Source organism: Chionomys nivalis, chromosome 2 (genome assembly GCF_950005125.1).
Source record: "Chionomys nivalis chromosome 2, mChiNiv1.1, whole genome shotgun sequence".
Taxonomy (NCBI): domain Eukaryota; kingdom Metazoa; phylum Chordata; class Mammalia; order Rodentia; family Cricetidae; genus Chionomys; species Chionomys nivalis.
In genome coordinates this window covers 10,817,355-10,959,566 of record NC_080087.1, presented here as the reverse complement: position 1 = coordinate 10,959,566, position 142,212 = coordinate 10,817,355, and the positions used below count along the sequence as shown (strand labels likewise).

The 142,212-nt window shown below is 47.9% G+C and overlaps 1 protein-coding gene across 1 annotated transcript; it reads left to right on the top strand.

The window, feature by feature from the left end:
• The first annotated feature begins 44,050 nt into the window (after positions 1-44,050).
• Igf2r (insulin like growth factor 2 receptor) lies at positions 44,051-135,716 on the top strand. Its single transcript, XM_057756440.1, has 48 exons — positions 44,051-44,322; positions 66,488-66,627; positions 67,396-67,520; positions 68,319-68,417; positions 72,442-72,574; positions 74,677-74,806; positions 76,254-76,359; positions 80,446-80,608; positions 80,757-80,919; positions 81,902-82,005; positions 85,476-85,640; positions 87,825-87,965; positions 88,989-89,132; positions 90,012-90,149; positions 90,719-90,866; positions 91,379-91,556; positions 92,285-92,400; positions 92,865-93,033; positions 93,772-93,951; positions 95,687-95,788; positions 97,163-97,264; positions 99,068-99,263; positions 109,095-109,259; positions 109,800-109,943; positions 110,029-110,204; positions 110,457-110,544; positions 111,212-111,427; positions 112,988-113,118; positions 113,332-113,429; positions 113,920-114,056; positions 115,674-115,864; positions 116,887-117,013; positions 117,506-117,625; positions 117,819-118,075; positions 118,426-118,644; positions 121,032-121,181; positions 122,081-122,242; positions 123,065-123,272; positions 123,568-123,714; positions 124,425-124,659; positions 125,180-125,316; positions 127,032-127,146; positions 128,129-128,275; positions 128,762-128,949; positions 130,078-130,264; positions 131,739-131,882; positions 132,796-132,865; positions 134,000-135,716. Exons 1-48 carry the CDS (start codon positions 44,168-44,170, stop codon positions 134,414-134,416), a joined length of 7,473 nt encoding a protein of 2,490 aa, XP_057612423.1. The 5' UTR covers positions 44,051-44,167; the 3' UTR covers positions 134,417-135,716.
• The last annotated feature ends 6,496 nt before the right edge of the window (positions 135,717-142,212 follow it).

The following is a 142,212-nucleotide window of genomic DNA, read 5'->3' as shown; positions in this document are numbered from 1 at the left end:
ATTAGTGATTGACAGGAAGGGCCCGGGCCATTGTGGGTGGTGCCATCTCTGGCCTGGTGGTCCTGGGTTCTACAAGAATACAGGCTGAGGAAGCCATAGGGAGCAAGCAAGCCAGTAAACAAAACCCCTTCATGGTCTCTGCATCAGCTCCTGCCTCCAGGATCCTGCCCTGATTGAGGAGTTCCTGTCCTGACTTCCTTCTGTGATGAACGGGGCTGTGAAAGTATAAGGAAAATAAACCTGTTCCTCCCCAACTTGCTTTTGGCCATGGCGTTTCATCACAGCAATGATAACCCTAACCAAGACACAGGGCCACGCTGTTTCCTGTGCTGGTTTTGAACTCCTGGGCCCCAGTAATCCTGTGGTTTCAGTTTCCCAGATTCCACTCCTTCCCATCTAGAACCACATACTGAGGGTCTTCAAGTCCAAAGTACATGGCCTTTGGGGTCATTTCAGATATAAATCAGACTCATCATGTCATGTTGTATTTTGTTGTCTTGTTGTTTTGAGTTGTGTGCCATATTGAGGGTTTTGTCGGTTTTGAGATAGGGTCTCACTGTATAGCCTTGACCGGCCTGGAACTCACTATAGAGACCAGGCTAGCCTGGAACTCAGAGATCTACCTCCTCTGCCTCCCTAGTGCCTGGATTAAAGGTGTGCGCCCCCATGCCTGGGCCCTGTAATCGAGTCTTGTTGGGGTTTATCTGCTGTGTTCAATGTGTGCTGTGGTACATTTTTTGGCTAAGCACAGGGAGAGCAGCCAGAGAAGACCTACAGAGAGGGAAACTCTTGGACTTGTCCCAGGGAGCCTGAGTCACCCCATTAAGCCAGCCTCGCCAGCTTGCTATTTCTGGCACTCGCCACACTGCCCCTGGAGACTGGGCTCCTGCCGCCGCTGCCCCTGAATGCCACCATGATGACATTCCAGTCATTTATTTGTCCCCCAAAGTGCTGGGTGAGGGAGCAGTTGGAAATGCCAGCATCCATGCCCTGGCCACCGGGGACAGAAGAGGGGGGCTTCTGGGGGGCATCTGTCCCTTCCCTTCCCTGTGTGAGCCAGGCCTCACCAGATAGCAAGGGTCTGTTCGGTCTGTGCCTTTACCTGCCTCATCTGCAAGCTCTCTGGACTTATGTTTGCCTCCCCTCTGTCTCCTGCTTCATCGGCTCACTGTTTTCAGTTGTCATGTACAGATCCAAGAAAGGTGCGTGTGTGCGAGTGTGTGTGTGTGTGTGTGTGTATGTGTGTGTGTAGGTACTGACCCTTTTTACCCCCTTTCCTAGCTTTGAGGTCCCTTCTCCAGGCTTAAAGAGACATAGCAAACTGAAGAGAGGAGCAGGAGACAGAACTCAGGTTAGAGTGCTTGCCCAGTATGCACAAAGCCCAGGGCTCGATTCCCAGAACCCCATAAATCCAGAGGAGGGGGCAGGAGCATCGGGATCTCCAGGTCATCCTTGACTTAACTACATGGCCAGTTTGAGGCCAGTCTAACAAATGTTCCTGTTCCTGGCATGGAGCCTCTGAAAGAAAATTAAGATTTTTCACTCATTTCACATCCTGTCGACGAGAGCTATACATCAAATATGCTGAATTCTATGGTACAGTTTTTTGCATAATCTGTATGCAAATGAGTCAATGAATAAAAATGAGTTACATAATGACAGGCTGTCCGCACTTTTACAAATCTATGATTTTTCTCAAGCTTCCTTACTGCTTACATGCCTGGGCTGCTTCAGGTTCAAGTATACATTAGACTTTTAAACAGGAGTGGGAGGTAAGGTGTATGCTGTGATTTTTCCATGTCCTTTAAAATGATATTCTTTTTAGTTTTGTTTTTTGAGACAGGGTTTCTCTCTGTAGCCTTGGCTCTCCTGAAACTCGCTCTGTAAACCAGCCTGGCCTCGAACTCATAGAGATCAGCTTGCCTCTGCCTCCTGAGTGCTGGGAATAAGGGTGTGTGCCACCATGGCTTGGCTGATATTCTTTTCTGAATGTGTATAAATTCAGAAGCAATACCAACTGACTGTGGTGTGAGGCTTCATTTGCATAAATAATTAGCATGCAAATAAAATTTCACTACCTTGTTATGAAGCAGAGATTGCAATAGTCTACTGTGTGTTTGTTGTCTTGTTTGTTTGTCCAGTAGTAGACACGGAATCCCAGGCTTTCTACATGAGAAGCTGGACCCCCAGCCCTATGGTGTCTACTGTTCTCTCCTCTTAAGTAAGGTCTGACTTCCCTTAGTTTTAGCTACCTGATGCCAACTGGAGTCTGAACACACAAAATGGAAAATTCTGGAAAGTAAAGGACTTATAGGTTTTAAAGTGTGCACTGCTTGAGGAGCACGGTGAAATCCGGCACAGTCTGTCTCTGTCTCCCGTGGGACATTCACCGTTCCTTCCTGCAGTGTGCCCATCCTGTACATGCTACTTCTCATCAGATAGCCATCACGGTTATCCGAGTGGCTGCCAAGGTTTCACGGTGCTTGTGTCCCAGTAACTCTTACTTTGCTTAATAATGACCTCAAAGCACAAGAGGAGTGTCCAAAGAGGCTGCAGGGCGGATGACATGGAGGGGTAGATTAACTCTGGCCACATCGCAGGGTTCAGGACACCTGGGTATTCGGGTGTCTGTTGGGGTCTTGGAGCACATCCTCTTTGGATAAGGGGGGACTGCTGGAGGATGGTTTCCCGTTTTCAGGCCTCCTTCTCAAGGCTGCACATACCCAACTCACTATTTACAGCTTTCCAAAGTGCCTGCTCCCTCCCCAGCTCACAAGGCAATTTCCCCACTTAGACCATGACCGTCTGTTTCCAGCTTCTCTCCTCTGTTTTACTCAATGCTGACCAAGGCTTTGCTTCCTATTTATCTTGAAAGGGAAGGTAAGAAATGTACCCATGACACAGATGATCCAGGGAGTCACTGCGGGGACATTCAGCCGTTCCTTTAAGCTAACTATTGTCCAGAGAGATAACTGGTGCCGAGCAGAGAAGCAAGCCTCGATGTCCTGGTTCTGCTCTTCCTGTGTCCCTTGCCTTCCTCCTCCAGCCCAGCTGCTACCGTCTGATGTAGTACAGTTAAACTCTGAGGAAGAGACGGAAAGGGGACCACTCTAATGCTCTTTTCTCAGCTCCTAAAGGGAGGTTATGCTCCTCCTACCCACACGCAGGAGGAGAGACAGGTACTAGCCTGGAGCTCTGGGGCCTGGGTGCCAGGCCTGGGAGATATGTAAACATCCTTGCTTTGTGGGTCACATCTGCCTAGAGGTTGCTCCTGCTGAAACTGGATCTCGGGGTCTGGGGCCTGAGGAAAGCAAATGACATCAGTGTTCCAGAGCAGAACCTGGCAAGATGGAGGGAACAGAGTGAAGACATAGACAGATGGGGCTGGAAGCCTGAAGGGCAGTTCTGGAGCGTCTTGGGAAAAGGAGAGAAATTAGATGCTAAAACAGAAGGCTAATGGGCAGGAAAAAAATATTTGAACAACGAATTAGGAAGAAAGAATGAAATTAGTTTGAGAAAGATAAGGACACAGTACCCAGAGTTATGAATAAAAATGAATTATGTAATAATTAGCTCCCATCTATATATACCCTTTACCAGAGAGTTGAAGTGTTTTAAAACAAATATGAAGTCTTCAAGGACCCTAGGGCACTTTCTGTCTCTAGAGCCTCTCCCTGTGCTGGTATCCAGCCTTGATCCAAACAGCTAGTTTCTGGGAGGGGCCTCTTTTTTGACAGCTTGTATCTCTCAATAAATTTCAAATGAATTAACAAAAAAAGTACCTAGTAACAAATAAACAATTTGATTCATTTTTATTGTGTGTCATGCCAAAATTTTGGTTTTGAAGATTCAAGACATCTGTAATGTCTTTGTTTAATGTTGCTATGGACCACAGCGGCTCATAGGGTAAAGGTGTTTGCCTCCAAGCCGGATGACTCAAATTCAATCCCTGGTACCTACATGGGGGAGAGAATCAACTCCCCAAAAGACATTCTCTGACACCCCAACCCCACAAAATAAATATTGCAAAAATTTTAATCTACTTATATGTACATTAACCATTTCTCTAAATTCCTATTCTCCCCCCCCCTACTCTCTCTCCTTGACACAAGGTCTCTCATATTCCAAGCTGGCCTGGAGCTCACTATGTAACTGAGAGTGGCCTTGGACTTCTTAATCATCCTGCCTCCATATCCCCTGTGCTAGGGTCGCCTGTGCAGAACCCCAAGTTTGATATTATGCACTGTGCAGAGCTAGATGTGGAGCCCAAGACCCTGTCTTAGTGTCTACTGCTATGAAGAGATGTCACAGCCACAGTGACTCTTATAAAAGGAAGCATTTAATTGGGGCTGGCTTACAGTTCAGAGGTTTAGCCCATAGTCATGGTGGCAGGAAGCATGGTGGCATGCAGGCAGGCATGGTGCTGGAGAGTATCTGAGAGTTCTATCTGGCTCCACAGGCTGTAGGAGGGAGGCAGTGGGCCTGGCTTAAGCATTTAAAACTTCAAAACCCACCCCCAGTGATACTGGTCCTTCAACAAGGCCACACCTCCTGATAGCGCCACTCCCTATGAGCCTAAGGGAACCATGTTCAAAGAAACCTCCACAGGGCTAATGCATGCTAGGCAATCCTTCTACCAGCTGAACCCCAGTTCCAGCCCTATATTTTCTTATCACTCCTGCAATAACATTGTGTCACACATGCAAATGACACTTGGTTTCTGTGTGGTTTTGAGGACTATAAAGAATTATAATCTGTCGTTTTCTGCAGTTTTTCCCATTTAGCATTGTTCTCAGTGATCCACTCATATTTTTTTTTCCTTTCTAGTATTAGATCTGGAACTCAGGGCCTAGAAACCTGCTAGGTAGGTGGGTAGGTGTTTTCTACCACTGACAGCCATGCTCAGCCTGAATTCCATGTTGCTGTGTGGTGTATGGTCCCTCTATTTTTTTGGTGGGGGGAGATTTTGAGACAGGGTTTCTCTGGGTAACAGCCTGGCTGTCCTGGATCTAACTTGTAGACCAGGCTGGCCTCAAACTCACAGAGATCTACCTATCTCTGCTTCCTGAGTGCTGGGATTAAAGGCGTGCACCTGGCTGGTCCCTCTATTTTAACTACTGAAATGTATTCACAATTTATCTTGTCAGCAGACTGTGTCCAGTTGTGTGTATGTGTGTGTGTGCGTGTGTGTTTAAAACTAGAAACATTACTTTCATCTCCTGAACAGTTGCATTGGAATTCCCCTCGAGCCTATGCCTAGGAATAGGATTGTGGGTCAGATTTATAAGCCACACCAAAGTGTTTTCCCAAGTGGGCAGGTCAAGTGGGCAAAGCCACATATTCCCACACACAATACATTACTCTAGCAGCTGAACGCTCTCTGTGTTCATCCGAGATTGGTTGAAGCTTCCTTGCTAGGAATTCTGTTTACATTTACTCATTCACTCAAGAGACTGGGCATCTTTTTATCGTTATTGACCACAGACACTTCACTGGGTTGGTTTGCAGGCTAGTGGCTACGCTGTTTGTGGTTTTTTTTTTATTTTTTATTATTATTATTATTTTTTTATTTTCGAGACAGGGTTTCTCCGTAGCTTTTTGGTTCCTGTCCTGGAACTAGCTCTTGTAGACCAGGCTGGCCTCGAACTCACAGAGATCCACCTGCCTCTGCCTCCCGAGTGCTGGGATTAAAGGCGTGCGCCACCACAGCCCGGCTTGTGGTTTGTTTTGTCATCGGGAAAAAAGGAACCTCAGGTGAGGAACTGCTTCTATCAGGTAGGTCTATGGGCATGTCTGTGGGGCATTTTCTTGATTGATAGTTAATGTCAGAGGGCTGAGATCACTGTGAGTGATGCCATCCCTCCTGGGCAGATATTCCTGGGTGTATAAGGAAGCAAACTGAGCAAACCGTGGGGAGCAAGTCAGTGAGCAGTATTCCACCACTCCCCTTCAGATCTCGCTAAACTACAGATCCCTGCCTCAGCGTCCCTCAGTGATGGACTGAAAGCTGTAAAATGAGATGTGGCCTTTCCTCCTCAAGTCAACTTTAGCCTGTGATTTATCACATCAATAGGAAGTACTCAAGGCCTTCTGAAGTAGGTGTGCTGACAGCCATCACTAATCCCAGGATTTTGGAGGGGCAGACAAAGGGATCAGTAGTTCAAGGTCAGCCTCAGCTGCGTAGTGACTTCAAGTCCAGCCTGGGCTACATGAGATTTTGTCTCAATTACAAAAGCAAACAAAGAGATGCCAACAGCAAAGGAAGCGGCCTCCTTTAGAGTGTGTGTGCTGAGTTGTGGATTAGTGTGCCCTAACTCTGATGACTGGGATCCTTATAAGAGAGCCATGTGGAGACAGACACCTGGAGGGATGTGGTCTCATGACGACAGGAGCCCAGAAAGCGTCAGTTCCCAAGGGAGGTCAGAAGAAAGACAAGGAGGGGGTCTCCTCCAGCTTTGTCAGAGTGAGCCTGACCTCATCAGCTCCTTTACTTCCCCCCACTGGAACTTTAAAAAGTAACAATCTTTTTTTCAGTCCTATGTGTCATACATCTGAGTGTTTTGCTTGCATGTATTTATGTGGACTACGTGTGTGCAGGCAGTGTCAGTGGAAGCCAGAGGAGGGGATCCGACCTCCCGGAACTATAACAGTTGTGAGACGCCATGTGGGTGCTGGGAATTGAACTTGGGTTCTCTGTAAGGGTGTCAAGTTCTTTTACTCACGGAACCATCTCTCCAGCCGCAGCCCCAGTCCATTTTTAAAATGTGTCTACCTTAACTGCTGCAGCTCTATGGAGGGGCTGCTTTCAGGTGGTCCCCTCTCTCCCTGCTGGCTCTATTAGTGACAGGTGGCCTCCAGAGCTCTGCCCATGCCCCTAACATTGCTTTCCGTTCTGCCGCTGGCTTGCCTGGGAACGCTTCTCCACATGCAGTTTTAGCCTCGACGGGAGCCAACCTATCTTTTCAAGTTATGAGAAAATCATGTTGAAGAACCAAGGTTGCGTATTTTCAGTGGTGAATCATATGACGCGAATCGTGTCTGAATAAAGTTTCGTGGTTTTTTTTTTTTCCCTTGCCGGGAGGAATAAAAGTCCTGAGTTCCTGCCAGCTGTGCAACATGCTCCTAATATCAATACCTGCTTCCCTGGCAATCTCTCTCTCTCTCTCTCTCTCTCTCTCTCTCTCTCTAAAATATAGTGTGTGTGTGCGCGTGCGCACGAATGCATGCATAACTATGTATGTAAACGTGGGCTCGTGTTTGTCACTGTGTGTATGGAGGTCAGAGGACAACTTAGGGCATTGATTTTTGCTCTCCCCCTGTTGATACAAGGCCTCTTTGTTGTTCACCGCGGGGTGTGACAGGTTAACTGGCCTGGAGCCTCCAGGGTTTCTCCTGTGTCCATCTCTCTATATGACACTGGCATTATAGATACTTGCTGCTGAGGTCACCTGCCTTAATGTGGGCTCTGGGATTCACACCCAGTCCCTCGCACTTGCACGGCTAATGTTTGTCTCTTCATTCCTGTCCTGTCTCTCTGAAGTATTATTCCATGAATGACTTCTTCTCCATATCTTGGATGTGGCCACAGCCAAGTTTGGAGTCAATGAGCTTGGGATCGATCTTCTAGAGAGCCTGCAGTTAATTGGTCTGCACCATGAAGGACTACCCATAGGTACCTAGGTACTATTGGTCCATCAGACAGCCTTCAGCAGGACAAAGACATTGGTTACTTTGCCGTAATCGACCAAGCTGCCTAGTGGGTTGATGCTCTTATCAGATAGGCCAGAGTTGGGGGAGCAGAGTTGGGGGAGCAGAGTTGGGGGGAGCAGAGTTGGGGGAGCAGAGTTGGTGTGGCATTTTTCTCTCTCAGCTTGCCATCCTGGAAATAGTAGCCCTGATCATTCAATCTATTGTTGGCCACCTTGCCAATCGAAGCTCAATGACAGTAACCTTTCAGCTCAGCTCAGACTAGAGAAGGCCACAGGGGCAGGGTGCCTGCTTCCAACACAGGCAACTTTGCACAGCCCTTGGTGTGTCAGTAACTGGTGACCGCTTTGTAGTCTTTTCTCTTGGTCACCCCGAGGCTACCAATCATCTCATCCTATGTGAACACCTTGTTCATGGAGACTCTGTCCACCCCCACCCCGACCCCACCCCCACCCCCGCCTCTCCAGGTCAAGTCTAGGTTTTCTCCACCACAACACCCTGTTTACCTGGCTTCCCTCCAGGCAGGACTTCTTCCGGTGCATCAGGAGCAGGCATTAGTCAGTGTGGGTGAACCGGAAGCACTTGCGCTACAACGTCGTTTCCACATCGCTTCTTATTGCCTTTTCTCGCAGTGCCTAAAGAAAGCCGACCTAAACAGTACCAGTTCTTATGGTACTCACTGCTGGCAGGCTCGGCACAGACGGCTCGGAAGTCCTCAGGGTGAGGAGCGCTACACAGCCCACCTGCCTAACCACCAAGGAGGTGTTTCCACAAGGCACTTGTCCTGCTCAACTTCCTTCTTGTCCGCCTGGAAGCCTGGCCTGTTAACGTCCCACACAAAGTAGGTCAAGCCAGCTCGTTAGCCTAGAGAGACTGAGGTGGGCAGACTTGGGAGGGTCATCCTTGAGAAAGCACTTAGCTTTTACATAACGCCTGCTGGCGTCTTCTGAAGCAAGCGTCTCCAGACACCGTGTTTGTAAGCAATGACGTCTGTGAGACTTTGGGCCACCCAGTCTTGCCTGCAGAGGAGCTGTATTTTTTTTTAAGACCCTGTTGGAATTTTGTTTGGAATTGTATTACAAATATGGATCAGTGACTGGGTGGTGATGGCGCACCTTTAATCCAGTACTCAGGAGGCAGAGGCAAGAGGATCTCTGTGAGTTCGAGGACAGTCTAGTCTACACAGTGAGTTCCAGGACAGGCTCCAAAGCCTACACAGAGAAACCCTGTCTTGAAAAACTTATATCTATATCAGTTCTGGGGAAAGAAGTGTATCTTTAGGATATTAGCTATTTTCATACATGTATATGCAATCTTTTTGTAGTTTTCTAATGGTCTTGAGCATATTTTGTGAGATGAATTTCTGTGTTCTGAATTTGTTTTTGTTGTAGACAGTGATAAAACACATGTAGAAATTACTTCTATGAAAAATCCAAAAAAAAACAAATAAACAAAAACCATTGACTACTCATTTGGCCCCAGAGGATAGTTACAGGCAGTGGGAGAGCCTGGCTGCTCTGCCTGTATTTGCACCTGACTTTGGGTCATGTGCTCACCTCTGCAGACAGGCATGTCAATCACTCATGGTGTGTCTACTTACAAACCAGGAATACCCAGTCTCCTTCATTGTCCTTCAAGGCCGAAGGCACAAAGATAACAGCACCCTAGGGCCAGAGATGCAGTTCCCTTGGTAGAGTGGGTGCCCTGGGTCCTGATGCCAGCAGTTCATAAAAGCAGGCCCGGTGGCACTTAATATATCCTAAGATACTCCGAAAAAAGGAAAAGAACACAACATAAAGGAAAAGGGAATAAACAGATAACCCTAAAGCTCATGGCAACGGTCACAAGAACCTGGAGTCACTTTTTTGACTCCTTCCCGTTGTGTGTTACTCAAATCTCCTTTCTCTGATCTTGCCCATTTATCAATTAGCATTTGAGATGAATGGCTGGGCCTAGCCTGTTGGGGTTGCAGAAGCCAGGACCGCCCCCTCAACTGTTTATGTTTTATTTTACGAATTGTGCTTCCTAAGTGTTCACAGTGAATGAAACTCAATGGGCTTGTCTTGTTTGTGACCACCCCCTTCTTTTCTATGGCTGATAATCTGAGGTTGAATTCCAGACACTGAGTAGCATAAATGATCAGGACCCCTTTGTTCATATGTTCATGTAAGGGAAACTGTGACTCCTGCTTAGGAGTCCACTGATACACACCTGGGACACCAAAGAGATCCGTTATATGGAAGTGCAACCCTGCCCCCAGATCCTTGGGGGAACCCCACGATCTCCAGGCTAGGTAGACGTCTTGGGTGGACAGAGGTTTCTTGCAGTTTCTGGTGATCCATAGAGCACCTATGTGGTAAGGAGCTGAGCTCCCCTGAGGCTGAGCTGAGGCTTGGAAGGCTCTGTCTATCTTGTCTGTCTGTCTGTCTGTCTGTCTGTCTGTCTGTCTGTCTCTCTCTCTCTCTCTCTCTCTCTCGGAGGTCTTTCCATGCTGAGTAGCTTTGAGCCAGAGTGAATCCCAGCCACCCAGAGTACTGGGGCAGATTGCATTTGGCAAATGCAAACACGTTTCACAGATGATGGCCTCAGACAGATGGTGGATATCAAGACATTTAATCACAGGGTTCTGACATTTCAGAATTTGAGGGTTTTTGAGTTTTGTTGGCTTTCGGGCATAGGCAGAACTTAATAAGCCAAATAAATTATTCTTCAGCTCTCTGCTGCAAGCTGTAAATAGCACTTGACAGGTTCTGCCTGTCAGCTTACGAAGAACATTAGCGCTCCCTCTGACATATTTTTGTGAAGGAAAAAGCATTTCCAAATATATATATTAATAATAAAACAATAAGACAAATGAAAGATTAGAAGGGCATTTGCTCTCTTCATTTTTCCCCCCAGGGTCAAATAGAATTAAGATATTTTTAAACGTACGGTATTTTACCTTTCATTAATTTACATTGTGTTTTGGCAACAGGCAAGGTTACATAATAGTGCAGCCTCCTACCAAATAGGGATTGGAGGGGAAAACTCACTGTTTAAATTTAGAGATCTTGACTGGTGGGGAAGGAACTTCCCCCCCCACCCCGGTATATATGTGTGTGTGTGTGTGTGTGTGTGTGTGTATAGCTTTACTGAAACTTGAGTGTCTTCTCTACCACACTATTGCAATCACCAGGCCTGTTGGGGAAAAGTCTGTCCTCCACATGACATGGACAGTCCGATTATCTGCCATGCCTGTCTCAGCTAGCTCCTGCATTCATCAAGTGCTGTCTGTATGCAGTGCACTGTGCTAAACACGAATACTTCAGTGCTAGGTCAGAGAGTCCAGGTTATAAACCAGGCTCATACGCTGTGCTACGCATGCCAAGGCCCAGGAAAGCAAAGCAAAACTTAAAAATATTTATTTACAAGTTTTGAAACCGTGTGTGTGTGTACACACATGTGCTTGCAAGCACAAGAACTCAGGTGTCTGAGGATGCAGAAGGGGGTATTCCATCACCTGGAGCTAGAATTATAGGCAGTTCTGAGCTGCCCGGCTTTGGTGCTAAACTGTTCTATTGAATAAACAGGTCATTAAAAAGATTCGGGTGAGGCAGCTTAGCTGTTGAGCCATCTCTCCAGCCCCTCACTGAGTCTTTTAAAGTCATTTATTTTTAAAATTTATTGATTTTTATTTTATATGCATTGTTGTTTTGCCTGCATGTTTATCAGTGTGGAGGTGTCAGCTCCTGGAACTAGAGTTAGAGACAGTTGTAAGCTGCCATGAGGGCGCTGGGAATTGAACCCTGGTCCTCAGGAAGAGCAGCTGATGGGTGGATCTCCAGTCCGACCCAGATCTTGTAAAGACGTGTTTATTTTCAACGGAAGTGCTTGGCGTTTGCATTCAGAAGGATGTAGACATTGTTTTTACTTTCAGCACGCATATTTGCTTTGAGTTTGGGATGTGCCATTTTAAAAGTACACTTTATTATTTTTTTGAGAATTTCATACTTGCTTACAATGTATCCCCTAATTCCTACTCTTAAATCCATCTCCTTGAAGCATTTTTCTTATTTTATTTTGACGATCATAGAGGGAGGGGTTTAAGTTGTTGAGACCACGAAGCAGGAAGGTTTTTTTTTTTTTTTTTTTTTGTTTTGTTTTGTTTTGTTTTTTGAGGTAGGGTTTCTCTGTAGATTTGGAGCCTGTAGAGTTTTGGAGCCGGTCCTGGAACTAGCTCTTGTAGACTAGGCTGGCCTCGAATTCACAGAGATCCACCTGCCTCTGCCTCCCAGCTCAGACCAGAAAGGTCTTAAACAGTTGAGTTTTAAGAAGCGGAGAAGATGGAACACAGGGGTCTTCTTCCCGTGTGTGCTGCCCCACCCCACCCCCACCTTGATCCAGAATTCCCTGGACAAGGATTTAAATCTGGGGGGCTTGGGAACAGACTCGATGCAGAAGACATGGTAATTTGAGGAGAATTCGCTAATTCTCATGCACGTGGATAGGGCAAGAAGTGTAAAAAAAAGACTCTCTTCCAGCTTTGGTGATTTCAGGGCTGATGCGGGAAGAAGGAAGACCACGAGATGGCGCTATTGCTACACAAGTTTCAAGGTGGTGCTGGGACAGGGCTGTCTAAGCCGGGCTCCTAATAAAGGACCTCGACCTCCAGCGGCTGTAATCAGGGCAGCTACCGACAGAAACAACAAAGGCAAGGCAACTCCAGTGTGGGGGGAGAAGAGGAGACTGAGTTTGCCAGCTGGAGTCACTAGGCCGGAGTGTTTTAAAAGACCAGGGCAGGAGTGAGCCATGGAGGCTCCGTCTGTCCGTTCGTCCGTCCGTCCATCCATCCATTCATCCATCCAGTATATTGTACACTATATTAGTGTACATACACTATACTAGTACACACATATATTGTGTCTATATGGCTATTATATGTGCACGCATGTTTATACATCCTATTGGTTCCATTTCTCTGGAGAAGCCGGGCTAACACAGCGCCTCCTGCAGAACAGATTTGCTTATACAGGGCTAGCAGATGCTGGACATGGTTTGTGGGCTTTGTAAAGTAGGCGGGCTCTATGTATTTGTATGACCTTTTGTTAACCTTTATATATTTGTATAACCTTGCGTTATCCCACGCAAGGATTTCAGTTTGGTGGAGGTGGGATTTGAGTCCTGGCCTGGCAGACAGGCATAAACAGCAGAGGAGATGTTAACCGTCACACAGGGTCATCTCTGGCTCACTAAGAAACAACTACACAAGGAAAAGAGGAGGGTCCCTAACTAGGAAAAGTCTCAGACTAACGGTGCAGGTGCGTCCCACCCTGGGGTTCTTTTGTCAACAGCACAATGAGCTGGGGAATCTTATACTCCAGATGGACTCCCGGCACCCTTGCCTGCCTATGCCACGCCAGCCTGGCATGCACAAGTGCCTAGCTAACAATAGTGGTAGGAACAAATATGGCCACAGCCTGGCAGGTCCCCCAAAAGTTAAAGCTAGGGTACCATGAGATCCAGAAGTTCTTCTAGGTCCATTTCCCAACGGACTGAGCGTAGAGACTCAGAGATGCTCACACATCCATGTTGCTAGGCATCCTGCGAGGTCTCTATCCCTGCACTGTGAGTGGACACATAAGCCAGATGTGGTCCAGATGTGCAGTGGGGAATGCAAACTGCAAGTTTTAATATACGTGGAGTCAGCCTTTGAGGAGGTGGGAGTCCTGACACGCGCTTGGCTGGGGATGAACTCTGAAGGAATCCTGAACGGAATAAGCGAATCGGGAAAAGACAGACATTGTATGATTCCACTTACCTGAGCTGCCCAGAGTAGCTGGACTTGAGGAGTCGGAAAGTAGAATGGTTGCTCCAAGTCCGGGGAGGCGGCACGGGGAGGGGCGTCGGGGGAGTAGGGATGGATGAAGAGCTTGTGTTAAAGGGACCAAGAGTTTCCATTTTCCCACATGGACAAGTCTGAAGATGGATGGTTGTACAACATGTGAATGCTTGATGCCACTGACCTGTGGGGTCTAAAGCAACGCCCAAATTAAAAGGTCAAGTTTGACTGCAAGCTCTAGTTAACAAAGTCTGCATCCCACGAATTTCCCTAGAACAGTGCTTGGCATTCTGCAGGTGCGTACGGTTTCCCAAATAGACGAGCTGAGCTGGCATGGATTAGCATGAGCCCCAGGGTCCAGTTCTGTTCTGCGTGTGTGAGGTACCTGGGATTGAACCTAGGGCCTCGGCTGCATGCAAGGCAAGTGTCCTTCTCCCTGAGCTAAAAGCCCCAGTCTGGTGCTAGCTCTCAAGTTACCCTCTTTCAACAGCCTGCTCTCTGTGCCTTGTGGTGGGCTGCTGGGGCTCCAAGTATGTCTGCTCTATGGGTTTTAAGTCCTGCAGATTGTGGGGCGCTGTGAGAAGGTTGGAGGAAGGCAAGGAACCATCTTTCCTGCCTGCTGCCTCTGGGCTGCACGCCTGTTGCTGCACCCATGGCCCTGACTGTGGCCATCTTTCCCAGCGCCATGCTTCTTCTCTCTGATGGCTGCAGTTCCCTCTACAGGAGCAGTAAGCGCCAGCAGCCAGTGGCACCCTGTGCGTTCATGTTCCTGCTCCTTTCCGCTTAGCCTGTGTTATGAACAGTAGACTGGAGTCTGCCCGGGTCAGGTGTGGTGGCAGCCCTAGCACTTAGGAGGCAGAGCAAGAAGATCAGGAATTTGAGACTGGCCTTGGCTATAGGACACCCTGCCTGTTGTGGGGCAGGGGTGAGGGCATCAAGGAAGGGTATCTCCTAGCCAGCTTACCAGGTGAGTCGAACAACCTGCCTCATATAGTGAGCAGAGGGTTGTGTGCACTGATCGTATCACACCAGAATGCAAATGAAGGGTCGTGTTTTCATCAGCTCTGGCAGGGTCCCTTTTGCATCAGTTACAGCAATTCCTCCACTGAGCTACCAGGGAGAGTGCTTCCTTCTGACCTTGGTGATCAGAGTTGGGCAAGGTCTGTGACAGAAAAATCCAACACGATCCTTCCTCCCTCTCTTCAGCAGCTTGGTCTAGTGGTGGGTCTCCTAACAGTGGGAGCAGGGGCTGTCCTTAATGCTTTGGCTGGCTTTTGGGAACCTGTTCTTCATACTGGGTTGCCTTGCCCAGCCTTAATACACACTGCAACTTGATAGCCATGCTTTGTTGATACCCATGGGAGGCCTGCCCCTCTCTGAACAGAAACAGATGAGGAGTGGATTGGGGGGAGGAGGTAATGGCGACACTGCAGTTGGGATATAAAATACACATTTTTAAAGACTCCAGTACATGTTGACTGGTGGTGGCTCACGCCTTTCATCCCAGCACTCAGGAGACAGAGGCAGGAGGATGTCTGTGAGTTTCTGGTCTACAGAGCTGGTCTATAGGACAGTAAGGGCTATACAGAGAAAACCAAAACCAAACAAACAAAAAAATCCAGCACAAACTGTTTCAAAGAGTCCTAGCTGACACTGTGCCTTCAAGGCAGCAGGGGTGGGAGTGGGTGATGGGTGGTGGTGATGGGTGGAGGGGGTGGGGGTCTAGGGATGGTGGGTGGTGGTGCTGATGGTGATGGCGGTCGTTGGGGTGGTGGGGTGGATGGTGGTGGATGGTAGTGGTGGTGGGTGGTATTGGGGAGATTACAACAGGAGTCATATTACCTATGCCCAGGGTTTAGAGAAAAATGATCAAAGGGGGCTTCCCATAACAACCTAAAGAACACAGGAGGGTGCAGTAGGCTCATACCTGTAATTGCAGCACTTGGGAGACCAAGGCAGGAAGCTTCGGTTGCACATTTTCTTGCCAGCATTCCTACCGAGGTTAGAAGAAAAGAGACGTGGAACCGTCCAGAAACGTTAGCTGGTGTTTTGACAGCTTGTGGTAGGAGGACTGAGGCCTCTCGGCTTGGCTGTGGCTGGGTAACTCTGAAAGCCGCCACCCTCTCTGGGGTGAGCAGTTATCTGGTTATTGTTTAGAGACACACCTTATTTATTTATTTTTACTTATGGGAATGAGACCCCGCATTTTCTTTGAGGACCTGTCCCCGTTTCTGTACTTTTTTCTGTACTTATTGCCCCGGGCTGCTCAGATTTCTGATTCTGCTCTTTGACGGTGGGAGAGGGCGCATCTCACAGTGTGTGAGAATCAACAGGAAAAACTGATAGCAGGGTGTACACCTGCAGTCCCAGCGCCGAGAAGGCAGAGGCAGGAGGATCGCCCCGTTTGAGACCATCCTGGTCTACATAAAAAGTTGGAACAGCCAAGGTTCCATAGAACCTTGGGTAAGAAAACAAAGCAAAACAAAACAAGAAAACACCCGCTGGGGGAAGGGCGGGTGCACACCTATAATACCAGCATTTGGGGAGCTGAGGAAGGAGGTGGGTGCAAGGGCGAGACCAGCAGAACGTGTTATTTCTAACTCTCCTTAAGAGACAGCTCTCCCCACAGGACAGATGATTATGTCCTTATCTGCTTACCCTCTCACACTGCTTCCTCAGTGTCTCTGTGGGCAGGAGCCTGGGCGTGGCTCGGCTGGGTTCTGGGCTGTAGCCTTGATAAAAGCTACCATTCACCCGAGACTCAGTAGTGGAGATCCGTTCCTGGGATCCTGCAGGTCCCGACATTCATTTTCAGCTCTGAGCAACAGCTTTGGTTTCTGACGGGAAGCGGCTCCCAGGCACTAGTTTGCCCATGGCTCCTTGCCGTGGTAAAGAGGTCGGCCTGCTCCATCATGGCCACTCCACCACAGCTTCCTCGAGACCAGTGAGGGAGAGTCCTGCGCGTCTGTTCACAAAACAGAGTCTTATTTACGCAGATGCCTGATCATGGAAAGACACCCTGTCACTTCTGGCTTAGTCTGTGGTGCAATGTGTCACACGTCCTACCCACACAACAGCAAAGGCATAAACTGCAAGGGTGGGGTCACCCCTGCGACCACGCCCAGCCCCTTCAGCACACTCTCCACTGGACCTTTGTCGTAGGTGGACGATGGGTTGGCCAGTGAGTGAATAACTGGCGTATTCCTGGTCCATCCTAGAAGCCCTCCAAGGCTTGGGATGACTCGTGCTCGTCCTACACACTCTGGACTGATTTTATCTTGAGTCCCTTGTTGTTTGGTTGTGGCCATGAGCCCAGTGCTGAGATCCAGGGCCGGCTACCATGTCACGGGTTCCACTCAGTTAGAAGCCTTGCTGAGCTCAGGGTTGGGTACCCTGCCATTTTAACACTCTGTACATTGGGTGGCCTTCTTCCTGGGCAAGGCTATATCCAGGAATCCGAAAACCCAATTGGTATTCACGTGGGGCAGAACCTTGTGCTTTTTGCGTTCTTGAATTTGAGGGTTCGTCCCAGGTGTGGGAAATGTGTTATCTGGAATGCTTTCGCCAGCAGGGCTCCGACTTTGAGTTCTTGGTGGATGTGCACACATGCTCCATGTGTACACAAAGCACAGTGACCCCTGGGGTGGCCTGCGATTTGTAAATCTCTCTCCGTGCTTTCAGACATTCCACAGACCCTAAGCATCTCCAGGCCCTCCTCTGAAGGGACTTTCAGGATCTCTGATAACACCAGTGAAAGCACCATGGTCAAGTTAGTGTGGAAGAGAAGCGTAGGAGAGGGTGCGGGGGGACACACTCTGCTTTGTGGAACCCCACGAGAACCACTTTACAGCTTGAAAAAATTAACACACATTTAGGATTGGGCAAGAGCATTGGGAAGGCTGAGGGAGAATGTCTGTTTTGTGGTTGGGAAGATCCTTTCTAGAATTGAGCGTTTACTGCAATTGCAATAAACTTTCCCTAGCTGTTCTTCTAAATGGCTACTTTGGTGTTTTAAAGACGCTTATTTCAGACTAGTTGTATGCTTATTGGCAAATTGCACAGCTCATTTAGAAATCTCTATCAACTCCACTTCCCTGGCATTTTGTGTAATGCTGTCTAGGCCAGTGTGTCAGCTACACAGAGCGATGCCATCAACTGTGGGTCCTCTGCAGGAACAGCCAATGCTCCTGACTGCTGAGCCATCTCTCCAGCCCTGATGAGCATGAGCGCAGCTTATTTATTTATTTATTTAGCCGGGCGGTGGTGGTGCACACCTTTAATCCCAGCACTCATGAGGCAGACCCAAATCAATGGAATACCGCTACACCCTCATCAAGATAAATGAAGTCCAAACATTCTGACAAAGATGTGGAAAAGCTCTGTCTCAGGTATGGGATCCCAGGAATGAAAAATGGTACGGACATTGTTTTACATTTTTTAAAGGTGTAATTGTTTAACAGAATCTTAGGCATGTCTACCAGATGCTCAGTCCACCCAGTTCCAGGTTGTTGGTCCAGAGAGAGAAAAAGACATATCCAAAGACAGGCAGAGGGATCTACACTAGAACATCCACAGGTGGAAAGTGACTTAGGAATACAGACGAGTGAGCTAACATGCAACAAGACTCTCAACAGAGTGAAAGAATCAGACAGAGGACTACATGGCATTGTACAATCCCGTTTATAGGAAGCTCTACAAAATGTGGACTCTGACAGTGATGGAAATACCAATGACTGCTTGGTAGAGGTTGGGGGAGGACTGCACAGGACAGACACAGGGACATTCCAGGGGATAGATACGTGAGCTCTCTAGATCGTGCTGATAGTCTCAGGGGCCGCTGCGTGCTTCAAAACATCTCCTATCATCATCTGTTTTTAGAAGACAATGGAATGCACACCGACCATTTGTGGCATCCCAGTGAGCCTTCAATGATCTCTGGTTTGTTTGGCTCGTTTGTTTGCAGAGACAGGATGTCAAGTAGCCTTGAGGCGCCTACGCAGCAGATGACCTTGAACTTCTGGTCCTCCTATCAGTCTCTGTCTTCCTCAGCACTGGGACTGCAGGTATGTGCAGGTGTGTGCAGATGCAGTGTCTGTATGTTGGGAATCAAAACAAGACCTTGTGTGTGCTAGGCAAGCACTCGGCTGAGTTATCTCCAGCCTCAAAGTGTATGTGTGTGTTTGCACATGTTGGCTGTCTGCTTTATCACTCTCTGCCTTAGTTTTTAGAAGCAGGACCTTTCTTAGAGCTCTGGTAATACAATCGACTATCTTGTGATTACTTTTTTTCCTTGAAACAGGGTTTCTCTGTCCTGGGACTCACTCTGTAGACCAGGCTAGCCTCAAACTCACAGAGATCAACCTGCCTCTGTCTCCCGAGGACTGGGATTAAAGGCGTGCGCCACCATCAATTATCTTGTAAAACTTATATGAGATAGTCTCTCACTGAATTTGGAGTTCATTCTTCTACTAGGCCGATAATTAGCAAACTCCATGTATCCCCATCTCTGCCTCCCCAGCACCTGTGTGGACCACGCCCAGCTCTTTTTAATCGGGGTGTTGGGGATCCATCCTCATCCTTCCATAGCAAGGGAATGTATTCACTGGACCATCTCCACACCCCTCCGAAGCTTATCTTCGTTTTTAAAGATGTACTTTGTGTCCATGTATGTGAATGTGCATGTGTGTGTGGATGCCCATAGAGGCCAGAAGAAGACATGGATGGATCTCCTGGAGCAGGAATTATAGATGGTTGTGAGCTCTTGTCCTCTGGAAGAGAACCCCTGTGCTCTCCGTTGAGCCCTCTCTCCAGCTCCACCCTCACAGATTTTCAAATGGTAATAAGTAGATTCTTCACTGACCTACCGCCAAGAAATTTTATTGCAAAATTCTTTTATCAAAATAAGATAAGATGGTGCCAGAAGCCGCATACTGAAGAGAGCTAGCTGCGCCAAGCAGGAGGCTTTTCTGCCTTCGAGCCAGCTTTCTGCAGAGGGGTCAGGTCAGCGAGATAGTGAGGGTGTGTCACAGGGCGGAGCGCAGGCAGAAGTCCAGAGGGTTAGTCCACCTCTAGCTGTGCTTCCTCTCCTGCACAGGACCCAGAAACTGTCTCCAGATTTCCTGTTGCACAAGTGTGCTCTGAGTCCTCCAGTATCAATACTAGTGATAGCACAGCTTAAGCGGCCGCAAACCTTGGGCATGCGTATTTGGGTCTGATGGGGGAGACTGTCATCCCTGACAATCTGCAGCTACAGGGAAGGTCCACAAGACTTTCTCCCCCGCCCCTTTCCTCTCTCTCTCTCTCTCTCTCTCTCTCTCTCTCTCTCTCTCTCTCTCTCTCTCTCTCTCTCTCTCTCTACCTCTCTTGTTTTGTGATGAGGGTCTTGCTCTCAATCCTGGCTTGCCTAGAACCACTACGTAGCTCAGACTGGCTATCCTCCACCCCCAGCTTCCCACGTGTTAAGATTCATTCTCATGCTGGGAAGTGGTGGCGCATGCCTTTAATCCCAGAACTCGGGAGGCAGAGGCAGGCGGATCTCTGTAAGTTCGAGGCCAGCCTGGTCTACAAGAGCTAGTTCCAGGACAGGGTCCAAAGCTACAGAGAAACCCTGTCTCAAAAAAACCAAGAAAAAAAAAGAAAAAAGAAAAAGAAAGAAAAAAGAAAAGACCCCCCCCCCAAAAAAAAAGAAAGAAAAGAAAGCACCTTGACCAGGCACTCAAAACCCAAAGCCAACCACAATGGTTACAGGTTTGCCAGCTGCTTTCTTCTGTCATCTGCTTGCTAAATCCCAGACACAGGCAACCAAGATACATCGTGTGACCTGCGGGGCACAGAGAAACACGGGGAAATCCAGTTTCCCAAAGCTAACTTCCCCTGGTTCCCCAGGGTGTATGTGAGGTACTGGGACTGCCCACCAGTGTCGGTGCTGGAGCCATGGTGTGCGGTCTCTCTCTCTCTCTCTCTCTCTCTCTCTCTCTCTCTCTCTCTCTCTCTCTCTCTCTCTCTCTCTCTCTCTTTCTCTCTCTGATCCTCCTGGGGAGAGTGGTATTCTGCCCCTCTGCATGCAGGAAACCCAGAGTCCCACATCACATGCTCAGGAGGTAGGCGTTGCCTGTTGTCCAACACCCTTCCCAAAGACCAGCAGACACAGAGCAGGTGCTGTATGGCTACACCAACTTTGGTCAAAATTTCTCTGTGTGCACTTCCTGTTCTCTGGGGACGTCTAGTGAGCAGCCAGTGATGTCTGGGAAGAGGCTGCCGTAAGGTTGAACTGCGATGTTATTCTGCCATCTTGTGGTAATCAAGTTATCAGGCTATTATTTATTTATTTATTCATTTATTTAGGACTGGAACCTGAACACGATCGAGGTAACTACCTTTTTTGAAAAGAGCAAAGGTTCAGTCTTCCAGGATCCTTTATTAATAACCGTTAAGCTCTATGAAGAGCAGGTTATTCAAATAGCAAATTATAGAAGAATGTGGTAGCACACACCCAAGCACTCGGGAGGCAGAGCTTGTGTGAGGCCAGCCTGGTTTCTATAAGTGAGACCCTGTCTCAAGACAAACAAACAAACAAAGCCAGATGGTGCTGGTGACACCCGTTAGTCCCGGCATGCAGGAGGCAGAAGCACGCAGATCTCTAAGTTCAAAGACAGTTTGTTCTACATAGTGAATTCCAGAATAGTCAGGGCTACACAGAATAACCCTGTCTCTAAAAAACAAAACAAAAAACCAGCAAGTTACACTAGGATCAACATATATACATATATTATATATATTACACACACACACATATATATATTACACACACACACACACACACACACACACACACATATATATATATAAAATTTGGTGCCAGTGGAGCCAAGAGAGGACATCAGATTTCCTGGGACTGGAGTTACAGACAGTTGTGAGCTGCAATGCAGATGTTGGGTATCGAACCCAAGTCCTCTGGAAGAGCAGTCACAGCCCTTGACTACTGAGCCATCTCTCCATCCCCTTAGATCAATCTTTTTTTTTTTTTTTCTTTTTCGAGACAGGGTTTCTCTGTGGTTTTGGTGCCTGTCCTGGAACTAGCTCTTGTAGACCAGGCTGGTCTCGAACTCACAGAGATCCGCCTGCCTCTGCCTCCCAAGTGCTGGGATTAAAGGCGTGCGCCACCACCACCCGGCCCCCCTTAGATCAATCTTAAAGCTGTGAGTGGGGCTGGATGATTATAACTCCAGCACTTGGGAGATGGAGGCAAGAGACTCGTGGTTCAAGGCTAGCCTGGGCTACACAGCATGACCTTGTCTAAGAAACAAAAAGATTGATCTTGGTGTAGTGTGTATAATTGTCGCGGCCACCCTCGTCCAGCAAGGATGACGCGACCACCGGAGCTCTTCTCACTGCAGTTTTATTTCAGGACTTTTTGACAATTGTAAAATTTCTCTCTCTCCCTCTCTCCCTGGGCAAACCTCTCCCAGCCCTTAAGTAGGCCTGGGCTTCCAATCCTGGATTGCCAGGTGGGCACTGCTCATAGGTCCGTGCATATGCAAGCAGCTGACAGTCATTGTGTGATAATAGCATAAGTCAGGCCTAGTTGATATTAGGAGTTGATTATCACAGAGAGCACTCGCTTTCGGGATCGCGGAGGGCGGGAGCCAGCACCATCAGGTGTGACTCCACACAGCTCTCTACATTGCCATCAGGTGTGGCTTCACGCAGCTCGCTACATATAATAACCTTAAATGTTCATTCAATAACTGTCTGTTTGCTGTGTGTAGCTATGTTAGGCTTCCAGAGAAAATAAAATACGATCTCTATTGTCAGTGAGTTCCAAATATGCTGAAATGAGGACAATTTGTATTCACATCCAACACCCGCTATGGTGGCCTGGCACACTCCTATAACCCAACAACAGGAAGATGGAGACAGGAACATTATGAATTTGAGGCCAGCCCTGTCTAGACAATGATACTTGTCTCAAAAAAAAAATTCTAAATTGTAAGACCAAAAGCATGTATATGTTGTAAAAAGAGAACTAAATAAATGGAATAGAGTTGAGTCACTTTGGAAATAGGGCAAGATCTACCGAGGAAGATAGCATTGGATTCTAGGAAATCACCATGTTCTCTTTTGAAAACAGGGCCATAGTGGTGCTTGCTTGAAACCCCAGCACTCAAGAGGTAGAGGCCAGAGGATCAGGGGTTCAAGGCCAGTCATTGTATGTAGTGAGTGAGGGCTAGCCTGAAGTACACCAGACCCAGTCATAAAAACAAAACAGACTACAGGAGGGTCCTGTGGCAGAACACTTCTGGGCTGGCGCAATAATTTTTGAGCAGGTACCACTGCTTAGTCAAAACACTTTATCTGTAAAACATAGCATGTGTAATTGAAGATGCAAATGGAAAGGGAGATGTTATGATTTTATAAAGTGTGAACATTAGCCCTAGTGTTTTATTCCTGCATCCCCGAGGGTTGTCAGTGTTCTATGCACACACACATACACACACATGCACGCGCACATGCGGGCATGCACACAAAATAAAGAGATAAACATGCACACACACAGTTTTGAGAAGAAGGAACATTTGAATCCCGTGTGGTGGAAGGTGAGAACCGACTCCCGCAAGTTACTCTCTGATCTCAGCACGGAAGCTATAAATTGTGAACACACGCGCCCAATAAGGTAAATAAATGTCAACACGGCGAAACATCCACAGAAAGTGAATACAGGAGAGAGGCGGGCTTTGGGAAAAGAGCAGGGGTTTGCTCTGTGTAAGTTGGGCTCTAAGCCCCAGGTGGCCCTGTTTGTCTGTCCTCGGGAATCTGAAAATTTAACTAGGAGCTTCAGAAAAACATCCCAGTAGAGCAGAATATCTGGGTGAGAGGTGACGTCAAGCTGGGAATCCGTGACAGAGTCCAGGATGCACACGGGAAAGTGAAAACACAGCAGCAACAACAGACCCCTAAAGAAGCTGCTGCTGAAGACCCGGATAAATCCAGACCCCCCAGCAGGAAAAAACAGAGACAAAAATCTAAGCAGGGAGGGAAGAATCAGAACTCTAGGATTAGCCGGTTCAGTTTCTGGAACTAGCTGAAGATAAAGTTAGCTTGTAATCTTGAGAGGCAGGGAGTTGTCCCCTTGTGATCATCACTGGTATTTTTGGAATTTTCTATGATGCCCTCCCTACCCCTTTGGATTACTGGGCTGTGGTTTCTTCCCTTAAGAACCCCTTCTCCCAGTTACTTGGGGTCAAACTCCTCCCCTGCATGGGTTACGAGTCTCGGCCCCAGTGCACTGGTACCTGTCAAATAAACCTCGTGTGATTGCAGCAAGGATGGTCTCTCGAAAGTTACTGGGGGGGGGGGGGTCGTGTTATCCCGAGACTTGAGTGAGAGTTTCCCCACACCGGGGGTCTTTCACTGCCTCTGGGAAACTGGCCTGAGGGCGAACTCTGAGGTGTCCTGACAGGGATGGCCCTTTGACCAGACTATGGGGGCACAGCTTGGATCCCAGCACTTAGGAAATAGAGGCAGGGAGATCAGGAGTTTCAGGCCATTCTCAACTCCATTAGGGAGTTCAAAGCCAGCCAGGGATACTGGTTACTGGGTTTATAGGTACGCGCCACCACAGCCGGATTGTACAGACAGTACTGAACACTAGGAAAACAGTCCACCCAGAGCTACACCCCCAGATTTATGTGGGTCAGACTCCCTAAGGCATCTCTAGAGGCCGCAGGTGGGCTAGTCTGGAGGCCAAGACCAACAGTGGCCGTCCTGATCCTTTGCGTCCTGCCTGCGTGGACCCCGCTGTGCCACATGCACCTCTAGTCTGGAACTGCATCCATTGCTTCTGGGCCCCACTGGGGCCAGTCCTGAGTATTTGTGCAAAGCGATTAGCTGCATGCCAGTCCCATGAGCCTCTTTGATTTTGGGGTGTGGGGGGGTCATCTTTCTTCTGTGTTTTGTCTGCTAAGGACTGTTCATTCCATGGAAATCTTAGTGATAGGATCTTGCCCGAGAAAGTGAATGCTCACAGCAAACACACTCCAGACAGCTGGTTTCCTGCTATGCTAGGAGCTTCCAGGAAGGGGCTCGTCAATGATTAAACAGCACCAAAGCCCGTTGGTTCCAGTTGTTAAAATGTGCCTGCTTTCTTTCTTTCACCCCAAGTTCCAGCGCTGAGAAGGCCTGAGTCCCATCAATCTTGGCAGAGTCGGCTGAAGATGCCTTCCTCATTCAGTAGAGGGGAAGGGTTGGCTGGAGGCCAAGGTCACGGGGAGACTCTCCCTTGGCGCTCCAAGGCCTCCTGCCAAGATTTCCTATGCCTCTGGTGGCAGATTTGCTGTGGGAACAGCTTCACCACCTGCATGGAGTCTGTGGACAGAAAGCACTGAGGACACATGGATCATCGGCCCTGCAAGAGCTGTAACTGCCAGCTCTATTGCACACTCTTGGGAAACAGGAAATCTGAGGGCCTGCTGGGTGATTACCCAGGAGTGTTTCACCAGCCCTTGGGCAGGATTGCTCAACTGCAAAGAGCTGCTCCCAGGTGCAAAGCAAGGAGGCAATGCTTGCAGGGACCAGTGCAGGGTATCTATGTATAAAAGACAAATCTCCGGGATGGAGAGATGGCTCAGCTGTTAAGAGCACTCACTGCTCTTTCAGAGAACTTCCTTTAGAGTCCCAGCATCTAGGTAGTGGCTCTCAATGACCTGTAGCTCCCTTTCCAGGGGATCTAAAGCCCTCTTCTAGTCTCCATGGGCTCTGCACAAATGTGGTGCACATAAACTCACACAGGCGCTCTCTCTCTCTCTCTCTCTCTCTCTCTCTCTCTCTCTCTCTCTCTCTCTCTCTCACACACACACACACACACACACACACACACACGTATACATAATAAATTAAAAGTTATTTAAAAATTAGAACATTGGTTTTTTTTTTTCTCCATGAAAATGTCTGTAGGTCTGTCCTGATGTCTGTAGGTCCTCCACCCTTGCTCACTTAAGTAATTTTAGGAGGAATAAAGACAGGCCTGACTTACCTAGACCCACCAGAGGACTGTATTATAAGGGTTATGGACGACGCTTCATTGGTAGACTGGGCGTGGGCAAGGGTCTTTCTGGGTTTGCTCCCCAGTAGAGCAAACACCAGGAACTGTGAGCACACCAAGTCAGCACCGGGGAGGTAGAGACGGGGGATCAGAAGTTCAGGGTTATTCTCACTATGTAGGGAGTTTGAGGCCAGTCCGGGCCACTTGAGACTCTATCTTAAAAGAGAGAGAGAAAGAGAAAGAGAGAAAGAAAGAAACCGAAAGGTGAGATCATGAACAATACAGAAAAGAAGCCAATTCCTGTTTGCCTTGGTTAAACAGCTCTTCAGGTTCTCAGGACACAAGGTTAATACCAAGTTGTGTTGTTCAGGTTTCGTTGCTGTGGAAAAACACTGGGTCTAAATCAGTCCAAAGGAGGAAATGTTTATTTTTGCATCCTGATTAGGAACCCTGTTCTCCTGTGCTCTAGCCGGGTGCCTGGACGATTTCTTGGAGCTTCCTAGCCCTTGCGTGGCAAGCGTGGGTAACAACGGATGGGGTGAGCCTTGGGGTTTACATGTGCGAAATGGAGAGGAGAAAATGTGAGTCAGAAGGTAGGGTTCCACTGGGTCCTTCTGTTGTTAATCAGACTTGGCTGAACTGGAGCTTGGCACCACCCTTCTCTGGGGACCAAGGCTGGTGACCCGAGTCCTGTGCCCTAATCCTAGCTCTTCCTGCAGTCTCACTGGCTGGGTGGCTTGTCACTTGGCCTGCTCAAGGGTCAGCACTGCCTCTCTAGATTCGCACACCCTGCCCAACCCTTGAACTGAGTTCTGCAGCTGACTGAGCTCTGTAAACAAGACCAGCGGGAGGCTCCCTACTTCTCAAAGCTTCGGCTCTGAGCTGAGCATTCTGAAATGTCTTTGAAGTCTCACAGCCACAGAAGCAACTCTGGACCCCTCCACTTCCTTATGACACAACCTTACACAAGGGGCCCAAACCTGTAGGAAACGTCATTGATAAAGGTCACGATCCCTGGCAGGTACCGCTGACTCAATCACCCATGTTCCCAGGGTGCTATTAGCTCCCAGACTTTGACAATCTGAATTGGAGCTGTGATTTGTTCTTCATCCTTGGTTATAGGACCTGTCCAACATGGTTGCAAAAAATACTGTTTTTTCCTGTTAAACATTTGGGGTGAGGCTATGTATTTTAATTTTATACTTAATACATTTTATTGGTTTTGTTTTCCTTAAAAAAGAAAAAAGACAGGGTTATAACCCCATTAATGTGGTACTTGTTCTAGAGCCCAGACTGCCTCCAAACTTAAAACCATTCTCCTGCCTCAGCCTTGCGACCGGCCCTGGATTATCTCACCTTTTTCGTTTAATAAGCAACCTCAATCTTTTGTGGCTTGGATCCGATCTGTCCCTGAAGGAGTTTGTTCCTTAGTGTAGTGGGCTCCATAGGAGGCAGAACCTTGCCATGCGGGCCGGCACTCAAGGAAGGAGCTTATGTAGGGCACAGGATACCCTGGCTGGCTCTTGAGGGAGTGTAATTATGAAGGTACGAGCCTGGGCCTATCCCTCTCTCAGGCTTCCTGTCTGGCCAGACCTAACACACTCTTGCATGATATTGTCCATGATGGGGTACAGTGAGAACCTTGAAAGAGCTGGCATTATGCCGGACTATGCAGAAACAGAAATTTGGTAGTCAAACCTGGATATGGTGGTTCATGCCTGTAAGCCCAGCACCCAGGAGGCGAAGACAGGAGTCTCACGTGAGCTAGAGGCCAACCTGGGGATGGGGGAGGGAGGGAAGAGGGAGGGAGAAAAGAACAGACTTGTGGTGGCCTTTAGGTCAAGGCTGTTTCCTCCCAGCAATAATTGTTTTCTTCCCACTAAGTTATTTCTTATGCGGCTTGGGAATTTCAAGGAAAGAGAACCAAGAATTTGCAACTAAAAAAATATGGAAAAGAAGATGAAAGGCTTCCATTTCAATGGAATAAGCGTGTCAGAGGCATGCGAATGGCCCCAGCGGTGAGGTGCTGCTGATTATCTCGGTGGCAGACTTTTTAATTAGCATGCCACAGTCACACACTTTCCCATCCGGTCTCAGAACTACTCTACCAACGTGGTTTCCACCAGGGAGGCTGTTAGCTGAAATAACAGGTGACCCAGTTCCAAGTTAATAAAGAGAAGGCAGAAGATTTTCTAGCTCACATTAAAAGAGGTCCGGGGAGATTCCTCTCTGCTAGCCTTGTGATCAAAGTATCCTAAGCTGACGGTAGAGCCAGTCCCTCCTAACCCTGTCAGCTTCCTGCACATGCCTGTCTTGAGAGAGGCCAGCTTCTCATGGCAGTATGGAAGCTGTCTTCCCAGAAGCCTCTGGCAATCCTTTCCCCACATCCCTCCCGCACAGGCTTAAGTGTGTCTGGAGGTTGGAACGTCTTCATTGGACTTAGGCTATCAGCTGGAGTCTGGCAGACACTGGACAGTCAACCATAATGTCCTCCACATTCTTCCGTGGGGGTTGGCCAGCTACAGACACTGGACCGTATCTGGCAGGCTGGCTGCTTTCTTGGCGCATGGCCATGTACATATACTTCCACTCTGCTGATGGCAGCTCTCATGGCACGGGGGTAGAGGTGACAGGCTATGACAAAAAACCATATGACCCGTACAGCCCTAACAATTTATGGTCTGACCCTTTGGTGAGTTTGCTGACCTTTGCTCTAGATGAATAAGTAGAATTAAGGTTAAATAACCAGTCCAAAGTCAAAGGGCTGACCGGAGGCAGAGATAGGAGTCCAGACACCCACTGTCCCCAGGTCTGCCAGGGCAGAGATGGGAGCTGAGATACTCACTGTCCCCAGGTCTGCCAGGGCAGAGATGGGAGTCCAGATACGCACTGTCCCCAGGTTTGCCAGGAGACTTCCTTTGATTGAAAGACATTTTTGCCATGTCTACCAATAGAGCCTTACAGATAGAATGATGTTGACCTAAACTGGCTGAAATAAATGTCTGTGACCACTGATGCAGGTCTTGGAACCAACTATTCCAGGGCTAGAGAGAGGTAAGAGTGCTGGCTGCACTCTGGACAGTCTGGGTCTGATTTCCAGTACCCACTGGCAGCTGGAGCTCCAATTCCAGGGCCATCTCCATGCTTCTGGCACCAGGCATGCACACGGTACACAGACATACATGCAGGCAAAACATGCATACACCCAAAAGAAAAGGGGCTGGAGAGCCGACTCAGCGGTTAAGAGTATTAGCCGCTCTTGCAGGGGACCCAGGTTCCGTTCCCGCTTGGTAGCTCACAGCCGTCCATAACTGAGCCAGTTTCAGGAGATCTTCTGACCTTCTCAGGCAACGGGCATGCACATGGTGTATATACGTACAGGTAAAACACTCAAACACATAAAATAAATAAATGTAAAAAGGGAGAGGGGAGACTGAGAAGAGGGCAAGAGGAAAGGGAAAAGGTGTCCACCGTGACCCATAGCTTCCAGTAATGTTGTCCCTCCTTTCCTACACACAGGCTTACGTGTGCCTGGTTCTAAAGAGCATGGCCCAGAGGAAGGACATCATTGCTTAAACTAATGGCTGGGACATGGTAGATACTGACACCCAATTTTTAAAAAACACAAACACCAACTGGAATGCCAGAATATTTCAATGACCAGTGGGATAAAATAAAAAAAATATATAAAAAACAACTTTATCTAGGTGTGGTGGCACACACCTGCAATCTGGTTCTTGGGAAATAGAGACAGGAGGATAACTCCAAGTTTGAGGCCCCTGGTCTATAAAGAGTTCTAGATCAGCCAGGGCTGTTGCAGACAGGATGTTGATCCATATTTATTTTGATGGCATTAAAAAAATATCTATTCAGTATTAACCACACTTCCGAAAAATTCTTTTGAGACAGGGATCTCACAATGTAGACCAGGCTGGCCTTGAATTCACTGAATTCTACCTACTTCTGCTTCTTAAGTGTTGAGATTAGGTGTGACTTCCAATTATGTTTTTTATTTTATTTGTCTTTTATTTTATTTTATTTGTGGGTGTACGTGTGTGTGTGTACACGAGTATATACATATGTATATATGCAGAGATCAGAAGAGGAGATCTAGTGTTTTCCTCGATTATTCTCTGCATGCACATGTGTGAATATTTAAAGTTTGCCTTGTTTTCTATGTTGGATGGCCATCAGGCTCCTAAGACCCTCTTATCTCTACTCCCAGCGCTTGGGTTATAGGCATATGTGGCTGTGTTAGGCTTTTACCTTTTCACTGGGGATTTAAACTTGGGTCCTATTGCTTTTACAACAAGCATTCTTACCTACAGAGCCATCTCCCCAGTCCCTGTGTACTTGTTTTTAAAGACAGGGTCTGCCTGTATAGCCCAGGCTGGTCCCAAACTCAACATCCTCCTGCCTCACTCTCCTGAGTGCTGGGCTCACAGATATGGGCTGCCATACTTTAAACTGAGTTTGGATATTTTCTCATGCTGGTGAATGTTTCCAAATAAGGCTGCTGAGCTGGTTAGAATTATTACTATTACTTGTCAACTTAACACAAGTTAAAACATCTAGTGTAGGGGAACCTCAATTAAATGTCTCCACCAGACTGGCCAGTTAGCAAGTCTGTGGGACATTTTTCTTTATTATTGATTGATGTGGGAGGACCTAGCCTACTGTGGGTGGTACCACCCTTGGGAAAATGGTCCTGAGTTTTATTTTTTATTATTTTTTACTTTCTTTTTATTTTATGTGTCTTTTACATCGTGTGTCGTTTTAAACAATCTTATTTTCCATACCAATTTCAGTTCCTCTCCCTCCCAACTTCCCCCTCCCACCACTTTCTCCCCACCCCACTCCCATCCATCAGAGAGAGTGAGGCCTCTCATGGGGAGTCAGCAAAGTCTGTCACATGAGGCAGGACCAAGGCCCTCCTGCCTATGTCTAGGCTGGGTAAGGTATCCCTCCACAGGGAATGGGCTCCAAAGGGCCAGTTCATACATTAGGGGTAAATACTGGTTCCACTGCTAGTGACCCCACAAACTGCCCAAGTCACAGAACTGTCCCCCACATTCAGAGGACCTAGTTCAGCCCTATGCAGGTTCCCCAGCTGTCAGTCCAGAGTCAGTGAGCTCTCGCTAGCTCAGGTCAGCTGTTTCAGTGGGTGTTCCCATCATGGTCTTGACCCCGTTGCTCATATTATCACTCCTCCCTCTCTACCACTGGACTCCAGGAGCTCCACCCAGTGCTTAGCTATGGATCTCTGCATCTGCTTCCATCAGTTACTGGAGGAAGGTTCTATGTTGACAATTAAGGTAGTCATCAATCTGATTACAGGGGAAGGGAAGTTAGGGCACCCTCTCTACTATTGCTTAGATTTTTAGCTGGGGTCATTCTTGTGGATTCTGGCAATTTCCCTAGTGTCAGGTTTCTTGCTAGCCCCATAATGGCTCTTTCTTTCAAGGTATCTCTTTCTTTGCTCTCCCTCTTTGTCCTTCACCCAACTCAACATTCCTGATCCCTCACATTCTCCTCCCCACTCCCCTTTCCCCTCTCCCCCTACACTGCCAATTTACTAAGGAGATCTTGTCTACTTCCCCTTCCCTGAGGGATCCATGTACGTCCCTCTTAGGGTTCGGCCCTGAGTTTTATTAATGCACACCTTTAATCCCAGCACTCGGGAGGTAGAGGCAGGTGGATCTTTGTGAATTCAAGGCCAGCCTAGTCTACAGAGTGAGCTCCAGGACAGGCAGAGTTACACAGAAAAACCTTGTCTCAAAAAACCAACCAACCAACCAACCAACCAACCAACCAACCAACCAACCAACCAACCAAATAACAACAAAAAACAACCCCTCCAAAAAAAGGCAGGCTGAACAAGTCATGAGGAAACAAACCAGTAAGCAATGTTCTTCCTGGTCTCTGCTTCAGTTCCTGCCTTCAGATTCCTGCCAACTTCCTTCAGTGGCAATATGATTTGGAAGTGTGAGCTTTATTTTAATAAGCCCTTCCCTATCAAGTTGCTTTTGGTCAGGGTGTGTATCACAGCCACAGAAAGTAACAGATACAGTCACATTGTTACGTCATGGGGCTCGGAACTTTAGTATCACTTGACGTCAGCAGAACTTATATAACAGCTGGTTTGGGGGCAGCACTTTAGGAAAAAAGCACCTGAGAATAAATGAGCTAGTAGGCTGAGGAAAGAGTCCCCCAAACCACCGTGATCTACTTATGATAAAAACTGGATTATGCGGTGACTTGACTCAAAGTCTCCAGCGTTTCACTTCCTTTAACAAAACTCAAAGTTCCTAAACACTCTACCCTGCCCCCACTCTTGTCTGTTTTAGCCACACCACACCATTTACCAGGTCTGTCACAGAATCAGTCCAAGGCAAGCTGTTCTCCATCTTCATGAATCTGTGTGTGTGTGTGTGTGTGTGTGTGTGTAAGCATATGGTGTGCATGCCACAGCCTGTGGAGGTCAGAGGACAGTCCCTAGCGTTAGTCCCTGCCTTCCACCCTGTGAGACAGTTTCCTGTTAGCTGCTGCATACAGCAGGTTAGCTGGCCCACATGCTTCTAAGGCTACTCCTGTCAATGATTCCATGACAATAAAAAAATTATTACATTTGTTTATTTATATATCGTGTGTGTGTGTGTGTGTGTGTGTGTGAGTGCATGCGCACACACACCACCCCACATGTGTCAGGCTTGGTGGCTAGTGTGTTTATTTACCAAGTGTAGTAGGAGCTGCGGGCTGTGTTCCTGCCGCCCCAGCTCCTGGTTGCCTGGCTAGCTTATGCCCCAAAATAACAACACACAAACTGTATTCTTTTAAACACTGCTTGGCCCATTATATCTAGCCTCTTCTCGGCTAACTCTCGCACCTGGACTAGCCCATTTCTAATAATGTGTGTAGCACCCCAAGGTGCGCTTACCGGGAAGATTCTAGCCTACGCCCATCCTGGGTCAGAGCTTCATCGCAACTGCCCCAGAGAGGAGAGCTGTCGAGTCTGAGCTCACTTCCTCTTCCTCCCAGCATTCTGTTCTGTTTACTCCACCCACCTATGTTCTAACCTATGAGGGCCAAGCAGTTTCTTTATTTTTTAACCAATGACCTTCCTCCATCAACCAAGTCATCTCCTGCTCCCCTATTCATGAAGTTTGAAGTTTTAAAAACTAAGTTTCCTGTCTTTTCTCCTCTAGATAAAAAGACCCTCCTTTGGGAATCTCTCTGCTTCCTGCAGACAGAGTTAGAATTATAGGTGGCTGTCTCCCTGCCTTCCTAGTGGGTAATTATTAAAGCTACCTGCCTGGCACCCTGACATGTCAATCTTGTTTCCTTTTGTGTCTCAAACCTGAGAGTTTCTCAGGGGGGCGTGGCTTCTTGTCTGCCACTGCCAGGAGTTCAGTAACCACACACTGAGGTCTTCAGCCTGTGCTTGCTCAGAGAGCATCACTGGCTTCGTTGAATGATCTTTGGTGTTGTGTAAATAAAGGAGATGGGATGGTGAGTATGGAGGTCTAATAGGCCACCTAACTCTTGCTGAAGTTTGCGAGTTTGCCCAGATCTGCCCTTGGGAACTCCTGGAGTCCCGGATGGGGAGCTTCCCAAACTGAGGTCACAAACCACGAAACAAATAAGAACCATGACAAGTGCTGATAAGGATGTGAAAAACTGAATATGTCATATGCCGCTCCTCGGAATAAATGTCAGAAACACTATTCTGAGAGTCAAATTTTTCTAGGAACTTCAGTCACGCTCTCAGCCTTGAAGAAAGTCTCCCGATTCACCATGCTGACTTGGTATCGTACCATAATTTTATTGGCCTAGAAGTGTTAAACTTATTTCTTCATTTGTACAGGGATAACAGTGTATTAGATATATAAGTCCTTAATTTATATGTATTTGATTATAGAATTGCAATTAATTTCCTCTTTTTTTTTTTTTTTTTAGATAGATCTTTCTACATAGCCCTGGCTGCCCTGGCACTCACTATATAGACCAGGCTGACCTCTTGGACTTGAATTAACAGAGATCCACCTGCCCTTGCCTCCCGAGTGATTGGATTAAAACTGTGTGCTACCATGTCCTGCAGATTTGCAATTTCTTTTGTGGGGAGTGGTTTGAGACAGAGTCTCAGGTAGCTCAGGTTAGCCTTAAATGGTTATATAGCTGAGGCTGACCCTGAACTTCTGAGTCTCCAAGTTCTACCTCCAAGCTGCTGGGGTTGTAGGATTGCAGTACAATGAATGGCATAAAATTTAAAAATTGCAATTTCTTATAAAGCAGCATTCATTTCAGATGTGGGCCTGCATGTCTGTAATTGTAGCCTGAAGCCAAAGCAGGAGGAGCATGGGTTTGAAGCTAGCTTGGGCTACATAGTAAGTTCCAGCTCAGCCTTGGGAACACAGGGCTGTTCTCTCAAAAATAAATAAACAAGTAAGTGAATAGAAGAATTTATGTACCATGTGACTCTTGGGTGACCCAGGTCAATGAAATCTTTATTGTACTTAACAAAAAGTCGCACAGAAACTTTCATGAAGATAGGAGACAATGAGTAAACCCTACAGTAGCACACCACGGAACCCCTACTCAGCGATAACAGAGAGCTTGTGTGAACCTCAGGAGACTGCTTCTGAGTGGGAGCAAGTCTAAACAGGTATACTGACAATGTTATGATTCTAAACAGGTATACTGACAATGTTATGATTCTACCGGTGAATGTGCATTTCTACAGAGTCTCACTACGAGTGGGCGGGTGGTGGCGCACACTTTTAATCCCAGTACTTGGGAGGCAGAGGCAGGTGGATCTCTGTGAGTTCGAGGCCAGTCTGGTCTACACAGTCTTGTCTACAAGACAGTCAAGACTGTTTTACAGAGAAATCCTGTCTCAAAGAAACCAAAACCAAGACCACAAACAAACAAACAAACAAAACCACCAGAATCTCACTGTGTGTTGCTCAGGCTAGTCTCAGACTTGTGGAATCCAGTGATTCCCCTTATCTTCAGCCCTGAGCAGCTGAGACTGCTTGTATGCACTGCTTGCCCTGCAGAATGATTTTCAAAAAAAGGAAAAAAAGAAGAAAAAAAACAAGCCTTAGATATGGAAAGCAGATAAGCGATAAGCAGAGGTTAGCCACATGGCAGGAGATTCAGGGGGAAGCAGTCATAAAAGGATCCTCGAAGGGTTTCAACTAGTTTTTTGTTCTGTATTGTTTGTATTTGTATGTTGTGGGAGCTGTGGGCTGCGTTCCTGCCACCCCAGCTCCTGGGCCGCCTGGCTAGCTTATGCCCCAAAATAACAACACACAAACTGTATTCTTTTAAACACTGCTTGGCCCATTAACTCTAGCCCTTACAGGCTAATTCTCATATCCCGATCAACCCATCTCTAATAATCTGTGTAGCACTAGTCTTACCGGGAAAGATTCAGCATGTCTGATCTGGCGGCTTGCTTCATCGCGTCTGCCCCAGAGAGGAGAGCTATCGAGTCTGCCCAGGAGAGGGGAACATGGCATCTGAGCTCACTTCCTCTTCCTCCCAGCATTCTGTTCTGTTTACTCCACCCACCTATGTTCTAACCTATGAGGGCCAAGCAGTTTCTTTATTATTTAACCAATGACCTTCCTCCATCATTTGTATTTGTATTTTATTGCAGAGTCTCAGATATCCCAGGCTGGCTTCAAATTCACTGTCAAGGATAGCCTTGAACTTCTTATCTAAGTCTCTCTCAAGTACTGGGAGTCCAGGAGTGTACCTGTCAGAAACACACACACACACACAAAGCTGGGGGATTTGCTCTTTATCTGTAGATTGATGTGGGAGTCCCCTCTGTGTGCTGTTATTACCATTAATGAATAAAGAAACTGCTTTGAACCTATAGCAAGGCAGAACTTAGGCAGGCAGGGAAAACTGGACTGAATGCTGGGAGACAGGAGATGGGTCAGAGAGAAGCCATGGAGCTGCCAGAGTCAGACATGCCGAATCTTTGCTAGTAAGCCACTGCCATGTGGCGATATACAGATTAATAGAAATGGGTTAAAATAATATAAAAGTTAGCCAATAAGAAGCTAGAGCTAATGAGCCAAGTAGTGTTTTAACTAATATAGTTTCTGTGTGGTTATTTTGGTTCTGGGTGGCTGGGACAAATAAGCAGCCTCCTTGCAACAGTAGATATTACTATCCATGCTCCATACTGTGGTTATGAAATAATTCTGTGAGCTGGTACTGTTGGGGGAAGCTAGGTAAAGGATATATGAAGATTTCCCAAGGAAAGATTAATAACAAATTATTAACTATTTACATAGTACATTCTCAGATATGAAGAAGATTCAAACTCTCTTAAACCTCAGAGAGCTGGATGAGAACTTTCTATGCTACAACCTAATGGAAACCTGAGTAGACACTGAATTAAAGTTAGTGTTCCGTTTCAAATTTAAAATCCCCAAGAGAATTCTTAGCTAAAAGGAGAGGGCTGGGGAGGTGACTTAGCTGTTAGGTGCACTGACTGCTCTTCCAAAGGACCCAAGTTCAATTCCCAGCACTCACATGGCAGCTTGCAACGTCCATAGCTGCAGTTCCAGGGGATCTGACACCCTCACAGACATACATGCAGGCCAAACACTAGTGTGCATAAAATAAAAACAAATAAATCATTAAAAAAAGGACCTAACTGGAGACTATTATGAAGATACAAAGAAACTTTATGTGGGTCCCCTGATACAGCTCAGAGTGGTGGCCCAGAAATGGATGGCGTAGAAGGGGCTCAGAACTCACAGGAAGCTGTAGCCAGCCCAACATGGAACAGAAACGCCTGCGTCAGGTGTGCTGGAGCTGCTCCGTGGTTGCAGTAGGTGCTGCTGTTAGCTGTTTCCTTGCATTAGCACATGCCCTCCTGGAGGAAGGATGGGGCCTCCTAAGATCCAGAAAGCTCTGGTCCTTGCAGGGTTCATAAGGCCCCACCCCAAGGCCCTCCGAGCAGTTAACAGACTCGGAGAGGGCTGTCCGGTGGGGCTGCCTGCATGTTGTTCAGGAAGATCCATAGATAAACCTTAATGGTCGAGTGGGCTTGGTGAGGCAGCTGCTCCCAGTCCCCCAAGGTCCTGTAGGTAACCCTACTATAAAGTCACTGCCTCTCCAAGCTGGACTTAAGTACAGTAATGTCTGTTTGTCCTCAGTGCGCTGTCCCGGGTGGGCAGACATCTGTTCATATGGCCTCAGGAAAAGCCACACAACAGCCACTGGGTAGCATCAAGTCCGGAACAGATGACCAGCACACATGGGTATGGATGTGCCCGGCACTGCAGGAGACCCTCTTCACAGAGCCTTTGGAAAGCTAGAAAGCTCAGCACCACATTCCTTTAACAGGCAAACTAAAGTCAAGTGTGCTATCGGCCACCAGGGCTGTATTTGCAACTGATGACTGGCATGTGTGGCTTTGGCAAAGGCACTGATTCTTCTGCAAGGCAAAAATTGCTCTTTGGTCTGAGGTTCCAAGGTTTGAGGGAAGTGGTCAGCAGTGTGGTCCAGGACCTTGGTGTTTTTCATTCTGTTCCAACTTTGCTGGCTGTTGTTCTAGTTCTGGTTTGGTTACTGTGATAAACCATGACCAGAAACAATTTGAGGAGAAAGGATCTGTTTTATACTTCCAGGTCACAGTCCGTCATTGAGGGAAATCAAGGCAGGGACTCATGGCCAGGAGTCTGAAGCAGAAACCACGAATGAACACTGCTTATTGGCTCGCTCTTCTGTCTTGCACAGTGCAGGCCGATCTCCTTGGGGAAGGTACTGCCTACAGTCAACCAGCAATCAAGAAAAAGCCCATAGGGACACACCCACAGGACAATCTGATCAAGGCAATTCTTTAGTATATATAGCACACTCTCTTGTATCTTATCCTATTGAAGAAACAAAAAACATGACAGCAGGCCCCAGGTCACTGCCAACAAGTCCTATGGCCAGGACAGGGCAGTGATTTTGGCTCTGATTGTATGTGCACGCGCGTGCGCGCGCGTGCACACACACACACACACACACACACTTAAAAGAATCTTAATTTTTTTTGATACAGTGTCTCACTATGAACTCTCTGTGTAGTTCAGGCTATTCTCAAACTCAGAGATCTGCCTGCCTCTGCCTCCCACTGTTGGGACTAAAGGCATGCGTCACCACACCCAGCAATTTTGTTTTGTTTTGTTTTGTTTTTTTTTTTTTTTCAAAGACAGGGTCTCATGTCGCCCAGGCTGACTTTGAACTCACTGTGTACCCAAGGATAATCTTGAACTTCTGCTTCTACCTCCCTCCTGGGATTAGAGGTGTAGGCCATCACCTGTTTGTTTTTTGGAGACAGAGTTTTACTTTGTAGTCTAGTCTTTTCTGGAATTCACTGTGTAGCACAAGATGATCTTGAACTCAAGACAATCCTTCTGCCTCCAGCCTGGAAGTATTGGGAATGAGATCATAAGAGTGCCCACTATGCCTAGCTAATCCTGATCCTTTTAATGAAGCAGCTTTTAGCCAATCGTGTAACAAGATGGGTTTGCATCCCGGTGACCATTTCTCTCTTTTTCTCTGAGTCTCTCAACTTTTTTTTCCTTTTCTTTTTCCAGCAGGTTCTGACTTTGTTGTTCTGGGTGACCCAGAATTCCATCTGTAGACCAGGTTGGCCTTGAACTTTCAGAGGTCTGGCTACTTCTGTGTGCTAGGATTATAGAGACCAGGCTAGCCTTGAGCTCAGATTAGAATTAAAGGTGTTTGCACAGACCCAGCAAAAGAACTTCTGGGTTTCTCAGAAGACGAAATTGGTGAGTTGAAGAAAACTGTCATTCCCAACTGTATGGCCTTGGCCAGGTGGTCAGCTTCTCCAGCCTCACGCCAGCTCAGGTGAAGTTAATGAAGAGATTGGGAGGACTCGTGCCACTGGACTAACGGTGCCATCAGAGCGGCTTTGACAGTGAGCGTTCAGGAGGTACCGCTGTCAGCTGCCACTGTTTCCACTTCATGGCTAATTTAATGTGCCTCTGTTAAAGAACCAGAGCCTCTAGGAATAGCTAGAATACGTTTCTCTCCAAATTCATATTAAATGGACTATCGGCTGAACCTGATCGGCTTGAGGAAAGGATTATGTTTTATAAGCTCAGGATTTAGCACTGTTTTCAGCCAAAAATAGTTACCCTCTGTTCCCGTGTGACTTCTCTCACATTAAAGGCCTCGTAGGAAAGACAAGTCTTTCATGTTTGTTTTTTTTCTTCTTGTGACTTTGCACTCACCTGTGATGTCCTTTCTCTGTATTTTCAACCTTCTCTCCTGGGTTCATCTCAAAGCTATTTCTTCTATACTAAGATTTTTTCTTCTTCTCAATTTCTCATTTGAAAAAATAAAAAGCCAAACCTTCAGAAAAGGCAACATGATTGTACAATGTCACCAATACAGTTTCTCCTACATTAAACTCTAAGTATTTTTTGTTTGTTTGTTTGTTTTAAAATTTATTTATTATGTATATAGCGTACTGGGCACCAGATGTCATTATAGATGGGTGTGAGCTATCATGTGGTTGCTGGCAATTGAACTCAGGACCTCCGGAACAGCAGTCAGTTCTCTTAACCTCTGAGCCATCTCTCCAGCCCCAACTCTAAGTATTTTTAAATCTGCTTTCAGTCTATGTTTCCTAAAGCATTCAAAAGTTGCCAATATTTTGATCCCTCATCTGTGTGTTTCACCTAAGAACACGGCCATTCTTCTGCACAGCTGAGCACTGATCTCTCACTCAGGACACTAACACTGATGAAATATTTCCGGCTATGGAATTTTCACAGCAAAGCTGGGTATCGAACCCAGAGCCTCATACATGCCTGGCAAGCACTGTACCACTGAGCTACGCCACCAGCCCACCAACTGCATCTTGAGAAGCAGTTCATTTATCACGATAGGCAAGGAACGACAAAAGGAATGGAAAAGTGACTTGAGAATCTTGGTAGAATCAGGCTCCTCCTGGGTGTTCTGGGAAGTGTGTGGGATTTTCTTTAAGCTTCTGCTTGAGATCCACAGGGTCCTCTGGACACTGTCAGCTTGACAGCTTGGGGCTTTAGTGTTCCACAGAGGCAACCGTTAGCTTTGGCTGCCTGTGCTACCGCTCCCCACATGGAACTGGGGTGAGCTGCCACTTGAGCTGTGTGCCTAGAGTCAGGTCAAAATGGCAGGGACAAAATGGCTGAGCCAGCGGTTGGGCCCTGGATTCCGAGTCTGACGGCTGTGGGCTGGAGGACTGTTTGTGTCCTAGGGCTGTGACAGCGAAGTACCATTGGGGGGGGGGGACTGTAACAAGAGAGAATTATTTTCTCCGGGTTTTGGAGGCCAGAAGTCCAAAATTAAGGTGCTGGAAGGCCCAGGCTCTCCCTGGAGGTTCAGGAGATATTGGTTCCAGGTCGTTCTCTGAGTTGCTGGTGAGCTGAGGCATCATGCCTCCCCTTGAGTGACTTCCTCAGTTCGTTCTCATAGTATAGCTCTTCATCCCAACCTATTACAAAACGCTAGCCATATTGACTGAAGAGCCCAGCCTGTTCTAGTATGTTATCTTGGCTAATACAACGCAATGCCCTAACTTTCTAATATTCACACATTCTGCAGGAGAAGGCTTGGGCTCTAACAGCCAGTAGGGGACATAGTTCAACCCGTAAAAGAGGCTTTTGTGTGCCAACACCTTCCAGACTTGCCAGTGATAGCATTTCTTTTCTTTCCTTTTTGGTTTTGAGGCAGCGTTTCTCTGTGTAGCCCTATCATGTCTTGGAATTCACTCTGTAGAACAGGCTAGCCTCATACTCAAATCTGCCTGCTTCTGCCTCCCAAGTGTTGGGTTTAAAGGCATGTACCACCACACTTGACATTTCTAATGGTTTTTGTTTTACTCTGACTTTTTTTTATTTTTAATTTTAATTTTCGAGACAGGGTTTCTCCGTAGCTTTTTGGTTCCTGTCCTGGAACTAGCTCTTGTAGATCAGGCTGGCCTCGAACTCACAGAGATCCTCTTGTCTCTGCCTCCCGAGTATGCCACCACTGCCCGGCTTAGCCTCCTTTAATCTAGGACAGTTGTTTTAGTGTTTTCCTGTGTGTAAGGATTTCCTGAAGTCAGGAGTGATGGCTCCTGTAATCTTGGCACTTGAAAGGTGGGAATGGAAGAAGCTTTCATGGCCAAAGTCATGTTTGACTACTCAGTGATTTCACAGTGAACCTGGACTGCGTTTGAGAATCTGGCAGCTGAAGTCAATGGTAGTTTGTATGCTTATCCTGTACTAGGCCCTGGGTTCAGTCTCTAGCCCGGCAGAATTTCTGGATTCACATCCAGAGCTTTTAGACAGGGTCTTACTACACACATCCCAGACTGGCCTTGAACATTTGATCCTCCTGTCCCAGTCTCTCCAGTGCTTGAATTACAAGTGTATGCTACCAAAATTGGCCTTAAAGTAATGTTTCTGTCTTTTTAGAAACAATATTTAGTTTTGGGCTACGCATGGTAGTGCACACCTTTCATCCCCGCATTTGGGAGGCAGAGCAAGGAGGACTTCTGAGTTTGAGGTTAGCCTGGTCTACAGAGCAAGTTCCAGGACAGCCAGGTTACACAGAGAAACCCTCTCTCGATTCCCCCCATCCAAAAAGATTGATTGTGAGCCGCTTGCTATGAATGCTGGGAATTGAACCTGGGTCCTTTGCAAGAATAGGACTAGTCATCTCTTCAGCCCCCAAGTTTATTTATAAAACAGGCCCAATAAGAGCACAGCACACCCATAAACTAAAACAACTATAACACTATATTAATAAGTTATTGAAAGCTTATGAATTATTAATTCTGGAACTTTCCATGTAATAATTTTAATCTGTGATGATCTAAGGAAAACTAAAACTGTGGTAAGGCAAGACAAGATCACTCCACTGATCTCCATTGATTAGATTGCAGCTTTCATGGCCCAATTGACTTTTTTTTTTTTTTTTTTTTTTTTTTGAGACAGGGTTCCTTTGAGTAGTTGTCCTGGAATTAGCTTTTTTTTTTTTTTTAAACGGAGACCGCTTTAGTTTCTGGCCACCTAGACCCGAATAGTCACACAAAACTTTATTAATTGCAACACTGTTTGGTCAGTGACTTACACATATGTCTATCTAGCTTTTACATCTTAAATTAATTCGTTTCTATTAATCTGTGTATTGCCATGAGGCTGTGGTTTACCAGTAAGGTTATGGTGTCCTTTTCCTTTGGCAGCTACCTGGTGTCTCCTTGACTCTGCCTTCTTCCCCCTGCATTTAGTTTTCCTGCCTAACTCTATTCTGCCCTGACACAGGCCCAAAGCAGCTTCTTTATTAACCAATGGAATAAAACATATTCACAGCACACAGAGGGGAATCCATCAATGGCTCACATCTTTATCCTCACAGCAGAATACGCGGGAGGCAGAGGCAGGCAGATCTGTGTGAGTTGAGACCAACCTGCTCTACAAAGGGAGTTCCAAGACAGCCAGTGCTGCATACAAAATAACCCTTAGCTACTTACAATTCTGAATTTACTCTTACGGTTATTGTTGCACAAGTCTGATTTTTTTTTTTTTTTGATATTTATTGAGCTCTACGTTTTTCTCTGCTCCCCTCCCTGCCTCTGCCCTCCTCCCTTCAATCCTCCCCCAAGGTCCCCATGTTCCCAATTTACTCAGGAGATCTTGTCCTTTTCTACTTCCCATGTAGATTAGATCTATGTAAGTCTCTCTTAGGGTCCCCATTGTGGAACTAGCTCTTTTAGACCATGCTGGCTTTGAACTCACAGAGATCCACCTGTCTTTGCCTCAAACTCTGTGCAGGGATTAAAGGCATGCACAACCACCGCCCGGCTAGTTTTTTTTTTTTTTAATTTATTTATTATGTGTACAACATTCTGCCTCGATGTATGCTCTCACGCCAGAGGAGGGCGCCAGATCTTAGTACAGATGGTTGTGAGCCACCATGTGGTTGCTGGGAATTGAACTCAGGACCTCTGGAAGAGCAGACAGTGCTCTTATTCTCTGAGCCATCTCTCCAGCCCCTATTTAGTTTTTTAAAGACAGGGTTTTTCTGTGTAATAGCTCTGTCCTCAACTCGCTTTGTAGACCACTCTAGCCTCAAACTCTTGAGATTGCCTGCTTCTGCCTCCCGAGTGCTGGGATCAAGGGCAGGCACCACGCAGTCAGGCTCAGGGACCACTTCTTGATAATCACAGCAGAAGTCTAGAGAGCAATGGGCCATACAGTAGAGTTTATTTAGTTTTTATTTGGAGACAGTCTCACTATGTAGCCGTGACTAGTTTTGAAGTTACAGAGATCTGCCTGCCTTTGAACGGTTGGGACTAAATTAAAGGTGTATGCCACCACAGCTAGTAAGTAGGTTTATCTTATTATTTCTGTGTATATGCTAGCACGCTACCGTGGAGGCAGAGGACTATGTTCTGTGTGCCTTTCCATCTTATGGCTACAGTCTCTCACTGTACCCAAACCTTGCCAGATTCAGCTAGCCTGGCTGGCCAGCAAACTCCAGGGATCCTTTTGTCCCCGTCTCTCCACCGAGGTTACTTGGGTTTGCAGCCACAGACTTTATTATATGGGTGCTGGGGCTTGAGCTCAGGCCCTCAAGTTTATGCAGCCTTTTACAGTCTGAGCCATTTCCTAAGCCCCGCATTTATTTTATGTTCACTAGGCCACCGCTGTGTATAATACGGGCACACATATCTGAGCATACCAATACAACTTTATAGACAGAGGTGGTGGTAAACGCTTATAAACCCAGAACTCGGGAGGCTTAAGTAGAAGGATCCGAATTCCAGTCCTGCCTGAGCTACATAGTGAAGCAGTCGCCAAAGTTTTGAGTGTCACTCGCTGGTTACCCTTCCGTTTGCTGTACACTGCATACTGGCCCGTGACTGTCGCCTGACTGGCCGCAGAGAGCCCTGCTTGGGAAATCACATTTCCACAGAGTTCTTTGCGAGGCCCTCCAGGGCAGGAGTCGGAAACTCGCGTGCAGGGCAGGTTTCTAGAAGCATTGACCAGTTACCCCGCATCGACTTGCAACACTAAGCATCAACCTGGGCCTTTCCACCTAACTCCATCTCGGCCACCGTACCGGTCCAGCCTGAAGAAGGGAGAGTTACGGGGCGCCGACGCGCCCAGGATGCTGGCCGGGGAAACTGAGGTCTGGGTTCTGAGGCGACACCCCTTACCCTGCCGTGAGCAGCCGCTCCGGGGACGACCCAGGCCTCGAGTAAGTACCTGGGGCTCGCGCCCGGCCCGCAACACTTCCTGTCCCGCGCGGGTGCGGCGCTCACGTGACCCAGGGCTGGGCGGAGATCACCTGAATAAGGACATCACGTGAACGGGAGGCGGGGCAGGGGCGGGACGTCTCCGCTCACGTGACGGTCCGGGACGGCCGCCGAGCGCCTCCTCGCCGCACTCCCCCCCCCGCCCTCCCCACCCCCAGGCTCGGGCTCTCGCTCTCCGGCTCCCGTTGCAGCTTCGCCCCCGCTCTTGCGGCGCGACCGTGTCCCAGGCTCGGCCTCGAACGGGCCAGCCGCCGGGAGCCCCACGCCACGCGCGATGCGGGCCGTTCAGCCGGGACCTGTGCCCTCCGGGCCGCGCGTCGCGCTCCTGCCTTCGCTGCTGCCGCCGCCACCGCTCCTGCTGCTGCTGCTGCTCGTGGCGGCCCCGGGCTCCGCGCAGGCCCAGGCCGCGGACTTGGCCGCTCTGTGCAGGTAGGTGTCCTGCGTGGCGGGCGCGGGCCGGGGGACTCGCAGACGCCAGTCCCGCCCCGCCCCGCCCCCGCGGGAAAGTTGCCCGCCTGGTGGCTGCGGCGGCCTCGGGGCGACGCGCGGGGGGCCCACCGCCGTGGGGCTGGCCCACGGAGCCCCGTGCCCGGCCACTTGTGGCTGTCATTAAGTCGGGCGGCTTTGTGCGACTCCCATGGCCGGGGTGTGCCCGTCGGAAGTTGCAGGGGGCAAGAGCTCCGGCTGGGCTTTTGTCCCACTGCACGTTTTCATTGAAGTTCCAGCCGCGGGGCTTCGGGAGGCGTCCCCTCCAATGTGCAGACTCTCTCCAGGGAGTGCGAGCCCACGCGACGGCTTTGGAGTTGGGTAGTGGTGCTTTCGATTGCAGATTGACCCCGTCTGTGGCAGTTCTCTCTCACTTTTTTTCTTTCCTGATTTAGAGTAACTGTTTGTCAGTGGGTGACGCTTTTTCTTCTTTTGACGGGGGTAGAGGGGTGGTCATCCGTGTTGGCTTTCAAAGACTTTACCCTTCAGTTCTTCCAGTCCGCTTCCTGTCTGGTTGCTCACATGATGTCATTGTCTCCAGAATGGATTATTCTAGTGTAGTCTTCTGCTCTGGGAACCAAGGTTGTATAATCTCCAGTCTTGTTGAAGTTTGTTAGTGTTGGACACAGGTTCGTGGGCCGAGGGAACTTCCAATACCAGGGGTTTGGGAACTCCTGGCCTCCTCTGGACTTTTTTTTTTTTTTTTTTTTTTTGAGACAAGGTTTCTCTGTAGCCTTAGAGCCTGTCCAGGAATTAGTAGACCAGGCTGGGCTTGAACTCACAGAGATCCACCTGCCTCTGCCTCCCAAGTGCAGGGATTAAAGACGTGGCTACCACCTCCTGGTGTCCTCTGGACTCTTTAGGGTGATAGGAAGTCTTTCTTGTTTTTAGAACTTGGATAAGGAGGAAACGGGATGCAAATCTTGAAGCCAGCCTTAGCCCTGACTTTCAGAAGTGAGTCAGATATTTCTGAGCCAAACTTCAAGTTTCTGATGTTAGTTACAGGCTTCTCTCTCCCCGCTCCGCGTCAGAGAGTTTTGTTCTCACCTAGACTTCACAACTTGTAGGCATCATTATTGTAAGGGGAACGAGGCAGACCAGACTTCTCTTTCCCACTTTGGAGAGTATCTGGAGGCAGAGCCTGCTGCACTGCGGTTTATAGACTAATTAGCTACCCAAAGAGAAATTGCTGCCCCTCCATAATACAGAGGAAGGGTGACCCTTAAACAATTCTGGGGCACTTAGAACAGGAAATTTTGGATTAAGTACTGCTGTGACCAAGAATTAACACAGCTGGGCTAGTGTGGAAGTGGTCTTGTTAGTTAATTGGAATTTGTTTCTTTTGAGACGGGGTGATACTGGGGCTCGAACCTGGGTCAGACGTGCCAAGCAAGTAATCTCCCACTGACCTAAAGCCCTTTCCTTAGGATTCTATTTTGACACTATTATTTTTAAAGTGGTGTGTGTGTGTGTGTGTTGTATCTGCCATGCAGAGGCAGGGACAGGATCTCAGATCTCTTGGAGCTGGAGTTACAAGTTGTTGTGAGCAGCCTGTCTGGGTGCAGAGAATTGAACTTGGGTCCCCTCTAGCCAGGTCACTCTCCAGCTGTAGTAGAATTCATTTCTTTAAAAAAACTTTTTAAAAAAATTATTTTGATTTTATTGCGTGTGTTAGTATTTTGTTTGTATGTGTGACTGTTGACCACATGCCTTCATGGTGTCCTGGGAGGCTGTTGGGTTCCCTGGAACTGGAGTTCCGTGGTCGAGAGGCACCATGTGGGTTCTGGGTACTGAACGTGGGTCCTCTGCAGAAGCAACAGTACCTTTAACCGCTGAGCCGTCTCTTCAGCCCCATAGTGTTAGTTAGCTTCTTCCTCTCCTTCCCTCCTTTTAAAAGAATTTTTCAGTACAGGGTTTCTCTGTGTAGTCCTGGCTGCCTTGGAATTCACTCTGTAGACCAGGCTGGCCTGGAACTCAGAGATCCGCCTGTCTCTACCTCCTCCTGAGTGCTGGGATTAAAGGTGTGCACCACCACCTGACTTAGAATTTATTTCTTAATTGGTTAGACGTTGGCAGGAGACTGATAAGACACTGGTGTCTCAGGGCCACTCACTTGTGCGTGGTCATCTCACTGTCTCGAACTTGTGTTCATTCTCATCTGGGCCAGGGGAGTTCTGGTACTTAGCCCAGTAGAATGGCCTTTGCAGCCGCATCCTGGGACCACCAGGAGAGGTAAACCCTGGTAAGGCCTGGTTAGGGGTGCCTGGCATAGCCTCTGACTATCTCTAAGGTGGTTGGTTCCTCTAGATTTCCTCAGGTACGGTGAACTTCCCAGGCCTTCATACCTGTCTCCTGCCTGTCACTGTGTTCCATTTGTACATAGAAACTTGCTTGGAATCAATTTTAGTGTCTCTTCAAAACTTAGTATCTGCAGAGTGTAGTTTGTCTTGTGTGTTGCCATTTAGTTTTGTGTTCTGCGAGATCAAACCAGGCTTAGGACAAGCTAAGCAGCTGTTTTCTTACACAGCCCTTTAGTTTAGAATCTCTTCGTGCTTTTAACCACTTCCTTGGGACTGCGGGCAGTTATCTGTGTACTGTTAGATAAAGTGGCCTTCCAGCCCTTAAGGTACCTGAACAAGGAAGGAGGTTAGTAATTCTTTCTAAATCCAGTGTGAGTTTCATCAGTATCAAGGGAGCATGAAGTGTTTGGTCGCCTGCTTATCACAGGCCCCATGGCTGCGGTGTAAACAGCCGACATGGGTCTCCTTGGTGTGAGCAGTAGGCTCCTGCAGTTGGTACTTTTTGTGTTTGCTTCTGTCACCTGGTCACAGAGGCAGTTCCTTGTGTGGCAAGTACTATTCCAGGTGTTTGTAAACCAACGGAGTGAACTACTTTTTCCTTGCTTGGAAAAACATGGTTGGTGCCCAGGGCAGTTCCGGAAGTTATTTCTGTAATGATATCGGCGTGTCCAGGCTTCACGGGGCTTTTTCTAAGCCCAAGCTGTCGGTTCTCAGACAGCCTCTCCCAAGAGAGGCTAATTTCCAGAGAACAGGAGGGAAATCCTGGCCTGTTTCTGGAGTGTCAGCTTCCTGTGGGGACTTCAGGTTGGTTCAGAGCTTTGACCCGGCTCTGACTGCTGGGATGGGGCACACATAGTTCCTTCTGCATTTAGCCTTGGGGAGGGGTGAAGGAACCATTCCAGCAGCAGGTCTCAGGGTGTGTGCACAGTGGAGAGGCCTGCTCTGTGAGACGCGTAAGTGCAGCAGACGTGGCAGAGGCGGCTGTACGCAACAGCACTTGACACAACTGTTTGCTCTTTGAAGAGACTGTACACACAGAGACACCCCTGCTTCCCACAGATAGTGAGCACTCACTGGACCTAGGGTCTCACACGTGGTAGGTAGGTGCTTTACCTCTCAGCTGCATCCCTTTTGTTTTTTATTTTGAGACTTAGGCTTGCTAAGTTGCCTAGGCTGCCTTGTCCTGCCCTGTCTCTGTTGCAGTCAGGATTCCAGGCAAACTAGACCTGACTTATAATACATACTTGTCAGATGTCTGGAGGACAATGTGCTGTGGATGAAGAACTTACTTTGTGAGGCTGGTGAGCCTGTTGGTGGCACTGACCTGTGTAAGGTCTGGGGTAGAGAACCTGCGAGGGTCAGTGGGGCAGGATAAGTGAGAAGAAGAGAGGGTCAGAGGCTGGGCAATGCCAGAACCACCGTCAGGGACCGAGTCATGCTCCTGCATAGCCATTCAGTGGAGTAACTTACTCCTTTAAACTTTGCAGAACGCCATGTTACGTATGTTAAATGTGTGTTTCCACCCTTGATTTAGGTGTTTACAGTATCTTTCATAGGGAAAGTGTAACAGTTGGAACTGATTGTAAAATGCTTGGTCTTGGTGGTTAACTACTTTGAAATTTAAACAGCACAGGATTTCTGCAAATTGTGTGGGTATGAATGCTGGAGAGCTTTTATTATATTGAGGACAAGAGAATAATGAAGCCAGCTGGGAGTCACAGTCAGTTTAGTTGCTATCTCTAGGGAGATTTTTTTTCCCTCCTGCAATTTTACCAAAAGAACAATGCTTATATGTTTAATTTGGGCCACGTGTTAGCCTGGATCCCATCCATTTGTGTGCATGCATTTCTTTTAACCGTGAGTGTGTGTTAGCCTAGGATGGTTAATTATGGTAACACTGTGGCTTTTGTTTTCCTTTTTCGACTGGGCCTTATATGTCCTCACTACAGCTCACTCACTGTATGGTAGTTGAGGGTGACCTTGAGCTCCCGGTCCTCTAGCCTCTACCTTCTATCAGATCTTAAAATAACACCTTTTTCTTTTTCTTTTTTTGTAAATAATACTTTGTCTTTTGACCCCTTAGCAGTTTGTTTTTAATCATGTACTTGCAGAAATTTAGGAGTTTCTAAGGTGTTCAGGGTCAGATCCTTAGATATGTGCGCTGTTCCCCCCTCCCCCCTTCTGTTGCTGTGATAAAACACCATGGCTAGGACATTATATAGCCAAAAGAGTTTATCTTGGCTGGGCTTAGCATGGCAGCAAGTGGCATCTTTAACCGCAGCCTGAAGGAAAGCTTGCCTTACTTCCTCCAGCAAGGCTATACCTCCTAGCCCTCCTAAATATCACCACCAGCTGGGGACCAACTCTTCAAATATGGGAACCTTTGGGGGCCATTCTCCTTCTAACCACAGAAGCTAAGAAATCTTAGCTTGTGGCAGAATTCACTGTTGGAAGAGCATTGCCTTCCTGTGTATTGCAGGGTGTTAGGCAGTGCTCCTGGTCTGTACCCAGCAGGTCCCAAGACTCTTCACCCCATGCTCCTCACTCACCTGGGCCACATAGAGGGAAATGTTCCCAAACATTTCAGACGAACTCCCCCAATCGTGGAAAATTCTCCCATTGACAATCACTCGACACCCCAAGGTCACAGAGTTTTTCTCCTCTTAGCAAGGAGAAGGTGAATGTTCGTTTCCCCCCAAATGTGTTGTTGTTATTTGTTGTACTGGGTGTGGTTTGCTGGGTGAGGTTACCCCCCCTCCATCAGACAGGGTTTTCTGTGTAATGGCCCTGGCTGTTATGGAACTTGCTTTGTAGACCAGGCTGGCCTTGAATTCACAGAGGTCTGCCTGCCTCTACCTCACCAATGCTGGGCAGCAGCTGAGTTTTTAACTGGTACCATGTTGTAATCTTTCTTTGCTGTGTTCTCAGCTCATTTTTGTTATTAGGAGTGTGACAGTTTTGTGGATTCAGTCAACCTTTTTTTTATGCATTGGGATCAGTTTTTGTATGAACTAGATGTTTTCTTTTTCATACATTTTGGTACAACTTAGTAATGTTCTAGTAACCTGGTACTTTGGGGGAGGAGGTGTAGAACAGGGGGAGGAGCTAGATTATGGCGCCTGTTACTTATTTATGTTAAGGCATGGTCTCATGTGTAGGGTAACAAGCCTTGAAATTGGGATCCTCCTGTCTCAGTCTCTGGAGTTAGAAGCATTTGTCATTTTTCCCAACATTTCAGGTTTCAGTTTCCATTTTTGTCTATTCAGATTTCTTGTCTTTTCTTGAGCCAGTTTTGATAAACTGTGTTTTTCTAGTGAGAGAGAGAGAGAGAGAGAGAGAGAGAGAGAGAGAGAGAGAGAGAGAGCGCACAGGTGTGCATGCATGTGTGTGCAGGCGTGCATCTGTGTGTATGTATGTGACTATATGGGGTGTGTGTATACATATATATATGTGTGTGTGTGTTTGTATTTATGCCTCTATTGTATGTGTGTGCCTCTTTATGTTTGTGTGTGTGTGTGTGTGTGTGTGTGTTTGTGGTCAGAGGGCAGCATCATGTGCTGCCTTCATTTTGAGACAAGATCTCTCTGAGTGAACTCCACCCAGGCTAGCTGGCCTCTGAGCTGGGATCTTCCTCCCTCCTCCACTCCCAACCTCTTCATCTGTGGGATAAGTATGTGCTGCTGGCTTTTTAATGTGGGATCTGGGGCTCCAACTTATTTTCTCAGCTTTTAAGGCAAGCACTTTACTGGCAAAGGCACCTTCCCGTCCTCAAGATTTCTTTAAGAATTAAATTAATTAAAGACAGAGTCTTACTGTCTAGCCCAGTCTGTCCAACTTGTGCTCCACCATCTTTGTCTTCAAGTGCCGGCAGTCAGTGGTTTTGTTATCACACCTGGCTTTTTTTTTTTTTTTTGAGATGTTTTTAAAAATTTTATGTGTATGGGTGTCTTGTCTGCATATGTGTCTGTGCACCATGTGTGCTTATTGTCTTTGGAGGCCCCAGAAGAAGGTGTGGAATCCTCTGACACTGCAGTTACAAGCAGTTGTGAGCCACCTTGTGGGTGCTGGCAATAGAACCCGGGTTCTCTGGGAGAACAGCCAGTGCGCTTAACTGCCGAGTCATCTCTCCAGCCCCTAAGAAACTCTTGGCCTTAAATTGTGCACATCTTCCTCACTATATCAAAGGCTTGTTTACATTTTAGTAACTCATAAGAACTAGTGCCTTAGGGTTTCTATTGCTGTGAAGAGAAACCATGACCACAACAACTCTTATAAAGGAAAAATATTTAATTGGGGTGGCTTACATTGTCAGAGGTCTAGTCTGTTACCTTCATCACACCTGGCTCTAAGTTTTTCCATTAATTCCTTTAAATAAGTTGGAAGCTTAGGTGAATGGGGTCACTATTCTTTTAGTCCATTTCTTTATCTGTTTATCTCCTTGAACACAGGATTTAGCTCTGTTCTACTTCCCGGTGCCCCTTTTCTCAGTCTGTACATTTGTATTTTTATTTGCTCAGCTTGCTCGTTTTCATTATATATTTTAATTATAGTTAACTCTAGTAACCACACAATAGAGTCTGTGTTTTGAGAGTTCCTCTGCTAATGGGATTAATCCCAAACTCTTCACTTTAGTCTCAGGCAGACTCTTCAGACAAGGGCAAAAGCTGCTTTATTCTTCACCAAAATATCACAAGAACGATGTCTAGACAAAATGCTAAAATTCTTTCCCCAGAAACCTCTTGAGCTAGTCCCCCCCTCCCCCAGTTGTAATCTCTGTCTTCCATGCTCCTACTAGTTTGGCCCAATAAGCAACACTTAAAATATTCAACTGCTTTCCTAATCTCCATTCCCAAGGTCCATATTTGTTCAAACAAAAGCATGGCCTGGCCTATCACACCATACCCCACTCCTGGTACCAACTTCTGCCTTAGAGTTTCTGTTGCTGTGAAGACACACCATGACCATAACAACTCTTATAAAGGAAAACACATTTAATTGGAGTGGCTTACTTTTCAGAGGTTTAGTCCGTTATCATCATGGTGCGACATGGTGCTGGAGAAGGAGCTGAGAGCCCAATATCTTGACTCACAGGAAGTGGTCTGTCTTACTGGGAGTGGCTTAAGTGTATATAAGACCTCAAAGCTTGCCTCTATGGTAACTCCAACAAGACTACACCTCCTAATAATGTCACCCCCTTTGGTGCCATTTTTTTTTTTTCCAAACTAGTACTGCAACTAGTACTCTGTTTCATACCAGTCAGGCTGTATCTCCAGCCTTTGCCCTCACCTCATTCCTCTCCCCCCACCCCCACCCCCTTTACCTGGCCTTGGCTGTCCTGGAGTTCTCTGTGGAGACCAAGCTGGCCTCACCTACAGAGACCCACTTGCTTCTGCCTCCTAAATGTCCCATTTTTCTATTTATGTATTTATTATTTTTTGGTTTTTTTGAGACAAGGTTTCACTGTGTGTCCCCCACTGTCCAGGAACTTACTCTGCAGACCAGACTGACCTCAGACTCAGAGATCTACCTGCTTCTGCCTCCGAATGCTGGGATTAAAAGTGTGCCACCATCACGCAGCTCTTTTTTTTTTTTTTGAGACCTGGTTTTACTATATAGCTCATACTGGCCTTGACCGTATGATCTTCCTACCTCAGTCTCTGAATGTTGGGGTTACACGCAGGTGGTACCCTGCCCGACTTGTTCCCTTGGGCCTTTTCTTTGGTGGTTATCTTGGGTCATGTTGCGTTGACCCCGGGTGGCTCCTGATGGTGCTCTTTATGGTAAATCTCATCTTCGACATCTGTTGCCCCGTGCGGCTGCTCAGGGCAGGGCTGGAAGCATTCGTTGGAACTTGGCTATAAATTGTTTTTGGGGAGATGGGAAAGACATGCCAGGGGCTGGTTGTGGAGCCTGAAATCTTTTCTTATTCTGTGATGAGACACCCACCCAGTCGCGTTGTTCCTGCTGGAGGCAGCTGCTGGCCCCTGGGGTCAGTTGTTGGCAGAGTGCTGGTGCTGCCTGCTGACAGTCCGGATGAGTCCTGCTGAGACAGGTCTGGATGATGGAACTGGGGCCAGGCCGCCTCTGGGTCTTTTTTGCTCCTCCACACAGTTGCCTTACTTATGTTTTGAGACTGGTTTTCTGTAGCCCAGATGCGAGGACCTCCTGCCTCAGCATTCTGAGTGCTGGAATTACAGGCAGGTGCTGGCCTGGGAGTTTCCTTTAGAAGTCACTTTCTCAGTGTTACACACCCTTAGTGGCCCAGGAGTCACTGCCTCAGTTAGCGAGTGCCTGCTGGTTGAGATTTCCCTTTGCGGAAGAAAAGGGTCTTTTCTGAAAAGGGTTGAAGCTGTGGGTTTGTGGCTCTGCAGTCCTACTTCACACTCAGTTCTGAAATCCGAGTTAGCAGATTGCAAGACTTTCCCAGCACAAAACTCCCTGGCACAGGAGGTGTGGAGTTTGGGCAGGTGCCAGGTCCAGGTGCCCCATGTTGGACTGGGCCTTGTGCCATTTCTTTATTTCTTTATCTATTTATTTTAATTAGTGTCTCTCTTGTATAGACTGGGATGGCTTGCCTCTGCCTCCCAAGTGCTGGGATTAAAGGCGTGAGCCATGAGCCACCAAGCCCTGTGATTGTTTATCTATAGAGGGAGGCCGGAAGGCCTGACTGGCTTAGGTACCCACCAGTGGCCCTTGCCATCAGCTGGGCTTTGCTCGTTCCTTTGGGGTTGGGATTGTCTGCTGTTGGTAGAGCCCCAGAGTTAGTGAGAAAATGTTTGGTCACTTCACCTTGCTCTACAACTGCAAACCAGCTGTTACTGGCAAGGTTTTTGAGGTGCCAAGGACTGTCATGTTCTATTTTGGTCTCTGATAGCATGTGGAGGGATCATCACAGTGGAGGAAAATCCCACTGTCCTGTCCCCAGGGGTGTGAAACTTGCCCTCCCATCAGCCACTGGCCTTTGGCAGGAGTTTCCCCTTACCCAGTCAGCGCTGGAGGGCCAGTTCCTCTCCTCAGGATCGACTTATCCTGCAGGTGCTGTGGAACTGCTGGTCCTAGCTATACTCTAGGGTAGGAGACACCAGTCAACAGTGGCCTCCAACATGCCTTGCATCGCAGTGGCTTGGGAGGTATGTCTCAGCCTTTTAGGCTGAACTTTGGGTATGTGCTGTCCAGAGCTTCCATGTGGCTCCTGAGGTTTGACTGGATGTAAGGCTGTTCTAATTCCAACTGACTCCAAAATCAGTCTTCACTCCCTTTTGTGGGCAGTACTGGGGTTTGAAGTTAGGGCCTTGGCTTCTAAGGTGGCAAGCACTGTGCCCTTGAGTTGTATCTCCAGTCCCCCCACCCCCTGTTTTTAAACAACAACAACAAAAACTTTGAGACAGGTCTCACTGGGTTTCCTAAGACAACCCTCAGGCTTGCGGCTTCCCACCCTCAGCCTCCTGCCCTCAGCCCCCGTGGCAGTTGGCTTTCCAAGTCTGTGCTGACAAGCCTGGCCGCCAGCTGCACATTAAAGCAGATGTGAAAACTCCCTACTCCTCCGCCTGGCCTGTGAATAGAACAAGCCACCAGACCAGAAATGACAGAAGAGGGTTTCTTAGAAGTGACAAGGGCAGGACCCATTGAGTCATCGTCATTGTTCCTCTGGGCCCCTCCTCTCACCTGACCAGCTGTAGATATGCTACTTTCCATTCTGAAGTGAAAGCCAACATCTCTTCCTGTTGACTCTTAGAGGAGGTGGTGTGAGCCAGTGGTGTCATGGGGTCCAGCGTTCCTTAATAATGTGAGTCTGGGAGGAAGTGAGGGTGTAAACTGTGCCTCTGACAGGGAAGAGCCTTGCAGGGCTCTGCCTGTGGGAGCAGCCTGCTCAACCCCATGTCGGTGGGCACAGGAGAGATGTCAAGAGTGTTACCCTGGGACTGGATGCCAGAGGTGACTGTGATGACTTTGGAGCTACTGGGGATCAAGAAGATGTGGAAATTAGGAAACTGGACCGAGTGGCTCATATCTATAATCCTAGCACTTGGCAGGCTCAGGCAGGAGGATTGCCCTGAGTTCCAGGCCAGCATGAACTCAAAAGCAAACCCCAAAAGATCTGATTGGTTTGCTTTTGTGCAGAGTAGCTTCGTGTCTTTCAGGTTCCTGAGGTTGGTGACAGTTTTGCTGCCAGGATGCAGTGGGAAGTGGCTTGTGCTTGGGACAGAGGGCATGGTGAGGCCCTGCTGTGGGTGGTCCCTTTCTGATCTGAGATTGCAGGCCAGGTTACTTCCATGCTCTCTGAAAATGGGGGAGATTGCGTGCTTCTTGAGACAGCGAGGGTTAAGTGATTACGTTCAGAAGCTTTGCAGGGCATGTCCCAGGTGTGCCATTTCACCCAGGTTGGCATTGAACTTGCTGTATAGCCAAGGTTGACCTTGTGCATCTGACCGTCTTGTCTCCACTTGCCCGGTTCTGGAATTGCAGCTGCAGGCCACTACTGCTGTTTATATCCTGCTGGGCATCACTGAACCCAGGGGCTGTGAGCATGGTGGTCAGCACTCGACGACAGAACATCCTTAGACTCCATCTCTTCGGACTAGGATTCTGTGTACCACTTCCCATTGCAGAACTTTTTTTTTTTTTTTTTAACTTAATTTTTGGCACTAAGGATAGACTAGGCTATCACACCGAGGGAGAGGCTGCACCACTGAGCTTTAACCAGGCTCCGTTGCCCCTTTCTTTGTTCCTTGAAGTTCAGGAGGAGAACGTAATCCTAGTTACAGATGCACAGGCACAGGGGGCCCACCTGATGACCCTACTAGCTGTAGCCTGTGTGCTGGGGTTGAGCTGGGCAAGCCCATGTTCTGGGTGGTTCCTGGCAGCTCTGTGTCTCGGAGGGCAGGTGTTGTTTGCTGTAGTGAAATTGTTGAGGGTGAGAATCCTTGCTCCTGTGCTGCTGGCCAGTTCAGCTTTACCCAGGTGGGCACTCTGGAGGCAGCTGCTCGGGCTGGGGAGGCTTGGCTGCTGGCCTGTCCCAAGGGGACAACCAGGAAGAAGCTGTCTGTCTGTCTCTGTGGTCTGGTGTCTTGTTGTCCGTGTGCCCTGCCTTCCCCCAATGCACTTTGGTGTGTGTGGTGTGGGTGTGAAGTTGTCCCTTCTCCCTTCCCCCGAAAGGCTTATGCTTTTGAAATGTTGATCTCTAGCGGTAGGTGATCTCTAGCGGTAGTCACTGAGAGGTGGCTCATTCATCAGGGTGCTGTGGAACAGTCTTTGTACACCGTAAATATGTATTACTCTCATTGTTAGCATAAAGCTGATTGGCTGCTGACTAGGCACAATTTTCAGGGCAGACAGAATGTTGGGAAGAAGGGTAAAACCACAGGAATCATGAACCAGGTGGAGAGGAAGCAGTACATGCAGGGGAAGTAAAAGCACATAGATGAATAGAAATGGGTTCATTTAAGGCTGGGCAGTTGAACTTGAGTTTAAGGCCACCCTGGTCTACAAGAGCTAGTTCCAGGACAGCTACGCTGTTACACAAAGAAACCCTGTCTTGAAAAACCACCAAAAGGGGGGAGGGTGCTAATTTAAATTTAAGAGCTAGTTAGTAATAAACCTGAGCTGTCTGCTGAGCATTTATAATTAATATAAAGTCTCTGGTTATTTGGGAGCAGCTGCTGGGACTCAGAAACTCTGCCTACATCAGGGCTTTGACCTCATCAAGAGATTAATTCACAGACATATTCATAATTTCATGGCATGATTGGGAGAGGGTAGGAATGTTCAGAAGTGGTGCCTAGCCTAGTTGGAGAAAGAGGATCATTAGGGGCACATCTTTGGACGCCATCTTGTCCCAGGCCTGCCTGTGTGTCCCACTTTCCCTCCCTGTGTTTCGTGGCTACCATCACATACTCCTGTTTCTGTGACGTGTGGTCTCAGCTTGGCACAGCAGTGGGATAGCCGGCCATGCACCGAGACCTTAGGAACGAAGAGGTCTTTCCTCTAACACCATCTCCCACATGTTTGTCACATGTTTGTGCATGTATTTGCTGTGTCTCAGCACCCTTGGAGTTGTATCTGGAGGCTCAGATTCTTCAGCATCATGGTGAGTGTGGCCCAGGACAAGGGTCTCCCTTTGCCCTTCCCTGCCCTCTTCAGCTCCTTGCCTGTGTCATGTGGCAGTTGTCCTTTTCTGTGCGTGTGAACTCAGTTCTTAAGCAATCGGAATCCTTCTGTTACATCACAGCTCTCAAATGCTGTTCTTCATCCAGGTTCCTCCCTATTCATAACATTTTGGGTTTGCTTGGTTTGTGGATAAGGAAGTTGGGGTTTAGAGTATATGAATTCCACTCCGCCTATAGGCTGGGGTGCAGGGGTGGATTTGAGCAGGGTTGTGTAGTCTTCCACTGTGATCATGGCTCCTTTTCAGAGGCTCCTTTCGTCCACCTGCCTCTGCTATCACTCACATAGGAGGACATGGTTTAAAGACCACTGGGTCCTGGTTGCCTGCAGCCCTGGTCCAGCCTGGCTGGATCCTTCCTTACCCAGGTGATGCCTGCTTCTAGATCCTCTGTAGCTCTCTGGGAAAAGCCGACTAAAGGCTGACTCTCCATGAAGATCTTCTCTTCCTCTTTGAGCTGGCTTCATATATTTATCCACAGTCTTGTGGTTGGTTAGAATAGGAAGTGAAGTACTTCCTATATAATCCTGGGCCCTGCTGTGTCAAAGTCATGTGTTTCCCAGTGTCATCGTCTGGTCAGGGTCGAGTCACTCTGCCAGGCCAGATTTTGTCTCTTCTAGTACATAGCCCCCAAGGTCCACTCTTTGCTGGCTGCCTGCTGTAGGCCCACTAGGGACCCTGTTTCCTCCTGATCTCTCAGAGACTGGTCTGGCTTTTGGGCCAGTGTGCTGCATGTATGAGCTGAGACCCTGGAGATAGGAGACAGCCTCACACTCTACTGGAGGATTTGGATACATGCCTCCAAAGCAGAATCATGTTTGGAAGTTGAGTTGGAAAGACTCAGGATTCTTTTTGTTCCCAAGTGTTGAAATAGGAGCAGCGGGCTGCATCCCACCACCCGGCTAGCTTTACACCCGAAATAATTACACGGAAACTGTATTCTTTAAAACACTGTCTAGCCCATTAGTTCTAGTCTCTTACTGGCTAGCTCTTACATATTGATCTAACCCATTTCTAATATTCTGTGTAGCACCACGAGCTGGCTTACCAGGAAAGATCTTAACCTGCGTCTGTCTGGAGTGGGAGAATTATGGCGACTGATTGACTCGGATCTTTCTCCCAGCATTCTGTTCTGTTTACTCCGCCTATCTAAATTCTACCCTATCAGAGGGCCAAGCAGTTTCTTTATTAATTAACCAATGACTTTCCTCCATCACCCAAGAGGCAGCTTCATGCTCATTGAGGATCACGACAAGCACCCCCAGCTAGCGCTGTGTATCTTGTGCGGATCATCAACTTTCTCATTTTTTAAAGGAAGACAAATTACTGACTCATGTGTTTGTTAATTTTATGACTGATTCTGTCATACTGGCTTTGTGTGCTGATAATTATAAGCCAGTGATTAAATATTGACCAGCTACATGATTGCAAGCTGTCACTGTCATCTTAAGACTTATAGGCGGTTGGGGAAGTAGGAGGATACATAATTGAATGGGGAAGAGGTTGAGTTAACAGAGATGTACCTATTAGAAGACAGAAAGAGACCCAATAGGTTTCTGTGGTATTTTTCATTAAGGGATTGGCATGTAAATAATTTGACCATAGAAGTATTCGTGTGCATGCACACTAGCTTCCCTGTTGTGTGTATGTGTGCGTGTGCGCATGTGCGCGTGTGTGGGCAGACACGCAAATGGAAAGATCAGGAGAGAACCTTGGGTGTCCTTGCCTTCCCTCTGGTTTTGACAAGGGTTCTGTGTATATCTGTCGTGTATACTAGGCCTCTATCTCCTTAGAGGGCTGAACTAACTGACCCTTGCACTACTGAGTCTGGCTTTTAGGTGGGTTCTGGGGATTTTTTCCTAAGAGTATATATATAGATTTGGTTTTGTGTGTAAATTTAAAAATACTTAGAACAATTATTTTTTATTGTGTGTGATATGTGTTACCATGGTACATGTGTGAAGGTCAGGTATGTAGAAATTGCTTCTTCTACTATGTGGATCCCAGGGACTTAAGGTTGTCAGGCTTGACAGCAAATGTTTTAGCCCCACAAGCCATGTTGCTACCCTGCCCCCTTTTGTTTTTCTTTTTCGTTTTCTTCTTTTGAATCTATGATGACCCTCCTGTCCTGGCTCTACTCCCTCCCCCAGCATTAGGGTGGTGCTAGCACATGCCCCTTACTGTTGGTCGTAACCCCCCCCCCCCCCACCACCACCTTAGAGTCAGAATCTTGGCTGTGTGGCCTCCTCCTGCCTCCACCTCTGCAGTGTTGGGGTAATAAGATACACACACTCACTGTTCCTGACCTACAGTGTCACAGACTTTTAAGATTTTAAAAATGAAAACCCTTCAAGTTATATCCGACTTAAGTTAGGGGTTTTTGCTGTGAAGAGACACCAGGACCACAGCAACCCTTTTGGGTTTTTTTGAGACAGGATTTCTCTGTGTAGCTCTGGCTGTCCTGGAACTTGGTTTGTAGACCAGGCTGGCCTTGAACTCAGATATGCCTGCCTCTGCCTCCAGAGTGCTGGGATTAAAGGCGTCCGCCACTACCACCCAGCCACAGCAACTCTTATAAAAGAAAACATTTAATTGAGGCTGACTTACAATTCAGAAGCATGGTGGTACACAGGCAGACATGGTACTGGAGAAGTAGGTGAGAGTTCTTTCGATGCGTGGATCCACAGACAGCAGGAAGAGAAACCCTGGGCCTGGCTTGAGCTTCTGAAACCTCCAAGCCCCCTAGTGACACACTTCCTCTAACAAGGCCACACCTACTCCAACAAAGCCACGCCTCCTAATAGTGTCACGTCCCATGAACCTATGGGGTCATCTTTATTCAGACTACCACAGTCTGTAAGTTGGCAACATCTTTGAGGATATTCTGAAATTTAAACCAAATGAGGTTAAAGTGGAACCTCAGAGCCACTGCTGAGGCATAGGTGACTTGAACTTCTAGGCAGTTCAGGAGAGGGCTGTTGCCCTCAGACTGATCCGTGCTCAGTTTTTCTTGTGAGGGGTGGACTCAGCCCATGTGTTTGATAACCACTCCTGTTGAGTGTGTTTCTACCATCATGCTCACTTTAAAATTAGAGATAGCTTATCAAATACACAACATGTTTGTGATGTCTGCCCTTCCCGTTTCCCTCCGGACCTCTTGGTTTGTGTCTGTGTTTACAGTCCCTCTAAAGGAAAGGGCCTGAGTGAGTCTGAGAGCAGTGGAGAGGATGCTTCTCTGCTCAGAAGTCTACTAACTTAGAGCCCAGTGGCCTGGCCAGAGGCAAGGAACCTTCTGGGTGTGAGGAGTCTGGTCTGCAAATTTGGCAGCTCTAGGCCAAGGCACAAGTAGCCCGCTGTTTAGCGCCAGGTGGTCTGGGCTTAGTGTTCCCCAGGGTTTCCTTCCAGGTCACTCTGAGAAGTCGCCCTCCTCCGAGATCCACATGAGTTTTGACAGCATACACAAGAAAGGGAGTTTCTGTATCTTGGATGTGCCTATAAAAGAATGACGTAATGTTGTGTTATTGGATAAGATGGTACTGTGCATGGGTGGCTGTGAGATGAAATAGGAACTTGGAAGTCTCTATATCACATCTGTCATTTTTTTTTAAGATTTATTTATTTATTATGTATGCAGTGTTCTGCCTGCATGTATGCCTGCAGCCAGAAGAGGGCACCAGATCTCATTATAGATGGTTGTGAGCTCCTTGCTCACATGTGGTTGCTGGGAATTCAACTCAGGACCTCTGGAAGCACACCCTGTGCTCTTAACCACTGAGCCATCTCTTCAGCCCCTATATCTGTCATCTTAATTGCTTTGTGTGTGTGTGTGCACGCGTGCGCGTATGTGAGTATGTGCATGAGTGTTGCATGTGTGAGTGTGTATGTGCGTGTGGGAGTTTGTGTGCACTCGTGTGTGAGAACTTTTCAGTGTTGTCATTGAAACTAAATAATTTCCAGAAAATTTAAATTATCTTAAAAATGTAGACTAAATGAGACAGTTGACCCTAGTGGTACAGCTCTTATCCTTGGAGCTTGGCTAACCCGGGTTTTTTCCTGGCCTAGCCACTTCATAGCTGGATGGCATTGGGCGAGGTCATACTTGTTCTGAGCCTTGGTGTTTTGCTTCCTAAGCTGAGGAATTCAAGAGTATTGAAGATGGAGCAGTTGTTGGGATGGGTGCTACTTAGGGGTTGGCGCTGGGAGGAGCCTAGTCCTGAGGCACACATAGCCTGGCATCCTGCTCTCCTGGTTCCCTGGTACTGAGGATGGGGGGAGGGCCTCATGTATACCAGGCTCACTATCCTTAGCTGTCTCTTCAGCCCATTTCCTTCCTAATGTTTTGGTAAGTAGTAGTAACCTGGAACTAACCTTCAGGTGGCCTTGGCCATAAAAGTAGACAGATCTTAGTGACTTAGCCTGAAGGACTTAACTGAAGAGAGCAGTTTTGTGTTCCAGAATCATCCCGTTGGTAATGTAGCCGTTGGTGCCCTTGAGTCCCTGGCTCTTACCTCCCATGCCATCCTGGTTTTTATATGGTGCCGGGGTGGAACTCAGGGCTTCTGAAGCAGTTGCTTTTTGTTGCTGTGATGACCAAGACAACTTATAGAAGGAAGAGTTTATTTCACCTTAGGGTTCTAGAGGGACACTCTGTAATGGTGGAAAAAGATGGCAGTGGATGTCTTGAACAAGAAGCTGAGACATTCCCATCCAGGCATTCCGTCCACAGGCAGGGAGCTCTGAGAACAGACTGGAGGCTGGGTGTGGCTGTGAAAGCCTGTCTCCCAGTGACATGTTTCCTTCAGCAGGGTTCCACCTCCTAATGTTTCATAACCCACCCAAGAGCACCCCTAACTAGGAATCACGTGTTCAGATGTGTGTGCCCAGAGGGGTCGTTCTACTTACAATTGGGTGTCCTCATTTGAGGACAGAGACTGAATTTTGCAAGGGTGGGACAGTGGGCAGATTTCAGGCTGTGTTGACCAACTATATCCCCAGCCTTGGTGTTTCTTCCTCCTCACTGCCTGTTGCAGTCCCTCAGATGACTTTGAGTAACAGTGGAGAGCTGTGAGCATGCCCCTGGACCTCACTCCTCGGGAGGGCGTGGAGACCTCTCGTGCGCTCAGCTGCTGGTGTCGCCTCAAAACTTTGCCTCTTGGTAGAGTTAAAAGATTAAGGCTTTGCTTTCCCTTTGAGATAGTGAACTGTCCGCCCTGCCCGCCTTTGTCCAGTCTTCACTGTATAAACTTGATAAAGGGTGGACTTTGGGCGCCTTTCTTGCTTAGCAGTGAACTGTTGCTGTGGGGTGGAATTTCAGTTTTGACTATCCGTATTTGTTTCAAAAAGAGAATTCTTTTCTAAAAGATAAAATGCCAGTTTGTTGTCTGCTCACTTCAGTCTCTGGGGCTCTCATTCTCAGGTGCTTGCATGGCCAGCCCCATGCTGAGGTTTCAGCTTTTACGGACTCCATTCTAAGGATGGTTACAGCCCGGGCCATTTGACTGCTTGGCCTTTGACCTGCCAGAAAATTTACAGTCATCTAGCTCATGATTTTAAATGTAACAACTTCTACTGTTTATTTTTTGCTTTCTTTTTCTTTCTTGGGGAAAGGTCTCACTGTACAGCCCTAACTGTCCTGGAACTCTGAATGAAGGCAAGGCTGGCTTCGAACTCAACAGAGACCTGCCTCCTGAGCACTGGGATTAAAGGCATGGACCACTATGCTTGGCCTGAAATGGGTTCTCGGCTAGTCCAGGCTAGGGTAGGCTTCACTCTGTAGCCAATTTGTCCTTAAACTATTGATCCTCCTTCCTTGGCTGCCCAGTGTCCATCACTGCACATCGCCCTTGACTTCAGACGTGCAGCCCCTCCTCATTAACACGGCGCTCCTTTCTCCCACTCTTCGGCTTATTGAGAGCCGCACACACCCTCGGGCCAGCTCACTCTCACTGCGCTGCAGGATTGACTCGGCTCCTGGGAGTTCCTGACGTGATGTTTAACTGAGTGACAGTGCACAGGTGCCAGGCCTGTCATTTTGGATTGTTTTAAAGCAGCTGTAATGTTCGCTGGAATTAGATCTCCAGTGCTAACAGCCTGCAGATTGCTAGGTTTCAGTTTAAAAGACACTGTGACCGAGTCTTTGCTCTTAGGTGGTGTGACTAAGAGCTGAACTAGCACACCTCCCTGGGAGCTGGGGGTTGAGTTCCATGGTGCCGAGGGCATCTGCCCCTAAATCAATTCCGAAGAAGCTGTGTTCAAAGACTTTGAGTAGGTAACAGGATCTGCCCTCCCTGTTTATATCATCACTTCCATTTGATAAATTTGTGTGAGATACAAAGTGTATGTCTTCAGAAAGCAGCCTTCTCTCTGACTTCTGCGCACCTCATTGAACCCTGTTCATTTTGCTCCGTCTGCATTTCCTTATGTTTGGTTCTCATTGCAGACTTCTGTGGCACTGTGGGTACTTCAGTCACTGGGCTGTGAGGAGCTGTACTGATGTCAGGCTAAGGTTTTCAGTGAACTGCGTGCCAGCTTGGAAAAACTTGGAATTACAGCTGGCAAATGAGAGATTAGCATTTCTCTGAAACTCACCATAGCAATAGAAATGTGCTAGTGTCCTGCAAATTGCTGCCTAACCACTTTAAGGAAAGCTTATGTGTGCTGTGGCCTTCACTTTCTTCAAGTAGAATCAAGATTGCTTACTGCAGGATGGGCGTGGCTGACCCTGCCTCTGTGGCCTCCCTACCCGCTGCCTGCCGACTTCTTAGTCCTCCAGCTTTAACCAAGTTGCTCTCTTTCTTTTTTCCCCTTCACCCCTGAAGTCACTGCTACTTGTCAGGGCTCAGAGTAATTCCCCAGCCTGGCACAGCTGTGCCATAGTCTTCAGTGATCCACTGCTTGCCCCCACTGACTCAGTTTCCATCAGAGCTTATATTGTGTGTACTGCTCACTTATTTCCCTTCCTTCTTCCAGGGGCCTGGGAACTTGGTCATTCTGTACCTCTTGGGAAACCTTGTGGCTGGGCCTCTGTAATCCCAGCACTGGGGAGAGGGTGACACAGGCATAAGGATGCCTACAAGTTTGGAATCCACCCCCCCCCCCGACACACACACCATGAAACAAACTAAGCGTGTGCCCATGCCTCCCCCCAGCCCGAGGAAGAAGAAACAGGTTTTATTGATGATTTTGTCTGGGCCAGCTACAGTGCTTGAGTGATTTTTTTCATACATGATCCTCCTGGCTCTGGAGGTAACTAAGTCTGTTGAGTAGTCTCTGCTTTAAAGCCTGACTTCACCCCAAAGGCCTGGCACTTAAGTAACCAGTTTTTCAGGTCTTAATAGCTTAGTGGCCACAAATTCCCAGGACACTCTGTCATCTGCCAGATGCTCACACACCCTTCTTTTGGGCAGGGGCCTCTGATCCTGGAGTCCAGGCCCAAGGTTAAGAGAGTTGTTTGTCCATGATGCTAGTGGTACTGCTTGGGCAATAAATTCTAGTCAGAGAAGGCTACGGACAGTACCTGGTAGCTTTGGCAACTTCTGTGGGTGTTTCCGTGGGGCAGTAGTCACAGGGTCACATGACTAGAAATGGGTGGGAGCTGTCTCACTTCTGAACCTCTACTCTGCCTCTGGGTAGGCTTATCCCAATAAGTCTGATTTAGTCTTTCTTCCCTCCTCTCATCAGAACTGTTCAAAGTTAATCAGGGTTTTTGTTTTTTTTTGTGTGTGTGTGTATGTCGTAGTGATAGTTATTTGTATTTTAATAAATAAAACTTGTCTGAAGATCAGGGAATAAAACAGCTCCACTGGTCAGCTTTACAGACCAGGCAGTGGTAACACATACTGCTAATCCCAGTCACCACACTAGTTGCCATAGAAACTGTGTGGTAACATGCCTTTAATCCCAGCACTAGAGAGGATTATAAAACGAGAGGAGACAGCTCTCAGTCTCAGTATCATTCTGACTGAGCCATTTCGGACTGAGGTAGAGGTAAGAGCCAGTGGCTGGCTGTTTTGCTTTTCTGACCTTCAGGTCCAATTTCTCTCTCTGAGTTTTTATTAATCATGCTTCAGTATGTGTGTGTTTTGTTTTTTTAAAGCACATTCTCAAGAAACTTCTTACCCACTCTCTTCTTTTTACCCTTGCTGAGGAGATGGACCCCAGTTTATAAGTGGGCAAACATTCTCCCAGGGAAGAGTAGAGGAAGAGTAGATAATTACTTGCCAGAACCAAAAAACCCCAATGATTTTGTTTGAGGTGTTCAGGTTGACAGTAGCAGGTAGTCAGAGAGGGTTCTGCAGAGTTCTTGTAGGGAACCGGCCTGCAGAAGATCTTGTCTCGTGGTGAGCAGAGCTATCAAGTCAGTTGAGGTCCAGTCTGTAGTCTGCCAGAAACAGGCCAGCTTTACACATTATAGCTAGTTTTTTAAAAAACAACAGAATAAAAAACTTGAGGAATGGAGCTTGATTGGTGGAGTCCCTGTCTAACATGCAGCTAGGGCCTAGGTTTGGCCCCTGACCTCAGCACTCAGGAGATGGGGACAGGGTCGTCAAGGAAAAAGCTTGAGAGTTAAAAACAATCCCATGGAAAGACTGGAGAGATGGCCTAGTAGTTAAGAGCCCTGGCAGCTCCCAAATGCCTACAACTACAGTTCCAGAGGAACTGACACCCTCTTGTGGGCTCCTTGGGCACCGTACACATGTGATGCACAGATGTACATGCTGGCAAAATACCCATACATATAAAATATTCAACACAAAATAAAATACAGCAGTCTTCTGGGTCTTCAGCACTCTAGGGTGACTGGGCTGGGCCCACCTCACACAGTGTGACTTAAGTAGTAGCTCACCTGAGTTGATGTTCTTAGAGTAAGGATGGATTTGAGTATTCTCAGGTTTTTCCGGCCAGGTGGTGTGGGGTAAAAGGGCCAGCCAAAGAAACCCACCCTGGCCCTGAAACCAGTGCTAAAGAAACACACTTTGACTCTAGACTCAGAGTCAGTGAAAGAAATATGCCCTGGCCCTGAAATTAGAGCCAAAAGGCTAAAAAGGACCAGTGAGACTCTTTGGCCCAGAAACCAGAGCCATTCTGCCCTTGATCAACTAAGCAGAGAACGGACCAATCACTGAGCACGAGATCTAGCCAATCTGAGCTCGAGGGACTGAAATCTGACCAGTTCCACCCTGAAAATCTCCTAAGGAGCCCTGTGTAAGCATTTCCACCCTGACAGAGGTAGCCGCTCTCCTGGGTTCTTCCCTTCCAATAAATCTCTTGACCGACGATTGAGTGAGACCTTCTTTCACGGGAGCAGAGACTGAGCATGGAGCGAGCAGGGCTGAAACAGCTTGGCTGGGGAAGCCTTCTGCTGGAGCAGAGCTGTAAGCTGCTATGCTTACAGTGACCTGTGGTGTTCCTTGGCTCCTGACTGCTAGAATCCCTTTCCATCTGAGCTGTAATGCTTAAGGTGGCACTTGGTAGATTCTATCCTGGCCACTTTTTCAACGTTTGCCTCATTTGACTTGGTATTTTTGGCTAATGAAAGTATCTTCTTGTTTGCAGTAGTTGAAACAAATATGGCTAGAATGTCAAATCAGAGAGGAGCTAATTGTCAGGTCAGTGACAGTGACAAATGGCCTATCTTCTTTTCTAGCTACACTTGGGAAGCTGTTGATTCCAAAAACAACGCAGTTTATAAGATAAACGTCTGTGGAAATGTGGATCTTCCAGGGTGTGGGCCCACAAGTGCTGTTTGTATGTGTGACTTAAAGACAAAAACCTTTCGATCAGTGGGTAAGTAAAATGACATTATGTAAGCATGATGCATGGCTCTAGTGGTGTACACAACTGTATGTTTATATTATAATATAAATAACAACATAAATAATTTAATAGACTTTTTTTAAAAGATTATTTTGGCCATGTGTTTGCGCGATTCGGGTTCCCACGGCTTTGGCTTTGGGTTCCCAGTTCTTACAGCTTTGGGTTGGGTGCGGGTGCAGGTTTGAGTTTGTGTTTCAGCGGCACGGGTTCGGGTTTCTGTGGCACGCCTTCAGTTCAAGATCTAGGTTCTTGCCGCGACATGGCAGGGCTTCGGAATTCCGGTTTCTGTGGCACTCCTAGCATAGGGTTCGGATTCCTGCTGTGCGGGTTTGGATTCCCGCGGTGCGGGTTTGTGGGTTCCTGTGGAGTTGTTTCCATTCATGGAGTCCCTTGGCTCGCCTAGGCTCTGAGCAGTCCCCTCGCGTGGAGTGTGTCTCAGTCTTGGCTTCGCCGCACTTAGCTTGTCCCCCTCATGCCTATCTGGGCTTTTCCAAAGCTCGGCTCTGGGGCAACAGAGCGTTGAGTGACTGTCCCCGTGCAGCTGCCCAGTGAGATCCCTTGCTGTTCTTTGTAAGTCTTGCAGCTCAGATGGAAAGGGATCCTAGCCTGCTGGGCTGCATTTGAAAAGACAGCCCAGCATGTTTAACGCTCGTGGTTTGTGTAGAGCTTATCTGTGAGCAGAAGGCCCTGTATGTCGTGTGTGTGTTCACTATTTTCATCCTGATTCCCTCGGAATAGGTGATTCTCGTTTGAGAAGTTCATCCAGATCCCTCCTGGAATTCAACACCACCACGGACTGCCACCCTTCAGATTCCCAGCACAGAACGCAGAGCAGCATTACGTTTCTGTGTGGGAAGACCCTGGTGAGTGGGGCCTCCCAGCGCCTTGTCATGTGTAGTCTTCCCTTCTGGCATTCTTTGAGAGAAGTCCTGGTCCAGGAGGGATAAAGGCTAAAATTAACAGCCAGACTCAGTCCACATTCACTCACCCCGTCCAGAACCACTAAGTAGGCAAATCTTAAACATGGTGAGACTTGAGTTAGGATGAATGTTAATTTTGAATCAGCCCGTAACTGCTCATTGTGCACATTGAGATCTTAATGTCTCTGGGTGGCAGCATGAACTGTGGAGGTGGTGATGCAGAGTAAACTCGCTGCTGACTTCTGCTGATTGCTCTAAGGGTTTGGTGTTCACTGTATGGGAAACAGGGTTTGAAGATGAACTGGGGCTTTGCACATGGGTTGGGGAGGTAGAAGTTAGTTACCGAGGGTCTATTGATCTGGAGTCATCCCTGGCTGCCAGAAGGGACTGCTTGGGGTGGGGTCTGGTGAGTCTACAGGGCTCCTTAGGGATCTCCTCACAGGATGTATGAGGTCATACTTTCTGGCTTTGATTTTGCTGATTTTTGGTCAGAGAACATTGGGCTCTTGAGAGGAAGATGAAGGCTCACTTCCCATGCGTTTACTTTGCTTGTGGAATTGGAGCGGCTGGCGTGTCTGGAGACTGTCCTATCCCAGCCTTTCCATTTGGGGAAGTTCTTGGTAACCTTGCTACTCAGCAATTAGGACTCCTTGTCACACTGTTAGTTTCTGGAGATTTTACCTGTGAGGTGAAAGACAAACTTTCACTATCAAGTGGTATGGTAACTTTTTTTTTAAACAGGGAACTCCTGAGTTTCTGACTGCCACAGACTGCGTGCATTACTTTGAGTGGAGGACTACTGCAGCCTGCAAGAAGGACATATTTAAAGCTGATAAGGAGGTAATGGGGTCGGGGACTATTTGGCTATGAAATCTACTCTGAAGACCCTGAGAGACAGAAAGGGTGTGGATTTGGATGGGAGAGGAGGGGGAAGAGTTTTGAGGAGTTAGGAGAGGGGAACCCATAATTAGAATGTTTCCTGAAAGAAAAATCTTTTTTTCAAGAAAAGAAAAAAAAAAAAAAAAACTTCATAGAAGGTTGTTACTGGGGATGGTGGGAGGTTTCAAATATTAGGTTTTATTTTTGTGGATGTCAGGGTCTGTTTGTACAGAGAAGCTATGAGATTCATTTGTTAAAAATTACTTCCAGTCTGGCTTCTGTTAGTGTACATGACACACACAGCCAGGCATGGGTTTAGGTTTTGTCCTGAGGGTCCCACCTCTGGGGCCCTCAGGAATATAACTGCTTCATCTTCCTCTGCTCCAGCTCCCTACCCATGGTAGATATCACTTGGATGATTCTTTTTCTGCCAGATTTTATTGCCAGAGTCTCATGTAAGCTAGGCTGGCTCCAGACTTGGTATGTGGCTTTAATCCTTCTGCCCTCCTGTGGTGGTTAAGCCCGATTGTCTGCTTGATAGATTTAGAATTCCCATGGAAATGAACCTCTGGGTGTGTGGGGCTTTCTAGATTGACTTCATTGAGGTGGGAAAGCAGACCTGACTGTGGGTGGGAACCTTTCTGGGGCTCAGGTCTTGGAGTGAGCAGAAAGCAGGAACTGAACTGGGCACCAACGTGTCTGCTTCCTTGTTGTGAATTAAATGTGACAGTGGCCACACAACGCCTGTTCTCTGCCATGATGAACTGAGAGCCAAATAAGTCCCCCTTCCTGAAGTGCCTCAAAGGGGAGGAAAGCGACTGAGGCACTGAGGCTGCGGATGTGAGCCTGGCCATTAGAGCTCCAGCCTCAGCCGGGGTGCCTGCCCCAGATGGTGCCTTTTAAATCAGTGTCTAACCCAGTAGATTCTGGGAGGATCTGTGTCTCTGCATCCCCTCTACTAGTACCTGGGGAGACATTGCAGAGGCGGTGCTGGTAGCCTGGCTAAAGCTGGAACAGCGAATAGACAGCAGCAGACGTGGTAGCTCAGGGTTAAGTCTCTCGGACAGACCTTCCCCAAGGCCTCTGGGGACAGGCTTTCCCCAGACTTACTCCTGCCTTCCAGTCTTCGCCTAGCTAGAGGGCTGCTGCTTGTCACCGTTCTCACAGCCCATGGCGCGTTGCGCGCCGAGTGAACGCTGTGTGTCTCTTGCTCGTGTGGGGACACTGCTTTGTGGGGTTGGAACTCTTAGGTTCGCTGTTCTTTCTGGTTCTTTGAAGTGATCTGGACCTCATTCCACAGCCTAGGCTGTCTTCACGTTTGTAGTGCTTCTTACTCTGCCTTCTTGAGTGCAGGGGCGTCAGCACCTTGGTTGCTTTTGACGCAGCCCAGTTAGTCAGCCTTCTTGCCGTTTTTTCTAGGGGAATGTGGTGTTCAGCTGGAGTTCCCTCCTGACACAGGCTCCTCCACCCCACCCCGTTGTCAGAGAGTCCTGGGTCTGAGAAGCAGGGCGGGTGTGGTAGACTGCTTGGGGATCTTCGGCTAGTCGGCCACTCTTGGCCACTCTTGGAGGTGAAGTAGGGGAGTGTGGGGTTTGATGTGATCTCTTAGCTCTTTGTGATATTGCACAAGGCCAGTCTAGGGAAAAGGTCAGTGGACAGAACCTTGCTGCAGGTTCGATATTGTCTAAGAGACATTTGAGAGCTGGGTGTTACACAGTTAACTGTTGTACCCTTACCTGCCATCGAAGAGATAAAATTTTAGAGCGTTTTGTTACAGAGAATGTTCTTGGAAATGACTGTAGAGAATGGATTTTCAGACTGGTTGGTTGGGCAGTGTGATAGTGTGCTTCCTACTGCTGTGATAAGCACCATGGCTAATAGCAGCTTGGGGAGGAAAGAGTATTTTGAGATACATTCTTTTCATGCAATTTCAAATAAAATCTTATCAGTAGCTACTTTTCCCTTGGTGGCCAGGGCCTTTTCACTCCTGGGTCCATCTTTGAATGTGCATGTTTTTGTTTATGAAAGAGTCAAAACTTCAAAGCACAGGATTTTGCTGACAGTAGTGGACCCCTTGATGTTTTTATTATAAAATGCTCGTTAGTTCACAGAGATGAGAGAACGGTCATGAGTGAGAGTGGAGTAAGGATACTTCAAGCCTCCCATCACAGGGTTTCTATTGCTGTGAAGAGACACCATGATCACTGCAACTATATAAGGAAAACATTTAATTGGTATGGCTAACGAAGGGGCGTGGTCGATTGATAAATAACTAGACCAGCTCAATACAAAAGATTTAGTTTTTAATAATTGAGGAAAAAGGGAAAACTTACACGACCAAAGATCCCGTGAACACCAGGAGCGCCGGGAACCAAAGAGGAAGAAACTAGCGTACCTGGGTATTTTATCTGTTTACTGTGGCCCCAGGGGGGACACACCCTAAACAGAAGATGATTGGCTGAAGTCCCCCATCAACGGCTTGCCTGCATTTTCAGCTGTTTGGCTGTGTGGAGGAGGCTGGGAGTCTTGTGGAATTTGGCTGTTGCTCCCTGAGTATTAGGAACCTTTTTGAGCAGGGAGAGGTGTTCTGGTTTTCGAAAGATTGGTCATGTTGTGAAGTCATGGGCCGGGGTGTGTGTAGGGGATCAAAGCTGCAATTGGGGAACCTGTTAGAGACTGTTGGATTCTGGTAGTTTGGACAAGGGTGGTCATGGTGGAGGTGACAGGAAGTGAGGACATCAGGGGCTAACTCGAAGAATCAACTGATGTAACTAGCTAGTACTTGGCTGCAGGAACTTGGCTGCAGCCAGATGTCGTGGTTTTGACCCCAGGCTACTTGCTGATCCCCCCCCCCCCAACTGTCTGAGGTGGAGGATTGCATGCTGTTGGGAAACCATATGCTCACTTGAATATTTTGAAGTGGTTTCTGTGCTGGGTGGTGGCGGGGAGAGCAGCAGATCCTTCAGATCTGGATCATCTGACAGGTGTCTGAGCCATTCACTGGGCAGCAAGGTTGAGCCGGCACAGGGGAGGGGGGCCAGGCGCCTATTTGGGAGCACCTCTGTGTTTATGATTGTTTTAAATGTTGCCTATTGCATGTGCACGGTATGTGTGGGTTGCACTTGAGGAGATCTGAGAGGACACTTTGTGGAACTGGTTCTCACCTTTTACCTTTCGATGACTTCTGGGAATTAAATATAGTCTCCAGCCAGGCGTGTGTGCGCTAAGCACCTTTTCCCACTCAGCCTCCCTACTCAGACCACCTCTGGGTTTAGAATCAGAAGATGGTGAGGATGCAGCCAGGGCAGCAGGAAATAGTTTCCTCCGGACAGGAATCTAAGGGAAAGGGGAGTGAAGGGCTTCAGGCTGTGGTCATTCTCTATCACAGGCCTAAGAAATGAGCTTCAGATCTGGCTACAGGCAAACTCACCTGGCAGGTGTGGCTCTGGTGAGGTGAGGGGCAGGCTCCAGATATAACAATGCTAGGAAGAAGAGACAAAGGACAGGGTGGTTCAGGGACTTTTCTCTTAAGGTGCAGAGAAGAGAAGATAGCTTAAGGAAAGATACTGGTAAGGAGGCGGATCTTGTTGCATACTGAAGGACTTGGTCCAGGTCTGGTGAACCATGGTGATGGGAGGTGAGAGGAGGTGATTAGGGATGTGCAGCCTTAAGAAGGGGCAAAGGCCTTAGAAATGCTATAGAAGACTGAACTATTTTTTTGAGACAAGGTCTTAACTATGTAGTCCTGGCTGGCCTGGGAACTTGCTATGTAGGCCAGGTTTGCCTCGAACTCACAGAGTTCTTCCTGCCTCTGCCTCCTGAGTGCTGGATTAAAGGGGTGCACCACCACACCTGACAGAACCGTGTTTGTTTTGCACCTAAGGGATAGAAATTACGGTGTGTGGTGTCCATCCCAAGTTTGTGGTCTGCAGGCCCCAAGCTGTGGAGTAAAGGAAGGCTGGCTCAATGCCCTCTGCTTCCCTAGGTGCCATGCTATGCATTTGATGAGAAGTTAAAGAAGCATGATTTAAACCCACTGATCAAGTTGAGTGGTGGCTACCTGGTAGACGATTCTGATCCTGACACATCTCTGTTCATCAATGTGTGTCGAGACATAGGTAAGTCTTTTAAGGGAGCAGGGTGGGAAGTGGTCGTCACTTGCCCGTTCTCTCTGGAGAGCTGCGTTCTCTCCCTCAGCAAATCTGATCCTTCCCCCCTCCAACCCTGCAAATTCTGCTCAAGCTATTGCTTCTGCTGAAGGTTTTCTCTGCCAGATACTTTGGGATTTGGGGCTCCATGGTGAGGTTTGTTTCAGTTTGCTGTGTTTACCCAACCCCCTAGGCTTTGGGTTGGAGGCTGGGTCAAAGGGACGGAGGGATGAGAGTGTGGCTGTCCTGTGTGCTGGGGTGGGAACGACTCTGGCTTTCTTTGGAGAACTGTGAGAGGCCAGCATATCTTTCCCTGATAACCAGAGGCTGTAAATGAAGGCCTTTATCTCAAAAGGGCTGTCTAGTTTTACTGCGTATTTATTTATTACTTGCTACGCGCCCCAGTTCTTGTGCTTCCCTCATGGGCTCAGCACTGGGAGCCCTGTAGACCAGGACTGCTCTTTCTGCTGTACTAACTGCAGTTGTGCCATAAATAAGTTGTACTGACAAGTAAGAAAATTTAAAAAGGAAAGAAAGAGGAGGCCATAGTTTTCTGTTTTCCTTATGTTTCTTTCTTAATATATGAGATGTTGGTCTTAGAAAAATTTTGGGGAAAAAATACCAGTTTAGTACTACATGACACTTAGTGGGAGGTAGGTGTGTGCCTGATGTCAGTTCTTTATATTGAGTACAAGCACACTCATCTTACCTGTGTATTCTAATTAGCTGTTTAAAATAATCTTTAGACCCTACCCAGGACTGCTAGTCACCAGAGGTGATGTCAGGCTTTTCATGTGAGGTTACAGTAACTTCAGTTTGATCCTAAACTTCTGTAACACTGTGATGTTTCAATCTGGAAAACATTGAAATTTTTTGTTCTTTTTTTTGTTTTTTGTTTTTTTTTGAGACAGGTTTCTCTGTGACTTTGGAGCCTGTATTGGAACTAGCTCTTGTAGACCAGTCTGGCCTCAAACTCACAGAGATCCACCTGCCTCTGCCTCCCAAGTGCTGGATTAAAGGTGTGTGCCACCACTGTCCGGGCGAAATTTCTGGTTCTTAAATTCTATTTGGAAAACAAAGTTGTGTTCCTTAAAAACAAACTTTTGAATATTGCTTTAATTCAATAAAAATTCTTTCCAATTTTCTGGTAGTTTTGGGAGAAATCATCCTTTATGGTCTTTAAAGGTGGTCTCGTGTTTTCCGCTGCTCCTTCTTGAGCCCTAGGAAGTTACCCCATACTAACTTTGAGGGTCCCTAAAACCTCATGTCTACTTTAGACCTGTGACTGTTGTTTACTGACTTGTCTTTCCTTCGCCCTTGGGTACCAGCAGTCTGCCTGCCGTGAAGGCTCTGAAGTGGTAGCCCTTCATGGCAGTTGCTGTGGAAATAAGCAGCTGTTTTGACTCCAGTGGGGTTTGGGGAGCCGGCAGACGGCAGGGTGTCCTTTCACTGTGACTCCGGTGGTTGTTGAGGTCCTGGGGAGGTGCTGCAGGTTCCTTCCATGTATAGTGCTGTTTAAAACTTTATGTGGCTTGGCTGCTTTAGAGGTTCCAACATAGCCTTATCATCCTAAGTTTCTGCTGTCTTGGAGCTTAGGGCTGGGAGGAGGAAGTACTTGGTGGAGGAGCAAACACAGTATGGTCCAAGGTCTAGTGGGGAGCGAGGGCGCGGGGAGATAGGGAGAAGGAGGGACTCATCCTCTGGGATGTGAGCCTGGACCTGTCTGTGGCTTCTTTCCATTCACCCGGAGTCTTTTAACTTGTCCCTATAAAACCCCATTTTCTAGCATCTCAAAATTAAAGGGACAATGCCAAAGTGAGACTTAGCGCAGATGCGAACATTTGTAACCACAGGTGACAAAGGAATGTCTGTCACCTGGGCGCCCTTATGTGCCAGGCAGACTGGTACCTGGTATTTCTTGGCCCACATGCTAGGTGGAAAGTTCAGGCAGACTCTCAGAGTGAATGGGTTGTGAAAACCCATTTGTTTGTTTCGAGACCTGGACGTAAGGATTCACATGAATTCTGCTTTTGTCACTTGCTCTGCCTTAAGTCATCTGTGATGTTTTGCAGACTCCCTTCGGGATCCAAGCTCACAGCTGAGAGCCTGCCCTGCTGGCACTGCCGCCTGCCTGCTGAAGGGAGACCAGGCGTTTGACGTTGGCCGGCCTAAGGAGGGACTGAAGCTGGTGAGCAAGGACAGGTCAGTCTGTAGCCACCTGGGTGGCTTATTTTAGGTCATCATCAAGAGAGTCTGCCTTTTAGGAGGACTGATGGAGAAGAGAAGGGAATGGAAGCTTGGTATTGGGGGTGCTGGCGTAATCTGTGTGAAGATGCCGTTGTGAGACCCATTGGTCTGTACAGTTAATACTGGTAAAAGAGGAGAACAAGAAAGAATTTGACTTCTAGGAGCCAGGGAAACACATCCCATTTCCAGCAGGCTCGCTGGCCTTTCTCAAGCTGGTTTACATGTTGCTCGCTTATTTTATTAGGTAACATTCATTTGGCTTTATGAGACAGTCTTGCTGTGCAGCTCAGAGTAACTTGGTTTATGAGCTTGGTACAGTGACACAGCCTTTTTTTTATCTTTTTAATTTTTGATTTCTTGAGACTGGGTTTCTCTGTAGCTTTGGAGCCTGTCCTGGAACTAGCTCTTGTAGACCAGACTGTCCTCTAACTCACAGAGATCCTCCTGCCTCTGCCCTCTGAGTGCTCAGATTAAAGGCGTGCACCACCACCTCCCGGCTTCAAAGTAGCTTGGGGTCCTTGACCCTGCTCATATTTTTCATTTTGCATCACTTGTCGTGTTAGCCTTAGCCTTTCTTTTGGAGAAGTACGTGAGGCACTTTGCTGGTGGCCCTCCAGCATACAGCAGGGCCTGAACTGGAAAAGGCTGGGAGTTTTCCGTGGCCTCATATCCTCTCAACAACAGAACTGTTGCATAAAGGTCCTGTTTGTTTGCCTCTTAATGTCCCCGGGGTCTGGTAGTCAACTGATGAAGCATGTTGTTAGGGCCGCAGCATTTGGAGTTGGGAGGGCTAGTTCAGAGCGGCAGGTTGGTGACTGACTGAGGGCTCAGGGAATGGAGGGTACCATGCAAGCATGACTTGTCTATTGACAGCACTGTGTGATGGTGCATGGGAGATAAGGGCATGTCCCACAGCTGAGGCAGGAGCCTGCTGACTGGTTTGAGCACTTCCTGGCAGGGACTTTGGTTGGGCTTTGGGTATAGCAGCCCTAGCCTGTGACTGCTGTGCCTGCCATCTTGACCAGCCACAGATTGACAGGTTGACATACAACACTTTGGTTTGCAGTTGGATGTCAGGGGAAGATCATGGGACCTTGTGCAGAAAATTGTTAGGCCTCCCCAGCTATGTTGATCTTGTTTTCTTAGGTTTTCACAGAAGTGTTCTTTATGGAGAAACTTCTTCAGGATTTGTATGTGTGCACTGATTGTCATGTTGGTCTGACTTTCAACAGGGAGATCTCTGAAGCTTACACTTTGATGCTTTTTAAAATGGAAATGTGACAGTGTTTATCATTTCCCTCTGCTAGTCCATTCCTCAAATGTGCTGACTGCCCAGGGCAATGCATCTGTTTGAATGTGATCTGCCCTTCTGTAATAGAGTTTCTCCACATGGCTTCTGCAGGCTTGTTCTGACTTATGTGAAGGAAGAGGGTGAAAAGCCAGACTTCTGTAATGGTCACAGCCCTGCAGTGACGATAACATTTGTGTGCCCATCTGAGCGGAGAGAGGTGAGTGACTTGTCTCTAAGTAACTTTGAAGATGTGATCCTCAGGGAGACTGGCCCAAATGATCGTGTGTCTGTGTTTGAGACATGCAAGGGTGGTGGACTGAAGGGACCTGGGACTTCCAGTGGGGAGACTGCTTCTACGAGTGCGGGCTCCCTGGGGTGCCCAGTTTGCTCGTCCTTGTGTGCTAGCTTAGAGGCAGGGTCTTCCCAAGTGCTGGGGTGCAGGTGTGCGTCCCTCACACCCTTGTCTTATCACACCAACTGGGAAGGCGTGGAGTAGTGTTTGTTGTCACCTGGATGAGGTGAGTAGTTTATGAGTAAATGTGCATGTGTGTATGTGTTTAGCAAATAGTTGAAAAGTTTCAAATAATCTGAATCTGAGACTTCTTTTCTTCTTTTAGTGGGTGTTTCTGTGTATGAGTTTAGTTTGTGTGTGGTGTAGATAAATCTGGAGGCCAGAGAACAACCTAGCATGCCATTTCTCAGGTTCCCACAACCAGGTTATGCTGGCTGATCTGGTCAGCAAGCCTCAGGTCTACCTGTCTGCACCTCCCCGGTGCTGGGATTACAGGTGTGCACCACAGGGTCTGGCTTTTTAAAAAGTAGGTTCTGGAGATCAAAATTACATGGTAGTAACTTTACATACTGAGCTACCTTCCCACCCGTGAAGCCTGGGATTCTTGTAGGGAGGAAGTCACTTCTGTCTCCCCCCCCCCCCCCCCCCGTTTTGTCTCCTGCCTGCCATCCCTCTCACTCACAGTCCTAGACAGATTTATTACTCTGTCTCTTGGCTACGTTTAATTTTCATTTTATTTATTTACGTCTTGGTTGCTGGGGTTGAAAACCAGGGCCTTGGACATGCCAGCAGCTATTTTACTGGTGAGCTGCTTTTAAATCTTGGAGAGAGGCAGGTGGTCAGGTATCTTTTTTGAATGCATAGTTTATTGTTCATACATAATAAAAGAGGGAAATAGTTCCCATGAAATAAATCTAACAACCTAACAATTTCGCTCTACATGATGACACCTATATCCAGAGGCAGAGTTCACTCGTGGACAGTTGGTAGAGGTGGTGGCACCAAGGAGGTTACCAGTCTGAAGGCCCAGTGCCCAGCAGACCCCCACGTCCACACCCTCTGGTGGGAAGGACGGTGAGTGGCTGCTAGCTCCACTCCAGGGGTTCTTTGAAGGTGTCAGAGGCACAGGCGCAGCCTCAGGTGTGCTTAGTCAGGTCAGCGGGGTGTGGGACGTTCACTACCTACAGAGCCGGGCTATCGGCAAGTGATCTGGTGAGCTGTGGTCACCTGAAGGGTCTCTTGTTTCTAGAGTGTGTGCGTGGCTCTTGTGTGCTGAGGTCCATCGGAGGTGACCAGCATCTGCTGAGCCTCTTGGAACCTGGGTTTGTATGACCCTGCTGAGGATTTCTTGTCTTTGCAGACCTTTTGGACTCTGCTCCTGATTGATAGGGGTCACCTGATCCCAGTGTGTTGCTGTCAGCACGTCCTGATTTCAGGACAGAGAGCAGGAGGGCCTCCATTTTATCTTTATTTTGACCTCAATGCCGTGAGTCCTTCCAGTCATCTCCATAGGTGCCTGTCCACATTGGCCTGCCACTCGAGTGAGAAAAGGAAGGGCTTCCCTTTGAGTTTTTTCTTCCCTTTTGTAGTAGAAATAAGAGGAGTGAATTCTATTGCTGAACAAATATGGTGCTTGCTCTGGTTTTAGGTCAGTCCCTGCCTGTCTGGTCCATGTGTGGGGGTCGGAGGGATACAAGCCAGTCGAGGTTCAGCTTGCCATCAAGCACTTTATCTAGTTTCTTATTGCTGTCAGCTTAGCGGATGCCTTCTTGGTGTTCTGAGTGTATGGAGAGGAAGTTGTGTGTCTGTGCAGTGTGTCTAGACATAGAATCTCAATCCTGGTGGATGCTCTAGGCAGCAGTGCTGATGGACTCCCATTTTATCTGTTCTGTGTATGGAGAGAATTGGCTTTCCCCAGAATGACTGACTACCAGAAGTCTTTGTGCCTCCTTCACACTCCGAGATCCAAGGCTTTTCTTGGTGCTGTTTGTTTCTTCTTCAAGCTGTTGCTTGGACAGAATGTATACTGTGTTGTCCTTGAGAAGTTTGCTTATGCATTTTGTTGGCTTGTTGAGTGCTTTGGCAGCTGGTATCTAATAAATATTCGCCTTGTTATGTTCTTTTTAAAAGTTCACTGAATTTATGGACTGTAAAATTCACCTGTTTTGTTATACAATTCGACGGTCCTAGCATTTTTGCTTTGTGTATCCTTTCCCACAGTCTAATCTAGACCCCACCCCACGCTCCGGGGTGCTTTTGCTTTTGCACATTAGTAGTCACTTATTTTCCCTTCCTCCTCACAGCGTGCACACCACATGAGTCTGCTTTGTGGCTGTGGATTTGCTCTTTTTGGATAGTTCATATGAACGGAGCTGTGTAGTGTGTAGTCTCTGGTGCTGACTCTGAGCACTCAGCTCTGCAGCCCCTTGGCAGGTTGTACGGAACCTAATGCTGGGAAGGAGCACCAAGTTTTAGTCAAGCAGAGGAGGCTTGTGGCTGCAGTGCTGCAGCTTGTGAACCATGTGTGCACCGGGACTGGCTTCCAGCAGGTGTGCAGAAAGCTCTGAGGGGTTAAGGTGCCCAGAGCAGCATCGCTCTTCTGGTGCCACGACCAGTTCCTCCGAGGGTAACAAGGAGGTGTGACTCATGAGCTGGGAACCTGCTAGCATCCTCCCTGGTTCCCACCAAAGCTCAAAGCACAAGATGGCAGAGCACATTTGCTCCAGCTGAGGAAACCTAGCTTCATCCAGAGCAGCTTCTTAAAAGAATTTTTAAAATTACATTTGTGTAATTGCACATGCATGTGTAAGGGTCATATGCTTGGTTCTCTTCCACCATGTGTGTCCTAAAGATGGCACTCAGGTTAGCTGTCAAGCTTAACAGCAGGGACCTGCTGAGCCATCCCACCTGCCCTAGAAGAACTTTTTATTTAGGTGTACATTACACCTTGAGAGGTGTGTGTATGTGTGTGTGCGCGCACACGTGATGTGCACAGTTGTGTGTGGTGGCTAGAGGACCCTGGGTGTTGTTCCGTAGGAGCTGTCTACCCTATTATTTTGAGAAAGCATTTCACTGGGACCTGAGACTTGCCAGATTGGCCCAGGTTAACCAACCACTGAGCTCAGGGCTGCTTCCTCCCCAGCCTTGTGATTACAGAGTGTGTGCTGTTGGGCATGGCTTGTTACGTGGGTCTGGGCATTCGGCATGGGTCTTCATGCTTGGACAAACACTTTACTGACTGAGCTGTTTTCCAGCCCATATTTGTTCTTTTGAGAGGTCTTGCTTTGTAGGTCCGCTCAGGTGGATCTTGAAGCTATAGTACTCCTGCTTTAGCCTTTTAAGGGCTGGCACAACAGATGTGCAAACTGGCTCTGAGAAGTTTGAGGGCAACGGACGGTGGTGCTCTTGCATGGCAGTGTTCCCTCAGCTCCAGGGTGTGGAGCCACCCATAATGCTTACCAGGGTGCACCGATTCCTCAGTGATGAGGTTCAGAATGGACTTGCTAACTATGGCTTGGGTGTCATTCACAGTGACTGCCGTTGTTCCAGGTCAAATGGAGAGAAAAGGTTAAAAACAAGTTGTAGATTATGCTGAGGTGGCCCAGAGGGCAGAGTGCTTTCTGTGCATGAGGATCTTAGTTTGAACCCCAAATACCCGTTTCTTTGACCTCAGTGCTGGGTGTGTTAGGAGACAGGCAGGTCCCTGGGTCTCATTGACCAGCCAGTCTAGCAGAGCCGCACTCTCCAGGCTCATCTGATATTCTTCCTGCAAAACCCTCACAAAAAACAGGGTGGGAAGTGGTACATGGAGACATCTGAAGTTGACCTGTGGCCTCCCAGTGCACACACACACCTGAGAGTTTTAGTAAGAGTAATAGAATTAGACAACCAGAATGTGCCAGGGACAAGGAACAAAAAACCAAAAAGTTCTAGCAGCCTGTGTTTGGACTTTCCCAGAACATGGGAGGTGTGTAAATGCATTGCATCTAAGACTCTGATTGCTCCCTATAGGGCACCATCCCCAAACTCACGGCCAAGTCCAACTGTCGCTATGAGGTTGAGTGGATCACCGAATATGCCTGCCACAGAGATTACTTGGAGAGTGAAACGTGCTCCCTAAGCAGTGAGCAGCATGACATCACCATTGACCTCAGTCCCTTGGCCCAGCATGCCGGTATGTGTGGGGTCCTCTGTTCTGTCCTGTGCTTCACTGGAGGAGCCTGACTGGAGAGGGAGAGATGGGCTTAGGTGTGCTTAGAAGAAATACCATGCTTTCTGACAGGTGCCAGCAAACACTCTCTTCTTGTTGGTTCTTCCTCTAGGGCCCTCCTATGTTTCTGATGGAAGAGAGTATACATTTTATATAAATGTCTGTGGGACAAAGGGCCGACCCTGTAATAACAAAGAGGCTGCTGTTTGTCAAGAGAAGAAGGCGGATCTCACCCAAGTCAAAATAGCAGGAAGACACCAGAACCAGACCCTCCGGTGGGTGATTGTCAAGTGCATTGTATGTCCTTGTAGGCCATGACTCTAGCCCCCTCTTCCTCTTCCCTTTACCCCCGAGCACAAGAAAGTCAGAGCCTAACATGCTTTACTGTGCTACTTGGGCAAGTTTCCATTTGTCCCTGCGCAGTTGGGCAGCTTCCTGACTCTGATAAGAGCACATCTGTTAGAACTATTGCTTTGTAAATGCATCGGAGGGAATTTAGGTAGTTAACACTTTATATGGCTATTGTTTTTGAAATTTATGTTTTTGATAAGTCTTTTTTTTTTTCTTTTTTAATTTCCTCTGGCAATTTGAGGACTTGAAATACCATTAGCATTATATACTAGTTTTAAATAGCTAAAAACGTCACTTGACATAATTCTTAGGACTTGAACTTGGCATTTGGCTTCCTGAAAGCAGTAAGAAGAGGCAGTTTTGCCGGGCGGTGGTGGCGCACGCCTTTAATCCCAGCACTTGGGAGGCAGAGGCAGGTGGATCTCTGTGAGTTCGAGACCAGCTTGGTCTACAAGGGCTAGTTCCAGGACAGGCTCCAAAACCACAGAGAAACCCTGTCTCGAAAAACCAAAAAAAAAAAAAAAAAAAAAAAAAAAGAAGAGGCAGTTTTTGAATTGAGTCTTACGCCAGATCTGGTAGAGGTGGTACCTTTGGAAGTTGCTAGTGGGGCTGTTTGGTTTGTGGGCATTATTCATGTTGAGTAAAGTCCCAGAGTGACAGCAAGAGCAGTCTGCTGCTGCCAGCAAAGTGGCCTCCCTCTCTCTGGTCCCTTAGTACTCTACAGCAAGAGGCTGACAGCCTGAACATTCGGAACTCATTTCCGCAGGACGCTTGCCCAGCTGGTTGGAGAGCCTGCTGTTTTATGTCAGGAAGGATTTGTGGGTGGTGTGCAAAAGGCTTAACAAAGCAGTTTTTGAAACCTCGAATTCCTTAGTTCTGTAAAGCACTGTGTTCACGACAATCTAGGTACTCAGATGGAGACCTCACCTTGATCTATTCTGGAGGTGATGAGTGCAGCTCTGGCTTCCAGCGAATGAGCGTCATCAACTTCGAGTGCAACAAAACCGCAGGTGAGTGCATGGGCCCTGCCTACCCTGCTTTGTGTTGAGAGCTTGCATGTGCATACGGGTCTTGTCTTGGAAGGAGGGTGCTGAACAGTGGGGTGCGTTGGCTGCCTTTGGGCCTGGCCACCTCCAGTGCCCAGGTTTTTCTTTCACAGCACTATCTTCCCTGCCCCCGCTCCTCTCCAGGATGCTACATACATCCTGTTTCCATCTTCCTCTGCTCTCCATGTTTGTTTTGGGAATCGGCCCAGTGCTGGGCTTGCTGGAGAGAGTCTGTGTCTTGAATTCTGCTGCAGGCACACTCAAGCAGAGCAGGCCCAGCCGAGGTAGCCTCATTCAGCAGCTTCAAGTGTGTGACACTATTTTCATGTCATAAGAATTTTTGCAGAGTGCTAGATTGGTAGAGTTTGAATCTGGGAATCTTGGGATGCAACTGGGCAAGTCCTGGCTATAGGCATGGCTCCCTTTGGGTGACTAGAGGGATCCCTGAGTCACTGGATTGCTGCCTGCTCTTCAGGGCCTGATTTCAGACATTCCTGGCACCTGGAGACAGTTGATAAAGTTCTGTCATTAGAGAACTGTCATGTTCAAGCGCCTCTGGCTCTGCCCCAGGCACCCCTGGCTGCTTCTTCCTCAATAGGCTCTCATCCTGAGACTGGGCCTGGTTTCCAGTCTCATAGGTGGCTGCTCCTTGAGGGTGTTTGTTTCTGTCTCTCTGCTCAGTCCTGGGTGGTTACTGCATGATTCACAGTAGGATCTGGGAGCAACCAAGGTGCCTGGAGTTAGGGTCTCATAACTCTGCTGGTTTCTAAGCAAAGGGCCCTGAGGGTGGGGCCCTCTTCTTACGCTGGAGTCTTTCAGTGGCCTCTTCTTATCACTCACAGTGCTTGCATGTTTCCATGCCTGTTTGCTAAGGCTCTCTCCACAGGGGCCTGAGGGTGGCAGATGGCTCTCAGGGAGTCTGCAGACTAAAAATAGAGATAAGGGTTTTGTGTCTGAGTATTGGGAAAACTGCTAGAGTTGACCCACTGTCTACAGAGCAAGTTGTTATCTGTCCTTACCCAAGGAGGCTCCAGGTCCTCCAGGTCAGTAGGGCTGTATAGCAGGAGTATATAGCTGGTTCTGGGACAGCCAAGGACAGGCGGCCAGAGGAGAGTTTGCAGGATGGGGATAGTGAGCTTGGTGCCTGAATGGCTGTGGGGCCCAGGACGTGGGGCCCTCAAAGGCATGGACTGGGGAGCTTTGATTAGACCTGTGTCTGCTTGCCTAGACAGGTTGAATAGGAGCGTGGGAAGTCTGCTGGAGGTCATGGGTTGCAGAGAGGCTGACACATCTCATAGGGTGGCGTCACGAGGAACCTCAGTAGGGCTGTGATGTTGTTCGGATTCAGGAATTATGCTGACCCCTGTCACCTGGCAGGATGCACTCAGGCTATACTCTGGCCATCCCAGGGTCCTATAGCTGCTAAATCTCTTCATAGTGTGTACACAGGTGCAAAAGGTCCCTTTAAGAGACAAGCTTCACTCATGCCAGCTTGCTTCCTGCTGTTCTTCTGAAGAGGCAAGCAGATCTCTGTCCCCTACCCCCACGCTCCCTTTATCTCAACAAACTCCTCACATAAGCTCTGTCTGCATGGTGTATTTGTCTCTCGCAGGCTGTGAGGCCTCTGGCACAGAATCATGACAGATGTGCCTCTGGCTGAGTAGGAGAAATGCCGTGGCTGTTAGGTTCTTCCCCACATCCATATCTATTCTGTTCTCCATACTCATCGGAATGGACCTTGGACAACTTGCTCCTGTTCCTTCCCTTGCCCACGAAGCCTGCTGTTGCTTCTCTGTCCTCAGCCAGCAGCCACCAGGCTGGTGCCAGCTCCTCTGGTCTCTTTCTGCTCAGGTCCTCCTGTAGTCCTGCTCAGGCTGCTCTCCCTGTGGGATGCTGGGAAGGTGGGGTCCTGGACTTCTTGCTGAGGTCTTGACCATGTAGATTGGAATTCATTGCCAAAACCCTTTTCTTTTTCATGTTTTCTTTTTATTACAAAAGTTTTCGGTATGCAAGTAGGAAGAACATTACTATGAAATTTTATGTAGTTGCCTCTATAACGGTGGTTCTCAACCCATGGGTCATGACCCCAATAGGGGTTGCATATCAGATATTTACATTGTGATTTTTTTTCTTTCTTTCTTTTTTTTTTCTTTTTTGGTTTTTCGAGACAGGGTTTCTCTGTAGTTTTGGAGCCTGTCCTGGAACTAGCTCTTGTAGACCAGGCTGGTCTTGAACTTACAGAGATCCACCTGCCTCTGCCTCCTGAGTGCTGGGATTAAAGGTGTGCACCACCACCGCCCGGCTACATTGTGATTTATAACAGTAGCAAAATTATAGTTATGAAGTAGCAATGAACTAATTTTATGGTTGGAGGTCACTACAACATGCGGAACTATATTAAAGGATTGAATCATTAGGAAGGCTGAGAACCGCTGTTCTATAACAATCATTAATGTTTTCCAGATTTGTTTTGCTTTAATGTATTAGTGCTTAGATTAATTTGGGATAGGTAAACTTTTGATCTTTCAATCCTAGTGAATTGATGCAAGTTTTATTTTCTTTTAGAAATCACACCCGAGAACTCATTTGCTTTTGGCTATAAAACCTAATTTCCCTTTTCCTTAGAACGTGACTGTGCCCAGGCACCACACCTTAAGGATGCAGGCAGACATGTGGGAGCTGTAGCCAGCTGGGACTGTGAAACCACCAAGGGTTTCACACCAAGGGAAAAAAAGGGCAGCTTTGCCCCAGTGGCCCACCAGCTGGGAATGGCCAAGGGCTAGGGTTTCCAGAGGGAGGGCCAGTGCTTTGCCCTGTCTCAGGCCCATGAAGAGAAGAGCCGTGCTGTTCTGTGCAATGGATGGGGCCTCTGTGGGTGGAGGAGGGGTGGTGTTGACTCTAGTGTGACCTTGCTGACACATATCCTGACAGGTTGCAAGCGTGGGTGCCAACAGCATTGGGAGGTACCCCTAACTCTGTGGTCATGTGAGACCCTGCCATGCTTCATCTGAAGCAACTGCGCAGGATCTCCATGCGTTTGCCTCCATGGTGCGGGTGTTGGGGGAACCTCAAATCTTGCTCGTCCTTATCCTGTACTCTTAGACCTGGGGCTCTGGTCTGTCCACTTCCCTCCTTCACAGCCTGACTGCCGCCTGGAGCCGCTCTACCTTCCCTGTGCTTAATAGTTCTCCTCCCATCTCCTCATTGAGAGACTGAACAGTGTTCCGTAAAGCCTGGACAGTCCCTACCGCTCCGCTAGAAGACGGGGCGGCGGCGTGGACTGTCAGCTTTTTTGAAGCCATTCTAATCTCTGGACAACTGGCCGGACAGCTGGCGTTGGTCCTCATTTCTGCTTCTTCCCTGGCTCTTCAGAAGTCCCTGGGTTTGGGTCACGTCACTGAATCGAATGTTCTCCTATGACATTGCATGTACAGGTAAAGATGGAAGAGGAGAGCCTGTGTTCACAGGTGAGGTGGACTGCACCTACTTCTTCACGTGGGACACAAAATATGCCTGTGTCAAAGAGAAGGAAGATCTCCTCTGCGGGGCTACCGATGGCAAGAACCGTTATGACCTGTCTGTGTTGGCTCGCCACTCAGGTATTGCTTTCCTTTTTGGGGACCACAAGATATTTGATCCCAATGGTTTGGGGGAACATTTTTAATTGCCAGCTGAGTCATAGGCCCCTTTTTCTTCTAGCAGTAGCACAAACTATAAGGAACACCAAATTAAGACGTAGACTACTGGCATCTAAGCCCCACTTTTTGTAGTTAGTTGTCTTGGCTCACCTTACCAGTTCACTTGGAACTTCAGGGACCAGCTATGCCAGGCCTTGTGCTGTATGCTTTGAGACAGTTTTCTCCAGCAGCCTTTTAGGGCAGTGATTGCATTTAACACAGGGACTGAGGGGATTGCTCCATCATGTCTACAGCTCGTGTTCTGCCCTTTTGTATGACTGTCTCTTTGCTCCCACTGAAAAGGGATCAGCATGCTCCTGGTCTCTAGATCGGGGAGGATTGTCCAGCATGGATGGTGGTGTGCCCCACAGTGTATGTCAGTATGAAGGTGTTCATCATAGAGACTGGTGTACGTTTGCTAGGTGGTAGGCACTGGGAAGGTGCGAGGTGACTGAATACTGCTGAAGCCTCCCGTGTCAACTGCCTTCATGGGTGATTTCTTGCTGAAAGCAGGTGAGGTAGATGACAGCTTATGCCCAGAAATACCCGACCCTCCTAGGGGGTTTCTGGAGTAGGTTGGTAGAGCCTTGCATCTCCTAAGATAGAATTAACTTGCACCAGTACCAGCTGTAGCTGCCTGCCCCATTATCTTTGGAGTCCCATCTGTGTGAAAGCACTGTTGGAGGAATTCAGGGTCCAGAGTAAATGATCTGTGTTAGCTAATTGCTTCAGGAGTAAGGAAGTCATCTTCATGGTTTAGTAGTTAAGCATCCTGGAAGCTGTAGGAACATAGGAAATTTCTATAAAAGTTAAAATAGCTTCGGGAAGGCGTAGTGAATCCCAGGTATATGTGCTAATGGAAGGGTGGGTTTCTGCAATGTGGAAAGAGCTCTGATTTCTGAATAGAACCCTGTTACGACTTGTGTAGCTCAGCAATGTGGGTGTCAGGAAGATTGCCAGGTGCTGGCCTTTTAAAGGAAGTGTGAGTGTGGTGGGAGTCTGTGGACACCCCCCTCCTCCCTCATGGTGTACTTCTGAGACACACACAGCAACATGAGGTTTTGTTTTTTTCTCATGGGAAGGGGGGGTATATTGACTTGTAGTTCAGGAAGGGATACAGTCTGTCATGGCAGGGAGGGCCTGGCAGCAGGAACATGAATGGCTGGTCCCATTGCACCTGCAGTCAGGAGCAGAGGGAGGCACAGTTGCTTTTGGTTTTTTAAATTTTAAGTATCAGTTTGTTACAAGACAAACTAGGATCTTGAGGGATGATGCAGAGGTACACTAATTCCCTTAGCAGACCGGGTACCACTGCCTGGCTTTGGAAGACTCTGAAGGGTTTTAGTTGCAATCTTTCCATGCTGCTTCACAAAACCCTGCCCTGCCCTGCCCTGCAGCCCATGTCCGCTCCAGTCGATGCCCACTTTGGGGGAAACTTGGGCACACACTGTCCTTCAAGGCTGTGGACTTGGGAGCCTAGCTTTCCAAAAGCATTGTGTGTTGTCACTGGCAAGCTGTGGCATTTTACTTCTAAGTCCTTGTTGCCAGCTTGCCAAGGGAACATTTCTGATAAGAATGTGTGCCTGTGTGTTCTGCAGTACCAGTCTGTGGGATGGAGGCCCGTTCTCAGGACTACTCTTTCCTTTACCTAGTGTCCTTACCCCTAGCTCCCCGCTCCGCACTTCCCATCAGCACCTGTTGTTTTGGATTCAGTGGAATCCTCCTCACCTTCTGTGAGCCAGCCTTCTGCTCCAGCTAGTCTGTATAGAAGAAGTAGTAGCTCTCTTAGCTGCACAGGCCCTAGTGGGACCTGAAGTGACCATGTGACCACTGCCCTTCTACCAGGCTCAAGACAGCGACTGACCTTCTGGTGTGGTTCAGTCTTTTGATTCTGTAGGGTGTGGGAGAAGTTTGTGGTTTCATTCTGCAGAAAGCAGGTTGGGGGGAATGAATGGTCTGTCCCTGACACTCTCAGTGACAAAGTGGGGACGCCATGACTTTCTGTGGAGTGCTAGGGGTTGTCTGACCTTGACTTAGTCACTGTTTTAAGATGTGACCCTCAGAAAAAAGTCACTAAGGACTAACAGATGTTGGGTTTGGTTGCAGAATCGGAGAAGAACTGGGAAGCGGTGGATGGTGGCCAGGCTGAATCAGAGAAGAAGTATTTCTTCATCAATGTCTGTCACCGAGTGCTGCCGGAGGGCCAGGCCAGGAGCTGTCCTGAAGATGCTGCTGTGTGTGCTGTGGGTGAGTCAGTCGGAGGGGATTCATCTTTCTAGTAACCGCTTCCCTGGCAGAGACAGAATGTAGTCTGTGTAAGCCTTTGGATGTAGATATTAGGGATAATTAAATGTTCTACAGTTTCAGTGTCAGAACCAGTATGTCCTGCGGTCCTGCAGTCAGCAGACGTGCACCCAGGCAGCAGGAGCCGTGTCAGGAGATGTCAGAACCAGTGTGCCCTGCGGTCCTGCAGCCCATTGGCACAGGTGTACCCAGGCAGCAGGAGCCGTGTTAGGAAATGCTCAGTGTCTGGCTCCATCTTGTGACCTGAAGAATAGTATTTCCAGTGCTCAGAAAAGTAACTGAATTCTCAGCAGCCTTGGCCACAGTTTGGGGAGCCTCCAGCTGAGCAGCCTGTCTTGGGTTCTTGCTGTCTCTGTTGATCTGTGTGTCAGTTATGGCGCAATTTGAAAATGCCAGGAAGAGAGCACAAAGACTCTGTTAGGAACACAGACGCAGAATTAGGCTTAGTCGGATTTGGGGATTACCCTGGTGTTCAGAACCAGAGATGTGTCTCAAAGTACGTGGTGTTTGTTCTTGTCTTACTAAGGACTCAGGCATAAACATCTTTGAAAAGCAGCTGAGCCAGTAATTCAATGTGGGTGCCACATATGTATGTTTCTGCTTGGTTGTGAGTAAAGCCTGTGGTTTGGCTGTGCTTTCCAGCATCCTGTGTCTCAGGGTGGCTGAGGCCCTGGGCGTGGAATAGTGTTTTTCACAGACAGTGATGGTACACACACCAACCTGTCCATAAGGTGTCTTTGGGGGAATCCCACATGTCAGTCTCAGCCTGTCCCTGCGGAGTCAGGAGGTGGTCTCAGGTGACTTATTTTTTCTTTCAAGAAAACCTGTTTCCATTCCAGCCAGGTCAGGTGGGCTGAGAAGAGGGTGTGGTATGCTGCTGGCATTTGGCTGAGTTTTGATGTAATTTCATGTCTATGCAATGAGACTTTCCCAGCATATCTTATGGTCCCTCCTTCTTTTTTCAAGATAAGAATGGAAGTAAGAACCTCGGAAAATTTGTTTCTTCTCCTACAAAAGAGAAAGGACACATGCAGCTCTCTTACTCTGATGGTGACGACTGTGGTAATGCTAAGAAGATAACAACTAACATCACACTCGTGTGCAAACCAGGTACTGTCACAGGAGAGGCGTGCCCACGTTCCCCATCAGCTGCAGTGGTGTGGGGCGGAAGGGGCAGAGCTGAGCACCACTGGTTCTAGTCTCTGCTGATGGGAATAATAAGTCGATTAGATTTCAGCCTAGAAATGGAGAAACCATATGCTGTCCTCAGGGAGTAGTGTTGACATTTTCCAGGAGAGTCGTGAGTCTCTCTGCATGATATCCTGTTCTTAAGGCCTGAGAGAGGATAAGGGGTATGGAATGCTGAACTTCCTCGGGAGGGGTCATAAATGCCTTAAAATGTTTCCTTGATCTCACCCTCTGAGCTGTGATTACCCCTCACCGAACTGAGGAGTTTCTGATCCTTTTGCTGAGATCTGCATCTGTGCATGTATTTTCCTGTCCTCAGAATGCTGTGTTTGTGCATTCCATGCTTCACAGTTCTATTTATAATTTCTAGGGATTTCCTTATTGACACGGCACAGTCTTAACTATTTTAGAACATTTCATTGCTGGGAGTTTGGATGCTTTACATCCTCTCTATATCTGTCCTGTAAAGCTTCCTTTGTATAAATTCCCAGCCGTGGGAGGTCACATACTAGGACTATTTTGTTTCTTGTTTTATTTTGGTAGAACATATTTCCACTTTCTGAGTACTGGTATTATTGATAGGTGTGTGCTACCATGTCTGCTCTATGCAGGGCTGGAAATTGAACACAGGGCTGTGTGCATGCTAGACACACACTCTACTAAATGGACCACACCCCCAACTCTTTAGGACCATTTTGTAACCTTATCTTTCCCAGGACTTTCAAAACAGCTAGATCAGGGAAAATTATTAGAACCAACAGATTCGTGGTTGATCTCCCCCCTCCCCTTACCCTTTGACAGGTGATCTAGAAAGTGCTCCAGTGTTGAGAACTACAGGACCTGATGGTTGCTTCTATGAATTTGAGTGGCACACAGCTGCTGCCTGTGTGTTGTCGAAGACAGAAGGAGAGAACTGCACGGTCTTTGATGCCCAGGCAGGTGTGTGCCTAAGCAATGTCTCTGTTGTCTAATGTAACTTGGGGCCAAAGAAAGCTTTTGTTAACACTTTATATGACTGTTGGAGGTCCTTGTTTTAGAACTCTGTTAGTGCTACTGAACTAGAGTGCCAAGCATCTTTTGTTGTGTGTTTGAGCTGTGGCAGAGCCCATCTTGAATTTGTAGCTAGGCTGGATATACTTGAGCAATAGGAGATCCACACCCACATTTGGAAGGCTTTTTGCATGAATCCTAGGCAAGAACCCCTTGTTAGGGGACTTTAAAGAAAACCCTCACAGTCTGGTCATCGTGCTTGGATATGCTGTGTTTGTGAGATCTGGAGTTGCAGGCTTTAATAGGGTTTCAGAGTTCCCACAATGAAAAAGGGCAGTGGCGAGGACCTGTGTCCAAGGGAGTCGGTAAGCGGTCACTGCAGGAATGGGCATAAAGGCAGAGTGACCTTTCTTCCTCACTGTCTTTTTGCCCTGGAGTGATTGCTCTCGGAGAACACGTGCACTCACCAGTCTCCTGTGTCCTCACTGGCCTAACGTACATCCCTGTTTCTGTTTTAGGGTTCTCTTTTGATTTGTCTCCTCTCACAAAGAAGAATGGTGCTTATAAAGTTGAGACAGAGAAGTATGACTTCTACATAAATGTTTGTGGCCCTGTATCCATGGACCCTTGTCAGCCAAACTCAGGGGCTTGCCAGGTAGCAAAAAGGCAAGTGGCCTCTCATTGTGATTTGCTCCTTGGTATTGCGCTAGTGTGTGTTTCACTGAGTTAGGGTCCCCTTGAACATCATTGTTTGACAAGCATTTAAATAGTGAAGAGACCTGGTCAGAAAAACCTGCAGGATGCCAGGAGCTGAACTTCCCAGAGAAGGGGCAAACCTTATCATAGGGGGTAGAGAAAGGTCTGGGCTCATTTGATACCCACTTCTGTGAACTTTGAGCTTTACACTTCATACATATACATATATGTGTTTCTCCTTACTGAGTAGTGTTAGTTGTAATGAATTGAGTTGCACTGTAAGCTAGTAGTGCTGAGAGAAAGTTGGGCTCGTGTGTGTGTGTTTGTGTATATGTGTAGTGAGTGTGTGTATGTGTGTGTTGCTTTTTTCCTCCTACAGTCTGATGAGCTGCATATGAGATTCCCAGGTACTGCATTTGCCCCCATTTGGCGAGCTCCTGATCCATGGCACTTTCCGAGTGACATTTCTGTATTCACTGTAGTGATAAGAAGTCTTGGAACCTGGGGCTGAGCAATACCATCCTTTCTTACTATGATGGGATGATCCAGCTGAGCTACAGGGATGGCACGCCTTATAACAATGAAAAGCACACACCGAGAGCCACACTGATCACCTTTCTTTGTGACCGAGACGCCGGAGTGGGCTTCCCGGAATATCAGGTGGGAAAAGTCTCAGGCAGTTGGCGTGGGCAGACCTGGGCCAGTTGCCTGCCCTTCCTGTAGAAACTGAGCTGTTATTAGTCTGTTTTTCTGGCCAGACCGTCATGTAATTAATCCTTTTGCAGTTCTCAGGGTGCCTAGGCAGTATTTAGTCACATGTTAAACTGCTTATTCAAAGGCCCACCTATCTTAATGCTAGTCCACAGCCCTGTTTGTTCTTTTAGAAAACTTGCAAAAGCTTAAAAAAAAAAATCACCCTCATTTTTCCCTTACCAAGATTCCATTATAGTTTTTGACGAGGCTGTCTTTTTAGTAACTTTTACTTAGAGTCATTTTTCTTTTTAAAGCTCTTTGCATAGTATCTCCTTTTCTTCTTCCATTCTCAGCTTCTGTAACTGGAGCAAACACACGGGTGTGCAGTTTAGGAAAGGGTATTTTGCCACCCAGTTTTGTAGGTTTCAGTCCGTGGTTGGTTGGCTCATTGCTTTGGGCCTGACAGAGAGTGAACCATTTACTTCAAAACCAGGAAGCACAAGAGAACAAGGAAGGAACTAGAGAGCTGGAGAGCTACTCTGTGCATGTCTGCTTCTCCTTCGTGCATGTGTTTGAAGGTTTCATCACGCTCCATAGTGTTGAGCGAGGGCCAGGATTCCCTGGGTGGTCTTTGGGGGATGCTCCAGATGTAGACTCCAGCTGTACTCTTTCATGTTTCCTGGTCCTGGGATTAGGAAGAGGACAACTCTACCTACAACTTCCGGTGGTACACCAGTTATGCCTGCCCAGAAGAGCCCCTGGAGTGCATGGTGACAGACCCCTCCATGATGGAACAGTATGACCTCTCTAGGTGAGCAGAGCCAGCAGTTGGCCGTGGGCCTTCCTCATGTGTGGTCACTGGTGAGCAAATGGTTCAGTTGATGGTGATAGGCATTGTGTTGGCCTCAGGGTGCAGGACCAGGAGAGACAGAGCAGAAAGGAGGTGGCTGTGGTCTGATCTCAACACCTTTGTGACAGTAATTGATCTTTGTCACAGCAAAGACTTAATGTGTAGCTTCATTGTCTAAAACGGTAGCTCAGTGTATGGTGTGTGTGTGTGTGTGTGTGTGTGTGTGTGAATTCTGAAGGGTCCTCTGTGTGTGGGGCTGCAGAATGTCAGTGTTATGGCATGTCCAGTGGTTCAGTCACCATCTGTGGCTTGATTCAAGTGTGTCTCCTTTGAGAATGTCTTTATTTCTTTAATGAGTAAACATTAACAGCCCAACCTTATCTGGTTCGAAGTTTTAAAAGCATACCTTTGTGTTAAAACTTTAGTCTAGTGAAGTCTGAAGGTGGCCGTGGAGGAAACTGGTACGCCATGGAAAACTCCCGGGAACATGTCACACGGAGGAAATACTACCTCAACGTGTGCCGGCCTCTGAATCCTGTGCCTGGCTGTGATCGATATGCTTCTGCTTGCCAGATGAGATATGAAAACAAGGAGGTGTGTCTGCCGTTCTCACACTTTCTCTGGAGTCTGAGGCTTAGTATGTGAAGGTAGCTGTTGTATAGCTCTTGATCAGGCCTGTCCTGCTGCCCAGCTGAAGCCTCTGATGAGAGTGGCCGCACAGTGAGCCTCCTGAGCAGGCTTAGAGTCTTTTTTAAGTCTTAAAATGTCCCCTGGCCGCTTTTGGTTCAACACATTGCAGAGAGCTCTCTTGGTTATGTCTGACCCGAATTCAGGTGCCCGAGTGACTCTGCAGACTTCACAGCTCGGAGCCTCAGCTGCCCAGATTTGACAGAGTTGCTGAGATGGCTCAGGTGCATGCGTCAGTGCCACTCTGACTGTTAACACTTCATCATCTGGTTGATTGCTCTCATTGGCAGGGCTTTCGTACGTTTCCTTGTGGTCCTCACATGTGGTGGGCCATGAAAGTTGTAGGTGGGCTCCAGAAGTTAGCTTCTGCAGAAGCAGTGTGAGGATTTGCTTTGTTAGCACATTCTAGTGGTGTGCTCTGGTGCTCAGAGGTGTCTGAGGCTGTACCTCACGGGGATGTGTTCTTCCCCAGAGCAGTAGCCTCTGAGCATAGCTGTCCTCCTGCTTGGGGACTCCTCACTTTTGTTTGCCCGCTCACACAGTTGTTAGTGGTGACGTCATAGGCTCTGACTACTGTTGAGCAGCAAGCTGACTTGCTGAGGAGTAAACCTTTCCAGGAGAAGCCTAACCCACACTATGTTGCAGGGCTCCTTGGCTGAGACTGTATCCATCAGTAACTTGGGAGTTGCAAAGACAGGCCCTGTGGTGGAGGAGAGTGGCAGCCTCCTCTTGGAATATGTGAACGGCTCTGCTTGCACCACCAGTGATGGCCGGCTAACCACCTACAGCACCAGGATCCATCTCGTCTGTGGTCGGGGACGCCTGGTGAGTGCTGTGCAGAAGTTGTGGCAGGAGCTGCGGAAAAGTGCGTGTGCACTTCTATACTTGTAAAAAAAATACCTAGGGCATAAAATTGGTCACTTTAGGCATTTTTGGGTTACCAGGAACATTATGTCCATCATTGGTGCTGCACACTTGTCACCAGATGTGTAGAACTTTTAGGGTCAGGTTTTGATTGTGTGAGATTTAGGTCTCACTGTGTGGCTCACTGGCAGCCAGACTGGCCTTGAGCTCCTGCAGCTCTGCCCCTTGAGTGCTGGGGTTAAAAGTGTGGGCTGTGGTGCCCGTCTTATGTATAGAACTTTTATTTTGCCACACTTGTCCCTCTTCCCTCCTTCCCCCCTCTCTCCCTCCTTCCCTCCCTGGTTTTGTTTTTTGATTTTTTGGGGGGTGGGCAGGATTTTAGGATTTCAGGCTAGCCTGAAACTCACTATGTAGACTATGTTGGCTTCAAACTCAGCTGGGATTAAAGGTGTGTACCATAATTCTCTGACCCAGGTGCTTTTTAGCAAGGATTTAGGCTTTTTTCTTTTTCTTTTTCTCTTTCTTTCTTTCTTTCTTTCTTCCTTTCTTTCTTTCTTTCTTTCTTTCTTTCTTTCTTTCTTTCTTTCTTTCTTTTTTTTTTTTGCTATCAGTTTTGAGTTTGACTTGCTGACAGGAATTAGATGCTTCTGGATTCTGCTGGGGTCTAGTCCAGTGGATGTGATGCCTGGTGTCTGGTATCGCACAGACAGGAAGGAAACTTGTTCTTTGCTCAGATCTCTGAGGGTATGCAATGACTGGCTGAGTGATCCTGGGCCTGTGGTCCCTGAGGACAGTGACCATCCATGGACTGCACGCCCTTGCCTTACATAGGCGGACAGCTGCTGGTTTCATTTCCATCTACTCCTGGCAGCCCGTGTCCTGGGTGTGTAGGAGCCCTGTCGTAGACTACTCTTTTAGTTCCAGAAGATTCTTCCAGACCCTTCTTAGTTTTTCGAGTGCTTTCCCACAGTGGCTGAGCTGGGTGTCCTGTGGGCTTGGTGCATAGTGCGGGCCTAGGCAAGACTACTGAAGGAGATATGGGGAGGTCAGGCTCACGGGAGTTACCATAGGCAAAGCCTGGGTCTTTCTGCTTGCTTTCAGGACTGATGAGGAGAGTGTGGGTGGGGCCTACAGGTAGGGTGCTTGTATGTGGGCTGTGGCTATTGGTTACAGAGTTCCGGTGCATTTTCCAGTAGTCTCTGCTGTGCTGTCTCACTAGCTAAGAGTGAGCCACTGCTGCCTGGGGTGGAGACAGCACCCGAGATGGAATATCTTGTGGAAGAGACTTCTTGTTGAAACCCACAAACTAAAAGCCAGTAATAGCCACAAGTTAGCACATCTGTGTAATCAGACCCAAGTCACAAAACACATTGTGTCCCACCTAGAAGCTCCCCTGTACCTCTTTCTGTGGCTTCTCAGACCTTCCCTGACACGCAAACCAGTTTTGTCTAGTAGCTTTCTGGTTGCTTCGACTCTGGGTGTGTAGACTCGGTTTCAGCTATCTGGATCCCAGTTTTCCCATTTACTGCTGGCGTGAACTCAGATGTGCTAATGTCCAGGCATGTGAGCTGACCTCTCTTACGGGGCAATGAGAGCGTTGTGCTCTAGGGAGGAGGTGCTGACCCACTATAGACAGTGCATGTCGGCCTGTTGTGTTGCTGTCCTGCTGATTTCTCTCTGCGCTGTGGCCTTCCAGAACACCCACCCCATCTTCACTTACAACTGGGAATGTGTGGTCAGTTTCCTGTGGAACACAGAGGCTGCCTGCCCTATCCAGACGATCACAGACACAGACCAGGTATGTATGCTGTCACCTTGCCCATGCTCAGACTGACTTTGCATTGCCTCCATCCCTGCTTTTTGATTCACACATCACCACCCTCTGCATCCTCCCTACCCTTGGTACCTAGATTTCCAGGACCCCCAGCTTTATGCCTTGCTTACTGAAATCCCCCCCAACCCCCGACAAGGTTTCTTTATTTAACAGTCTAAGCTGTCCTGGAACTTGCTCTGTAGACCAGGCTGGCTTAAAACTCACAGAGATCCACCTGCCTCTGTCTCCACCTGGCTCACTATCCTTTCCCTGTGCGGTGCATCCTAGTGGGCTCTCCATCACTGCCAGGGGTCTGTAGATTCCCATTACCCCATTCCAGAACATCTCAGTGTCTGATACAGTGAGACCCATGAGAGGGCTATGACCTTGTCCACATGGTGGAACCCACTGCCTCATGGGATCTCATTGACAGAGTAAAGCCTATGTGTCTGCTGTGACTTTACCTACTAGGAGGAACCCAGTGCTTCATGGATCTTAAGAGTTAGCACATGTGTTCCGCTGTGACCTTTTACACAGGGTGGAACTCAGTGACTCATGGTACCTCACACACAGAATTGAGTTTACCTGTGTGCTGTGCCCTCTCTCACCCACAGTGTGTAGCCAGGGTCTCATGCCGATGTCTGTATGGCAGATCCTTATCCTCTGCCGAAGGCTGGCTGCTCATCCTGCCCTGTGCAGTGTAGAGTACCCTGCTCTCTGAGTTCTTCGCTGCCCTCCTGGGCTACTGCAGTAAGTTGTTCTTACGGAACTGCGTGTGCATTCTTTATAGTGGGACGTGTTTCCCACCCATCCTTCTGATTTCCTACCAGACTGCAGAGTTTGGCAGCAGACAGCTGGACTGGTACACAAAACGATGCCCTCAGCTCAGGGCCAGTAGTCGTCTCAGGCACCCTACCCTGTCCAGGCCCAGGGCTCTGACTGCTAGCCTGTACTTGGTGGACACGGGAGGCTGAGGGTATACTTAGAAGAAGGGAGGAAATTGCCTGAGACTTCATCCAGTTATATTCTCATAGGTGCATTCATGGCAATGAGAGAGAAGTCTTAAGTTTTATTTATTTTTGAAAGTAAAAATGATTGCTGTACCACCTACCTTAGGATTAACAGTGGTCTTACTTGGGTATTGTAGTAGCTTAGCCCCCATGGGGTGAGTTCCATTCCTCTGCACACGTATCCTACATTGGTGCAGGCTGTGCACAAACACACTGTTGCTCCATAGGGATTTAAAGTGAGTAGCAAGTACAGCCTCTAAGTGTTGATGTGAGTTTCCGGACTGCATGTTTGTTTTGCTCCTATAGAATTAGTTTGAATGTGTTTATTTTCCTTTCTTGTTTCTGATAGGCTTGCTCTATAAGGGACCCCAACAGTGGATTTGTGTTTAATCTTAGCCCACTCAACAGCTCTCAAGGATATGTGGTCTCTGGCATTGGAAAGACTTTTTTGGTAAGAATGATGCAGTAGATTTCTAGTTTGCTTTAAATGAGGCTCACCACACCCAAGGCACTTGCAGCTGCGGTCTTTAGTGGTTGTCCAGGGCAGAAAGAAGCTCCAGATCGGGGGCCGGTAGTGTAGTGACGTCATCACGTGGGCCCGATGGGAGCAGTCACCAGTCCTCACCTGCTGCTGTGTGTCCAGAGTTCCCAAGACCTTGTTAGAACCTGATTCCTGGGCCTGCTGTGGGCCTCCTGACTAGTTCTGTAGTGGGCTCTGAGTCTGCTTCAGGAGGCCCATCAGATGGTTTTGATGCTCACTGAAGTTTGAGACACACTGGTCAAGAAGAAATGGAGATTAAAGGGAGGCCACCTGAGGGCTGTGTTCTAGACTCTTCCAAGGGTACTTCCTTTGTAGACTGTTCTGCGAATGCCTAGAGCCCTAAAATGCAAAGTCTTCTCAAGGTATCACTTCAGCTACTCGAAGGGAGAGAGCCCCTAAAACATTTGCTTTAAGTTCTGGCAGTCATCTTAGGGACAGTGGCTTTGAAAACAGGAAGGTGAGTGAGAGCGCCCTACCGTAGTTTAGTGAGAGGAGCATTCTGACAACTGTTCCTAGCTGGAGAACTGGGCTCTCTCCACCCCACATGTAGAGAAGGATTTGTCCTCTCGGCCCCGTTCTCTTCCCCACTCTCCTGAGTGCATCCACGGAAGGGTCTCGGTGTTAGAGCTAGCTCTAGTGTGGCTGCAGAGTGTGTGGTCTGTACCAGGTGGTACAGCGATTAGGATTCCAGCAGGTCAGAGCCTGTATCAGTGTGACAGGCAGATGCTGCACCACATAGAGGATGTGCCGAGAGAGATGACCACGGGCTACATAAAGAATGCACCAGAAGCAAACTAGCGAGACCCTGCCTCGTCACTAACCATGCTGTTAGGAGCATGTGTGGTGTTGTGGCTCTTGGTTGCAGGTGATAGATGAGTGGGTAACAGAAGTAGCAATGCAGCTGCCTGGAAGAGCGCCTGCACTCATGCACTGCAGGAGGTCACCTCCTGTCTGTGGGGCCAGGGCTGTAGACTCCTGCCCCTTACTGTCCAGCCCTGTCCCCCATCCTGCTGGGTCCAGCTGCCCTGCACGTTTGGTGGCCTCTTCCCCAGAGCTGATATCTTTACATAACTACAGCAAACATGTCTGCCTTTTTTTTTTTTTTTTTTTTTTTTTGGTTTTTCGAGACAGGGTTTCTCTGTGGCTTTGGAGCCTGTCCTGGAACTAGTTCTGTAGACCAGGCTGGTCTCGAACTCACAGAGATCCGCCTGCCTCTGTCTCCCGAGTGCTGGGATTAAAGGCGTGCGCCACCATCGCCCGGCCATGTCTGCTTTTTAAATAGAATCAATGTCTTTAAAAAGCAGGGGCTTCGGTTGTTTACAGTTAAGACTTAACTGTATACACTTTCTCCATGTGATTAAAGACACTGTAAAGTGGTTTGTATCACTCCCTAGTATATCGTTCATAATTCCTTGTAGTAATTAGATTTACAGACAGAGCACTGTATAAACAAGACCATAAAACACCATACACTAAACTCTAGAGGAATTTGCACAGGTATTGTTATTTAGACCTTTCTGTGTTCGAGAACTAACTGTCCCAAAGTTGATAAACTGACTAGTGATAACCAGATATTTAACCCAGCAGTACTTTGGGTTCTAGGCTTCTTTTCTGTGGTAAGTCTTGGAACCTAAACGGTTGTTTTTGTTTGTTTGTTTGTTTTTCTGTTTTTCTCCCCCCCCCCCTCTTTTTCCCCCCCTATTTGGCTTCCAGTTCAATATCTGTGGTACAATGCCTGTCTGTGTAACGGACAAAGAAAAGCTAGCCTTTGGCTGTGAGGCAGGAACCCAGACAGAATTGGAGAACCTGAAACCAGAAAGGCCAGTGGGAATGGAAAAGAGCCTCCAGTTGTCTACTGAGGGATTCCTCACTCTGACCTACAAAGGGTCTTCTTCTTCCTCAGACAAAGGTGAGCTGATTTGCATTCTGCCAAGTCTGCCTCTAATCTCTCTCCTAGAGCACTTACCAACTTCTTTCCTTGGGGGCACTTGTGCACACTCTGACCACCTCTTCTTTTTATCTTGCACCCCAGTTCTTCAGAGGGGGTTGTTAATTGCATTCCTTTAGGTACTAAAGAAGTGACGAGTAACGATCTAGTTACTCATTTTTCTAAGTTGGTCCTTCCCTCCTGTCTCCTCTCTTGGGCACTGTGGTTCTGTGTAACAGTCTGGAGATGTTGAGCTTGTTAGTACTTATTTGTTACTGTCTTTTGTTAGTGCAAGGTCAGTTCTGAGCCCTTTATAATGCCAGCATCTGCGTCAGTGGATAGCTCCAGCAGGCAAAGTGTGCCAGGACTTGGTTAAGATACTGTATGTGCGGTGAATTCTTATCCCAGCTCTGTCTTTTCTCTTTTCCATTTGAGACAGGCTCTTACTCTGTGGCCTTGGCTTTCCTGGCTCTGACTCTGTAAACCAGGTGTTTTTAGACTCACTTTTGCTTGTGTCTACCTTGCTAGGAGCAAAGGCTTGGGCCATCACACCTGGCTTAGCCTCCTTTTGTGCTCAATTACTGCTGCGTTGCACATTTGCAGTACTAGAAGACAGAAGGGTCTTGTGTTTGCTACAGAGCCTGTGGTCCATGAAGGATTACATCAGAGTGAGATCCAAGAGGGATGGGTCATGTTATTGGCTCTGCCACCTATTGACTTACAGATGAGGAAAGGGGCCCAGGGGTGTGGTTGCTTTCCAGGTCACACTGTTAATAGGCAGTGCCTTTCCATCACTGGAATCTGAGTGGACTGAGGTAATGTTTGTGTGCTGTGTTGCTCAACACGTTCCAGCCATCTTAGTGGGCACCGGGAAGGAGTGGAGCATGCCTTCCCAGATTATTTGCACTGAAGACCGTAGTCTTGTCTTCTTGCTTCTTTCTGCTTCACATCTTAAGTTCACAGATGTTGGAAGTACAGCACTTTAACAACAGCGTCTGCCACAGACGGCAACTGGTCACTAAGGACCGCTGTAGCCAGCTGCTTGTCAGCATCAGAACAGCAGAGGAAATGGATATGCTCTTGGTACTGTAACTTGGTAGGATTGGATCATGAGGCACAAAATTTGAACAAAGCAGTAGGGGGTGACAGGATCAAATCAGCAATAAGAATTTGTCTCTGGCAGATCAGATAGGAGGGAGGACCAGCTTGTTCCATACTGAACCTCATCTGTGCACTGTGGAAGACCCTGAAAGTGCTGCACTGAACGGGAGAGACCCTGTGCTACTCACGGTGCCAGGCCATCATTCCCAGTGTAAACAGGCTGATGATGCCATAACAAAGCCAGATTACAGAAGGCAGAGCTACAGACCAGTATCTCTGATGAATATAGACACAGAAATTTTCAACAAAATAATAGCAAGTCAAATCTATCAATACCTAAAAACAGTATACTTATCACAAGTCAAGACTGGCTCAACACAGTGCAGATTGAGAACAATGATAATTGTTAGCTAATGAAAGCCTAGAGCACATGGTTATCTCAGTGCAGGACAGTGTTTGGCAAAGTTCAGCATATCTCCTTGATAAAACCCCATAAGTGGAAATCAAGGCAAGTGCCCATGACCTACACCATATGGATGGGTAAAATTGAAAGAGCTTGCTCTAAATCAGGAGTAGGACAGAACATTCAGATAGCATTACTCAGTATTGGTCTTCAGTTACAGGGTCAGATGTGAGGTCACATATGCATCTGGGGTGACTTTATACTGGGAAAATTTCGGCTCTCAAAATTACTGTTGGAATTGATGAGCGGACTCAGGACCTGGGAAGGCTGCATCGCCAGAGGTGCCGTGTACAGCTTTCAGGAAGCTCTACAGAACCCCTGCCAGTTGCTCTGACTCTGCCTCTCGGCTAGGGCTGTGTGAGCCTTGTAACTTACTGCAGAGTTTCAGGGGCCTCCGCCCTTTCCAGTAGAAAATGCCTCATCTCAGAAGAGATAGTCAGACAGTCGGAACCAGGAGGACATTTTATTAACAAGCAGCACAAAAATAAAAGAACCAAACCTGGGAATAAATTTAACCAAGGAAGTGCATGACCTCAACAGTGAAAGTTACACTGAGGAAAGAGATCGAAGACATACATGAGTGAGAAGACAGTCCAGTCATGGTCTGGGAGAAGAAATATTGAAATAGCCAGTTCTACCCAGTGACCCACAGATTCAGCGTGTGTGTGTGTGTGTGTGTGTGTGTATTTAAATAAAAATTTCAATGTTTTTAACAAAGGAAAAAGGGGCTGGAGAGATAGCTCAGTCATTAAGAGCCATCACTGTTCTTGAAGGAGACCTGGGTTTAGTTCCCAATAGCCACGGGTGACACACAACTACTTGTCATTCTAGTTCCAAGGGATCTGATGTCCTCTTGGCCTCTGTGGGCACTTGCATTCATGTGGTGATGGATGCAATCAGTCAGGTGTGTACATAGACATTAGAAGACGGGTGGGTTGGATCACAAAAGACCCTGAGCAACCAAAGCTGTCTTGAGCTGAGCGAAGGATCAGTGCAGGAGGCATGACAGTCCTGCATCAGAATAGCATGGGCCAGCAAGTGAATAGGCACACAGAGCAGTGGTGCAGAGCTCAGAGATAAAGCCATGCATTGATGGTCAGTGCAGTTTTCACCAAGACAGTATGAGCATATACATCAGAGAAACTAGACAGTGTCTTTATTAATTTGTGTACAAAGCAGGAATTGGCCTCATCTTAACTGTGTATAAAAATAAATGAGTCAAAAACTTAATGGCAAATTGGAGACATAAAACTAGTAGAGGAAAATATGGGGGAGATACTTCAGAACATAGGCCTGGGCAAGGATTTTTTTTTTTTTGATTAAAAAAATCCCTAAAGTTTAGGCAACAAAGGAAAATTCTATAGATTCATTACACTCATCCATTGCTGGTGGGAATGCAAACTTGTGCAACCACTTTGGAAAGCAGTGTGGCAGTTTCTCAGGAAATTCGGGATCAACCTACCTCTGGACCCAGCAATACCACTCTTGGGAATATACCCAAGAAATGCCCTATCATACAACAAAAGTATATGCTCAACTATGTTCATAGCAGCATTGTTTGTAATAGCCAGAACCTGGAAACAACCTAGATGCCCTTCAATGGAAGAATGGATGAAGAAAGTATGGAATATATACATATTAGAGTACTACTCAGCAGTAAAAAACAATGACTTCTTGAATTTTGCATGCAAATGGACGGAAATAGAAAACACTATCCTGAGTGAGGTAAGCCAGACCCCAAAAGAGGAACAGGGGATGTACTCACTCATATTTGGTTTCTAGCCATAAATAAAGGACATTGAGCCTATAATTCGTGATCCTAGAGAAGCTAAATAAGAAGGTGAACCCAAAGAAAAACATATAGGCATCCTCCTGAATATTAACCTTCATCAGGCGATGAAAGGAGACAGAGACAGAGACCCACATTGCAGCACCGGACTGAAATCTCAAGGTCCAAATCAGGAGCAGAAGGAGAGAGAGCACGAGCAAGAAACTCAGGACTGCGAGGGGTGCACCCACACACTGAGACAATGGGGATGTTCTATCGGGAACTCACCAAGGCCAGCTGGCCTGGGTCAGAAAAAGCATGGGATAAAACCGGACTTGCTGAACATAGCGGACAATGAGGACTACTGAGAACTCAAGAACAATGGCAATGGGTTTTTTATCCTACTGTACCTACTGGCTTTGTGGGAGCCTAGGCAGTTTGGATGCTCACCTTACTAGACCAGTATGGTGCCCAAGGACTTCCCACAGGGCAGGGAACCCTGATTGCTCTTCAGGCTGATGAGTGAGGGGGACTTGATTGGGGGAGGGGGAGGGAAATGGGAGGTGGTGGCGAGGAGGAGGCAGAAATCTTTAATAAATAAATTAATTAAAAATAAAATAAAAAACCCTAAAGTTTAGGCAACAAAGGAAAATTCTATAGATTCATTACATCAGCCTTAAAGATTTTTATACAGCAAAGACACTTAATGGAGTGAGGAGAAGCAGTTGGGTGGAAGGGAACATTTGCAATTACTTCTGAAAAAGAAGCCTTCAGAATATATACGTAACTCAGCAGCAAAAAATCAATCTGATTAAAAATTGGCAAGGATCAGAATAGGATATTGAGGGGCTAGAGAGATGACTCAGGTTAAGAGCACTAGCTCCTCTTCTAGAGGTCCTGAGTTCAATTCCCAGCACCCATGCGGTGGCTCACAACCGTCTATAATGAGATCTGGTGCCCTTTTCTCTCATGTATACTACACGCATAACAAACAAATAAAATTTAATAAAAGGAATAAGACAATGTTAATAAGCATGGGGGGATGCAAATCAAAAGGCACAGTGATACTCTTTCATCAGCCAGGACTGTTCTTCATGACAGAGAAGCGGGCAATGCAGGGGAAGGGTAGGTCCGTTGAGCTGTTAGGGAAGCAGTATTGGACATTTCTACAAAGCTGCAATAGAGCATCACTGTTGAAGAGAGAGCGGGCCCTTTGTTCCATCCCGTCTGGCTAGCTTACCCCTGAAATAATCACACGTAAATTGTATTAATTAAGTTACTGCCTGGCCATTAGCTCTAGCCTCTTATTGGCTAACTCTCACATCTTGATTTAACCCATTTCTAATAATCTGCATTTCACCATGAGGTTGTGGTTTACTGGGAAAGATTCAGCGTGTCTGACCTGGCAGCTGGCTCCATGGCGGCAATCCCCGACCCTGCTTTCTTCCTCCCAGAATTCAGTTCTGTCTACTCCACCTACCTAATTGCTGCCCTATCAAAAGGCCAAAGCAGTTTCTTTATTCAACCAATGAAAGCAATACATAAACAGAAGGACCTCCTACACCATTTTCCCTTTTTCTGTGTAAAAAAGAAAGGATTTCACTTTAGCATAGTAAAATTACAAATAACAAAACAGGTATCAAGCTAAAATTACAGTTACAATATTTAGATCTATTTTATCTTTTATCATAACAAAGGAAAACTATAACTATAACTAACTATTCTTCAACTCCATCAAAGACTCCAGAAGGATATAATATTACTTAAGTAAACGAGAAGTAAGCAACTTCCAAAACTCTAGAAATGACAGAGACAGCTCGCTGCCTGGACAGTCACCCAAAGTTTTTCTGTACCGTTGGGGCATCCATCTTCAGCCTACAGGTCCATAGTATCCAGAGACATTTCCATGAAGCAGGAAATTTCAAAGACAGTTCAGTCACTTTCTTCTGTATCCTGCAGAATGTCTCACAGACTCTTTCATGAATCAGGAACCCCAAAGAATCATCTCACCTTTAGGCAAGTTCAGCAGTCTTCTCTCTGCGGGTTCTTTATGTCCAGTTTATGCAACAGTCCAGGCAAGAGCAGTTTCTTGCCCAAATGGCTAACCAACTCCATAAGGAGCTTCTTCGATGCCCATCTTCCTCTTGAAGTAGATTGGTGCTGCCAGGAGCAGATGTGTCTCATTGTCATGAAAAGTCCTAAGTTATTAAAACATTTAAAATGCCATATTCTGTAGCCTTTGAAAGATATGAAGAATGCCTATCTAACTGAAATATATCTCTATATATCTAGAAAATCTAACATAACTACAAGCTTGACTATTATTGATGATTACCCATTAACAACCTGTATTTCCTAATTATACATTACACTTTTAAATGAACTACACAATCACAATACCTTAAGATCGGAAATACATATACATATAACAAAATTGATCTTAAACTTGTATCAATAAATCAAGATTTACACCAATGCAAATTATATCTATATCATATCCCCCTTTTAAATGTAAAATAACACTTATAAACAATATTTGTGAATATGGGCGTAGTTATTTCTCTCCAAACTTCTTCCTGCTGTATGGGGGCGCTGTTAATCAGGTCTTTCATGGTATATCCTGTATGCTAGGTTTATCTCAGTTGGCAGTTGAGCAAAGTAAGTTTTTGAGGGTGTTTACAGCAACCTTTCAGGAGGACATGGGCTATCAAACCATCTTGTTCTAGAAGCAATCCACAGGGTCTCATCTTCTGTGAAAACAAAAGAAGAACCTCTTTTCCAAAGCATCATATCCTTAAACCCAAATTCTGAAGTCAAGATATCTTTTTATAATATATATGCTGGTTTAGCTTGGCAGCCCATATAATAAAACGTCTCTCTGTACTTTTCTCCTTCACAGTCAAAAAATTTAAGGACAACACAATATTACATACTCTTTGTGAATTTTCCATCTTTATGTGGCTTATTTCTCTTCTTTTAATCTATGACTCTGTGAATTCTTTCTTTAAAGACTTTACCCCTTTTTTTAAAGCATTAACTTTATTTTGTGAGTCTCTATACTCTTTATCTTTCAAGCCTCCATACATTTATTCAACATTTGTGACCCATTTAGAGGTCTTTTTATGTCTGAATCAGTCCTGTTGCATGTCTGCAATTCTCTACTGTCTTGAAGAGCTTTTAAAATGGTAAGCAGCTTGATTGCAGCTATTCTGGATGTTGGCTCCACCTCTCTCCAATTTCAAAATGGTGGATGTACCATTTCTGCTAGCTCTGGGGCCACGATGTAGGAGCTGCACTCAGCACTTTTAACTCTGAGAATGAGCGTGCAGCACATAAACTCTTTTTATCTGAATTACAGCCAAATCTGCCACGCAAAGCACTGTGCAGCCTGGAAACATCTCTTTGTATGGTGGCAGAAATCCGCCATGCTCTCCTGCTTGTGCACGCCTAGTCAACCTGATCCCGCTGCCTGCCCAGGCAGGGAGCACTGAGTCACAGACATGCATGGTCTCAGCCAGTTTTCTCCCAACCCTAGTAGGCACAGAAACACTGGGTCCCACAAATGTCATTGAAATGCTGTATAGCAGGCGTTTGCACTGGCAGCACAGCCCAGGAAGCTGTCTTTTAAAACTGTGCGGCTTTTTTTTTTATGGCTGCTGAGTGAGGAAATTCTCTCTGCAGCATCCCACCAGCAAACAGCAAAAAGTCGTGTTAAACTCTGTTTATTCTGTGTGTCTAGAATTCCTTTTCAAGCCTTCTCAGGTTTTACGTGGAGTTAGTCAACCACGTTGGGCGCCACTCTGTTGTATGGAGGCGTGGGCCTCGTCCCATTGTCTGGCTAGCTTAACCCCCAGAATAACCACCCAGAAATTGTATTAATTAAATTACTGCCTGGCCCATTAGCTCTAGCCTCTTATTGGCTAACTCTCACATTTGATTAACCCATTTCTATTAAATCTGTGTATCACTACGTGACTGTGGCTTACCAGCGAGATTCTAACCTGTGTCCATCTCAGGCCGGAGATTCATGGCATCTGCTACACTTCCCTTCTTCCCAGCATTCTGTTCTGTCTACTCCGCCCACCTAAGGGCTGCCCCATCAAAAGGCCAAGGCAGTTTCTTTACTCAACCAATGAAAGCAATACATAGAAGACCCTCCTACACCACATCATGCATGGCTGCACTGCCCGGCATTTGGTGGGTAAAGAGGGGTATTGCAAGTTTGAGGCCAGCCTGGAATACCCCAATACTTGGAGCTAAAGAGATGGCTGGCTGAGTTAGTTCATAGCTGTCAATGCTGTAAATCTGATGACCTGAGATTTGATGACTTGATTCCTGGATCCTGCTATGTACAGGTGGAAGGACAAAACTGATGCTGTAAACTTCTCTTCTACCCTTGCTCCGTGGCAGGCCACACAGCCACACAGCCACACAAACTCAAGACCAGTAGTCTAGAAAAGTAGTTACATGTAGAAGCAGTGTCTGTGTTATCTAGTGTTCCACTGTGCTGTATATGTCCGGGGCATTGAACTCAACACATTGGGCAGCAGTACTTGCATTTATTGCAGCCTTTTCACAACAGCCCGTGTATGGAATCAGCTAGGGTTTCTTCAAACGATGCGTAGATCTCCCCTCCCTCCCTGCGTGCCCATGTCTAATCAGTATACAGTGCTAAAAATGAATGAAAACTCTGTCGTTTGAATCAGTTTGAATGACAGTAGAAAACTTGTTAAGTGAAGTTGGACACGGAAACCCTGCAGTTCTCACCTGTGTGTGGAAACTGGTAAACACTTGATCTTGAAGCACAGAGTACAGTGGTAGTTATCAGAGCCTGGGGTCGGGAGGTGTGGGCAGAGTTTGATTAGCAGGTGTAGGAGTGTGCTGATTAGAAGCAATGGTGTTCTATACAGCAGAGTGGTTAGAGTTGACAGCACCTGTTGTGTTTCTAAGTAGCTAGCGGAGGAGAACATTGGTGTTCCTATGCAGGACTGGTTCAGGAGGTGATGAAGTACCCTGCTTGCTCTGATCTGATAACTGCCTGTCCTATACATGGATTGAAATGTGAATTCATGTGTGTCCAGTGAATGTGTAGCTACTGTGTGGCAGTTAGAAATAAAAAAATTAGAACTAATTGAAAATGTTTTGAATAAACTTTCGAAAAGAGTACATGCAGGGTTGAGAGTGCCTGGTCTGGAAGGGGTTCTACCAGAGAAGGAAGTGGACCAATGGCTGCAGTTGCAAGGGATCATTATAGTTGGCTAAAGAATTAGATCAAGTGTGTGGCTATGTTGGCTGCTTGGGGGTGAGCAGGCCAGCCTTCAGTGTCCTTCCTGTGGGTGCTTTGAAGGACTGTATGAGCACATAGTCTCCAGCCAGCACTGCTTCAGGGTGCCTCACAGGACGGGCTCCTGTAGCCCTTTTACTGTGTAGAAGGGCTAGTGCTAGAGCCTTGGGCAGTTTTCCGGGGGTGGGGGTGGGGGTTGGGAGCTCAGGTTGACAAAGTATGGAGGAATCCTGGTTCTCTTCCTAGCGGGCAGTCTCTGATGCTAGGATGGCAGCATCTGTTTTTCCTCAGTACCCACAAAGCCACAGTGCGGCTCATTTTGTAGTTCTTTGCTCTTCAGTTGCAGATCACTAGTTTCAAATAATGTTGATTGATCACTTTCCTGTCATGTTCCTTTCAGGCTTGAGTTTGAAAATGCTCCTGACCGAGCTGTATTAGCCTTGGGGAGCATCTAAAGGCTGCTGTGAGACTCTACGCTGGGCTAAAGCTGTGCCAGGGCCCTCACTTGTGATTCCTTAGTTTGGTTCTTAACCTCTTTAGCCATGCAAAAGACACTGGACTCTGAAGTGTATTTTATGGGAACTCGGCCCACTGATTGATGGCTCAGGAATTCTGGAATGAGAGCCCCACCCACCTTGCCACAGCAGCTTTCTTGGCTTTCCTGCTTTTGGCCTCACAGAAGAGTGCCAGTGGCATTTTTACAGTGTCTGATTCAATGTGTTCCTCCCAGCTAGAGTACTCTCGTTGCTCCAGGCTATACCTGGAGTGGAAGCCAGCACACTCGCAGTGGTCAGCTCTGGGGTGGTCTCCTTGCTTTGCCTGTGTGGTCTGTTGTCCTGTATGATTTTGCAAATAATGTCTCCCTTAGCCCAGCCCTGGTCTCTGTACTTACTCAGGGTGTACCTTCTGCTCCTTTCAGCCTTGCAGGGGAGTAGTAGGTATAGTTTGCTGGGGGGAAAATCAGGGAATAAAAGTTGCTCTGTTTTCTGATGGATTGATAAACTGCCGTGAGATGTGAATGCTTTATGACCCCGTGGCCTAAGCCTGTCATGTCAGGCAGAATTGCTGGTAGCATATCTTTGCTCTTTTCAGATTAGGCCCCTGGACAGCTTGCTACCCTGATGTGAGGTCTCTCCTCCTGCCCTTGCTGTCCTGAGTCTGAGATGCCTGCTGAATAGTGGCTCTCTTCTTCCACAGGCACAGCATTCATCATCCGTTTCATTTGCAACGATGACATTTACCCGGGAACCGCCAAATTTCTGCATCAGGACATCGACTCTACACGAGGGATCCGGAACACTTTCTTTGAGTTTGAAACTGCATTGGCTTGTATTCCTTCTCGAGTAGATTGCCAAGTGACTGGTGAGGCCTAGAAGTTAGCAAGCTGGGTTTGAGTGAGAGTGTGTGTGTGTGTGTGTGAGTGTCTACATGCTTGAAAGCAAGATGACCATTTGTCAATGGGGCCTGTATACTTTGCTTCACAGGTAATATGGTGATTGTTGCCTGTTTTTAAGTACTGCTTAGTGGTGTAAATGTTTCTCTTGAGGAGACCCCCCCACCATACAGTTAAGGGTTTAAAATATGGTTCAGGGGTCAGTTGCTCCTAAGAATTGAAAAGAAAACTCTAGAAAATCAAATATAGATGTATATCAGAAGTTCATATAAGGAAGAAAAATGGTATAAGACCTAAAAGTTCCTGAGTTGTGCCCTGACCCTCAATCTTTGTACTGACCTGTAACAGCTTTCCGAGCGGGACACTGGTTTGTTGCTGTAGGCCAGGCTTCTTGTGGGTTTTCCTGTGTCTCGCAAAGTGCTCCTGCACCCTGGCAGTCTTTACATGATGGGAAACTGGTACCAGGGCAAACAGGAAACAGTTTTCCATGGTGTTTCCTTCCATTCCAGACCCAGCTGGGAACGAGTATGACCTGAGTGCCCTGAGCATGGCCAGGCAGCCGTGGACTGCTGTGGACACCTCGGTGGACGGGAAGAAGAGGATCTTCTACCTGAGTGTCTGCAGTCCCCTCCCGTACATCCCCAGATGTCACGGTGTGCTGGCGCCCTCGCCCTGCTGCGTCCGGGACCTGACTGAGTCAAGGGCAGCCCCGCTCACTCACTGCTCTTTTGTCCTCAGGCACTGCAGTGGGGTCCTGCTTGGTGTCAGAAGACAGAGGTCTGAACTTGGGTGTGGTGCAGATCAGCCCCCAGGCTGACACCAATGGGTCCCTCAGCATCCTGTACGTCAATGGCGACAAGTGTGGAAGCCAGCGCTACTCCACCAGGATAATCTTCGAATGTGGGCAGACGTCGGTGAGTGTGCATGGCAGCCTTTCTTCTGGCTCCACTTCCCCTTCATTTTCGAGTCTTCTGTGTTGTTTAAAGCTTCTCTGTGTTTTTATAGGTTTGGAGGCATTGCTAGTGCTCTACTAGAATATACTGTTTTTCTCGGGCCTGAAGTACTCATAAATACTGAATACTTGGCTTAATCAAGCTTAATCAAGGAGCTTTCTTGTTTTTGTTTAAAAAGTAGAAAACAAAGCAAACTGTTGGCTTCTGTTGCAGGGCTCACCCATATTCCAGTTCCTGAAAGACTGTGAGTATGTGTTTTTGTGGAGAACAGTGGAAGCTTGTCCTGTGGTCCGAGAGGAAGGTGAGCACCAGGTTCCGCCTCTGGCTTGCTATAAATGTAGGGTGTAGTAGACGCTAACCTGTGATGTTTCAGACCCTGTGATGGTGGCTGCCAGTGGGGTTAGTAGGTTCTGGGGGCGGGGTGATCACTGCTTCTCCTTGAGTTCTTTACTAAGCCATTTATTAATTTTTAACACTGGCCTTTCTCTCCTGTACTTGGATTGAATTTTTGGTTTCTCTTTAAACCAATAAAGCAGTCAGGATGGGTTTGTCGTCTTGAAATCTGGTATTGTCTTTGGACTTTCTTCCTTCATCTGCCCTACACATAAACAAGACAGCATGGACGTAGCCCGCTGTCTTGAGACTTGCCAGGACTGGTGGCACAGGCCTATAACCTCAGCTTCACGGGGGCGGGAGTAGGAGGAATATAAATTCAAGGCCTGACACCATGGGCTGTGAGTTTGAGGCCAGTATAGGTAACTTGATGAGACACAGTCTCAAATCAGTAAATGGAGCTCAGAATGTAGCTCAGCGATAGAATGTTTGCACGGGGTGTGCTAGGTCCTGGGCTCTCTTCGCAGTACTGCAAAGTAAATACGAAATTTAGTTAGAAAAGAAATTCTTTCCCCTTGGAAAGAGGAATGCATGTGTGGTAGCATTTTCTCTTGACTTCCTGTGCATTCTTGAAGGAGACAACTGCCAGGTGAAAGACCCCAGGCATGGCAATTTGTACGACCTGAAGCCCCTGTCCTTCAATGACACCATCATCACTGCTGGCGAGTACACCTACTACTTCCGGGTCTGTGGGAAGCTGTCCTCCAATGTCTGTTCTGGCCATGATGGATCCAAGGTAGTCTCTTCATGCCAGGAAAAGAAAGGACAACAGGGATTTCAGAAAGTAACAGGTACTGTTCTTTTCTTCTTGAGTTGTAAAATGTCAAGAGATAATGCCAAAGATCACCTTTCTCTAACGTTGGGAGGAACGAGCCACCTCCAGCGAGAACATGCTGGGTAGTACAAGCAAACTACCCCCTCCTTCTCTCCTTTCCCCCCTCCCTCTCTCCTTCCCTCCTCCCTCTCTCCTTCCCCCTCCCTCTCTCCTTTCCCCCCTCCCTCTCTCCTTTCCTCATCCCTTTTTCCTTCCCTCCCTCCCTCTCTCCTTCCCTCCCTCCCTCTCTCCTTTCTCTTCCCTCTCTCCTTTCTCTTCCCTCTCTCCTTCCCTCCTCCCTCTCTCCTTCCTCCCTCCTTCTCTTCGCTTATGGGCAATTTATTTTATGTGGAGGCAAGATGGGTATCACTGAGCACAAATGGAGGTCAGAGAACAGTTTGCAGGTACCAACTCTCTTCTTCTACTGTGTAGCTCCTGGGGTTTGAACTCAGGTCATCAGATTTGGCAGATTTGACCACTGAGCCGCCTTGCCAGCTTACTGAAGACAATTTGATTAGAGTTTGGAAGAAAAAAAAAACAGGGCAAGGCAAGGTGGAAATCATGGCAGTTGCCAGAAAGGGATTGGAGAAGAGGAAAGAAAGCTGTGCCTTTGCCTTACGATGGCACGTCCAGCTGTGGAGGCTTAGGAGGCAGCACAAGGTAGACAGGCAGCTGTGCATAGCAGGTGGGTGTGAGGATGCCCAGAGCATCAGGGAAAGCATGCCTGGGGTCAGGGTTGTGTGACTTCCACAGGGTATTTCTGACCCTAAGCTCATAGTTTTTTCTTTATGCCGGCTGGGGGCACATTGAACTAGCCAGTGATGGGTATCTGCCGGGCAGTGTGCCCTAGGGCTGCATCAGAGGGAATGTGTTTCATAGAAGGCTTAGCTATAAAACTGACAAGGTTGTCCTGGAGAGATGCCTGCTTTTGCAGAGGACTAGGATTCGATTCCCAGCACCCACATGATGACTGACAACCTCCTGTAACCCAGACCCAAGGGCTTTGACACTCTCTTCTGACCTTTGAGGGCACCAGATACCATGTGATACATAGACATACATGCAGGCAGAACACTCATAAAATAATAAATAGATCTGAAACTGTTAAGAGTCACTCGGCATGGTGGTGCCTGCTTGCCTTTGTCACAGTTGTCGTGTGAGGATCTTGAGTTGGAGGCAGATTAGGCTTATAGTGAGACCCTGTCTCAGTTAACAAACAGTCCCCCCATCCCCCATTTGACAAGCAGTATGTCACTTAAGCCAATTCAGCAGGGACCTGAGATTTAAATCAGCTCAGGAATGTTTAAAAGGGGCCGAGATGGCTGCTGCGGACAGCATGAGCACTCCCGTGGGAGCCGTAGTGAAGGTGGCAACTCTCAGGTTATAGAGGACAACATGCCACTTTATGGTTACTCTTAGGCTGCACATGTGGGCTGCCATGTCATGTAGACAGGAGGAGTCCAGCACCATGGTGTGTGTGATGTGACAGCCTGGAACACTTGTCACGAGTCCCACAGGTATGCTTCTCCTTGCACAGGGCTCCTTACTCAGAAGCTGACTTACGAAAATGGACTGTTGAAAATTAACTACACCGGGGGCGATACCTGCCACAAGGTGTACCAGCGCTCCACCACCATCTATTTCTACTGCGACCGGACTACTCAGAAGGTGAGCCTTGCAGCATCCACACAGTCCACACAGGGTCCCCTGTCTTCCAGTTCCACACACACACACACACACACACACACCCCAGCTGCTGTTCTTTTACAAGAACGTACAGGCTGGTCTACTCACAGAGCCCATAAGATGCAGTATTTACAGAACACCTCTGCATAGCCATCCTGCAAGTGCTCCCATGTTTATCTGTGTTCACCTTTACAGCCAGTGTTTCTGAGGGAGACTTCAGACTGCTCCTATTTGTTTGAGTGGCGAACACAGCACGCCTGCCCACCCTACAGCGTGACAGAGTGTTCTACCCAGTAAGTTCTTGCGTCTGTTGGCTCTTTGAGTCAGCCTGCCTTGGCAAAATTTGGCTTCACAGCGAGTGTGTATCTTGGTCCATTAATTTCTGTCCACACTGGGGATGTTGGCTCCAGGTGGCCACATTTGGGGTTGGTGCGTCAGATACATATGGAGAGGTGACAGGGACAGAAGCAGAGCTGCAAAGCCTTCCTGGTTCTTGGGGTTGTAAGGAATGGGGTGGTCCACTGCCCTTTGTCTACCAATTCCTCAAGATACTGCTCATGTTAGGAGCCAGGGCCATGGTAACAGTGGGCCTTTTCCTCAACCCTTACTACCGTTTGATGGAGAGAACCACACAGCCTGGTACGCGGTGGGTGAGGGAGAGTACAGTGTAGCCCTGTCCTGCTGGCTCTCGGTGCCCCTCCTGACCTTCATCACTTGGTTTCTTGTGACCGAGGCATGCTGCCGGGATTAGAGGCGGTAACCATGGTATTCTGTTTTCTGTAGGGATGGGGCTGGAAACTCCATTGACCTCTCCTCACTGACGAGATACAGTGACAACTGGGAGGCTGTGACCAGGACAGGAGCCCCTGAGCACTACCTCATCAATGTGTGCAAGTCTCTGTCTCCACAGGCTGGCAATGGTGAGCAGTCTTCTCCCCTGGTGGGTGGTGGGAGAAGTTTGGCCTAGCAGCAGCAGGGAGAAAACTGAGGGCCTTGGTGACTGGTCCCCATGTGGCTGGCCAGGCTCTGTTGTTGCTGAGGACTGCAGGGAACACAGTAACCTTTCTGATCACAGGACAGGACTGTGGGTGGAAAGAAAGCAATATGCAAGATGGGAGGGGACTAGAGACCGTTAGGTAGCCCGCTGTTTATCCTGTAGGGACTTGCACCATTTAGGGTGAGCTCCCCAAGGTCTGGGGTGAAAATAGAGACAAGAGAATACTGTTTGACTAACAGTTTCCCAGGGAATTCCTCGGAATGCTGAAAATGAAGGTCACCTATGTTGGGGAGTGAATGGTGTCCCCTCAGGTGATGCTTTTTTAACTGTGTGATGGGGGCCATGGCCCACTCTCCTGCTGTGTTCTGGGTAGCCTGTGACTCTGGTGCAGGCCTGACCCTTCCTCAGGGCGTATGGCACAGGTGCTTGAGGAACAGGAAGTCACTAGAGTTCTTAGTGACATCTTGACGAAAGAGTGAGAATATGGGCCCTAATAGTGCCCCACTGCGCTGAGGACACCTAGCCTTGTCATACATGGTCTTTAGAGATGATGGGGCGAGGATGTGGTCTTGGGTATGCCATGCCTCACATTTGCCCCAGCCCTTTATGGTTATGCAGCATTTCAGTGAGCAAAATAATAAATGCCAAATCCATGTGACTGGTAGAAAACACAGCTGGTTGTCATGGGGGGTGGTAGTGGTTGTCATGGAGTAGTGGTGCTGGTATGGTTGTCATGCAGTGGTGATGGTGGTATGGTTGTCATGGAGTGGTGCTGGTGTGGTTGTCATGGAGTGGTGCTGGTGTGGTTGTCATGGAGTGGTGGTTGTCATGGAATGGTGGTGGTGGTGGTGTGGTTGTCATGGAGTGGTGCTGGTGTGGTTGTCATGGAGTGGTGTTGGTGTGGTTGTCATGGAGTGGTGGTTGTCATGGAGTGGTGGGGGTGTGGTTGTCATGGAGTGGTAGTGTTGGTGAGGTTATCATGGAGTGGTGGTAGTGCGGGTGTGGTTGTCATGGAGTGGTGGTACTAATGTGGTTGTCAAGGAGTGGTGCTGGTGTGGTTGTCATGGAGTGGTGGTATGGTTGTCATGGAGTGGTGGTGTTGGTGAGGTTATCATGGAGTAGTGGTGGTGCTGGTGTGGTTGTCATGGAGTGGTGGTGCTAATGTGGTTGTCAAGGAGTGGTGTTGGTGTGGTTGTCATGGAGTGGTGGTGCTGGTGAGGTTATCATGGAGTGGTGGTGGTGTGGTTGTCATGGAGTGGTGGTGAGGTTATCAAGGAGTGGTGGTGGTGCTGGTGTGGTTGTCATGGAGTGGTGGTTGTGTGGTTGTCATGGAGTGGTGGTGGTGCTAGTGTGGTTGTCATGGAGTGGTGCTGGTGTGGTTGTCATGGAGTGGTGCTGGTGTGGTTTTCAGGAAGTGGTGTGGGTGTGGTTGTCATGGAGCAGTGCGAGTGTGGTTGTCAGGGAGTGGTGCTGGTTGCAGTCTTGGAGCAGTCTTCACTGCAGTCACCCCAGCAGACTCTGAGTGTGTCTTGTGTTGCAGAGCCGTGCCCTCCAGAGGCAGCCGTGTGTTTGCTGGATGGCTCCAAGCCTGTGAACCTTGGCAAGGTGAGGGATGGTCCTCAGTGGACAGATGGTGTGACTGTCCTGAAGTATGTGGATGGTGACTTGTGTCCAGACAAGATTCAGAAAAGGTCAACCATTATTCGCTTCACCTGCAGTGACAGCCAAGTGGTGAGTTAATGACTTCCAGACTTCCAGAAGAATGTGGGACTATGAGCCAGTGACACTGCCAGGCTTCCTTTGGGCGCAAGCTGAAGAGCTCAGGGTGGCATGGTTATGGTGCATGCTAGCTGTGAAGGTCTGAGGTTTGAGAATGTGTGTCCCCTTGTCGACTCTGTAGGCAATTAATTACTTGGGTCCTTTCAGGCACAGGGCTGATTCTTTTGAGTGTAGTCTGGTTCCTTAAAGATAGAAGGGCAGCTAACAATGGCTCTGTTCTGTGTTGGTGGTAAGATGTGGAAAGGAGACCAGATGTGTCTGTGTCTCTTCTGCAGGTACTAGGCATACCTCGCTGGGTTCACCTTCTAAGTTGCCTCCCTCTCTGGTTGGCTGGTATTGGCATCCAGTAGGCATGGATGGCACGGGTAGCTTGTCTTTGACATGGCGGAGCCCCTGTGCATTCTGTTTGTGATCTGCATTGGGGAAGTAAGATCTGGCTGCAGCTGCCCCTCTGTGCAGGCAGAGTGAGGGATGGAGGTCAGACCTCCTACGTGGTTCCTTCTTGTCTGCGAGGGAGCAGATGCCTTATGGCCCAGGATACCCTGGAGGGCGGGGAGGCCTCAATGCATGAGTGCTGCGAGTTGAGTGAGTGGTCTCAGCTCCATAATGGTGGGGTGTGCCTGAGGCAGCAGTGAGCTGTAGCCTGTGTCCCAGAAGCATTAGTATTAGTGGCTCCTTTTGTTTTGACTGGAACAGGTTTTAGTTCTCTGTTTGCTCACAGAGTCCCTTTGCCTGGGCTCTCTGGGGCTATCCTTAGGAAATGTCTGGCTCCCTTAGCTGACTTCTGCCCCTGGTATTTTGCTGATTTCCTTGTGTAAAGCCCACAGGTACCTTCCCTTTACTTTTCCTGACCTATGCTTACCCCATAAAGACACCCCAAGACTTACCATGCTTGGCTTTGCCAAACAACTTTCCTGGGGTGCACCCCGTACTGCACCAGCTACTCTAATGCAGGCTGTCTCTGCTTGCCCTAGAGCTCCAGGCCTCTGTTCATCAGTGCTATACAGGACTGTGAGTATACCTTCTCCTGGCCCACGCCTGCTGCATGTCCTGTGAAGAGCAACATACATGATGACTGCCAAGTCACCAACCCCAGCACAGGTGAGGGACAGGCAGAGACCTAGGAGATGAATTTGATGTTTGAGTATCTTTGATCTTTTCTCTGAGCCCTGTGCTCGTTCTAGGAGGAAGCTACCTTGTGCCCCTTGCTCTCCTCTGAAAGCCAGTCTCCATCTTGTTTTTTGCTGTGCTTCTGGCTTGGTGCTAGCATCTACAGATCTGGGCACCTTTCAGAGCCAACAGGATAGCTACTAGAAGGCTTCTGCCCTTCCTATATGCTAAGTGCTAAGAGGAATGTGGGTGGCAGGCTGTTGACGGTTGGAGAGATGCATCTGGCCCTCAGGAACCCCAGTAGTTGCTGTGGTACACAGAGGCCTCTCATAAGGAGACTGGTGATCAAGTGACAGGCGCGCGCTGCTGGTTGGAATGTTTTACGGTTCTCTTGATCAGTGTGTGCGGGAGTGGTGAAGAGTGGCATGGCCCTTGCCAATGTGACACCCTGCTGAGTCTCGACTTCCATCTCCTACTCTGCAGGCCACCTGTTTGACCTGCGTTCCTTAAGTGGCAAAGCTGGCACCACGGCCTCCTACAGTGAGAAAGGGTTGGTCTACATGAGCATCTGCGGAGAGAACGAAAACTGTGGCCCTGGTGTGGGTGAGTGCCATAGCCTCTCTTGCCTGTTGTCCTTCCCTGCTGTCCAGAGCTGGCTTCAGCCCTGTCACTACTTTCAAGACCCACACTGCCATCCTTGTAGTAGTTAGGAGATAGGGGCTGCATGACAAGTGAAACCAGACTGTGGATGCCACTGGCCCTTACTGGTGCTTTCTCATCCTTTCGTGCGTTGCAGGGGCCTGCTTTGGACAGACCAAAATCAGTGTGGGTAAGGCCAGCAAGAGACTGAGCTACGTGGATCAAGTCTTGCAGCTGGTGTATGAGGAAGGGTCCCTGTGTCCCTCTAAATCAGGCCTGAGGTACAAGAGTGTCATCAGCTTTGTGTGCCGGCCTGAGGCTGGACCTGCCAACAGGCCCATGCTCATCTCTTTGGACAAGCAGACGTGTACACTCTTCTTCTCCTGGCACACACCCCTGGCCTGTGAGCAAGTGGTGAGTGGAGGCAGAGCGTGCCTGCGTCACGCTGCTGCATCTGGGTCTTCAGTTCATGGGTCCCCAGCAGTCCAAGGCTAGGTGGCCTTAGTTGATTGTTATTCCCTTTTTCTTCTCTTGGGTAGAGGTCTCACATTATATCCTAAGCTGACCTTCAACTCACTGTATAGCTCAGACTAGCCTTGAACTTGTGGCAATCTTCCTGCCTCAGCCCCTTGAGTGCTGGGAATGTAGACATGTTCTATCATACCTGGGTTTAGCTTCTTAAGTTCTTTTGAATAACCATCATGGTCACTGGAGGAAAATTATTACAAACTCAACTGTAGTCTTTTTTTTTTTTTTTTTAACAGACAGAATGCACTGTGCGAAACGGAAGCTCAATTATTGACTTGTCCCCTCTCATTCATCGCACTGGTGGCTATGAAGCATATGATGAAAGTGAGGATGGTACCTCTGATACCACCCCTGACTTCTACATCAACATCTGCCAGCCTCTGAATCCCATGCATGGAGTGCCCTGCCCTGCAGGGGCTGCAGTGTGCAAAGTCCCTGTGAACGGGCCCCCTATAGTAAGTGTATAAGGCAAAGGGTTGGGAGTCTTTGTGAATTGTAGCCTGTGTGCCGTGTTTTGTGCTCCCAGAGGAGTGTTCAAGCAGAAAGGATAGAGAGTGTAGGCTCAGATGGCTCAGGAGGATTAGTGCGAAAGTGTTCGGAGCTGCTAACCAGTAGTGCTGACCAGGAAGTCCGAGCTGCATGAAGACCGAACAGTTGCTTAGATAAGCATTTTTAAAATCTGTGTATGTGTGAGTGTAGGCCACCTGTATTTAGGTGCTGTGGAGCTAGACTGGGGTTTTGGTTTCTCACGGGAGGTTACAAGCACTTGTGACCTCCCTGATATTGGCACTCATCTGTGAACTTGGGTATCCTACAGAAGAAGGTACAAAGAATCCTCTCCTAAGTTTGCAGGTTGGTGGTCACATGACAGGGCTAGGTGGTAGAAGTGTTTTTGGGTACTTCTGATTAGTGCGAATATTGTTCTTAACCACGGAGCTCAGGTGCATTTTTTTTCTTTTAAGATTTTTATTTTATTTTTGATTACGTGTATATATTCATATATGGGGCGCATGCAAATGGGAGTGGGTGTCCAGCAGAGGTTAGAAATACTAGATCCCTGAAAGCTGGAGTTACAGGTGGGTGTGCTGGGATCGAACCCAGGTCCCATGCTGGAGCAATGAGAGCACTTTTGACCACTGGCCTTCCCTCCAGCCTCCCAGATATGCTTTCTGCATATTATGTTAGGAGCCTCAGGGTAGAACCTGACCAGGAGAGGTGTTTATGCAGAGTGGTGAGAGCACTAACATAGCTTGTGTTTTCATTTCAGATGCTTCTGCAATAAAACACCTAAGGCCTGCAGGCTCTTTCCTTAGTAATGAGTTATAATTAAGGGAAAAAACAATTATGATGATAACTAAATTCTTGGCCTTAAGCTTCTTGGGTTTGGATTTTTCAAATTGTATTCATGGTTTGCCAAGGCCTTCAGTGTTTTAAATTCTAGACTGACTTCAGTGGTGAGTTCTGTTGTGGATTCCGGATGTCCTTTAAAAGTGATGTCAAGTGTATGTAGTATGGTGCAGAGGACGACCAAGGCGTGACCATGTTTTGCTAGAAAGTTCTTCAGTAGCATCCTGACCAGCCATTCTGATTGTGGATCTTTTCCCAGAGGCTCCGTCTAATGAGTCTTTCTGCTTTTTTTTATATTATTATTATTATTTTATTGTTTATTTTTTTTGAAAAAAAATTTTCCGCCTCCTGAGTCTTTCTGCTTGGCCATCCTTTGTAAGATTAAAATTTTGCCTCCCGTTCTTTCATTGGTGAAGGCATTATGTCATGTGGTCTCAACATGCCCCATAGTAGTGATTTAAGAGCTTTGCAGCTGAGTAAAAACCACGAGAAAAAGCACATCCTTGCCATGTACATGTCCATATGCACACACTCATGTTCAGAACCGGCATATACATAGTACCACACGACACTCATCACATACACACAGATAGTACACATACACACTGGCATGTTTTTGGTCCATCTGCCTTTCATTCATTTACTTACTTAAAAGTACTTATTAAAGAGCCACTGTTTGTCAGCTGCTGTCCTAAGCAACGGTATGTAGTGAACAAGTGTTGTCTCTTGTGTGGTCATACTCAGTAGGCACCACTGAGCTGGGTAAGGAGCTGTTTTTGTTGATAGAGGTTTCTTTCCCTCCCGGTCCCACAGCCATTCAGTTTCCAAGAACACACAGAGGTCTACATTATTTATAAACTGGTTGGGCCTATTAACTCAGGCTTCTTATTAATTAACTCTTACATCTTAACCCAAATTCTTTTCAGCGTTAGCCACATGGCTTGGTACCTTTATCAGTGAGGCATTCTCATCTTGCTTCTTCTGTATCTGGGTGACAACTGCAGACTGAGCCTTTCCTTTTCCCAGAATTCTCCTGTTCTGGTTGCCCCACCTATACTTTCTGCCTGGCTACTGGCCAATCAGGCATTTTATTATAACAGCACAAGTGACAAATCTTTACAGTGTATAAGAGCATTGTCCCACAGTAAGGAGCAGTCTCAGGGTGGTGTGGTTCTCAGGACCCCAGCAGGGACATTGCCAAGGTTCCTGCCTCCTCCTTCTGGGGCTGGGGACAGTGGCATTCTTGCTATGAGTGACCAGAGAAATTCCTAGTTCTTAGAATCTGAAAGCTGAATATGAGTAGAAACACCCTTGGTGCCCATCCCAGCTTCTCTGGAATGTACACATGCCAGCGACTTGCTTGCCTGATAGTCACAGAGCAGCAGAAAGTGCTTCTCAAAGGGCTGATGATGTAGACCCGCTGCAGTCCTTGTGGGTCCCTCGTCTGCCAACCTTGGAATGGTTATGAACCACTGTTTGCTTCCTCCTGTTCTAGGACATTGGCCGAGTCACAGGTCCTCCAATATTCAATCCTGTGGCGAACGAAGTTTACTTGAACTTTGAAAGCAGTACTCCTTGCTTAGCAGACAAGTATATGAACTACACCTCGCTCATCGCGTTCCACTGCAAGAGAGGGGTCAGCATGGTATGTGTGTGCCACCACCTGTTACCTTTGCCCACAGCACCTGCCATGGGGAGTGCCTGTGTCCTTTCTCAAAACTATTTAAAAAGTACTTGATGCCGGGCGGTGGTGGCGCACGCCTTTAATCCCAGCACTCGGGAGGCAGAGGCAGGCGGATCTTTGTGAGTTCGAGGCCAACCTGGTCTACAAGAGCTAGTTCCAGGACAGGCTCAAAAGCTACAGAGAAACCCTGTCTCGAAAAACTAAACAAACAAACAAACAAACAAACAAACAAAAATATACTTGAGGTGTGAGCAAGTCTGAGTTAACATGGATGCTTTTGGTCACTCAAAAACATGGAAACTTTTGGGGAGAGAAGCCACATTGTTTTCTGAGTAGGAAGTCAGACTTTAGGGCCCCTACCACCATTCATTATATAGTCTTATCTCTCAGGATCAGATAAGCAAGTGGAACTGTTCTCAGCTCTGAACTTGTGACATCTGGGATGCACTGAGAGGACTCGTGCTATTCCCAGTGCCCTGGGTAGATGCTGGTGTCGCAGCAGGAGAGGTTCTAAAGGGTTGTCCTTCCCAGTGTTTGCCATCTGTGGTAGAAGCTCTTTCCTTGTATGAGTCACTCAGAAAAGGTCTCATCAGCAAATGTAAATGGAATTGCCAAACAACTGGCTGCTTTCTGCTGCTGTTGAATGAATCTGTGTAGTATATGACTGCAATATATTTTGCCCTCTTAAGTATTCCTGGTGTCAAGATTTGGCAAAATGCAGACCTGCTTTGGTTTGCCTATGCTTGCTTCTGTAGTATGTGGAAGGGGGGTGTATGTCCTCACCACTCCCAGGCAAGAGTGTGGTGGATCTTCAACTCACATCCTATGGTTTTTAAGATTCATGCTCTTCTTGGCCACAGGGAACTCCTAAGCTGATAAGGACCAATGACTGTGACTTTGTGTTTGAATGGGAAACTCCGATCGTCTGTCCTGATGAAGTGAAGACACAGGGCTGTGCTGTGACAGATGAACAGCTTCTCTACAGCTTCAACCTGACCAGCCTCTCCACAAGCACTTTCAAGGCAAGGCTGCCTTTCATAGCCAGGGGCTCTGACTAGTGAGGCAGGCAGTGAAATTCTGTAGCACAGGTGGATAAAGGTTTGGGGGCATGCCTTGGACCACATAGCCCTGGAGCAGAGCCACATTAGTTTGGTTACAGAAATCCACAGAGAATTGCTAAGTTGCCAGCCGGAACTCAGGGTAAAGAGACCGCAGTTTGCCAACCACGGAGACTGTGAGTGACTTAGTGTTATGCAAAGCTCTTCAGCCATGTGTCTGTGGATGGGGACTGCCAGTGAGGGTGCGAGGTTCTTGCCAAGTTATCCCAGTGTATGGACTGGGCTACAGCACCTCAGCAACTGCTTGTGCCTGGCGCTGGTGAGTGGCGAGTTCTTAACCTTCTCCGGAGTTGGTGCCTGGGGTGCACAGCCCCCCCCCTCCAGGTGCACAGTGAGTAAAGACAGCAAGGCCCATGCTTACCTGTGGAATCATCTGCTTAGCTTCTTAGCTCATTCCTTACCCAGCCGAAGAAGTCAGCCTGGAAGCCTGGAACAGCAAGGATCTAGCTAGAGAGGACAGTTGAACAGCACCCATTGGCAGCCTGGGCCCAGAGGAGAGAACAAGAAAGGAAAGGAGACTTGGAGTGAGGGGATTTTGACCTTTTCTAGTGGCCAGAGGGAACTACCTAGAGTGCCAACAGGGCATTCCTGGTTCCCCTGGAGGTGGCTTTGGGAACCATGGCACTATCCAGGTACAGGAATGTGAACTGCAGTAGCGTTTCTGTCCTTACTTGGAGCTCTGCTCTGTTCACACTGTCCACAGCCAGCTGTGCTCTTTGTCTGCAGGTTACTCGCGACTCTCACACATACAGTATAGGAGTGTGCACTGCAGCAGATGGCCTAGACCAGGGAGGCTGCAAGGACAGCGGCGTCTGTCTGCTTTCTGGGAGCAAAGGGGCATCTTTTGGTCGCCTAACATCGATGCAGCTGGATTACCGGCACCAGGACGAAGCAGTCATTCTGAGTTATGTGAATGGTGACCCTTGCCCTCTAGGTAAATCTTCACTGTAGGGTAATTTTCAGATTCCTGGTAAATAGATTAGACTTAGCAGGAAAATCCCTGAGGAGTGAAACTTTAGGTCTGTGAGCACTCCACCCTGCCACAACGCCCTCCCTGGTATGAGTGAGTGTGCCTGGAACATGCGTGCTGTCTTCACATGTTTGTGCAAGGGCATCCTGGCTGTCAGGCAGGTAGACAGCTTCTTAGAGACTCCTTGTTGGCTATCCTTGGGCAATGGCATCTAGTAAGGTGTTGATACATCTAAATGACCTTGCTTCTTTCTTTCCAGAAACTGAAGATGGCGACCCCTGTGTCTTCCCCTTCATCTATGAAAGGAAGACCTATGAGGTCTGTGCTTTGGAGGGACGGTCAAAACTGTGGTGTAGCAAAACTGCAAATTACGATCGTGACCATGAATGGGGCTTCTGCAGACAGAGTAAGTGGGGAACCAAGTCTGAGGATGGGAGGGGGCAGCTGTTCTAGGGATGGCCACGCTAATTGAGGCCATGATCTAGGGTGTAAGTTTCTTCTTGTTGGCTACAGAGAGCATTTTAGTTCCTCCATGGGACGACAAGGCAGGTGTACATGTGAACCATAGTGGAGCTGTACTGAGTGTGGGCGTACCGTGAGTGCTCACCTGGGTCCGCTCAGTAGTGGAGTCACTGTGCTCACATCCCAGCATGCAGCTCTGGTTAGGTCATTCCTCTCTGTCGGGTCTGCAGTGTGAAGTCACTGAACACACCATGTGTGGGGGTGGTATTCACGGAGAGACAGACTTAGCGCCTGGCTCCTTTGTGACTGAGGGGCGGAGGAAGAGTGACTCAAACACCTTAGAATCCGTGTAGCTCTCTAAGTTACCACGGACGAGTGTTTGGTTTATGGGCAATGACTAGCTTCGAGGCTTGTATTGACAGGTAATACTTGTGGCCCATGGGTGTCACTGTCACCATCAGTATATGGTCAAATGTTGAGTGCTTTCCCGGGGGGAACCCTAAAGGTGTTGTGGGGTCCGCGGGAACTGAGACTGTGGATAGATCTGCAGGAGTGAGACAGATCTTGTCCAAGACTGCACAGGAGATAGGAGGTGGAGAAGTCCAGGTGTTCGCCCCACCCTAGGTCTGACCATCGCATGCCACTGCTCTCCAGCCAACAGATACCGGATGTCTGCCATCATATTTACATGTGATGAAAATGAAGATATTGGGAGGCCAGAAGTCTTGAGTGAAGATCGTGGGTGTGAGGTGACATTTGAGTGGAAAACAAAAGTTGTCTGCCCTCCGAAGAAGATGGAGTGCAAGTTTGTTCAGAAGCACAAAACCTATGACTTGCGGTTGCTCTCTTCCCTCACAGGGTCCTGGGACTTTGTCCATGAAGGAACCTCGTGAGTATGCACCCATTACGGTCCCTCAAGTTTGCAGATAGGAATATCACATAACTGTGGTCTTCGGGGCTCTCAGTGAGACATGATCTAGAATGTCACCAAGTGGCTCTGACATAGTGTGTGGGGTGCTCTGGTGGACTCACATGGAGATTGGAACCCTGGCAGTTGTTGTGCTTCCTGGTGCACAGGTGTGAGGTAGTGTGGGGTTTCTAAGACTTTTGTCAGGTATTACTCTGCCTTTGCCTTTTGAGCTCCATGTGGGGAGTGCTTACTCTGCCAGGCACTCTGAGCACTGCAGGTCCTGCTGCAGATCAGGGCTGCGAATGGAGGACCTAGTGTCTGCTCTACCTCCACGGCCGTCTCTCTCCTCTCTGCACTGTGCCAGGGATACCTGAGGACATGTCTCTGCTCCTTCTGCACTGCCAAGGCTGCTCTAGGAGCCACCTCCCAAGGCAGCCTGGAGTATCTTAGGGTAGAGATGTCACTTCCCTTTCTCCCACCCCTTTGTTTCATTCCACAGGTACTTTATCAATCTGTGTCAAAGAGTATATAAAGGGCCCCTGGACTGTTCTGAAAGGGCCAGCGTTTGCAAGAAGAGTCTATCTGGTCAAGTCCAGGTTCTGGGGCTTGTTCATACACAAAAGCTGGATGTCGTAGGTAAGGCTCTGGGGTCCTCATCCTTGATTCAGTTGCTGTACCAAAATTGGCAAGGTGAGGCTGTCGCTGGTGTGATGGGGAATGTACCTGAGCTTTGGTGAAAACTTGAGAGACTTTCCACCCACTTCCTGGAACGTGAACGTACATGCCATCTCTATGCTCTGACATATGACCACCTGTCTGTTTAAAACACCTCTGGTGATTGTGTGCTGCTGGCTCCTGAATCTATGTCTACACACACCTCAGGAATCCATAGTTGCAGGGGACATGGCACAGATGCATGTCTTCCTCAAGTACTTGGAAAGTAATCATGACTCTTTAGTAGTCTGAATACTAGCTCACCTTTCATTGGTCACTGAGGGGAAGGTAGATCTGCTCATTAGAGGACCATCATACTTAGCTAAAAATATCTAGACTGTGTTGGGTGTTTGGATATGGTGCTCTGCTGTCAGGCTAGAGTGGAGTTCTGAGTTGTGCTGATTGAGCTACAGGCTGACATTGATATTGAGATGGAGAGTGAATTCTGAGAAATCATCATGGCCTTTAGTCATAAGCCCAGGTTCTACAGATTGGCAGAGTTACCAGACAGGAAGTGGCCTGAGAGGTACCTCCCTCTGGGAATTAAATTCCCAACATGAGAACCCTGGTGGGTACACTTAGGAACGTCTTAGGAATCCTATTTTGCACAACCAGGGAGTCCTATGGAGTTGAATGGTCGTCCTGTAGGTGTGGATGGAACTCCTGCAGGTGTGAATGGTCGTCCTGTAGGTGTGGATGGTCGCCCTGTAGGTGTGGATGGTATCCTATAGGTGTGGATGGTATCCTGGAGGTGTGAATGGTCATCCTGGAGGTGTGGATGGTATCCTGGAGGTGTGGATGGTATCCTATAGGTGTGGATGGTATCCTGGAGGTGTGAATGGTCATCCTGGAGGTGTGGATGGTATCCTGGAGGTGTGGATGGTATCCTATAGGTGTGGATGGTATCCTGGAGGTGTGAATGGTCATCCTGGAGGTGTGGATGGTCGCCCTGTAGGTGTAGATGGTATCCTGGAGGTGTGGATGGTATCCTGGAGGTGTGGATGATATCCTGGAGGTGTGGATGGTCGTCCTGGAGGTGTGGATGGTCGTCCTGGAGGTGTGGATGGTCGTCCTGGAGGTGTGGTTGGTCGTCCTGGAGGTGTGGATGGTCGTCCTGGAGGTGTGGATGGTCGTCCTGTAGGTGTGGATGGTCGTCCTGTAGGTGTGGATGGTATCCTGGAGGTGTGGTTGGTCGTCCTGGAGGTGTGGTTGGTCGTCCTGTAGGTGTGGATGGTATCCTGGAGGTGTGGTTGGTCGTCCTGGAGGTGTGGTTGGTCGTCCTGGAGGTGTGGATGGTTGTCCTGGAGGTGTGGATGGTTGTCCTGGAGGTGTGGTTGGTCGTCCTGGAGGTGTGGTTGGTCGTCTTGGAGGTGTGGATGGTTGTCCTGGAGGTGTGGATGGTATCCTGGAGGTGTGGATGGTATCCTGTAGGTGTGGCCGTGGAAGTTTAGCATTTCTGAGCAGCCAAGAAGCTCATGATCCTGCTGTTGCCATGACAATGGTGGTGTGGGCCAGTGGCTGTCTTTGAGCATGGCGGACACCTTTAGAGGGCTGTCACTTGTCTTTACAGTAGACTTTAAGCTCCCGATGCTTTCGTAATGCCTTAGAAATAACACCAGTTCATTGTTTTGTTTCAGGTGACAAGGTCGTTGTCACTTACTCAAAAGGCTATCCCTGCGGAGGGAATAAGACAGCATCGTCTGTAATTGAGTTGACCTGTGCAAAGACCGTGGGCAGGCCGACATTCAAGAGGTGAGACAGTGCTCAGTGCAAGCACACTGTGGCTTTTTGCCTCCCATTTCTACACGGGCGTTGGGAAATGTGCACAGATGACGGTGTCTGGGCTGTCACTAAGACTCTGAGACTGAGGGCCTAGAGGCCAGAGCTGCGGATTGTCCTGCCTGTGTGGTGTTTTTCCCACAGGAGACACCCCACCCCCACTAGAGTGCTAAGATGTGCCATAGCCAGGCTACCTCAGCGCCTTAGCTTGGTTTGCCTTAGGAAACATGCCCCCGAACTGGCTTTGGGGCTGCCTGTGGTAGCCTAGCAGTACAGGGCTGACTGCTGCCCTTGAATGTCATGGTGGAATTCTAAGGGCCACCACCAGCAGCCTGTCTAGAACAAACAGGTTCTAGGATATTCTTGAGTGATGACATAGTGTGTTTCAGGCAGTGGCCGGTGCCTAGGGGGAGTGTGGCCAACAGGGAGAGCATGTGAGCTGCTGCTTCGGAAGCTGCACTTTGAAAGACAACCATAACAAATAAAAGGGCTTTTAAACATGAGACTCAGATGCTTGTAAAAGTGAAGATTGAAAGTCTAGATGCAAGACTTGTTAAGACATTTTTGTTGAGCTTGTTTTTCGTAAACAGAGGCTTGAACCCAGGGCCTCATGCAAGCTAATCAAGACTCTGCTCTTGAAAGGTATTTTTAGCTCCCTTTTGTTAATTTTGGGACAAGGTGTCACTAAGGTAAGGTGTCCAGGCTGGCCTTGGATTTGCTCTGTAGTTGTGATAGGCACTTCCTACCTTCTGCCTCGGCCTCCTGAGAGGCCAGAATCCCAGGCTGCTGTTCCCAGGGTCAGCAGGCACCAGATCCATGCCCACTTTTCCATACCACTGATGTTATCTTTTGTTACTGTGCTGAAGCATGGGGACCAAGATAGTTGTCCTGGCCCTGTGCTGTGGGGACCAAGGACTCTCCAGAGCCCAGCGGTGACCTCGTCCCCTCCTCCCAGGTTTGATAGTGACACCTGCACCTACTACTTCGGCTGGGACTCGAGGGCGGCCTGTGCTGTGAGGCCTCAGGAAGTGAGCATGGTGAATGGGACCCTCATCAACCCTGTGACCGGCAAGAGCTTCAGCCTCGGCGACATCTACTTTAAGTAAGTGGGAGATTGCCTCTTTGGCTTTACATGTAGTCAAAAGTGAACACAAACGAGACTTTTCCTTGCAGAAGTGCTACAAGGTAAGTAGTCTGTGTGCTTCTGCTTCTGTTACTGGGGTAACCACGGACTGATTAAAATGAAGAAAAGTGTACTGTTTCTCATGGCTTAACACCGTGGTGTGTCTTTATAAAAAGTAGCTCCTCTCCTGCTGGGGAGCCTAGGGGTTGGAGCCAAGGACCTCGAGAAGAGTAGGGGAACAAGGAATCTTCTGGACTGACCAGCATGTTGTAAAGGTCCATCTCTCCGCAGTGTCTTTGGCCATGTGGGGGCAGAGTGCATTGCATGTGCTGTCTATGGTGTATAAGAAGGTATAGTCACTCCAGGAGGGGACACTGGGGCAGGGAGTGAAGTCTCATGTGGCTGGAGTATGCAGGAGAAAAGAAACATGAAGGATTTTAAATCACTGTGTCTCCTCTGCCTCAGGCTGTTCAGCGCCTCTGGGGACATGAGAACCAACGGGGACAACTACCTGTATGAAATCCAGCTCTCCTCGATCACCAGCTCCACTAACCCTGCATGCTCTGGTGCCAACATCTGCCAGGTGAAGCCCAATGACCAGCACTTCAGCAGGAAAGTGGGCACCTCCGACAGGACCAAGTACTACATCCAAGGTAACTTGCTGCTGCCTGTTAGTGGTTCTTGTGCAGCTTTTTGAAGGGAGAGCTGTGTGTGCTCACCCATAAACCCACTGTGTGGAAATCTCAAGACTGCTTCTAGAACCAAAGCCCTTTGTGAGCCGGTATTGCCCTGGTGGGCAAATACAGAGGGAGACAGGGTGCATAATATGATTGTGACCTGACATTATGAATGCTGCTTCCTCATTTAGAAACTCTAATTCATTAGAGAAGGAGAGGTTCATGAGAGAGCTGGCTCAGTGGGTAAGGGTGCTTGATGCCAAGCCTGAGGGACCTGGGATTAGTGGGACTCACATAATAGAAGGAGAGAACCAACTCCATAAGCTGCCGTCTGACCTCAGACATTTGCCGTGTTGGTGGAGGACCCCATCAAGCTGAGTGAGAACAGGTGTGGGGAGGTTGACTGGCACCAGAGTCATTCTTGTTATCACACAAGTGTGTTCCTGTAAGGCCGTGTGTATTTTTTTGTTTGAAATAACTCATCTTTCACCATATACCTTTTGTGATTTGCTTTTGAACCATGTGACAGTTAACTTTTAACATAGTGTTTCCAGATCCATGATCAAGAGAACAGGAGCTGGTAGAATGAGGTTAGAGCAGGGTCCACTCAGTCATCCTGTATTTCTGACACCAAGGGCTCATTCAGTGGTTTCCACAGGTCACTCCCATTTGGAAATTTGGGTGAGAACTCCCAGAATTCTCTGGGAGCTGTTGTCCTCCTGCTTGCAGTTGATTATAGTTGAGGTTTTAGGCTGTAGTCACCCATGACAGGATGCTCCTGGGGAAGGCTGGGAGCCAGGTGTAGACCCTCCTCTGGCCTCCCTGTGGAAATAGGCTGTGCCGCCATCCCTACAGTGATGTGTGATGTCCCCCTGGAGCACTGCTGGCTAGGCATGCTGATTCTATTGTCTAGGCTGAAGGAGACCTGGTCAGCCCACCGTAAATCCTATCACTAGCCAAGGACAAAGGCCAGACCTCATGTTAGATGAGGTTAAAATCTTTCCTTGCTTTGGACAAACCCGTGAAGACAGAGTGCACGTGGACATTTGAAGTGTCCACTTGGTGACTGGTAATGATGCTGTGGTCTCCTTTCCTGGGTGACAGATGGCGATCTGGATGTGGTGTTTGCCTCGTCCTCCAAGTGTGGGAAAGATAAGACCAAGTCTGTCTCCTCCACCATCTTCTTCCACTGTGACCCTCTGGTGAAGGATGGGATCCCAGAGTTCAGCCACGAGACTGCTGACTGCCAGTACCTGTTCTCCTGGTACACTGCGGCTGTCTGTCCTCTGGGGTGAGTGTGGCAGCCATGTCCCTTTCTCATTACTGTTCAAGGCTAAGCCTCTGTGTTTTTCCTTGGTGTTATATTGGTATGTATTCTGATGAGGACAAAGGATGAATCTTGGTCTGTGCCATTGTCTTTGTCGTACACACCATCTCCCTTTCCTCAGCTACTGGGAGCAGGGCTGCTGTGATTCCTTCAGCCTTCCATGTGCTCTGTGTGCTTTACATGGCAGACTGCAGTTCAGTTGGAGTGAAGCATTTCTGTATTGGGGTAAACAAAGCATTCTGTAGGTCTTTAGAATGCGCTCCAGAGCCTGGGGTTTGGGGGCAGGAAGGGGAATGCTCCAAGGGCTCCAGGCCAGGGAGGGAGGAGATCATGGCGTTCTCATGTCCAGAGACCATTATCTTTATTTGCATGTGGAAACTAAGACCTGTTATTTGTAAGTAATCCTTGGTGTAAAGGAGCAGTTGAGGGTAGAATTTGAAGAATTCAGAGGTGAACAGCGATGAAAGTGTTCCAGAGAATCTTAACGTGCCCTTGAGCGCCTGTGCCGGTTCTGGCTTGGAGGTCTGCAGGCTCCCCACACTGCTGCTAGCATGCGATATTCCTACCCCAGCACAGGTTAAGAGGTGCGGGCTAGGGCCGGTCTGAAAACCAAGCTCTTCCGTTGTTTCCTAGCTTCCTGGTGTTAGTATGAGATTGTGTGGCTGTAATGCACACCAGCCCATCAGAACTCTTGCTTGGTGGCGCTCACCAGTTTATTTGCATTATTCTGGAGCCAAACTTTCACTGTAATTGTCTTTATTATGTGAACAGCCTGTTTGCCCCAAAACTCTTAGGAGTTCAGATACCTCCTGTCACTCCTTTCATCCCTGCCCCAGCGTCTCTGGGGCAGAAGATGGTGTTGTGTCGCTGTGTCGTGTGTGTGTGTGTGGCCCTGAGTGGCAGGAAACCAGAGAGCTCTGGAGTGTCAAGCCTTCATGCTGAGCCCTCCTGAGCAGAAGGGACAGTCAGCCTGTGTCCATGTACAACTGCTTCCTCTGTGTGCTGAGCATCCTGGATTATCCCATTCCATAGGAGTGTTCTTGGGCCAGCCAGGCCAGAACCAGCAGGCTCCACAGCATTTGTGCCTACGCCAGTCCTATCTATCCCTCTAGCCAGACGCCCCAGGGCTAGATTCTAAGATGGCCTGGTACAGGAGAATCCCTGTCTTTGTTTGGCCTGCAGGGCTCTGCAGGGCCAGGCAGACCCACAGGAGATGATGTCCATGCTGGTCCATGTCTTCAGCTCCTGCTATTTTTGTCAGTAGGCCTGTTTCCACCGTAAACATTCTCAGAACACTCTAGATGCTACTTTCTAAGCCTAGTGGGTCACGTGTCCTGGTCTGGATTGAGTAGGGGCTAGCTTCTGGGACCTAGTTTCCTTGGAATATTGCTCTCTACAGCTCCTGACACAGCTTCCTTTCTGTGGGATATCTTTCTAGTATGGCCTTGGATGGTGACAATGCAGGACCAGAGTACAAGGGACTCTCAGAGCGGAGTCAGGCCGTCGGGGCCATCCTCAGCCTTCTCCTGGTGGCGCTGACTGGCTGTTTGCTGGCCTTGCTGCTTTATAAGAAGGAGAGAAGGTAATGTGGGCAGCAAGGTAGGAGGGGCCGGGCCAGGCCGTGCCAGCAGTTCATCCAGTCTTAGCTATGGGCTTGGGTTTTGAACCTGGCAACAGCAAACATCTAGGTTCAAAATTCTAAGCAGTGGATGCCACTGCCTTTAAGTGTCTTAATTTCCATGACACAGCATGAGATTGCCCAGAACTTTGGCATTGTTCATAGGTGCTGAAGTGGTTCAAGTTCACACTGGGTATGTACACCACACATTCTAATTCACGCTCATTGTGCACATCACAGTCTTCTCAGTTGGTGCTGATGGGTCTAAGACACATGAGCCTTATGAAGTCCAAAGACTGATAAGAAGTTAAGAATCTTATGAGCGAGTTTTTTTTTTTTTTTACTGATCAACTGACTATCCTTCCCCCACATCACACAAAGTGAGCATTTATTAAACACCTACTGTGTGTCAGGTGCTCTCTCCTGTTGGCCTTGCTTTGCTAGGTGAAGGGCTTGTTACATGATTCTATTTTTTTGTTAGATTTTTATGTCACACATTAGAGCAGCCCTGGGAAAGTGAATGAGTGTATAGACTGGAGTCAGCCATGCTCAGATGTGAACTCGGAGGGAGGGTGGGGCTCAGGCAGAGCAATGGGCATACACCTGTGGAAGCCGCCATCAAAGTAGTCTGGGCCCACAGAGGTGTGTCCCTGCTGCTGACCTTGTGAGTCTCAAGGGTGGAGCAAGACTGGCACTTCTCGGCCTGATCTGAGCCCAGTGGTCCCAGTTGTGCTGTCACGGTGCTGTCAGTCATTCCAAATGCCCTGCCCTTAGGACACAGTCCTTAGGAGATGTGCAGACTGGACTTGTGCCAGCCGGCTGGGTGCCTTGTCTTTGCTCATTCTTCTGACCATTTACTGTGTTTTCTGTTTGACAGGGAAGCTGTGGTCAACAAGCTAAGCAGCTGCTGCAGACGAAGCTCGGGCGTGTCCTACAAGTACTCGAAGGTACTATCCGCTGCGTGGGGCAGCTGCTCCCTGCAGCGCTGCCCGAGCCTCCTGCATGCTGGCTTGGGAGGGAAACCTCACATCATCTGATAGCCTGTCTCCAAATGTTTGGAACTCTTAGAGTAAGCCCCAGTGATGAAGCCCTGTGCACCAAGTATCTGGGTAGTTTCTCTCAGACTTTCAAAAGAGGCCAAAGGACACAGATGTGTTTATAGCCCTCACACATATGTTGGTGGAATTTTCCTGTTCCACCACCGCTCCCAAAAAGCCACATAGAGACTTACTATTATCTGTAAATGCTTGGCCCCTAGCTTAGGCTTGTTACTAAGTAGCTCTTATAACTTAATTAACCCATATTTCTTATCTACCCTCTGCCTTGTGGTGGTACCTTCTTTCAGCACGGCATGTTCATCTTGCTTCTTTCTACATATCCTCCTGACTCCTTAGCCTCTGCCCTGAAAATCCTTCCTAGCTATTGGCCATTTAGCTTCTTTATTAAACCAATCACACTGATACGTAGTCAGACACTGTAAAGGACTAGTCCTCAGATGTATTGCCAGATCACTTTTAAAAAATAAATAGAGACTGGGAAGATGGCTCGGTTGGTATAGCACGATCCTCTAGAACCCATTTTAAAAAAAAAAAAGCCCTGGGCATGGTGATGCATGCTAGAATGCCCAGGGGTATTCAGAAGGGTGCAGCTCTGGGCCAACTAGCCAGCCAGCCCCATCTCCTTGGTGAACTCTAGCCAGTGGGAGACCTTGTTGCAAAACAAAAGAACCATGGCGGATAGCTTCTGAGGATGATAGCCAAGATTTTCCTATGTGTACACACACATGTGCACATTTGAACATACACATAAATACAGAAAATTTAGAAATTTGGTGCTCTGATCCAAGCCCTTCCTGTGTCTTCTCTAGCACACCAGATGCCCTCTCCCCAGTACACAGCTGTCCAGAAGAGCCCTTCTCTGCCAGCACGGCCCAGCAGTCACGGGCCATGTCAAGTCCTGTCCGCCTGGCCTGCTCGTTTGCTTGTGCGACTCCTGCTAGTGGCTACTTTGCAGGCTCTCATCCCATGCCAGCACGGAGAGCTCGCTGGGTTCACATGGTCTCTGCTGTTGTTCCCTGGCAGGTCAACAAGGAAGAGGAGACAGATGAGAACGAAACAGAGTGGCTGATGGAAGAGGTCCAGCCGCCAGTCCCGAGACCAGGCAAAGAGGGGCAGGAGAACGGCCACATCACCACCAAGGCTGTGAAAGCAGATGCTCTCACTTCGCTGCACGGGGATGACCAGGACAGTGAGGACGAAGTCCTGACCATTCCAGAGGTGAAAGTTCATTCGGGCAGAGGAGCCGAGGTAGAAAGCTCACAGCCCATGAGAAACCCACAGCGCAAGGTCCTTAGGGAAAGGGAGGACGATAGGGTGGGGCTGGTCCGAGGAGAGAAGGCCAGGAAAGGGAAGCCCAGACCTGGACAGCACAAATCATCCACCTCTGCCGCGCTGGCGTCCTTCCATGACGACAGCGATGAAGACCTCTTGCACATCTGACTCCGCGGTGCCTGCAGGAGATCGTGGAGTGGGGACAGCCGAGCACCTCCAACCAAATAAGACTTCAACTCGATGATGCTCCTATCATTTTGCCTTTAACAAAAACTGCTTCAAAGGGAAGAGTTTTTGTGACGGGGGAGAGGGCGAAGGAGGTGGCACCCCTCCTTTATGGTCGTTTACAGTCGTGAAACAAGTGTTGCTTGAATTGGCCAAAGGGCGGTACTTTGTGCCAGGGTTTTGCCCCAAGTCCTCACTTCCAAGCATAGCTGCAGTGTGCTTCCTTCCAACAGGTGCCAAGGCCACATGCATCTCACCACAGAGGGCTGTGTTTGAAAAAACCCTTGCTGCTTTAGACCCTATAGGGTGTTTGACCATTTATATTTTTAGCAATGTAATTCTCTCCCCCCTATTTATTGACTTCGACAATTACTACTCAGGTTTGCGAAAAACAAAACAAAAAGAAAAAAGCCAGTTTCTTCTGCCAGCAAGGGTGTGATGAGGTGAAGCTGGCAGTGTGCTGGGGTCGTCGTGTGGCTCCTGGACTGGTCCTGGATGCACACGCTAGTGAGCTGCAGTATTCTCTTCGCTTTCCATGTTGTAGGGCACGCACGTCCACAGGTCCCTGAGTGCCCAGGCTGGGAAGGCCTGCCTGCTCCATGCCTCGCATTGTACCTGCAGCTCTTTGCACGCATCCTCCTGGGTGCTGCCTTCCCAGCAGCTCACCCAGAGAAGGACTTTTGTACACGTGACTGGAGTTGGGGCAACACGGAGAGTAGCTAGCTGCACTTCCAGTTTGGGTTGTAGGTCTCTTCAGGTTCTCACGATACCACCTTTACTGTGCTGTTTTCTTTTTTTAAGGGGAAAAAGTGTTTATCACCCATTTGACCTATAAGAAGCCTTAATTTGCACAGGGTGACTTAGAGACATCGTGTGAAACACGGTGGGCCAGTGTTATGTGTGGACCTGTGCCCGGGCAGGGTCCCAGGATTGAAAGGCAGGCCCGGTGTTCTTCCACTGGCTGTGGACTTTTCTTGACATGTTCAATGACTTCTCACATTGTAGAACTGTGCATAGGTGGTATCTACACACCGAAAAACGAACTGCCCTGCATATTTCTTGGTTTATGCCAATTTGGCTGGCTTATTTGATTTCAACATGAGTGTATTTTTAAAAATTGATTTTTCTGTTCATTTTTTTCAATCAACTTTACTGTAATATAAAGTAATCGATTTCAATAAAAAATAAATTATTAATTAGGTGTAAATGACCCCCCCCCCTTGATTATGGCCACTTGCTGAGCAAGCGGCCATTCTGATTGCCTGTTTTTTCTTTCTGTCTAAATTTTAAAAGGCATTTGCTTTTGGGTTGCCTTTCCCTGAAGCTGGCCCACTTGTGTGCTAAGTCAGCTTTACCTGGGTCTGAGGGCTCCATTCTTGCACGTAAGTCTCTGTATTTCCATCTACCAAAGCAAAGCTGCCATTCCTCTTCAGTGACCAGTAAAGCCTCTTTGTGTGCGGCCCAGTCTAGGCCCGAGTAAATTCATGCGTCTTTATCTTAACTGAGAGTTGACACCAGTCATCCCCTGATAGTCGTCGATGTGCTGTCTGAAGTGTCTGTTGACCAGTTGAAGATACTAGACATAATTCATGTGTTTTATTTTTTTTTTTATTTTTATTTTTTTTTTGGTTTTTTGAGACAGGGTTTCTCTGTGGTTTTGGAGCCTGTCCTGGAACTAGCTCTTGTAGACCAGGCTGGTCTCGAACTCACAGAGATCCGCCTGTCTCTGCCTCCCGAGTGCTGGGATTAAAGGCGTGCGCCACCACTGCCCGGCCAATTCATGTGTTTTAAATAGAACATTTGTGACGGGAAGAAATCTTGGGTGTCCCACTCGAGTGTCCAGGGTATGTGTCCTCTGTACCACTTGCCCACCTCGTGGTCAGCATCCATGTCACTTATCAGACCAGCCCTTCGATGCTATGGTACGTATATGCCGACTGCTCTGACACCCCTTCTGAGACGTAGCCTATCTCGTGGAGCCTAGAACTTGTTCTGTAGCCACAGATGATCTTGCACTTTGGATTCTTTGGGCTCTGCCTCCACCTGAGTGCTGGGATTATAGATGTATGTTTTCATGCCCACTTCTTGTGGTTTTATGGACCAACCCAGGGCTTTGTGATATGGGACAAGATCTGCCTACCCCTGAGCTGTATCTCTAGCCCATTGCCCAGGTAGCCTGTCCGGGGGGGGGGTCTTCTAGCCATTCTCCCTTCCTCTCCATACACAGGGGCCTTTGCAGAGGCCCATTGCCCCTTGGTAAGCTCAGTAGCAGAGAAGGGTATTGGCTTTGCTGGCTCCTGTCTTGTGGGCTTAGTTCTGGCCCTCAGCAGGGAAGAGGATGTGCCAAGAGGTGCGGATGCTTTTGCCCTGCCTCCTCCTCCTTCCAGCCACAGAGAATATAGCTCAGTGATCCTCGGCTGCTCTTGATACAGAATCTTTTGGCAAAACTAGCCTAAGAGCAAGTAGGAGGAAGTTGAATCTTCAGAAAAAATTTTATTGAACAGAATGCTACCTTCGTATTTTATTTTGCTTTTGTCAAGGTTTTCTGTGCCTCTGTTTGAGTGTTGAATGCTGATGGAATGAGTGGGGATTTAAGGACAATGCAAGCAAAACCTCGTTGAACTTCATGGAGAAGCGGGAATGGGTTATCAGAGACATTGCAAAGCGCTTGAGGCCCCAGTGTCAGCCACTACACAGCATTAAATAGCCAAGCCCTTGGGAAGGGCTGCAGTCACCCCATTTCAAGGGCCCATTGGTCCCTTCTCTGTGTCCCCCCCACCCCCCCATCATAGCCCTTAGACTGGAGAATATGGTATAGAAGACACTGACTTTCTAGAATCCCTATTTCAGCCTCCGAGGAGCCCTAGAGCTCAGACTGCCCATGCTCTACTGTGTGCTTCTCTGGTCAGGACCCTCTGCTGAGCTCTCACCCTAAGCCTGGGCTTCCTGTAGGTTCTGGCCGTAGTTACTCCAGAACTACCGCATAGTCACATGGCTTGAGGGAGCAGGCAAGGTGTTCACCAGAGACCCGATGCTCATATTGATTTGTGTAGATAGAATGGAGCTACCTTTGCTCACAGCCCTGGGAGGGTCAAGCAGCTTCTGGGGCAGTCTCAGAAAAATGTGGAGAGAAATGACAGGACATAGGGAGACCAACTGCTCCTCGCCCTGGGGCTCACTGGGTAGGCTTGAAGCCCATTTGCAATTTCCTGCTGAGTCATTGCTGACTTTTTCTAGCGTGTCCGCCAAAGCCTGCCACTAGGGCTTTTGGCAGGACTAGGTCATTCCCATTTTACTAGGAAGGTCAGCTGGATTTCCTCGGTCACATCTAGAATAATCTAGGAAGTCAGTACTTCATAGGACCTAGACTTACCCTCTAGCCTGGCTTCTCCCTTTCCTGGGGAACCCAGGCTCAGTTCTTGCTGCTGTATTTGTTTCAACCCCTGTCCCTTCCTTGGCTCCAGAAGGTACCCGTACCTGGAGTCCACTGAGGCAGAAAGCACCCACATGGAATTTGTGCCGAGTTGGACATTAGGTGAGTTAAGCTGATGCATAGACTGTTTTGGAAAATGTGCCACTGGTGTCTGGTGAATTGATTTATTGAGACATGACTCAGGGCAGATGACCTGTGATCTTAGTCTGTTTGCATATGACACAACACTGGAGACTAGTAATTTCTAAAGGAAACAATTGGACTCACACTAGAGGCAGGAAATTTCAAGAATATCGAGCTGGTGTTTCCCCATGCTGCTCGCTCGTGCCAGAAAGAAGAGTCAGTGGGCACATGTGGAAGAGGGGACGATGGGTATGGGGTGCTGAGTAACTCATTCCAGTTGTTCTTAACATGTGGTTTGAGACCCTTTGTGGGGGACGTCAAATGACCCTTTCACAGGAGTCACCTAAGATCATTGGAAGACTCATATGTTTACATTACGGTTCACAAAAGCAAAATTATAGTTCTGAAGTAGCAACAACAATTTTATGGTTGGCGGTCACCACAACAAGGAACTAACTGTAAAGGGTTGAAGCGTTAGGAAGATTGAGAATTTTTGCCTTAGTCAATACCCACTATGTCTTAACAGCCCCGCCACACCTCAATACCGTACCATTAAGAGTTAAAAATCCACCTGAGCTTTGACAAAAGAATACATCCAAACCATAGCATCTGCCCTTCTGGCTTTGGGTTGTTATCTACAACATAGGGTTAGCCTGGGGATTCATCAGAGCATGGGTCCCTCTCATGGGGTTAACCTGGGGGTTCATCAGAGCATAGGTCCCTCTCAGAAAGGAGTCTTGCAATTTAAGTTATCTGGGATATTTGCATGTGGACTGGAAACGGACCTGGGTAAGAACACAGAGAACCACAGACTAAAAACTGTCCCCTGATCCAAACAGAAGAAAGAGGGTCTGAGCCAGCTCAATGAATGGGAGGCAGAGCTCCTTTTCAGACCAGGATGAGTTAAAAGTGGGCATGAGACCCATTGTGGTGGGGAGGGGTGTGGGGATGCTGGTTTCTGTTCTCTTCTGGTGTGTGTTCCCAGTTGGATGGCTGGACGGCAGAAATAAGGGCATGTCTCGGGGAAGTGAACATCTTAGGGGCTCAGAAAAGACAAGTGTCTTACTCAGAGTTAATCACTTGACCTTTCTTTGGGGTGGGACTTGCAAGTGCCCTCCTTCCCTTGCTCTCTCCCACCCTATCCCTCATGCCTATCTTCCCACCCTCCTGCTTTCCTTCCTTCTCCAGAGATGTGCTGAGCCCTTCCAGCAGACCATAGACTGAGCTCTTAGGAAGAGGAAGAAAGATGGTGGGGAGGGAGGAGCTTTGGCTCTCTCCTGTGTGGAGTAAGCTCTGAGTAGGCCAGCCAATGGATACCTGGGCTAAAAGGACCGACTCTTGAGTTCCGTGGAACAAAGAGCCGTGGAAAGACAGGACTCACTGGGTCGTCTGTGTGTGCATGTGTAGGGCGGCATCACTTCTCTGCTGCTGCAATAGAAACATCACGACCAAAAGCAACTCAAGGAGCTTATAGTCGAAGGAGCCTGAAGCTGACTGATCACATTGTAATCTACATATGGGGGCGGCGGGGGGGGGGGGCAGAAAGAGAGAGAGAGAGAGAGAGAGGTGAGACTACAGACCCCCCCCCCCCCCCCCCCCGCAGTGACACCCTCCCTCCAGCAATGCTCTACCTCCTACAGGTTTCATTGCTTCCCCAAACAGCACCACTAACAGGGAGGCCAGTGTTTAAACACATTGCCCCATGAGAGAGATTTCTCATTTAAGCCACTACGTTTAGCCTCTGACACCCTTCATGGTTATATCATAATGCAAAATTCTTAGAGTCAAACTTCAAGTCCCCACATAGTCATTAACAATCTTAACACTTCAAAAGTCCAAAGTCTTCTGAGACTTAAGGCAATGTTGTTGTTTTTTAATATTTAAATTTTATATATTAGCCCCAGTTCCCCCTCTCTCCCCTCTCCTCCCTCCCCTTATCCCACCCCCATCCACCCTCAGAGGAGGTAAGGCCTCCCTTGGGGAGTCAATAAAGTCTGAATACCAAATTGAGGCAAGACCAAGTCCCTCCCTCTTGTATCAAGGCTAAACAAGCTATCCCACAATAGGAATGGGCTCCAAAAAGCCAGTTCATGCACCTAGGATAAGTTCTGGTGCCACTGCCAGCCCCCCTCCCAACAGATCAAGCCACATAACTCTCCTACATTCAGAGGGTTTAGTTTGGGCCCATGCATCCCCAGCTGTCAGTCCAGAGTCCGTGAGCTCCCACTAGCTCCGGTCAGCTGTCCATGGTTTTCCCAATCATGATCTTGACCCCTTTGCTCATACGATTGATCCCTGTTCCCTCTCTTCAGCTCTCCAGGAGCTCAGCCCAGTGCTTGACTATGGGTCACTGCATCTGCTTCCATCAGTTAGCTGATGTAGGGTCTATGATGACAATTAGGGCAGTCACTAATCTGATTATAGGGGAAGGCCAGTACAGGCAACCTCTCCACTATTGCTAGGAGTCTGGTCATCCTTGTGGGTTCCTGGGAATTTCACCAGTACCTGGTTTCTCCCGAACCCCACAGTAGCTCCCTCTGTCAAGATATTTCTTCCATTGTTCTCCCTCTCCATCCCTCCCCCAACTTGGGCCATCTCAAGCCCTCATTTTCCCGACCCTTCTACTCCCCTTCCCAGTTTGCCCCGGAGAGCTTAACCATTTCTCTTTCCTGGCACCCTCCATGTATGTCCCTCTTAGGGTCCTCATTTTTAGTTAGCTTCCCTGGGGTTGTGGATTGTCGTCTGTGTGTCCTTTGTTTTACATCTGCTATCCACTTCTGAGTGACAACATGCCATGTTTGTCTTTCTGGGTCTAGGTTACTTCACTCAGGATTTTTTTTTGTTGTTGTTGTTGTTCCATCCATTTGCCTCCAAATTTCAAGATGTCATTGTTTTTACCACTGAGCAATACTCCATTGTGTAAATGTGCCACCTTTTCTTTATCCATTCTTTGGTTGAAGGACATCTAGGTTTTTTTTTTTCCAGGTTCTGGCTATTACAAATAATTCTGCCATGAACATAGATGAGCAAATGTCTTTGTGGTATGATTGTGCATTCTTTGGGTATATTTTCGGGAGTGATATTGCTGGGTCTTGAGGCAGATTGATTCCCAGTTTTCTGAAAAACCACCATACTGATTTTCAGAGTGGCTGTACAAGTTTGTACTCCCACCAGCAGTGGAGGAGTGTTCCCCTTACTCTGCATCCTCTCCAGCATAAGGTGTCATCAGTGTATTTGATCTTAGCCATTCTGACAGGTGTGAGATATCTCAGAGTCACTTTGATTTGCATTTTCCTGATGACTAAGGATGTTGAGCAATTCCTTAAATGTCATTTGTCCATTAGAAACTCTTCTGTTGAGAATTCTCTGTTTAGACCTATACCCCATCTTTAAATAGGGTTCCTTAGTATTTTGATGTCTAGTATCTTGAATTCTTTATATATTTTGAGGACCAGTCTGTCAGATGTGGGGTTGGTGAAGATCTTTTCCCATCCTGTAGGCTGCCATTTTGTCTTGTTGACCATGTCCTTTGCTTTACAGAAGCGTCTCAGTTTCAGGAAGTCCCATTTATTAATTGTTGCTCTCAGCGTCTGTGCTACTGGTGTTATATTTAGGAAATGGTCTCTTGTGCCAATGCTTTGAAGGCTACTTCCCACTTTCTCTTCTAGCAAGTTCAGTGTAACTGGATTTAGGTTGAGGCCTTTGATCCATTTGGACTTGAGTTTTGTGCATGGGGATAAATATGGATCTATTGGCATTCTTCTACATGTCGACATCCAGTTATGCCAACACCATTTGTTGAAGATGCTTTCTTTTTTTCCATTGTATGATTTTGGCTTCTTTGTCAAAAATCAGGTGTTTATAGGTATGTGGATTGATATCAAGATCTTCAATTCGATTCCATTGATCTATGTGTCTGTTTTTATGTCAATACCAAGCTGTTTTTATTACCATAGCTCTATAGTAGAGCTTGAAGTCAGGGATGGTGATGTTAAGGTAATTTCTTAGTAGTGATCCCCTATAAAAGAAAAAAAAAAGTAACAAATCATATACTTCCAACAGACAACTACCTGGATGTATGCATTCTCACTAGGGAGAAATGGGGGCATAGTGAGGAAAGACTGGACCAAAGCCAAACCAACACCCTCCGAACCCCCCCCCCCGAATTCTGTATGTCTGTATC

What these genes read in the sequence shown, in the direction of transcription:
- Igf2r (XM_057756440.1), top strand. Translation starts at nt 44,168, where the DNA reads ATGCGGGCCGTTCAGCCGGGACCTGTGCCCTCCGGGCCGCGCGTCGCG. An exon ending in TCGAATGTGGGCAGACGTCG is followed by an intron (nt 110,205 to 110,456) that starts GTGAGTGTGCAT and finishes CTTCTGTTGCAG; the next exon opens with GGCTCACCCATATTCCAGTT. An exon ending in CCCTGGCCTGTGAGCAAGTG is followed by an intron (nt 118,076 to 118,425) that starts GTGAGTGGAGGC and finishes TTTTTTTAACAG; the next exon opens with ACAGAATGCACTGTGCGAAA.